The sequence below is a fragment of the Archocentrus centrarchus genome, chromosome 4, assembly GCF_007364275.1.
Source record: "Archocentrus centrarchus isolate MPI-CPG fArcCen1 chromosome 4, fArcCen1, whole genome shotgun sequence".
In the NCBI taxonomy this organism is placed as follows: domain Eukaryota; kingdom Metazoa; phylum Chordata; class Actinopteri; order Cichliformes; family Cichlidae; genus Archocentrus; species Archocentrus centrarchus.
This window is the reverse complement of record NC_044349.1, coordinates 20,420,759-20,542,654: the sequence shown is the minus strand read 5'-3', so window position 1 is coordinate 20,542,654 and position 121,896 is coordinate 20,420,759. Positions and strand designations below refer to the sequence as shown.

Genomic DNA, 121,896 nt, shown 5'->3' with positions numbered 1-121,896 from the left:
CATATATTTTATAAAGTGATGGCAGTGGAGGTAAAGTCTCCAAGTGACTCAGGACATCATGATGCGTTATACAGTCTAACTGCTGTTTCAGATCATTCAAGTGCTTCTGGGCATTGCAGGTTCACATTGCATTTTGGTAGGAAATGCTTTTTTATTATTATTATTATTATTATTAATATAATGGGTGGAGGTGAGGCTTTCCCAACTTTTCTCGTGTTTCCACTCTCGCGAGATTTCGGTCTCGGTTACCTACACGTCCTGGATACTCTAGTTTCACTGTTGAGAAACATCATCATAGTAACCCGGGAAAGGCGACCTCGGAGGCGGGTGGCGACATTCCTTTGAAGGAATCTCACAGCGAAACACGGGAGACGTTGTTGCCTGGGCTAACTCTGAGGCAATGGGTGAATGTAGAAAAAAGTTGCTTGCTTAGTTGGCAAAACTGCTAGCTGATATTGGTTTGCTATCGTTAGCTGATGCTAACGTTAGCAAACACAGCTGAACGAAACCGAAGAAGTCGCCCAGAGAAGTTTGGATTTTCTTATCATGAGAACATCAGCTTGAATGCGGACACCTAGACGCACCGGATCGTTTCCCTAAAGGTACATATTATTTATCTCCAAACATTGGAGTAGCTCATTAGATACATGATTTTCCAGTCAGCTAGCGTTATTATTCACTCTTTCGAGTTCGCGGCTCCGACTATTCCCTGGAACGAACAATTCCGTGGTTCCTCATCTTTAACTCAGAGGTTATGAGTTTCAGACATGATTTCTGAACGCCTGCAGTGTGTTAGGAAACCTAACACAGTTATTATGAACAACAATTATGAAACCCACAATATCCTGGTTGTTAGTTAACACCCGAAACAAAATAAACGATTAGTTTTGTTGTCTCGTTGCTTTCGTGAGTAAGCCTTGGACAGAGATATTTATAAGATTTAAACTTTACTGTTGTTTCCTGTTTAACATAGTCATAGTTTAATAGACTCGATAGTAACAGGGCTGCTGTTAACAGTGACTACAGATAGCGTTTGGATAGCTGCTGTAACGTTAGAGGTCCTAATGCACTATCAGTCTGAACTCGTCTGTTTCGGGCTGTCGGCGTTTTACAACAGGATGGTGTAAAACGTTGTTTTAACTCGAAGTCACTGCAGGTAAGGTAAACTTCCTAGCGCGCTATTCAGTGGCATAAATGCGACGGCAAGTAGATCTAAAGTGATTAAAAACACGACTTAAAAAGATCGAGTGAGGGTGATTTAAGTGAAAGTCAAGACAGTTCATGTAAACTCAAAGATGGCCAGTTATTTCCTCCTTGCTGAATGTCTGAGGTGCTGTTAAGTAACCTTTTGCACACTAGTGACACATGTGGTGTGAAGCTGCATTGCAGCAGTCAATGTCCTTGCGTTAGTGTTTTTGTAATGTATTTTCTTCCAATATGTGGCAGCACCGAGCCGCTGCTGCCGAAAGACCCCTGTGGTGGGTTAACGAAGAAGAAATTATGCACCATCTTGGATTTTACACGGCTTGTATTTGTTATAGTAGAAATACCCGCACCCCATCGCAGAAAGTGTGTTCATTTATTTTTTGTCAATAAATCCTCACTGGAGATCATCCTTTACAGTCCTGATAGGTTGCTAAAGAGTTCGTTTTCTCTGCATAAGTTTGGAATATCAATACACTTTCGTTTTCCAACTTTATAAGCCCCAAATGTCGAAAATCAGTGGGTTCCCTCCCTTAAACCAGCAGTAGAGGACCTCCGGTATACAGTAATATGTCGAACCTGCCGTCTGTAGACTCCGTGGCTTTTAGATTTAAGGTAATCGACAGAATAAGCTCATTTTAGTTGTGCGCTTGCCTTGAAATATTCACCCTTCTGCTATTTACATTAAATTATCCTGTAAAAAAAGAAAGTGTTTCATCAAATGCTGGCGTGTGCACTTTTTCTAAAGTAAGCCAACGTCAGCATATTTCTACAGTGGATGTGACAACCTAGCAGAACAGTAGTTCCTTGTGAGCTTGCTAACTTTACGTACAGTTCAGTGCTGTATAATTTAGCTGCTCTTTGGCGCTTCTATTCGGCGTTTTGGTTTTCGCACAACAGCAAAGACAGCGCTGTCAGCGGTATGTGTTAGAAAGCATTATTAGGGCCCGAGCACGAACTGTGCGAAGGCCCTATTGTAATTGCTTCGTTTATTATTAGGGCCCGAGCACGAACTGTGCGAAGGCCCTATTGTAATTGCTTCGTTTATTATTATTTTTTTTTTTTTTTTTTTATTATTATTATTATTATTCAGGCAAATGAATTGGCTTTTTGGGGGCTTTATCATATTCAAAAACTCATGAAACTTTGCACATGCGTCACACCTGGTGAAAATTTAAGTATTTTAATGGGCTCGGGCAAGGGCGCGCCCAAATGGCTCGCTAGCGCCCCCTAAACTGGAGCCCCACCGCTGTGTTTCACGTACATGAATGAAACTTCATACACATGTATATCATGTCCAGGCACACAAAAAATCCTCTTGGAGCCATGCCCTAAACCCAACAGGAAGTCCGCCATTTTGAATGAATTATGCAAATTTGGCGATTTGCAGCCCTCACACTTTTTCTAATAACTCAGAGGTTTTAGACGTTATCATCTTCATATTTGGTTTGTCTAACCTACACCCCCAGGGGAATCTAAATCTCGAAAATGGTGAGTTTTCGCCAAGGGGGAGGGGTCCTTATGCCCCTTTGAACGTTGATCATTCGCCATGAAATTTTGATTGCCTCTCATTCATACCTACATGATCCAATGTGCATCAAACTTCTCCAGTAGGATGAGGGTGCCCCCCTGAACACATACATATGACAATATTTAATATCAGTCGCAGCGCCACCTAGTGGGAACAGGAAATGTCATATTTTACACTTGGAGGTCCAGCTCCAAGGTGGTTTAGCAGAACCATCTCAAATTTCACCTGGAAAGCCTTAAGAAGTTGGACTTACTGTGTTTTCAAAACTGTGACTTTTTGACAAAAGGGCGTGACCCTTATGGGACGGCAAAGTTCGATGATTCGCCATGAACACAAAAATGGCTGTAACTCAAAGCCAACTTGCCCAATCTGGCTCAAACTTCAGTGGTGTGATAAGCATGCTGCCCTGAATACACTGATATGCATAAAGTCCATAAACGTTAGAGCGCCGCCTAGTGGCAGCTCGGAATATCTTAAAATAGCAAGTTTTTTGAGTAGCCCCGGAGCTACGTTTTATCTACATGTATGAAAATGTACAGGCTCATGTAACATCCTAAGACGTACAAAAAAGTCTCTTGGACCCATACCCCAAACCCTACAGGAAGTCGGCCATCTTCAATTGAATGTGTCAATTTTTGCCATTTCCACGCCTGCTATTTGAACAAACTCGTCCTAGGGCATTTCACCCAGTGACACCAAATTGGCTCCAGATTATCTACACAATTAGCCCATCAAATATTGTGGAAATCTTTACAAAATATTAAACGGCCTTGTCACACCAGGCCATTAAATTTGGCCTTTGTTTTTCTCCCTCACCACCAAAATTGTTTGTGCACTTGTTCGCACATGCTTTGTCTGATCAGGCTGAAAATTTAATCACTCATGTACACACCCAGGCTGAATCCATAACTACAGATTCAAGACTGTAGGCGCAATAGCGCCCCCTACAGAAGCAAATGAAAATTTGTATGACCGTCCACATAATTAGTTTTGCTCTGAAATACATGAAATATCTTTCACCATTCCTTACAAAATCCTCATCTATTTGATAAGCCTCCTGCCCTGAACGCATTGATATGCATAAAGTCCATAAACGTTAGAGCGCCCCCTACTGGCAGCTTTAAATATCATAATATACCATGTTTTTTAGCTAGCCCCTGAGTTACATTTTATCTACAGCTCTGAAATTTTGCACACTCATGTAACATCCTAAGACATACAAAAAAGTCTCTTGGAGCCATACTCCAAACCCTACAGGAAGTCCAGCATCTTCAATTGAACGTGTCAATTTTTGCCATTTTCAGGCCTGCTATTTGAATGAACTCCTCCTAGGGCATTTCACCCAGTGAGACCAAATTGGCTCCACATCATCTAGACAAACAGCCCATCAAAAAAGTCAATCAGACCCATGCCCTATTTTGCATGCTGGAGCCGTGACCACACCCCCAAATATTCCATTGCGTCTATGCCGAGAGCAAAAGATACCTTTTCCTATAAAAGAATTCAACTTTCTAGAGACCCCTCACGATCACAAAACCTCCGAGTGCGGCACGGGTCGACGAGCGCCACAGGTCGACGCGCGCGGAGTGCGAGGGCCCGATATCACCGCTTGCGGTTTTAATTAGGGCCCGAGCACGAACTGTGCGAAGGCCCTATTGTAATTGCTTCGTTTATTATTATTATTTTTTTTTTTATTATTATTATTCAGGCAAATGAATTGGCTTTTTGGGGGCTTTATCATATTCAAAAACTCATGAAACTTTGCACATGCGTCACACCTGGTGAAAATTTAAGTATTTTAATGGGCTCGGGCAAGGGCGCGCCCAAATGGCTCGCTAGCGCCCCCTAAACTGGAGCCCCACCGCTGTGTTTCACGTACATGAATGAAACTTCATACACATGTATATCATGTCCACGCGCACAAAAAATCCTCTTGGAGCCATGCCCTAAACCCAACAGGAAGTCCGCCATTTTGAATTAATTATGCAAATTTGGCGATTTGCAGCCCTCACACTTTTTCTAATAACTCAGAGGTTTTAGACGTTATCATCTTCATATTTGGTTTGTCTAACCTACACCCCCAGGGGAATCTAAATCTCGAAAATGGTGAGTTTTTGCCAAGGGGGAGGGGTCCTTATGCCCCTTTGAACTTTGATCATTCGCCATGAAATTTTGATTGCCTCTCATTCATACCTACATGATCCAATGTGCATCAAACTTCTCCAGTAGGATGAGGGTGCCCCCCTGAACACATACATATGACAATATTTAATATCAGTCGCAGCGCCACCTAGTGGGAACAGGAAATGTCATATTTTACACTTGGAGGTCCAGCTCCAAGGTGGTTTAGCAGAACCATCTCAAATTTCACCTGGAAAGCCTTAAGAAGTTGGACTTACTGTGTTTTCAAAACTGTGAGTTTTTGACAAAAGGGCGTGACCCTTATGGGACGGCAAAGTTCGATGATTCGCCATGAACACAAAAATGGCTGTAACTCAAAGCCAACTTGCCCAATCTGGCTCAAACTTCAGTGGTGTGATAAGCACCCTGTCCTGAACACATTCATATGCATAAAGTCCATAAACGTTAGAGCGCCGCCTAGTGGCAGCTCGGAATATCTTAAAATAGCAAGTTTTTTGAGTAGCCCCGGAGCTACGTTTTATCTACATGTATGAAAATGTACATGCTCGTGTAACATACTAAGACGTACAAAAAAGTCTCTTGGACCCATACCCCAAACCCTACAGGAAGTCGGCCATCTTCAATTGAAGGTGTCAATTTTTGCGATTTCCACGCCTGCTATTTGAACGAACTTGTCCTAGGGCATTTCACCCAGTGACACCAAATTGGCTCCAGATCATCTACACAAGTAGCCCATCAAAAGTTATTCAGGGTTTTGTAGAATATTGAACGGTGTTGCCATGGCAACCCTCTGAATTTGGACTTTTTTCAATTTCAAATTCACAGAGATTCTAAACATCAGCCCCTGGGCTGTGCTTTCTCTATGTACCTGAAAATGTGCCTGCTGATGTAAGATGCTAACATCTACAAAAAACTCTCTTGGACCGATAGCCCAAACCCAACAGGAAGTCAGCCACGTTTACTTTAAAGTCTCATTTTTGCAGCATTTTTCGCCTTTTTCAGGCCTTTTTGCCTCAACTCCTCCTAGGGCATTTGACCCAGTGACACCAAAATGGCTCCAGATCATCCACACAAGTAGCCCATCAAAAGATATTCATGGTTTTGTAGAATATTGAACGGTGTTGCCGTAGCAACCCTCTGAATTTGGACTTTTTTTCCATTTCAGGCCCAGATAGGTTCTAAACATCAGCCCCAGGGCAGTGCTTGGTCTGTGTACCTGAAATCGTGCATGCTGAAGTAACATCCTAAGACGTACAAAAAAGTCTCTTGGACCCATAGCCGAAATCCAACAGGAAGCCTGACATGTTCTAATTAAGGTGTCATTTTTGCAGCATTTTTCACATTTTTCAGGCCTGCTATTTGAATCATCTTCTACTACAGCTTTTCATCCAGTCACACCAAAATGGCTCCAGATCATCTACACAAGTAGCCCATCAAAAGATATTCATGGTTTTGTAGAATATTGAACGGTGTTGCCGTAGCAACCCTCTAAATGTGGGATTTTACTCATATACCAAGAGTGCACCAAATTGTTACATCTCTGACATACATTGTCCGATCTGCCTCAAACTTCACAGGCTTAATGGGAGGGTAAGGGAGACTGGACACACCCCTCTATCAGCTTTGTTTCACACTCATAACGCCACCTAGTGGCAACAGGAAATCAGTAGGACACTGATACTCATCATCCTATGGTCATTACAGTTTCATTGATGGCTGCAGGCATTACATAGAGCATTGTGACATATTAATTAGTGGGCACTCACCTACGCCACCTAGTGGAAGCGGGAGACGATCGCCGCGAAGTACGGCTAGCCTGCTGAGCCGTCAGCAGCCGGGTGAGCCAGCTACTCTCTCGTCTGCGAGAACCTCCGAGCGCGGTTCGGCTGGAGCGTGCCACGGGTCGACGCGCGGCTTGGCTGGAGCGCGCCAGGGGTCGACGCGCGCCGGGTGCGAGGGCCCGCTCATCGCCGCTTGCGGCTTTAATTTTTATTTTTATTTTTATTTTTATTATTATTCAGGCAAATGAATTGGCTTTTTGGGGGCTTTATCATATTCAAAAACTCATGAAACTTTGCACATGCGTCACACCTGGTGAAAATTTAAGTATTTTAATGGGCTCGGGCAAGGGCGCGCCCAAATGGCTCGCTAGCGCCCCCTAAACTGGAGCCCCACCGCTGTGTTTCACGTACATGAATGAAACTTCATACACATGTATATCATGTCCAGGCGCACAAAAAATCCTCTTGGAGCCATGCCCTAAACCCAACAGGAAGTCCGCCATTTTGAATTAATTATGCAAATTTGGCGATTTGCAGCCCTCACACTTTTTCTAATAACTCAGAGGTTTTAGACGTTATCATCTTCATATTTGGTTTGTCTAACCTACACCCCCAGGGGAATCTAAATCTCGAAAATGGTGAGTTTTTGCCAAGGGGGAGGGGTCCTTATGCCCCTTTGAACTTTGATCATTCGCCATGAAATTTTGATTGCCTCTCATTCATACCTACATGATCCAATGTGCATCAAACTTCTCCAGTAGGATGAGGGTGCCCCCCTGAACACATACATATGACAATATTTAATATCAGTCGCAGCGCCACCTAGTGGGAACAGGAAATGTCATATTTTACATTTGGAGGTCCAGCTCCAAGGTGGTTTAGCAGAACCATCTCAAATTTCACCTGGAAAGCCTTAAGAAGTTGGACTTACTGTGTTTTTAAAACTGTGACTTTTTGACAAAAGGGCGTGACCCTTATGGGACGGCAAAGTTCGATGATTCGCCATGAACACAAAAATGGCTGTAACTCAAAGCCAACTTGCCCAATCTGGCTCAAACTTCAGTGGTGTGATAAGCATGCTGCCCTGAACACACTCATATGCATAAAGTCCATAAACGTTAGAGCGCCGCCTAGTGGCAGCTCGGAATATCTTAAAATAGCAAGTTTTTTGAGTAGCCCCGGAGCTACGTTTTATCTACATGTATGAAAATGTACATGCTCATGTAACATACTAAGACGTACAAAAAAGTCTCTTGGACCCATACCCTAAACCCTACAGGAAGTCGGCCATCTTCAATTGAAGGTGTCAATTTTTGCGATTTCCACGCCTGCTATTTGAACGAACTTGTCCTAGGGCATTTCACCCAGTGACACCAAATTGGCTCCAGATCATCTACACAAGTAGCCCATCAAAAGTTATTCATGGTTTTGTAGAATATTGAACGGTGTTGCCATGGCAACCCTCTGAATTTGGACTTTTTTCAATTTCAAATTCACAGAGATTCTAAACATCAGCCCCTGGGCTGTGCTTTCTCTATGTACCTGAAAATGTGCCTGCTGATGTAAGATGCTAACATCTACAAAAACTCTCTTGGACCGATAGCCCAAACCCAACAGGAAGTCAGCCACGTTTACTTTAAAGTGTCATTTTTGCAGCATTTTTCGCCTTTTTCAGGCCTTTTTGCCTCAACTCCTCCTAGGGCATTTGACCCAGTGAGACCAAAATGGCTCCAGATCATCCACACAAGTAGCCCATCAAAAGATATTCATGGTTTTGTAGAATATTGAACGGTGTTGCCGTAGCAACCCTCTGAATTTGGACTTTTTTTCCATTTCAGGCCCAGATAGGTTCTAAACATCAGCCCCAGGGCAGTGCTTGGTCTGTGTACCTGAAATCGTGCATGCTGAAGTAACATCCTAACACGTACAAAAAAGTCTCTTGGACCGATAGCCGAAATCCAACAGGAAGCCTGACATGTTCTAATTAAGGTGTCATTTTTGCAGCATTTTTCACATTTTTCAGGCCTGCTATTTGAATCATCTTCTACTACAGCTTTTCATCCAGTCACACCAAAATGGCTCCAGATCATCTACACAAGTAGCCCATCAAAAGATATTCATGGTTTTGTAGAATATTGAACGGTGTTGCCGTAGCAACCCTCTAAATGTGGGATTTTACTCATATACCACAGTGCACCAAATTGTTACATCTCTGACATACATTGTCCGATCTGCCTCAAACTTCACAGGCTTAATGGGAGGGTAAGGGAGACCGGACACACCCCTCTATCAGCTTTGTTTCACACTCATAACGCCACCTAGTGGCAACAGGAAATCAGTAGGACACTGATACTCATCATCCTATGGTCATTACAGTTTCATTGATGGCTGCAGGCATTACATAGAGCATTGTGACATATTAATTAGTGGGCACTCACCGACGCCACCTAGTGGAAGCGGGAGACGATCGACGCGAAGTACGGCTAGCCTGCTGAGCCGTCAGCAGCCGGGTGAGCCAGCTACTCTCTCGTCTGCGAGAACCTCCGAGCGCGGTTCGGCTGGAGCGTGCCACGCGTCGACGCGCGGCTTGGCTGGAGCGCGCCAGGGGTCGACGCGCGCCGGGTGCGAGGGCCCGCTCATCGCCGCTTGCGGCTTTAATTTTATTTACTTTGTTGATTCCAGTTTATAATTTCAGTCATTAGTTTATCCCCTTTTGTTAACAGAATAGAGATAGACGCTGAAAGAAAGTTGATTTAGTTTGTTTATTTGCTGTCTCGCCCCCTGGGCTGTGTCACGTGATGAGTAAAAGGCATGACTTCTGAAGAATTCCTCATGACCCAAGCACTGTTAAATGCTAGTAGAAAACAGCTCACAATATCTCACAGACTTGGCTAGACTCTCATACATCTGTGTTTTAATTAACCGAATAATTGGCGACTAGCCTTGTAGTTTCTGAATAAAAAGTATTACAACGTTAAGCCAGTGTAGGCCCCAGGTTTTCAACAAAAGGACTGATAACACAACAGCTGCACTGACGGTGATGCTGTCACAGTTTAACGTGGAGTCTGTCTGCTCGCACACGGCAAAGAGGCGTAGTCGTTACCGAGACGGTGAGCTCAGGTAAAGTGAAAGAAAACGTTTTTCTGGCGTCCGAAACAGCAGCGCCTGTTCCTGTAATCGCCATTAAAATCCTTCACTAGAAAACAGCCGGCGGGAGTCCTTCATCAAATCACCTGATCAACAGGCTCCAACATGAAGAAAAGAGAACTTTGTAGCTGCTCCCATCCACTTGTTTACACAGTGAAAATCTACAGTAAAGCTACAGAAGTTACAATAAAATATGCAAATGACCTGTTAACTTAGTCTGATACAGTGTTTAGGCAAATTAGGCAGCTTGCGGAAGGCTGTCGGAAGCCGTCCTGCTTTCTATCGCAGTATTGGCTGTACAAGACCGTATTTATTCCAAGGCTTTAGTAACATTATTTTTGCAGACTTAGATTAATATAAAATAGTAATATTTTCATAATTTATTTTAAAAAAATGTATTCTTTTTTTTTCCTTCTCCATAGACCATTAAAAATATACATGGGCCGGTAAAACTGAGCCACTGACCTGGGACACTGAATTATTATTAACATTAATTACTAACATTAATTATTAACATGCACACCATCAGAACGTCTGTTTTCTGCAGCAGGAAATGGTGCATCAAAGCATAATTTCAATTCTGAGAATGCTGATGTGCTCACTTTTCTACATGCTCCTCCTGTAAAGGCTTACAGACACACATAATGATTCATTCACTAGCACACCTAAACATGCAGACACATATGTGCACAAAATCACATACACGTGAGCATACACCAGATGTACCTAATCCAGTTGATACAATACTTCCAAGAGGACAGAGTAAAGGCTATTTTATTTTATGCCTTAGTTTAGGTTGTATGCATACCTTATTGTATTTGACATTACTGTACTTGTGATTGTTTATTTTTTGCATTTAAGAAAATGTTTTCTTTCAAAAATATGATTTTAATATAGCATGTAAATACTTTGAAAAGGTTTCTTTTTTTTTTCAAACATGTTGTATACAGTTTAAACTACTAAAAACACTGGAATTTCTAAAATAGAAACCAGTGATCAGTTCATTTTAAAAGTCTTGTTTTTTTCTCTCTTTTGAATGTTTATTATTGCTCTTTAATAAGACAAAAGTATTTCTTAACTGATTGCTTGATTAATCGATAGAATAATCTGTAGAATACTCAATTACTAAAATAATTGATAGCTGCAGCTCTAGACTCTTGCATTACAGGTGCTTTGAGTAAACATCACATTTCTGAGTTGTGCTTACCCTTTAGGAATGTGGTACTGTAGAACCTGTTTTAAATGGCAGGGTGGCATTATTATGCTGCTGTTGTATGATTAATTACATGTCTTTGCTCAAGCATGACTGAGGTTATACCCCAGATATTCTACCTTGCATTTTAACTTTTTAATATGTTTGGCACGGATTGTAGCAGACCATGTTTTTCGAACTAATTGTCTGTCACTGATTTGTTTCAGTGTTGTTTCTGGTACTTTGTTCCTTGTTTTGGTTTCAGTTAACATGTGGATCTCATTTACAGTATGTCACTTTTGTCTGTAATTTGTCTAATGTTGGCTGCAGGTGAACGGGAGAGATGAGGAGCAGCAGGAGGACTGAGGCGTCTCTTAAAAGTTCTGCTCAACAGCTTTCCGATCATAATGTTGGCACAGGTGTGTAGAAGACTTTCCTCAAGAGTTTATTCTTAGTGGTTCTTGAAATGCTGAATTAATTTGACTTTTGAAATTTGGAACCTAAATGGGTCATATTAATTTTTTATTTCTAATTTGTAATTTCACTGTTATTCTTTGACAGAGCTGACAGCTGCATGGAAAAGTTTGGCTCAGTCCAAAGTTGCTGTAAGTACACCTGAAATGCGTTTCAGTCGAAATACTTGGGGGTTTTTTGTCAGCTCTTCCTTTTAAAAATGACTGTCAGATTGTCAGATTATAACTGCTTCTGCAGAAGCAGTTATAATCTGACAATGGTTCATTTCCTCTTTATAGTTGCGGCACATAGAAAACCGTATAGAAGCGGCTCCAGGAACAGGGGTTATCCTGGACTCTGTCATTGACTCCACTAAGAAGAAATCCCATAGGGTCCGCCACAGAGGTGAGTTATTCTAAAACATAAAGCTCATTTTGTGTGAATTACATTATAACTGATTAAGTTTTCCTTTTTTTTTCTTTTTCTTTTTTATTATGGCATTCTACAGTCTGATGACCTGATCTTTAAAACTTTTTAATGAGGTTGCAATGTTTCTGTCATAGATGGACGACAAGTTGATGACATCGGAGGGTCTTCAAAGCCTAGGGGTCGAAGTCAGCAGAGCCCAGAAAAGAGCAGCTCACGTAGCCCCTTGAGAAATACCACCCAGGACAGAAATGTCCGAAGGAACAACAGTGTGGAATTCAGGGAACCGCTGGCCTCGTATAGGTACTGATGAACTAAAATGCATTTATGAAACATCATTAAACACTTCTATGGGTACATTGCTGTATTTGGATGTGAAAGTATGGGGCCACGTTAGGACCAGGGATGCACCGATCAGGTTCTGAGCCCAGCCAGGTGAGCTAACTCAAAATGTTTTTGAAAACGTTTTGAGTTATTGATTAATTTAGTTCTGTGATGCTCTGTGTTCACCAGGCGGTGCATAGGTTGCTAGTTTGAGAGTTAGCAGAGTCAGCAGTATGGAAGTATTTCACAACTGCGACACCGGCAGCTTTTCTGTGTATGTTTGCAGTAGTTTTCTACTTCACTGCAAACTGGGGTCAGGTGACTTGACACAACTAAAGAGTTCTCGCAATGTTTTCATATTTAGTTGCTCGCCTTCCATAGTTCTGTTTGATGCAACAATTACTGTGACTCTTTTATTCCACTACAGTAACGTGTCATCATCAACTCAGTGTTCACTTAATAAATCATTATTTCAAGTGCAGACAATACTTAGAATATTTACCTTATTCACCTAATTTATTTGCACTAGTCTGATTTCAGCTCAGCGTGAGAGTCTAATCAGACTAAATACAGCTGCCATTATTGCTCATGGTAATTTCTCTTTTCTTTGCTCACACTGTAAGGACACATGCACTCCTCACACACGCACATTGCGTGTGGAGTGACACTGACAAAGTTAATTAAATATTAACACTGATATCAGAAGGTATGGATATTGTATTGGAAAGAGGAAAAACCTTGCACTGACTTCATAACTGTGGCTGGTACTTCCAAGATATCAGTCAGATCTAATGTCAGAAGTTTTTGTTTCATTTTATTAGGTATGTAGTCAATGGTCCATGATATTTGGAGAGAGCTACATATGACCTCATTCTGCAGTTCTGTCAGTGAAGGCAGTGTTAAGAGTTATTATTAAAAATTAATGTATTCAAATCATTTTCATGATTGTCATATATTTTCAGTTTTTCTTATCACTAAACATTTTGGTCGAGTACATTTTTCCATCCTTCTGTAAACCATGGTCACGAGTAAGTATGCTCTTCTGTAAACTCTGAGCACTGAATTAAAAGTAAATCTTGATCCTCTTCTTGATCCCATGTAATCTGGTTTGTGTCCAGAGAGGCCACCCCACCACCACATCCCTCCTCTCAGCTGGAGGCCTGCAGTCAGAAGTCAGTGCCAGCGTCTTCGTACCCTTCCTCTCCTCCTCACTCAGATTCTCTGCCCAGCCAGCTGGGCTACCAGAGACACACTGTGGACAAGGAGTTGGACAAGGAACTGGACAGCACACACTCATCAGCTCTGCAGAGCACTGAGGTGCGCTACCTCAATGACCAGCCAGCCCTGGATGCCATGAGGACTAAGGAAAGCACTCCCAAAGCACAAGTTGGCATGGATAGCCAACAGTCAAGTCCGTGTATTGCTCCCATCCCAGGCTCTTCACGGCAAGGGGACAGCACACCATCCACCAGCCCTGGTTCAGCTTCCCAGCGGTTGGAGAACCTAAGACGTCATCAACCCGATGACAAGTTGGAGAAACTCAAAGAGCGCATTCGAAGGCAGAGACAACATCTAGAGGAAGCTGCAGAGAGGGAGAGGCTGCTGGGGAATTTGGAACAGCCCCTAATGGCATTTGTGGAGACTAACAATGCTGGTACAAGCAACAAGCCGACAGCGAAAATACGCAAAGTAGCAGCTGCACCACCTGCTCCTATATACAAAGGTATCTCCACTGTAGGATTTGTTCAACATATTCAACTTTTCATTTCTTTGGCCTGCTTGAAATAATGAGTGTCATGACTCCATGATATTTTTGTGAATACAGATTTGAGCTGTATGGCAGGGAACAGGATGCTGTGTTTTATTTACACCGTCATTTTATACTCAGGTTTCAACAGTACAGAGACAAAGATCCGGACTCCTGATGGGAAAGTTTGGAAGGAGGAGGACTTTCATAACCTCAGCAGAGAAATATACAGAGACCTGTCAAAGCAGTTTCTTGGTAAACATAGAACACACATATTTTCTTGTCATTGCTGTCGTGGTGTTTTTTTTTTTTTTATCTGAGCTTTGTAACACAACTGATTTTGTATGGAAAACAGCAGTGAGTTTTAATGTGTTTGGATTCTGTATTAATTATTCAGTGCAAATCCAGATTTATGCATAACCTTTGATTTATAATGTCTCAAATGTTTAATTATTACAATTTGCTGTAGTTAGTTTGTTTGACTATATAGCTTATACTCTGCATGTGTTTTATGTGTTCAGAGAGCACCAGACATAGGCACCAACAGCAGAGGGAACAGAGAGCAGACAGGTCCAAAGAGAGGAGGCCTCCCAAAACCGTTAGGAAGGTCCATAGAGCTGCCCCTGCCTCTGACCTAAATCCAAAACCAGGTATAGTAATCCTCTTTTATGAGTGGGGCAGCCCACTCTCTGATCTATTTTTAATTAGTGACAGTGGGAAAGATAAGCATGTGGAACAGTCTGACAGGATTTTGTCATGGGTCAGTGCACATGCTGCCAACCGAGAGCCTCAAATGTTCAACCATCTCTTTGGTATTGTCTTTTCAACTAGCTTTGCTAATCTGAAGTCTGCACCTAGCTGTATACTGCATTTCGTATCTACCTTTATTCCCTTGTATATTTCTTCACAGGTGGTGGTGGTGTTGTTTCTTTACCCAGTGCACCTGGTTATGCAGATGTCAGCTGAATAATGATTTAGATGCTTTCATATCTTAGACTTTTGGATAGCATATACAAAATCAGAGTAATACAATTTAGTAACTGTTTACATGCAAGCAGCCTGCCCAAAGCTGTTGTTTGTACTATAGTATTTGGTGTGTTCTTTCCATCTTTGTAGTTGTCCCTAACAGATCTGTGTGTGTTCCAGTGTATTGCTGGCTGCTGATCCAGTGTTAAGACTCTAACCACTCAAGAAATGTCCAGCATGTGTGACATGCAGTTTGTGGCCAGCAAATAGCGCACAGACACCAGCATAGTCGAATTGTGCCAACATACTTGTGAAACCCGATCATAGCAGAGCTCTAACCCCACCCCCGAGATACCACCAAGTACATGCATAACATGTGATTGCTAGCCACCTTTAAGAATTAGCAAGTAATGATAAGGTCTACCTGACCAAAATGTTGCATTATTACTCAAAGAGTATTAATGGATTGATAGCAACAAAGGATACACTGCTTTTTTGTTTATAGCTGTCATGATGAAATCTTCTCATTGTTTTCTCAGCTGCTGTAATGAAACAAGAATGTAAAAGCAGCAACATTTTCAGAGAACCGGTTAGGAAGGAGGTAGTCTTTCATCATCGTGACACATTAAAAGGGTGGAACAGGAAAATTTGTCTCAGCTGTCAGATATCTCTGTCTGCTGTTCATTATTTATCACTTTATAATAAACTCCTGTGTCCATGCTCGGCTCTTGTATGATTCTTTATTTTAAGTGATTTAATTGGTTACTCGTTGGTCTTTTTTTTTTTCTTTTTTTTTTTTTTTAAATCAATCCTGGTTAAAAGTGTTTTATGTTAACAGGAAGACAAAAATAATCTTTGAGGTATAAGCCCTTTAGGCACAAGGAAATTGATTTGTCAGCTGTTGGTGAGGGATGAGCTAACTAAAGGTTAAGACACCCACTTCAGCATTTTGACTCTAGCTGGCATCCTGTTGCATGTAGTTCTTCTTTTTTCCATGCCAAAAATGATAACAAATAATCATGTTGAAAAAATTTAGTCAAGCTGCCCTAAAACCTGTGGAAGATCTTTGTCTTGTGTTCTTGCTCTCTTTCACTCTGTGTCTCGTGGTTTCTTCTCTTTGCTTCACAACACTATAAATAGGCCTCTTAAATCTGTGGCCAGGTTCAGTGTGCTCTTTCACCCTGCACAAACAGCTGCTGGGTTAGTCGAAGTGCAGTTTCATTACCAAGAACTGCTCTTCACTATAATGCATAGTGAACAGTGCTCCAGAGAGGATTTCAGATAGAGGGTTGTTGCTTTTGTGTTGAGACTGTTGTACCGGCTGTGTAGTCACTAAAGTCAAGGAAGAAAATATGTTTTTTTGGGATTTGGTTGTACCCCAAAATCAGTATGCTGCACACATTGTTCTTTTGGTGTATCAGCTTTTCCACACAGCAACTTCAGTGATTTGAAAAGTAGATTTAGCCAGAGCAACTGCCTTCTTTTTTCTTTTTTTGCTTTTTCTGTAATAGTATTTGGTTTTGAGTAAGCATTTAAATTTCACTAAGAGTCTATTCTGGTGATGACTATATAGATCCTAATGTTTCAAAACAACTATGTTGAATTGCTCTTCAGCAGCACAGTCTAATGTGTGAACTTTCTTACTTTGTAGTGATTAGCCCTGCATCATGGCGGGAGGGCCAGAAGCTGGTAAAGATGGTACTAGGTCCAGTACCTAAGCTGCCCAGGGAAGAGGACAATCCCCATACAGCTGATTTACTGAGCCGAACAGGTACCCACAGCAACCTAAGCTCTTACCTTTCTAAGCCTTGTACCATGATTAAACAGTATGTAAAGAAGTAGAGCTAAATAGGATATAGAAAGAAAAGATCATTAGAAGTCTATTAAACATTAAAGAGCCACTCACAGTGTGCCAGTGTGACACCATTTAGAGGCTTGCAGAATCACTGAAGTGTAAAGGAGGTTGTACTCCTGATTTTCAACCTTCTCAAACTTCCTCATTAAAAAAAATCTTCTGTTCTCAGTTTACTTAAACCTTTCTGTCTTAAATCTGTTGCTATAAACCTCTGAAATACATATATTTTTCTGGATGCTATTAACTATGATGGAAAATTTTCCATTTAGTTAGAAAATATTATAACAAAACTCAGCTGTGTAATTTTGCTTGTCTGGAATGTCCATCTGACAGCAATGCGGATAACAGAGCCTGCCAAAAAAATATCATTAAAGCAAGAATCTATAGCTTTTGCTGTACACTTACAGCTTACACAGCTGTAGACTCAGCCTCATACCCTCACATATAGCCACACCTCCCTCTGTCTTTGCTCGCGGTGTCTGTACTGGCTGCCACTGACCGGAAGGAATAGAAATTGACTGGCTTTTCCAGTTGGATGCACAAAACATGACCTGATTTCCAGAGACTGACCCAAGTGTATGCAGCATGTACCACAGGGAATGGCAGAGTAGGGCAGGGGGAGTGTAATAAGGCTCAATATGGACATGTTCTTAAAAAAAAAAAGAAGTCTGGATTAGATACTACATGGGAATCTTCAATTAGGCCCAGATTGGAGTTGCCATAGCAAGCCTCATTTATTATGCATATGCCTATGCCTGATGCTTTGGCTTAGGAGTCTTTTATCTGCTGCAGTCATTTGATGGAGGATCCCCTATCTGAGAAAACCTGTTTTTATTGATATTTATCATAAAATAACAGTAAAACGGTCTGTAGGATTTTCTTGGTAAAAGAGGTCAGGTCTGGCATTACACTTCTGATTAAACAGCAGTGACATCAAAAATTCTTTCTTAGCTGAAACCATTTAGCACCACACTTTGTGTTAGTGTGCACCATTGTTTCCATTACAAATTAATTACCTGTAATATCTGCTTTTCTGGAACTATCCACCAGATTCCCACCACCGCTCAGAACCATGCTCAGAATCAAGGCGACGATCACGCCCAAACAGCACAGAGCGGCCTTGCAGTGGATTTCAGGGACAACCACAAAGCAACCTCACACCCACATCTACCCCATTGTCTGCAGCCCAGGACAAGATCCCAGTAGAATTAAGCACGGACCTGTTGTCAGCAGACATCCAAGGGATACTGGATGACCTTCAGCTGGAGTGCAAAGCAGTTGAGAAAGAGGAGAGGGCCCGAAAACGGTCGCGTGGTAGCAGCAGTGGTAGGAGAGGGAGAGGGGGCTCAGGGTCACGGACAAGGACGCCCGTCTCCACTTGGGGAACTACTGCGGCAGCAAATGGCTCATCAAGAGTTTGTCGCAGTGCCAGCCCCACTACACACCGTCCAGAAACCACCAACATAACTGACACAAAGCACAAGAAACGGCACTATGATGCAGATACAGTTCGCCAGTATATTGCCCGGCAGCAAGAAGAGAGAAAAAGGCGTCAGACAGAGGAGAAGAGGGCAATGAGAGAGGAGACAGAGAGGAGAAACCAGAGACTGCAGGAGCTCTACAGGAAGCAAAGAGAGGTTGCTAGAACTGTGGCAATTCCCACCGAGACTTCTGTGGCCCCTGTACAAAAGCGGCTACAAGAGACCTACAACAAACTGCTGATGGAGGAAGCCCAGCTGGGCGAGGGGGCTATGCACACACTCCCTGCAGTTCCTTCGAGTCAGATGGTATGTGCATACACATGGAAATATACATGGAAGCTGTATTCAACAGAATGAGGAGCTAAGTGCAAACATAAAGAAGTTATTGCTTTATTAAAAAAAAAAAAAATGTTAATTGGGTTGTTAACACATTCTTTTACAGAGACCAATGTACCAGCCCTCAGGAGAGTCGGACAAAGAGAACAAAAGACTAGAGGCACCCCAGAGCCCGTCAAGCAGTGATAGGTCTTTAAATGATCATCCGCCACCTTCATTAAATAGGTACTTACACATGCACACCTAAATACAAACCTGTGTTTACTTCTGTCACTCTCCACACCAACAAGGTCCCTACATTCAACACAAAAAGACAACAGCACTGCCAGTACATATAGTCCTCTGTCTTCTTGAAATGATCTTTGCGTGATAACTAAGAAATCGTCTGACTGTATCAGATGGTTGATTTTATAGGCACCACTTGCAATTTCCCAGGAGCCTTTTAGTATAGAACAAACAAAAATAGTGCACTTTTACAATTAATACTTGAGTTATAGATGTGTGAAAGAACATCTGAGATAAGTAACTGGAAATAAATGGGCACAGAAATGATTTTGCTTGTGAAACAAATATACTTGTCATACTTCTCTTTGCTTTTTGAGTAATCATGACATGGTTTCAATGGTTTCAGGAAGAATATGGCAAGAATATGCCTCTATACAGCTATAAACTGCTCTAAAGCAACCTAGGTTTTGTAATAAAAATCTTTGTTTACACTGTCTGAAAGTATCAGCTCAATAATGCACAACAGCACTATTTTGAAAAAACTGTTTCAGTGAGTAGGAGGTTTGTTTTGTTTTCACATCATTGCAAATCTTTGAACTGCTTTTGCAGTGATTTGACATTTGTAGGCCACTGCCTATTGCACTCAGAGGAATGAGTGTTGAAAAGTTAAAAAGATGGGTGAAATTGATGTTTGTTGCTTTGAAAGTTTTCCTTGGAAAAGGATACAAACAGCATGCTAAGGTTTCCAACTGAGAAGAGGTTGAGTTGTATGTTTTTCTCTAAGAAATTATATTTAAAAATGATTGGATTGTATTCTTGTCTTTTGGTAACTGGTTGCAACTTGTGCCAAGAGCTTCAGCCATCTACCTTGTAGCCAACTATGTTTTTAGCACCAAAGTAGGGGGATGCTTCCCTCTGAATATTTGGAATGGTTGCATTTGCACTCCCTAGATTAAAAATAAAATAAAATGAAAGAAGCAGAGGACTCTTCATTTTCAAATACAACTATAACTGTGTAAAAGCTTGTGAAATTTATTTTGAACTAGAGCTACAAGCGTTCAGTTGTTTGATATCAAGTGAACAGGGCATTGAAGGTCCAGAATTACAGTAAATATTGTGTCTGCGGAAGTGCTCCTGTTTGCTTATCTCAGCAGTAGACCTGGTTAATGCACTTAATTATGTTGCGTTTTCTTCTTTCTTCTCACATTTCAACTCATTTCTTTCTTTTGCTATCTTCTGCAGAAATGATCTGGATGTTCGAGTTGCTCCTTTGCCCCGGCATGAACATTTGTACCCACTTGTTAGATCTTTGACTGGCCCCAGCAGGACTGCTCAAGGACCAGCTGATACCCATCTCTTCTCTCAACTTTTAAGGCTAGAGGAAGAAGTAGCTGCTGCTGACATCAAGAATACCCCGCGACCAGCCTCAGCCCCTTCCAGCAGGTTCCGTTCCAAAATGTTCCGCATTGAAGCCCTCAAGGCCACAGCTGCATCCCTCTCTAATCGTATAGAGAGTGAGGCACGAAAGCTTGCTGGGGAAGGCATCAACTACGGTACTGCAACGTCAGTGGATGCGGATACTGTTTTGGCCTCCAGGACCTCTGAGCTCGGAGATGGATGGGGAAAAACAGCTGCACGTGACACAGAAAATGATAACATGGCTCTGAGGATCCAGAAGATTTTAACTAGCACAGGTTATAGTTCATACAATGGCACAGCTCTTCCAGGAGCAGGCAGTCTGAATTCCTTCAGGGAACAGAAATTAAAGAATGGTACACAGACTTCTGTTGATGTAGTGGGCCCCATTTTGAACAGTTACACACAAGAAAGGGGGACGCTAGTCAATGGCTTGGAGAAGGACACAAGAATGAATAAAGTATCACAGAGGAAACAAATCGAGGAGGGCGAGAATAGGACAGATCTCCAGGATTCAAGTGGTGGCTCTATTAGTGAGGGACCTCTTCTGAGTGAAGGGAGTTTTTCTGAAGATGAGCAAAGTCCTCCTCACCCCTATAGATATAATTCTGTACCTAGACCAGCAGATCGCCTGGAAGCAGTGGACTACTGTGCACGTCAAAGAAAGGATTACCAGCGGCTGATGGAGTTCCAGCAGGAAGCAGAGAAATGCTCAAGCCTCAGCTTATCCTTTGCACAGCAGGACAGGGAAAAAGCAGTTTGGGAAGAGCTGAACAAAGGAAGCCCTCTAAGTGTAATAAACATCTTCACTAAAAACCATCACAGCCATGTTAAAGGTAAGTAGACATGTGACTTGCTATATAATAGCTTCCCAGAATCCATTTCATATGAAAACTGTAGTGGTCATATAAATATATGCAAAATATTGACTGTCAGTATAGAGTAAGGTCATGTCTGTTTTTCCTCTGATTTGTTCTTTAGTGAGTGATAGAAATTTGGAGAGGAATTCTCCATCTGCCCATTCTGTGCCCTCTGGAAATGGACCTGAAGATGCAGCAGTCTATGAAGATGACTTTGTATCATCGCATAGCAGCAAAACCAGTGGCCAATTAAAGAGAGGCTCCAATTCACCCAGGTAAAAAAAATAGACATCTTTCAAGTCACCACTGGGTGGCATTCATGTCACACAGATAAATTCTGCAGCTCTTTCAGATACAAAGATTTTTTTCTGACAAGCTTTTTAGAATGAAAACTGATTTGCAGGATCACGTTTGTTCCTTTGCTTTATTTTTGTATTTGTTGTATCAAAGACCTTGAAACTGATTTATAATTGATTAGAACAGTAAAACTGGTCATCCCTGTGTCCACACAAAGGCTTGACTTGATGAGTAGTGTCCGTTATGATTGAAGTCACATTGTCCATATTACTGTTGTCTTCCATGTGTTGGAAAGTGGGGTGTTGTCTGACCTTCTTTTTTTTTTAAAAACCAATTTATTTCTGTTATTGTGTTCTCTACTTTAACCAAAAAAAAAAAAAAAGCCCAGATTAATAGTGAATTACTCCCAAAATAGATCTATGATATGATATTGGTATAGGTATGATGTTCATGATTACTTTCTCCCCTCTTTGTCAGTGTGAACAGTCACTTTGAAGAGCTTATGAGGAGGTCACCTTATGAAAGAAGTGCAGATGGCAGTCATTCCCACCATTCATCCTTTCACTCACAACATCTTTCCTCTGGTTCAACACCTGGTTCCTCACCCCTCACCAGGCAATCTGCCAGAAAAATAGGTGAGAATTATGTTGTGTTGATGTTGTTGTTGTTGTTGTTTTGCATTATTTTCTGATATGACCAGGTTGTCAACTTTTTTTTTTTTTTTTAATGAATGTGTTTAAGCTTATTAATGGAATAATCTATTTCAGTCATAGATTACAATATAACTATTTTGTTTCTGTGCAGGAACAGCGTCAGATCAGAGCGACACCACACTCGTAGAGGAGCAGAGGAGTTCTTGCTCTCCACCTTCTGAATCACTATCATCTGATTCCAGGAAGGGAGGCTCCAGCAAAAACTCTGCCCACACCCAGGCCAAGAGTGTCCACTCTAATGACTCTCTAAGGGAAACTTCTGGACATTCTCACCAACAGTAAGCTTATTTCAGAGGTGTAAATGCTGAAAACATGTCACCTGATAGGTTCTTCTGCATATTTTCCTGTTAAGATCATCTTCAAGATATTCAACTGAAGTATGTTCAGAATAGTTTGAGAGGCGGATGAATGGTGTATAGTGTTTACACAGAGTAAGTTACCCTCACATTCAGTTATCTCTGGTATTTCTCCCCTCCCTGGTTTTCAGTAAGCTTTAATGACACACTGCTTTTATGTTGTGGTTGTTCTTTTGGCTTACACTAACATATCTATTTGCTTTCCTGGATGTGGTAGGTTATTGATAAATGTTTAATTTAGAATCACATTTATGAGTATATTTCTTTATTTCTGGATATAGTCCCATTGTCATAAATTTAAACCTTAATTTTAAATTTGGCTTGGAACTACCAGAGTATTTCTAAGGGTAACCTGGAAGTCCTCTGGTATTTCCAAGCTAACCTAAAATTATCTAAAATGTGCACTCAGGAATGAATTGCATATTTTCTGAACTAGGGAACTTCAGTCGTTGCTGTTCCAGCCACTCAGAAAATTCCACTTGGCATCTACTGTTATTTATTAACCAAATGTAAATGTATTTAAGCATGACTAATTACTAAACTACACTTAAAGGGGCCTCGTTTGAAGCTGCCAGTTTAAGCAGTCTTGTGGTTTGCTGTTCTGTTGAAAGCCTGAAAATTTAAGCAGCAGTGTATTGCCCAGCAACAAGACTGCACTGTAGTTCGACCCAAGACAGAACACACTGGTTATTTGTTTGGAGGCCCACAGGGCTGTTGATCGGGTCAATCTGCTTCACCACAGCTTGGGCCTGCTCCCAGAGAGAAGGAGAGAGCCTTTTTTTCTTCTAATCCCACTGTGCAGTGGTGATATTTGAGCCCCCTAATGGTACTCTGAAGCCCAGGTGGTAGATTCTTGGGATTCTACAGTCTGTATGTCTGCCACAATCAAGCAGAGAGTTTGAGAGAATCTTTTTTTTTTTTTTTTACTTTTTACAGGTTTGTTTTTTTAACTTTAGTGAGACAGAAACATTTAAAAAGAATTATTTACAGTAGCACAGATGACTTCCATAGTTCTTTGACTTTTGACAAATTGCATTAATGTCAGTATCCATTACATATGACAGCTGTTTTTTAATGTTGATCTTGTTTGTAATGTTTTTGTTTAATCATATATTAATTATTACAGTTGTTTTTTTTCATAGAAAAATGTGCCACTGTCTATTCTTTATGGGGACTTAAAATGTGTTATCTCTTTATGCATCTTCCTTAGCCTCTGATCATTTCTGATAATCATAATCCAGACTTCTCATAGCGAGATTTTGCTCTTCTCTCTCGCTCTTAATCATTTGGCCAGTCTGCTTTTGCTCTTCAGAATAGGCAGCCATTTCTATAAAACTTGCTCAAGTGAATAAATTTTAAAAAAAAATTAAAAACTTATTTACATATTTATAAAGCTTTGTATATATGATCAGTTTGGTTTTTTCCAATTTCTGAAATTGCTAGCTTTTCACACATCCCCTTCTTTTGCCAGTATTAAAGAATGTATCAAAATATATTGATAACTATTAAATTTACGTCTGATTTCAGTGGATCCCAAAACCAATATTCTGATATTATTTCATTGCTATTTTATTCCAGGTCCAGATCGGTTTCTTCTTCTGGCTCTCCCATCCCTCGGTCTCCTCCAACAGCAGACTCTCTCAGTGAGCCTTTAAGAAGTGGGTCCAACCAAAACACAGGCACTTTAGCTCCTGGTGGTAGAACAGAGACCAAGTCTACTGGTAAAAAAAAAAATAATTTCTTTAGCTTATTTTTGAATTATGTCCCATCACACCTGATCAGCATCTATTTTTATTTATGTCTCACTCAGTGTTGTCTTTCTTTACTCCCAGGTGAGCTACAGTATTCACCTGCTGTCTTGCAGCAGCGTATGGCAGCAGAACTCCAGTACTTGGAGTCAATTGAGGAGGCAGCCAGACAGTTGGGGGATGTGGAAAGGCTAATGGGTGTGTCCATGGCACAGCAGGAGAGTGCATCATTGGCCCAAATGCTCAAGGTAAAGCAGAAGATGTTTCCAGTGAATTACCAATATGATGGCATGCAGCTCTGCTGTGGCTTTAGCTGTGACGTTAGTACTTATCTATCAGAAGTTTTGATGGCTTCTATGATCTTCTTTCTGACTCATGAAATATGATTTGATATTTTGGATACAGGTCAGTATTTAGATATCTTTTCTCTAAGCTATGTTTTGATTTAGGGCAGCACAGTGGCATGGTGGTTAGCACTGTTGCCTCACAGCTAGAAGGTCTGGGTTTGAATCCACCTTGGAGCAGGCCTTTCTGTGTGGAGTTTGCATGTTCTCCCCATGTTTGCATGGGTTTCCTCCGGGTACTCCAGTCTCCTCCCACAGTCCAAAGACATACAATTACTGGGGTTAGGTTAACTGGTGATTCTAAATTGCCCATAGTTGTGAATGTGAGTGTGAATGGTCTGTCTCTCTGTGTTAGCCCTGCAACAGGCTGGCAACCTGTACAGGGTGTACCCTGCCTCTTGCCCTATGACAGCTGGGATAGGCTCCAGGCCCCCTTCAATCCTGAACAGGATAAGCAGAAGAGAATGGATGGATGGATGGATGTTTTGATTTATAAATGTTGTGTTAGTTAGAGTACCAGTAGTGGTGGAAATAAAGAATATTATTTTAAATTTATTCTACTTGCTGTTTTACTAAATTACACTTTATTAACCTTCTCTGTGAACTTTGGCCGTGCAGGCCAAGCAGCAGCGCCATGAACGTGAGCTCTACGAGCTGAAGATAAAGGCTGAACGAGAGGCTCTTGAGGCAAAACTACAGCTGGAAGAAAACAGACAGAGAGTGGCCAGGGTACTACACACAATCAGCTCACAATAACTAACAGCATTTTTATGCATTAAAGCATAGATTCAATGCTTTATAACCTCTTGATTTCCAACGTATTAGTGCTTTTCTGTTTGTGTAATGTATATGTCTGTATATGGCTTTATCCAGGCTCATATAGAACTGCAGGAAACCTTGGCAGCATCTCAGAAAGAGACTTTGGAAGGCCTCCAGGAATCAACTACTAAGATGATGACTCAACAGGCTGAGGCAGCGCAGTACACAGCCGATGCTGCCCGACACATCAAAGAGGTTAGTAATCAGTTCCCTCCTTCCTGCCTGGAAAACAGCCTGTGTCCTAATTTTACAAGAAAAGCTGATTGATTGTTGACTAACAGTAAAGAAAAAATAAGTGGAAGAGGAGAAAAAGCATAATATCCAGCCTAAGATTCAGCAGATGACAAATTTGATTGCCGTATTGTGTTTTCGTCCATCAGATGACAGAACTAGCCCGTTCACAGATGTCAGGAACTTTGATTGTCCCCCCTGTTGCCACCGATTCTTCCATGGTGGACCAAAGTAAAGAAAATGAGAGTTACTCAATGGAGCATCGACAGGATAAAGCTGACTCTGACAGGTACACTAAAAGCACTCTCACTCACTTTTCTGTCAGTATCTGATTTCAATAGCATCTGTAATAGTGATGAGCATTTCAAGCAAAAACACTATTCAGTTTTCACTGGGAATTGTTTAACAATTTGAAGACTACTCCCCACTCATATTGCTGTCACATGACCGTGCATAGCTGTGCCAAACTTATGACATGCTAGCATTAACTAAGTTTACACTACTGGACAAACTATTGGACTATTCAAATATTCCTATCTCTGATCAGTACCTCCAGCAGGTTTGCATGTTAGTGTCATGCTCCTGTAAGCACAAATGGAATTATCTAAATTCAGAATGGAATAAATAACATCACTAGTTGGACATAATGCAGCTTTTACATCTAAGGGCTAAATTTGAAATCTGTTCTGAATGCTCAAGTCTCTTCTGCTTGTTCTGTTATAGCTATCAGAGTGAGCTATCAAACAGAAGGACCAGGTCAGAGGAACCCCTGTCTTCATTGAACAGCCCAAGTCACTCTGACTCACTGTCCTTCAGAAAACCAAACCTCAGGTACCAGTCAGGCTCGTCATGTAATGATATGTTTGCTGTTTTTCCGTTAGGTTTGAGGAATACACTGAATCTGTCTATTCCCTCAGTGGATCTGCATCTAGCAGCCAACACAGCCCATCACATCACTCATCAACCACGGAGAACAGATGAAAAAAGAGGCAGCAGAGGGGAAATGGAGGAACAGTGGACTTGAGAAAGGCCAAAAATGGAAGCAGCCAGCAGCTCCATAGAAGAGGAACTTCCAGCAGCAGCAAATGACTCCATCTGCAGTGACAGCATTCCTTCTGTACTGGATGAAAAAGGTACTGTATGGCAAGCACATCTGAATTAAAAGGTTGACATGTATTTTTCAAAGTTTTTTTGCCTGTATTCAGGCAGTCAGATGTTGATGATACACAAGTTTGCCACCAGTGTTAGAGAAAATACAAAAACCATATGCCCATCTTTGAATCTTTATCTTTAAACCTTTATATGAACATAGTTCCCCCTCTGAATTGTGAGATGTGGATTAAGAAGTTGGAGTTAACCCTGAGTCTGTTTGGTCTCTGCTCCTTCAGGAGACAGTACATCAGTGGCCACAGAGTACTCACTCAAGTTTGATGAGTCCATGACAGAGGATGAGATAGAAGAGCGCTCCTTCCGCTCTCTTCTGCCATCTGAGGCCCATCGGCGTGGAACTATGGAGAAGAAATCCCGCCAACCCGAGGAATCAGAAGATGATGGAGCCAATCACAACACATTGGTTTCAGGGTCGGGGTTGCACAATACTTATAAGGTGAGACTTGAATCAGCTGTTCCTTACTCAATTTATTGTATGCATCCCTTCTTTGTCCTTCCTTACATCTCACTGTCTACCATTTTCACAACCATTTTTTTCCTCTCCTTTCATTTTCATGTTTCCCCTGCAGTCACAGGACGCAAACATAGCCTTTTCTGGTGGCCAGAACAGCTTTTCTCAGTTCACTATGGACATGGTGCGCCAGTACATGAAAGATGAGGAGGTAAGACTGCAGCACCAGAGCTCGTTGCTGCATCTTCGCCAGAAAGCCCTCAAGGAGAAGACCAGAACAGAGCTGGCCTGGCTGGAGCACCTGAAAAAGAAGCTAAGAGATAAGGGAGAGGATGACAAAATGCCACCAATCAGGAAGAAGAAGAGGGGTCTTCTCTTGAAACTACAGCAGGAGCAGGTACTTGAGATGGCAAAAACATAGTAACATTAAGGGAGCTTTGCGACATACTGTAACGTTATCCATTTCTTACTAACCAGTGTTCTCTCTCACTGTGCTCATTTTGTCAGGCTGAGATCAGGCGACTTCAGGAGGCCAACAAAGCAGCAAGGAAGGAAAGACAATTATTGCTGAAACAGCAGGAGGAGATTGAACGGATGAGAAACTCAACACTCAGACTGAAGGAGCGTCTCAAGTGTGCTGGGGTTGAAGCACCTCCTGTAAGTGCCTCAGTGACTCACCACCTTTAGAACTCTTACAGAAGAACAGGTGGATTAAGGAGATTTCAGTTCAGTTCATGGTTTGTTCTGCACAGGCAGAGTCTTGATTAAATACAATAAGCGAACATACATTTAACCAAACATGCTGGTATGCTCTGTTTTTTTGTTTGAATTTACTAATTATCAATCTTTCTGTGTATGCCCATCATCCAAACTCTAGGAGACCCCAGTATCAGAAACCCTAGGGTCTGAGCCAGCCTCCCCTCACATGAGACATGCTGATGATAACCGCAGCCCCTCTCCCTCACTCTCTGTCTCTGGAAGTGAGACTAGCAGCATCATGCAGAAGCTCAAGAAGATGCGTTCTCACATGGATGAAAAGTAAGAGCTTTAATTTCATACATTAATTGGGCTTGGCTGTCTCCTTATTGACAAGCTTCCCACTGAATGATAAGAAGTCATACTCTTAGCAAAGTTTTCATTTATTTTCTAGCCTTTAAAAAAAAAATGTTTTTCTTTACTTTGATCAAAACCTGCATATTTTTGTTCTTAGTATGTGCTTATAAAGACGTCACACCTTTACAGCTTTAATTTTCTTGGATAGCTTAGCTTCACTTTTTTTTTCTTTTCTTTTGGGGGGGGGGGGTCTTTTTCAATTCTAGTTTGACAAGACAGATGTCTGAGATATACATATTCTGTGGGAGACCTAAACTAGCACCAACTGAAACAGTGTGGCATCTTTCTCTTGCTGCACGGCATGTTTCTCTTGTTCCAAATTGCTGTGGGTTTGAAGATAAGCATGATTTCTTTAGATTAGACGAGCAACCACATGCTGTCCACAATATCACTTTGAATTTAGATTCACACAAGCTCCAGCAGTACTTTGTAGAAAGCTGTCCAACTGGTAATGCAGTCTTAAATGTCTGAAAGAATATCAGACATCCTAAATACACTATATTCCCAAAAGTATTCACTCACCCATCCAAATCATTGAATTCAGGTGTTCCGATCACTTCCATGGCCACAGGTGTACGAAACCAAGCTCAGTGAATTCAAGTATGTTACAGTGATAGGATGTTACATGTGTAACAAGTCCAGTCATGAAATTTTCTTGCTATTAAATATTCTACAGTCAAACATTAGTGGTATTATAACAAAGTGGAAGTGATTGGGAACAACAGCAACTCAGTCACACAGTGGTAGGCCATGTAAAATCACAGCGGGGTCAGCGGATGCTGAGGCGCATAGTGCGCAGAGGTCGCCAGCTTTCTCCACTCCGTCTCTAAAGACCAAATTTCATGTAGCCTTCAGATCAGCTCAAGAACTGTGCATAGTGAGCTTCATGAAATGGGTTTCCATGGCCAAGGAGTTGCATCCGAGCCTTACTTCACCAAGAGCAATGCAAAGCGTTGGAGATGTGTTCTCTGGAGTGATGAATTATGCTTCTCCGTCTGCCAAGCCGATGGCCGATTCTGGGTTTGTTGTCATGAGAATTGTACTTGTCTGACTGCACTGTGCCAAGTGTGGGGTGGTTATGGTGTGGGGTTGTTTTTCAGGAGTTGGGCTCAGCCCCTTAGTTCCAGTGAAAGGAACTCTTAATGCTTCAGCATAGCGAGACATTTTGGATAATTTCATGCTCCCAACTTTGTGGGAACAGTTTGGAGATGGCCTCTTTCTCTTTGTCTGTGCACACAGCATTAACAGTGCACAAAGTAAGGTCCATAAAGACATGGATGAGGGAGTTTTGTATTTAAGAACTTGACTGGCCTGCATAGAGTCCTGACCTCAATCCAATAGAATACCTTTGGGATTAATTAGAGCAAAGACTGCAAGCCAGGCCTACTCGTCCAACATCAGTGTCTGACCTCTCAAATGCAATTCTGGAAGAATGGTAAAAAATTCCCATAAGCACTCCTAAACCTTTTGGAAACCTTGTGAAGCTGTTATAGCTGCAAAGGGTGGGCCAACATCATATTTGATCTTATGGATTAAGAATGGGATGTCACTCAAGTTCACATGCGTTTGAAGGCAGACAAGCAAATACTTTTGGCAATATAGTGCAGTTGCAGTAGCGTTTAACCTTAGTACTGCAGCATTCAGTTACAGATATGCTGTGCGTTCCATAAATTTTATTACACCACTTGCTCTCATATTGGCCATGGGCTTGGAATAGCTGTAGGTCATCTAAAGCTTTAAACTTGGCCACCAGCTTGGTCAGGTGATTGCAGAGCCTTTCAAATCCAGATGGCTCAAACAAGCGTGTTAATTGTTCTGGGCTTAAGATTTACAATTTGCCTATAAGTGTCAGACCAGTCTTCCATCACCCCCTTTCAGCAATTTCTAGGGCTCCATTCCTCCAAATATAGGTGTGATGTATATGCATCTACATAAACAAACCCATGATAACCCAGTAACAACGCTGTGTAATTACTTCATATAACGTTAACTGACACTAATTGTCTAACAATCAGTGTTACATATTAGTCTGTCATTAACTCCTCCATAAGCAGGTTTGCCTGTAATCATATCCCAGCCAACCCATAAGGCTAACTTAATGCACACACACTAAGTCAAATATTGATGAAAGGACTGTTACAATGTTACAAAGCATGATAAGAAGTCCTTTAAAAGTAACAGCTTGACACCTTGGGTGCAGTAAAACCACATTTTCTCATATCACTCTCTCCCTTTCTCTCTGCTTGTCTCTTTCCTCTGCGTCTCATTTTTCCTTTACATTACTTGTGTGTGTGTGTGTGTGTGTGTGTGTGTGTGTGTGTGTGTGTGTGTGTGTGTGTGTGTGTGTGTGTGTGTGTGTGTGTGTGTGTTGTAAATGTCCATATCCTTGTTTGTGTGGCCCTTTTGACTTTGTCTGTTGCGTGCTTGTGTGTTGTAGACACTGTTCTCCTGTCCACTACTTCTTCTCTGTGTTCACGGCCCATCACTGGGCTTCCCTCAGTGTCTGTCTTCCCAACCTTCATCCTAAATTTCAGCTCTTTATCTACAACCAGTTGGTCAGGTACTGTACAGTGCTCTCTACCTATGCACCTAGCCCTGCCCTGCTTCACCTCCACCCCCACCCCATGGAACATGCTTGTGTTCATCCACTGGCACTGGGATCCTTGTTGGGTGGGAAGGTGAATGATGTGCGATGGTTTGTCTGAGGTTTTTTTGGGATATTTCGGGGTTTGTATCTTTCAGGATGGGGTTTTGTGTGGAGCCAGTGTTTGGATGAAAGCTTAAAAAAAGCGCCCAAGGAAAGCTGCTTTACTGAAATAAGCTAACCTTTGACAGCTTCACTTTGAGCTAAACATTTTTTTTTGCTTGTCTTTCATATATGCGACACCAGCAAAGTATGCAGTGTTGCCAGAGAAGGTATTAAAACACATTGGTTGAATGTAAAATAATAAATAATATGGAAAATTGGGAATATAAACTTTCTGTTTGTGATGGTCAAAGGTTATGTTATTTAGTAGGAGCCTTCCTTGCTGGATGGGAATCTCAGACCTAAAATTGGGATTTCACTAATTTTTGTGTCATGCTTAATTTACAACTCTTTCCTTCCTTATTTCTTGCCTCTTGGAATAAAATAATGAAATTTGCAGTGCAAATTATTCTTTACATTGTGGCTTCTAGCTGAGAGCTGCAGCCTAGTTATCAAAATAAAATGTTTAGAGATGAAACCACACAGTGACATTGAAGTAAAGGAGTTTTCAGAGAAAAGACCAGAGATAGAGTGGTTTATCTCTTTAATGAGCCCAGTAAATCTTAACTAGATCCTTTATTATGTAACTGTTGCATAGGATGGGATAATAAGTACAGATGGTCATTGGCTCTAATAGAGTTTGGGAAAGCACTAAAGAATCTCCCCAGTCTTGGTCTTTAGTATCTGGGCTGTCATCAGTATAAATTAGGTCAAGAGAAAGGCTTCTAAATTAGATCAAGCCTAAATAATACTGCACTGTAATGGCACCCATAGCTGTGGGAGATGCTATTACAAAACAGCTATACCTGACTGCACTTTATTTTGATAGATATCTGCAAAGGTATGTATGTGTTAGTGTCCCTGGTATACATTGGATTGAAGAATTAAAGTCTTCTAGCTTTGCGAGACAACAAAACCATTAAATCTTTGAGTTGTTAATCTGAGGTGCAGTAATTGCAGACAGCTATATCAAGAAACACTCATTGAGACTGAGCTATCTGTTTAAGACCTTTTTCTTTTATTAAAAAATCTCCTGTAACTGCTTAATATGTTTTGAGGTGTGTATGCGAGACTATGCTCATTGTTCCCTGGGTTTGAATCTGATGCATGAATCTGAGATCCTCACTATTATTTTTCTTCTCTCCTTTCTCCTAAGTGACTTTTCATTACTTATTTGTTTAATTGGTACTTGTACATATCTGTATTTGGATGATTATTCTTGGCATGTGTGGGTGTGTGTTTGATTCTATATGTGTTGGACAGACGTTTGAGGTGAGTTTGCAGTAATAACTGGATGTCAAGGTGATTCTGGGTCTGCTTGCTTCAGCAATGTCATATTTAACCTTTTCTAATGCTTGGTGTCTTTGTCTTGCTTTTCCCCATCTCCATTCCTTCATCTGCCTCCTCTCCACCATTCCCATTTTCCTTTTTTTAAAAACTGTTCTTCAACTTTTTCCTCATCCCTTTATTCTTTCCCACTTCTTCCTAAACATCCACATCTGTAGGTTCCTGACCAAGCGAGAACAGCAGCTGATGCAGAGGCGTCACCAAGCTGAAGAGCTGCTGCAGTGGAAGCAGCGGCTAGACAAGGAGGAGGCAGAGGTTCGTAGGATGGAGAAAGAGGCCCTGGCTGCATGGGACCAGAAAACACTTCGGGACAAGGATCTCGACATGTCAGAAGGACAGGAAAAGGAAATTTCTGATATAAGCTCCCACCCCAGTCACCACCAAAGCTCAGAGCTCAGAACTGACAGTGAGAAAGGTGAAGCTGCAAGATTCTCTTATTTTCAAGTGTATGACATGCTGTTACAGGTTTAACATGAAAAGAATAACTTGAATGGAGTTTAAAGTACACAGCATGGTTTGGGAGTGAGGGTAAAATCTGTCTAGACACGTTAAAATCACTTACTGTTAATTTGTTTAATTTTCAGAGTATGTTAGCGAGGGCGACTGTTCTTCAGTGGCACCCGAGTCCAGCATACACACAGAGGACCCAGCACAGCCTGCTTCAGTCTCTGAAACATCTTTGGCCTCTGTCCAGAACAGCCCTGCAAATTACACTCAAGACTTCACTTCAGCATCACCTACCAGACAAGTACATATAATAGTAGACGTTGTTTTTACTTTTTTTGTATTTCATTGTTTCAACTCGTTGTTTGATACTCACTGTAGTTATATTTTGCCTGTTTCAAAACTGACCTCACCTAACTAATGTAAAGAGCACAGGACATTTGTGAATGTACAGTAGAGACAACTTTCTTATGTGTTAAGGTTTTCGAGGAATAAGCAAATGGATCTCTAAGCCTTAATTAACTGTGACTGTAAAATATTAATGTAAGCATACCATCTTTTGACTGTGATGTCATGTCCTGAAGTAGTGTTCCTCTCTCTTCCCATCTAGTCTTCTGCTCTCAAAGGCAGCCACAGCCCAGCTGCATCCCCTTCAGAGGGCAGCAGTAACATAAAGATGCAGCTCCGCTCTACCTCCCAGGCATCCATCCGCCCCTGCACTCAGCCCATCGACCCTCCAGTGGCCACACAGTCTGGTGAGTTACTCATGTGCAAAACACATTGAGATTGTTACATTTTTGAAGTGTAAAATTCTTCCCAACAATTCTTAAAGAGGATAGGACGGGTAACGCAGACAGCTGACATAATGCAGCTATATTGCTGGCGCTGTGTAGACAGGAATAATGTGATGATGCCAGAAATGCATTATGGAACCACTTCCCTACTCCCTAACCAGCTTAACTGTGTGATAGGAGAAGGGAACACTTTGCATTGCACTTTATCGTACCAGCGAAAACTGTTGTGCTGGCCTACTGTTGTAGCTGACTGTGTTTTATTCATTTTCAGGCCACTGTTTAAGCCTTTAAATCTTTGTAATACTCTCTGTTCATTGTGTTTATGAAAATGAACTTTACACATTCCTGTAAAGAAATGTACAGTAATCCCTAAAGAAATGGGTTTGAGTTTGGATTACCCTTTGCTAATCGGAAGTCTGGCACCATTTTCACATTCTAGCTGTGATTTATCATGTACATTTTTCTTTAGAAGCCATTTCAGACCAAAGTGATATAGAGAGTCGTATCAAGGCCCTCAAGGAAGAACTGAAAAAACGGAAGTTAATGGCCTACCAGCTGAAGAAAGAGCAGAAGAAGCGACATAAGGAGCGACTGAAGGCACAGGAAGCGAACCTATTGAAACAGCTGGAGGTAAATGTGATTATAGGTGGTTGTTTGGATGGTCAAACTACAGTTAAACATCCAGGCAAACTTGAATGTTTTTTCTTTTGTTTTTATCATCTGTGGATGTGCATTTATCCACATTTTTTAAAGATATTCTCATTCATATCTCTGCTATTATTCTCATGTTTTCTTTTTTGTTTTTACAGAACTACAACAACTTCATTGAGAAAACTAAGGCAGAACTTAACAAGGAGCCAGAGTCAACACTTGATACCAACTCTCAGATCAAGGAGTCCAACTCTGTTTTAGAGCAACTTCCATCTTCACACAGGTACCAAGAATAGCTATACACATGATATTTGCTACTTTAAACATAATTTTAAAATGAATGGTGTGCAGTTAAAAACAAATGCCTCTTTCTCAGGTCTGAACACATCACAGTCTCGGAGTCTGAAAGGACACAAATTGATGCATCAATAGATCATCGTGAGTGTTTTAAATTCATCATGATAAATATTTACATTGTGTGCAGTGTTTAATTAAAAATGTGTTGTCACAAAAATGTTCCAGTAATAATGCAGCTCTCTCCAATCTTGTAATAGATGCCTTTCCTAAGCCAGATTGTAGTAGATCAGCCTCAGTGCCTGAAGACTTTTCTGGTGAGGAACCTCAAAGAGTCACTTCAAGTGTGGTGGTATATGACAGCCCAGAGAGTCCAACCCCAGGACAGAGGATTCAGCAGTCTACAGAAGATCTTTTTAGGCCATGCTCCGCTGAAGACAAGTCAGAATTTGAGGATGAGAACAGCGTGTCTGATCACAGATCTGATATTCAGGAAGAGCTGGAGGTGGAAATAAGCTACGGACTCAAGGATGAACAAACTCAGCATCTTCTAGAACTAGAAAAGGAAGACAGACTTGACTTCCAGGAGAGGTTGTCTACATCTAAACACGTTTCCTCTTCCGTGGATGAAGAACACCAACATTCACCAACTGTTAGCCTTGAACAGGGAAATCAGGTGAAGCAGACTGAAATATCTGATGTAGAGGAAGCTTTAAAGCCAAATGTTGTTGCATCTAGCCAGCCACATTCAGCCGTAGTGGACCTCAAAACCTCACCACATCAGAGCTATAGCTCTTCACCTGTTGACCAGTCCCCGTCCCCGGACTCTGTTCCTTTTGGTTCAAATAAGGAGGCTTCCATAAAAGATACTGAGGCTTCTCCAATAGCAGATGGTTATCATGATGACTTTGAGTCATCAGTGGATTCTTCATCCAAGGTAGAGCATTATAGTTCCAAAGCTGGGTCTCAAGTCTTAGTTTCCCCTCCTGAAATCAAGGATTCAAGAAAGGACTTCTCTAGCAGGGCCATGACCCCTGACAGCCCAGAAGAAATTGTGGAGGAAGAAATAGCTGAAGATCTGAGTCCCCATTCTGGTGTGAGCGATCCAAGCCATCAATCTGGAAGGCTGCTAGATCTCACTAAGCACACAGATGGTTTTAAACAGAGCAATGAGAGCATTCATTCCAGATACTCACAAACCATCTATTCTCTTCAGACCCCCCTCTCTCCTGTTATAGATGAAATGCCAGATTTTAACATTGGAGACAGAGTTCTTGTTGGTGGTGTTCAGCCTGGCACTCTAAGGTTCAAAGGTCCAACCAGCTTTGCCAATGGCTTCTGGGCAGGTGTGGAGTTAGACAAGTCCGAAGGGAGCAACAATGGCAGTTACGATGGAGTGGTATACTTTAAGTGTGAAGAGCACCATGGTATATTTGCTCCTCCAGACAAAATCACACACCTCCCAGACAAGTTTGAGCTCTACACTGATACTACAGAAGATGAGGATTCATACTTTGATGACTTGTCAGATAAAGAAAGAAATGAACCTAAAACAGATGAGAACAATTTCCAAAAGCAAGAAAATCTTAACAGGGAAAATGACAAGACCTCTCATAAGGAAACTGGCTCAAACGATAAAAAGGAAATAGATGGATCCCTTCACAAGAGCCAGAGTCCACATTGGGACAGACTCCACCTCAATTCACAGCATCACAAAGATTCTACGCATCAATTTTCTGATGACAACATTAAGGACATAATGTTGAATTTTGAAGACGCATCGCGCACACTCATATCTGACTTGGATCAAACAGGGCAGGTAAATGAAAGTAAAAAGGAGATTACAGCCCTGGTTGAGAAAGAAGATGTAGAGTCACATGATAAGGAGAAAGAAAAGGACATGGATTTGCTGGACACAGTTGCAGACAAACTTGTCAACAACTTTGTGAAAGACGCTCTTAAGCAGTTTGCTGAAATTAAAAAGGCTAAAGAGCAGAAGATACAAGCAGCCAACCTGATGAATGGAGACCTGTTTGGTGAAGAAGAAGGAGAGTGGAACTCTTCAGTGGCTCAAAAAGATGATCTACCCTTCTTTCTGCCTGTTGAAAAAGAGGAACTGTCTTCTCCAGAACTGTGTAACCGACCAGTGAGTGAATTTCTGATAGTTTATTAACAGTATTTTTAAAACTTTTTTAATTGATAGGTTCTAGATGAAATGTAAGGTCATAACAGTCAGCTAAAACTTGGGATGATTATTTTATGTTCGCTGTATACTACCATTTTTATAAATGATCCTCAAATGGCTGAAGAACTAGTAGCAATGATGACATTACGATACTGATTTGTTTATTTGACCTGGAGAACCTCTTTTTGGGATGTGTTCAGCCAAAGTCCAACTTTATATTGACAGACTTCATTGAATTTGGTGTTCTATGCTGAAGGCCTTTGTATCAGAAACATTAGTAAGGAAAATAACTCTCAAAGACTAAAATTTAAAACTTATAACAGGACTTGTGGTGTCAGATTGCAGTTAGATATTAATATTTATCTAAGGTGCTAATCTAGAATTGAAAGTAAGCATGATAATAATGTTTTCCTTTATTTTTTTTTTTAAAACAGGAGAGTCCAGTGTTGGGAGCCAGTGGTCAAGAAGAGCTCGCTAAGCGTCTAGCAGAGCTGGAACTGAGCCGTGAATTGCTAAATGACCTCGGCGATGATCAGGACTGGTTTGATGAAGATTTTGGCCTTAGCTCCCGTAGGAAACAGCAGAGACTCAAACAGAAAGAGGAAGAGGAAGCGGAAAGGTTAGGAGCAGGACTCGGGAGGTCTGGCTCATCAGCTGGACCAAGTATGGGGGAAGTGATTTCATCATCAGATGGAGAACCACAGATAAAGATACCACCTAGACCTGAGCTGCCTCTCCCCTTGCCTCCTAAACTACCTGAGCAGCCTGCCATGGTGGTACCTCACTCAGCTGTAGAGGTGGAAAAGATGGTCCATGCTGCCACACAGGAGCTCTGGGACAGCTTTGACCTAGGAAATAAGGGAACACTGACTCATGGGCAACTGCCAAACCCACAACCTTCACAAGAATACCTTGGTAAAGAGGACAGCAGCCAGGACCAGGAGGCACTGTCCATCCGCAGCTACAAAAAGGTAAAAATAAGAATTTGTAAAATGGCAGAATAAAAGAAGTCTAGACCTGGTGTGAATGTCAGTTTTTAAACTACACCCAGTGAAAACTCACACGACTCTCCTGCAGCAGTATACTAAACAAAGGAAGCTGGGCCTTTAGCTTAGTAATATCATAACTATATCAGTTACATTTTGCTTACAGTTATCACATATTCCTCTGCTACCAAAAACCCTGAAACTTTTGCTTCAGTAATTCAGATGCTATGAAATGAAAATCCCTCCAGTGTTGATCATTTGTAACATTTTATTTACATTCACCTAAATTTGTGTTATTTTACTGGAGAGGCCCTCTTTACTTCATTCAGTACTACATATTTAAGCACTAATATCAATTTTACCTCTGGTCTTTTCCTAGGCTGTGTATGACTTGACCTGGGAGATCCTTCAGGAGATCTATGCTGAAGACCCTAATACTAATCAGCCTCAGTGGGTCAAACTGCGTCGAGTCAAGTCCACTTCATTTCACAAAGTCAGGACACCAGGAGACATCACCAAAATCCAGGTAAAGTTTAAAAAGAAAGTTGCCAGAAACTCTGAACGAAACTATTGATTTTATTGATAGCTTAGTCCTTTTTAATAGATGTTATTTTAGGCTTTCATCCAGAATTTTTCAGAACCTTTCAGAACTCAAGGTTGTGCAGTTGTATGCTTCTGTCAACCAGTCATATTGCACTTTGCATCCACATGTGCCCACACTTGTATTGTTAATATTGAAATAGTTTGGATGGCATTACAAGTTTCATTTTATGATCACTATCTGACAAAATGTGAAATATGGCCTCAGTCTCCTTTTCCTGAGTTACAGTGTTGAACAGTGGTTATTATGGAAATGCAGTGAAGCTGACCTTTGACCTTTTGAAATATAAAACATTATCACTTCTATGTTAAGTTGGCCTATTAGAAATTTCTGTGGAATTGTGTCATAGTTGGCTTGTATTCTACAAATTATTTATGGCCATTATTATTTTTATGTTTTGTGAGGTCACAGTGACCTTTAGCCACCAAATCAGCAAATTAGTAATAATATTTTTAGTTACACAAATGCAGCATCATCCCTAACATACTGTGTTTTTTCCCTTTTTTGCTGTTGCTCAGGAATTCATCACAGCAGAAGTACTGAAACTTTATGGCCTCACAAAAGACCAGAGCCAGAAGACTGACTGGCAGAAAATGCTCAAGTTTGGGAGAAAGAAGCGGGACAGAGTTGATCACATACTGGTAGGCTCAAGAATTGCATTTGTATTTTTCTGTTACCAAGAAGGAGCGTCTATGTTTAAGATGTTGATCATGTGTTACCTTTATAAAAAAATTTAAGGTAAATGCAAATAGCATTAGTATTTTACTTTTTATGTTTACTTCATGAAATGTTTCTGATGTTTCACTTCACTTTATTTTGTATGGTACCAATCACAGTGTATTTCACGTCAGAGTACTTTACATAGTTGTAAGAATACCAATACTATGTATTCTTAATTCATTGTAATAGGGCCAACTGTCAAGTCACTGTGCTACTTTACTTAAACCATTTTCTCTGTCTGTCAGGTTCAGGAACTCCACGAGGAGGAGGCTCAGTGGGTCAACTATGATGAGGATGAGCTGTTTGTTAAAATGCAGCTGGCAGACAGCATCTTTGATGCTTTGCTTAAGGACACAGCGAATGTGCTCACACTAATTTCTGACAAGAGGCCCAAAAGAGACACCCTCTACTGATGGCTTTCCTGTTTAAATTCTAGCTCAATCCCAGTCTTTTTGCCACCTCTGGGGAACTCCAGCCAACCTATCGCTGCTCAGGCTTCCACCAGCTGATGTGCCAACAATAACCCTCCGATGCCTTCAGTCCCAGTATTACCTCTCAGCTAAACAAATTGTCCTTATTTGCCGACATTCATTCACTGAAATTCATCAGCTGACTGTAGTGATGATATTCTCACACACAAAAATGCTTCTTGAGCAATCCAGCCTTCTAACATCTTTAACACCATCTGGTCTGAGTTCTCACTTCCTGGGCTGGCCACTTTGTGGACTGGTCAGTTGGAGAATAGGTAGATGTGGTGATAAGATGGGCTGTGCCACTTGTAAGCATGTTAAAGTCCATGAATGCTGCTAAGTTGATTGTTCTGTCATGGACTTTAGAATAGCATCCACTTGGAACAGCAGTAGGTTTTATTTTCCACACACACATACATATACAGTAGCAGTCAAAAGTTTGGACACACTCTCCCATCCATATGAATGGGTGAGTGTGTCCAGACTTTTGCCTGGTCAGTGAGGAATCTACAGTGCAGTCTGTGATTTTTGACAGTGATACATTATAGCCATGACTTTGTAATCCAGCACATTGAAATTAAACAATTAGGTTAAAGTACCAACTTTAAGATGTATTTTGAGGGGGTTTTACATCTATACCCAGTGATCAGTGCTGTAATTGTAGTTCTTTTTATTCACAGTCCTCTTTGCAGGGCTCTGTAAGTTTGCCTTAAGAAAAAAAAATAGTTCTCTTTAGCTCTTGCTTGCTTACAGGAACTTTTTGATCATTCTCTGGTCTTTGGCAAATACAGCACCTGCTCAGTTGGACTCAGGTCAAGGGATTTGCCTACCAGTAATAATTAAATTCAACTCTTCAGCTCACAAGGCTCATTGTTTGCTTTGACTGTAAGTTTACCAAAAGCTTGCTACATGTTCTCTACTGTTTTTTTGGCTGTGTATGAAAAAGTATTTCACCCATTATGGGTATGAAAACCATCAAACACCTTTAAAGCAGAGAGCTGGCACTTTTTATAAGTAATCAGTGCTGTATTATAAATCTGGGGTTGCAACAATTTGTCTCTGACCAGATGTGGCCAGACATCACTGCGTTGGAACACTGAGTTCAGATATTCTATGAAACGTGTTTGCCTGCTTAATTATTTATTGTGTGAAAATGTTTAATTAGAAGCAAAAAGAGCATTTGGGATTGTAAATGAATTGTAAACATACAGAGAAGAACTCATTTTAACTTTGTGTAAAGAAAGTCTAATGTTATTGTAAAAGCACAAATAAAAATATGAATGTGAATATGGCAATACAATAGGTAGGTAGGAGGAACCAGGCAGAGAACATAGAGAAATGCGTTTTAAATATATAAAGGTGTAGTCTTTATAATTAATTGAATCTGTTTGACTAAACTGTGTCCAGTTGTCCACAGCTGTCCAGTTGGTCAACACAATCACTGTGTTCCACTTCATGCTATATGTTAATTTTTAGGAAGCATATTGCACATTGTAGCAGTGTTGACCGGTTGAAGGAAAATACCTCTGATGGTTTGTGCTCCATTAGATTGTTCTGTGTGGTAGGTGTGAACAGACTACATAACTCAGCCACCACTTTAATATGTAATCTGAAAGTGGGACAGAAACAGCTGGCAGTAGGCTTGACTTGGTGTTTTTAGAATTACATGCTGGATTTGAGCCTTACCTGTTCTACAGTCCACTTACTTTGTATTCCTGGAGAAAACACCCATGGTTGTCTTGTTTCTTTATTTACTATCTGAAAGGTTTGCTAGCATAACATTTGCCCTTAAAAAACAAACAAAAAAAAGCCCACCTTGTCATGTAAAAGCACGTTTACATGCTCCACTGGCTGCTGTGAAACATCAGCCAGTTCAAACGAGGCGTCAGAATGTAGCTAGAGGTCGTCTTACTCCATGTTCAGTTCAAGTGCCTTTTTTTTTTTTTTTTTAATTTGAGTTGTAGGTTTATAACTGACTTTCTTGATGTCTCAGCATCATTTGGACCTATTTTCTTTGAATGTCTCCTTAAACTGCTGTATACTACCATTTTTATAAATGATCCTCAAATGGCTGCTCTTCTTCTTGCTAGTTAACCAGTGCTTCAGTTTCTGCCTTATCAATATTTCGGTGTAGCAGAGACTGTTTTTTTTAAAACCTTCTCATATTTCTGCGCCTCAGCTTGAGGAAATGTTTGCATCTAAAAGTTATCTGCCTCTTATCAGGCCACCCCGTGCATCTGTGCATATAGACACAGTTGAGTAACGTTATTGATGTACTTACTATATCAGCAACAAGTGGCTCCAGCTGACAGGCTGCACAGTGTGAGTCATTGAGCTGCTGTGGTTCAGCACGTAGGACTGTATCTAAGGGCTGTGTGGTTTTTTTTTTTTTTTTGGTTTTTTTTTCGGTCCCACTGGCGGTGCTGGTTTGATCCAACAAACTGTAAAAACTCATTGTGGCATGTATGAGAGAGCTTGTTAATCCTCACTGGAGCTAAAGTGACCTTAAACAGAGTCCTTTTTTCCCCCCCTTCCTACCGATGATGTTAAGGTGTATGTTCAAACTGTACATAATGTAGGAAAAGACCAAAAATATTTGATACCAATCTCTCCATGCTGTATGACATTTAAGTCTGGTCTGTAAAGGTGACATGATTAGTACCTTAGAAACATTTTTTTTTATTCTTGCAAGGCTTTATTGCCAATCCTGTGTCATTGTACTCTTCAACTGATTGTATGTTGGTGGAAGTTAAGTTCCCCTCTGTAACTATGCAGTACTTGGTTGTACTTATTGTTTTGTATGTCTGGACCAAACGGCTTAGACCTCTGCTGTAGTCTGTAGATAAACTAAATCTTCAAGTAGCTTAAAGCTGTTTGGTGTAGAGTGGTGTTGCTCCTGTCCACTGGTCTGAGGTCAGTTCTTTTTTCTTCACAAGGAGATGGAGCAGCTTTACCTTAAATAACATGTACGGTTTGATCTCTGTAACTAAATTAAAAAAGTAGGAACAAAATGTTTGCGTATCGTATTAACAAGTCAGATTAGAGTTCCCTGAATATTTATAATAATGTGCTGTGAGTGTGCTGTAAGTGCACTTGGAAACTTGTACAGTTCTTTTATGGGTGTAAATATACTGTCTGTCCAATCTGACCCACTGTTATGGTAACCTGAACGATTGTTGTATAAAAACAAAAACACTTTACTTTGCAAATATGTACATAGTATATATTTGTTTACTAAATGAAATTTGAAACTGTAAATAAAGCTTTCATTGTTTCTAAAGGAATGTGTTGTCCTGTGAAATGTTTCTGTTTTTAATTTAGGGTGTGCAGAAGCAGTTCCTACATGTTGCTGTTAGAGCGCTGACAGCAGGGTAACAAATCCCCCCCCCCCCGATGTTTAGCTGTGTGACCAAATACGGTTGCTGAGGTTTGTTAGCTGGTGTCGCCATTTGAATGGGTTTCTGATTGTGGTGCCACATTTTGTCAGGGCACCATCACGAGGCTATTATTGTAGCAAAACTATTTGCAAATTAGTAAGAAGTGTTCTCTATCTCACTGTGAGAGTGAGTCATTACCTCTGCCAAGGAGGTTATGTTTTTGGTAGCGTTTGTGTGCATCATTCTGTCTGTAAACACGATAGCTCAAAAAGTTTTGAATGAATAATGATAAAACTTTGTGGGGGTGTAGAGTGCGGTCATGTCAAAAATTCATTCAAATTTGGCTTATATCCACCAAGGTCTTCAAGGTCAAATGAATAATTTATTGGTTTAAATTTGACAAAAAGCTTTATAACTTGGAAACTATTGATTATTACAAGCGTGGTGTGTATTGTCAACGTATAGAAAATACTGTACATGGATTTAAAATATGTCACATTTGACCTCTGATCTCTCCAAGGTAAAAAAAATTGATATGAGGGGTTAAAGTGATAATAATACTAGATAGCTATTTAAAATTATTTTTCTTACTGCCAGCCTCTTCTTCAAGGTCAAAGAAGATCAAACTTTGATAAAATGTCCTTTATCTTTAAAACTAAGGTTAAATTCTACTGCCTTTGTTTGTCCTGGCAACATTTAGGAAATGTGACATGAAAATTTCAGGGCTGTAACTGCAGCCAAATCAATTTTATATCCAACCAAAGTGAAACCATCAAAAACCAAACCAATTTTTATCTCTTTATAAGCTCATCCGTGCGGCCCTCCACAACAGTACCATTTCCTCATGTGGCTCCTTGGGAAAATTAATTGCCCACCCCTGTTCTATGTAATAATTTGGACATATATATGTACATATATGGATATATATGCAGTGGCATCACAGAGACAGGCAGAAAGCCTCAAACTACACAATTAGTGATGTAACAGAGATCCAAAGAAATGACAAGATGTGCATGTCAGTATGACTGAGCAGCATGAATACAAGAAGCAAGGCTGAAGTGATATACAGTTTGTTGTGGTCAGGTTATGAGCCAGCATTCCCCTGGGCAAAGACGTGTAAAATACCCCCCCCAAATGGAAACAAGACACTAAAGCACAATGACATGGAGGCGTTTTCCGTCTCTGTCTGTTGTGGGTAGTGTTTTCATTGGTTTCCCTTCTATTTGTGCTCAACTTCAGCATTAATTCAGTCACTTTTGTTGTAGTCTTTGTGAGGCTTTTTGCAGCTGTTTGCACCCTTTTGGAAGCCTCTGTAGTTGTTTTAAATCATTCTGCATGTCTGTCATTGCATTGCGTGTCTTTGTGGCGCTTTCTCAATTTTCTCAGCCACATAAACACAAACTAATTATACATAAAAAAAAAAACATTTGTTCGCATGCAGGCTCCTTCTTTATAAGCTCATGCACTCACAGTCAAAGCCCGTACAGTCATTAAACGATATAACCTATAAAGTCGTGTCCTACACGTCATTTTAAATCGTCATCAATTTATAGTTTCGTGTCATATCAGCAACGAGAAATGAGCGACCGGGCAGGGTAGTGGCGCTTGTTGGGCGCTCGAGGTTCACACGGTAGGGGGAGGACCCACGAAACCCGGTGGCCATAAAAAGGCAGAGGCAGAAAAGTTGTGATAAGTTTTTTGACAGTGAAGTGAGTGTTTGCGCTCACACAAACGGCGCAGCAGCAGCAGCAGCAGCTCAGAGGGGGGAAGATGGCGCGGCGCTGCAGCCGTGCCACGTCTCGGTATAAAGAAACATATCTCAAAAAGATGGCAACATCTGCGGTTTGGTTATGCTTGTGTCTCCTTTTTCCTTCCGCCGTGGAGGCCGGACTGTACACAGCTTCGGACCAGATCGTCTTGTTAACTCAGGAAAATGTGGAGTCGGTTTTGGTCAACTCCACAGCTGCTATGGTCGTGGAGTTTTACGCTTCGTGGTGTGGCCACTGCATCGCGTTTTCTCCGATTTACAGAGACCTGGCGAGAGATATTAAAGGTGTGTACAGACCAGCAGCGAGTCACGTAGATGCAACTTTTACGAGCGTCTGTAATGTTTCAGTTTTGTTTGCAATTTTGCCCAGCTGACCCTGTTAAATGATGAGACCAGCCTGAAAGGTTTCAGCTAAACATTTTAAGAGTAAAAATCTCTAATTTAGTCTCTTTAAAATAGCTCCTTCTCTCTATGGAAACAATGAAAACACTAAGCTGCAGTTTGCGTCTGTTAATTAGAGCATATGATCTAATGAAAGTGTTTTTATTTTGCTCAGTGCTCACATCCTCTCTAACTCAGTTTGTCCCTGTAGCCCCTGCCAAAGGAAATATCACAGAGCCATCCGAGCAAATATAATTAGGATGATAGTTAAGGGCAAAGTTTCTGATGATGGCAGAGGGCCCAACGCAGTCGCAGGGTATTTCAGTCCAGTGTTTCACCCACGGTCTACAGTGGCATCCATGGCTTGGCATGCTATCAAACGGCCTGCCTTGGAGGCAGAGTAATTTCACAGTAGGATTTGAGGAGGGATTAAGAATACATGCATGTAATGGTTTTACACTGAGAGCAGCAGATTGTGGGTTACCACAATCCTGTTCATGACACAAAGGTACAGTTTCACAAGTGAATATCAAAGAAAATGCTGCTAGGAAGGCCCTGACCTGCTGCGACTGACAGTCCATTCGGTATACAGTTTTTTTTTTTTTTTTTTTTTTTTTTTTGTTTTTTGTTTTTGTCTTAAAAAGCCTTGTGCCCTTTGTATTGATCCACATGGCCCAAGGCAAACTCAGGACCCCATCCAGTGCTGATGGACTGCACACAGCAAAGTAGACTGTACATAAATATTTACTGTGGCCCTGTCTCCCTCTGTTTGATGTCTGTTCAGAGTGGAAGCCGGCTGTGGACCTGGCAGCTATAGACTGTGCTGCACAGGAGAACCTGAAGGTCTGCAGAAGCTACAAAATCCGAGGTTACCCCACAATAAAGGTTGTATGCTGTGTATGAACTGTCTGTATGGCCCTACTACGTCTTATTTTGTGATGGCTACGGTGTGGAAACTCACTTTTTCACTAAAGCTGATGATTACATGATTAAATTCTATGAAAGGCAGGCTGAACTACACATCCAAAAAAAGCACAGTGGCTCACCTTTGTGTCACAGCAAGAATGTCTAGTGTTCGAATCCCTGCCACGGCAGGGTGTTTGTGTGGTTTGCTTGTTCTCCCTGTGCTCTTGCAGGTTACCTCTCTAGTCTCATCCATCCATTTTCTTCCGCTTATCTAGGGCCAGGTTGCGGAGGCAACAGCCCAAGCAGCGAAGCCCAGACTTCCCTCTCCTCAGCCTCTTCCACCAGCTCATCCCGGGGGGACCCCCAGGCGTTCCCAGGCCAGCCAAGAGATATAATCTCTCTGTGTCCTGGGTCTGCCTCGAGGCCTCCTCCCTATAGGACATGCCCGGAACACCTCACCTAAGAGGCGCCCAGGAGGCATCCTAGTCAGGTGCCCGAGCCACCTCACCTGGCTCCTTTCGATGTGGAGGAGCAGCGGCTCTACTTTGAGCCCCCCCTGAATGGCTGCGCTCCTCTCCCTATCTCTAAGGGACGGGCCAGCCACCCTTCGGAGGAAGCTCATTTCTGCCGCTTGTCACTACCCAAAGCTCATGACCATAGGTGAGGGTAGGGACATAGATTGACCAGTATATCGAAAGCTTCGTTTTTACGCTCAGCTCCCTCTTCACCACGACAGACCAGTGCAGCGTCCGCATCACTGCAGATGCAGCCCCGATCTGTCTGTCAATCTACTGTTCCTTTCTTCCGTAACTCGTGAGCAAGACCCCGAGATACTTAAACTTCTCCACCTGGGGCAGCCGGAGTGGGCACCCTACCCTTTTCCGGCTGAGGACCATGGCCTCAGACTTAGAGGCGCTAATCCTCATGCCAGCTGCTTCACACTCCGCTGTGAACCATTCCACTGCGAGCTGAAGGCCACCACCTGATGAAGCCAACAGGACCACATCATCCATACAGAGCAGGGATGAGATTCTGAGGCCACCAAGGCGGAAGCCTTCCACCACCTGGCTATGCCTAGAAATTTTGTCCATAAAAATTATAAACAGAATCAGTGCCATTTAATTCATAAAAAAGCAAACAAACAAACAAAAAAACCCAAAAAACCCTGGGTTTAACCCTCCAAAGTTTCCCTGACTAAGCTCAGAGCTGTAGTTGGTCCCCAGATGCTGCATCACAGCACAGTCAGAATGAGTTAAAGTCAATTTCCTGACTGTGATCCATGAAGGATAACTTAAAGAAACTGAGGGCACCATTGTTGTCTTATCAATTTTGGCAATTCATTATTAAAATCACATTTGAGTCAGATATGAATGTTTTCTGCTGGTCATTTGTTGGATTTTAATATTTTGGAGTTTGCACTACACAACAAAACTACAGTTAACATTGCCATGTTATTTTAATAAGAAAGTTATAAAGAAGTTGAAAAGGAATTCTGTAACTTCTCAGTTTCATCTGGTTCTGCTGAATCAAACATTCATAGTTTTGATATCTCTTTATGTTTTTATCTATTAGTTTGAGTGTAGTGTGACCAGGGTTTTCCTCTTTTGTGGGAGCACCCAGTAGTTTTATTCAGTGTCCCACATTTTGATTTGTTCTAGTTTTCAAAAGTTGACACTACTGGGGAAAAACACTTGACCGTGTCTGGCTTCTGTGGCTACCAAGAAAGCAACACAGCCTGCCATCATAGGTAAAGTTCAGGTTAAGACGTAACTCTTTTGCTAACTGTGCTAGACCCAACTGGGAAAACAGCAAATCTCCAAAGTCAAAAGGATACACATTTCACTTGAAGATGATGGAAACCACCACAAAGAAAAGGAAATGCAGCCAAAATAAAGACTCAAATCATGTATAACTAGGTAAAGCTAGTACTCATAGAGTTTTTGCCTTTTTATTATTATTTCTTTAATTTTGCATTGGGGAACTGGTGACGTGTCATGTCGTACAAGTGTACAAAAAGCCTACAATCATTATCAGAACAGCAGCTGAAATGACAGCAAACAGTTGAGATGGTTATTGCAGTAAAACTATAGCACATGACTGTAAGACTGCTATCAAACTTTTGTTTTTTTTTTCTTTTTAATGCTTATTGTGTTAAACAGACTGTGCCCCACATTTAGCTTGTTGGGATTGGGTCACTCTATTTGCATAAGAGATCCCATTTGGTTCCATGCTGTTCTTTCACAGCCCTTCCGCTGATGCCTAGATTTTGATCATATTCTGTAGATGCTAATTTTCTGATGCAGTGTATAAATTATGTAAGAACAATATTTTTGTGAAGTTTGTATTTTAGTAGCCTCAGTATCAAGGAGTCATTTTGTAAAACACTTATTGAGTTCTTGTATTAGTAGCAGTGTCACTTCAATCTGCCACATTACATGCAACAGTTAACTTTTGCATGATCAGCAGCTACATTGCAGAAATGCTCTTGCTTCAAACATCTGCAGTATATTCTTGATTAGTCAGCAGCATGTGTTCAGGCCTCTGCTCTCGCTCATCCATTGAAATTCAATGAAACAAAGTGTTCCTTCTGTTTTGAACTCACAATGGCGCTTTAACATCTGCAACTCATTTTAAGCAGGAAGAGGTCAAGGCAGGCGGTGAGGAGGGTTGCCCCTCCATCAAACATTACAGTGTGACTTTGCTTCTCTTATAGTTGAGGTCTGTTTAATCTGATCTCACTTCTCCCTCTTGTTTTCTTTCCTAACTCAAACCTTTTTTTTTTTTTTTTTTTTTTTTTCCCCCCACTTTGCAGTTCTTCCATGCCTACTCCAAGCCTGATTCTGAAGGACTGCCTTTTAGAGGTATTACTGCACACAGAACATGTGCAAAAAGCTTTCAGTTTGCTGTCTTGCAGACATACTTGCCATAAACTGTCTTTTGCAGTTGTCATTTCAATATGCTTTTCATATGCTAAACGATGAAGCTTCCTCTTTTTCTAATCATTTTGGGTTTGGTTAGCTAAAACATGTTATGTATGCACTGTGTACCATTTATTTCACAAACCTAAGAGTACAGTTACCTTTTTTAATTTTTTTATTTTTGGGGGGACTTGCTTGTATTTGTGTTTGTGTTCTGGAAAATGTGGATTTCTCTGGGTATATGATTATCTGTAGTAAAATGTATGCCTTCTTGATTTTTAGAATTTAGCCGTAATGTTCCAGATCTCCGACATAAGATCTTAGACAAACTGGAAACCCATGGTGAACCCTGGCCCCCTGCCTGCCCCCCACTGGAGCCCACCAGGTAAACACACAGGCACAACTACTCCTTTCTTTATAGTGGTTTTACATTTACACCCTTACTGTCAGTTTAATAACTTACAACTGAACTGAGCTGATGTATCTGTACTGTAATATAGCAAATCTCTGTTTGTCCGGTAACTCCTGCTACACAATCAGGAGTTCAGCAACCAAATTTGGCACACAGGTACAGCTTAGGACCCTGAAGGTTCTCATCTATATCAGATATTTTGCCTAGCAACCACCTACTAAGGGGCTAAAATGGCTTTTTTTTTTTTTTTTTTTTTTTAATGCACCTTCTTTATGCACAACTTATAAAATCAATATTTTAAATTCACAAAAATAAAATTTAGTTTGTAGTCACAAAACATGAATGAATAAATATATGTATGTGTAAATAATTAAAAAAAAAAAAAAAAGCCTGGCAACCACATAACACCTGAGTAAAACTAAGTTCATGTACTAGAACAGGGTATGAGCATGTATTAGTCACTAAAACATGGCAAAATATGTCCAGCAGCAGGTTGGTAGGTTTTTCAGTATCATGGTTTTGAGTTTGTTTCAATATTTGTTTTCTTTTCTGGTAATTTTGCACTCCTGTCAGTTTTACTTCTGGTCTCTGTCAGTTTTCCCTCCTCTGTAATTGTGTGCTTTGACAAACATGAGTTGTTGAATTTGTCTCGCATATAGCAAATAATCCAGTCAGTCTTATCAGTGTGCTGTGTGTACGCCCTTGTTTGCTCGAACCAGCTGCCACATCATTTTATTTTTAGTCAGACTTCCCAGCGTTTGTCATGTTCCCAGCATTTCTTGAGTATTTTTCTTTTATTGAACTTCCTTTATGCACAACTTTTTTTGAGGGAAAAAAAAAAATTCCCACAGTGATTTTTATTTTATTTATTTTCTCTTTACTGACTCAAGAAAATCAAAAAGCAGGTAAATGGAAAGTTATGCAGTGGGGGGGGCTTTAAAGTTTTTTTTAGCCTTATGAACAACACATTTTAACTCAAAAGACTGTTCATTAGTCCATGATTATTACACAGGAACCCTGCTTTGCCTACATACTGTCATACATACACATTAACTGCTTATGTATACATTATAGTTCAACAGGGAAATACCACAGGAAGTCTGTATTTTTTTTTTTTTTAAAGTGAAAGCATTATCGCTTTATTCTGCTCATGTTTTTTTTTTTTTTTTTTCTTTGCTTCCTCTGAATCCTCAAGCTCTGTCATGTCAGAGCTAAAATTCATAAATGCAGCTGGGTTTTTCTTTGCTAAACAAAAAACAGGTTATTTTTTCAGATGTAATTTTTGCTGGTTTTTAAATTCATTTAATTTACGCACAGATTAAAGATATGGATATTATTTTGCACCCTAAATGCTTTCTGTTTTGTCCTTCTAGAATAATAGTGAGTCTCTTTAGAGGTGACCTTTTGTTGATTTTGAAACAAAAAAAATCAGATCTGGGATTTCTCTCTTACCTGTTTTGTCTGCTTCTTGCTCTCCAGCCAAGCAGAAGTTGATGTCTTCTTTGAAACATACAGTGTTAAATACCTGGCACTGATCTTTGAAGATGCCAAGTCGTACATTGGCAAAGAGGTAACGTGTCACATTTCCATTCTCCTCAGATGTTTCTTTCTGTGTATCAGTCTAGTGTTTGATGGTAAATAGTAGGTTATTACTAACATTTAATAGGTCAGTGTTTTGAGATGTAAGATTAAAAAATAAATTGTGTGTTTTGTACATCAGGTAACACTGGACCTGTTACAGTTTGAGAACGTTGCAGTGCGGAGGGTCCTGAGCACCGAGGAAAGCCTGGTGACCAAACTGGGTGTGACTGAGTTTCCATCCTGCTATCTTTATTATCCTGGAGGCAACTTCACCAGACTAAGAGTGTGAGAATCTTTACAATAAATACTGCATGACAAAGTGCATCACTAAAAAATTAATTTCAAAATGGATAAAGCATATTTTTCTTGTTTTCTAGATTTTTATTATAGATGTACATTGTGTTCCTGTTAGCAGTAGTACTCTTCATTTATCACTTCCTGGAAAACATTTTCACATGCAGCAGCTGGTTATTTGCTCTATCAGCCTTGTACTTGTATCGCATATTTTTCCATTCAGTTGTATAGTTTAAAAAAAAAAAAAAAAAAAAAGTCAGCATTTTTTATAATAATACAGATGAGCTTAAGAAAAAAATAATATTTGAAAGGGCCTACACACTCCTCATCTTTACAGTTTCTCTGACTGGACCTTGTTTCAGGATGTCCTTGAGTTCTCTGACCTTTAGTTTTGATAGTCTAATAAGTGAAAACATCTCAGTGGGCGTGCAGAACTTTGAACTGTACCACAAAAACGTAAAAGGGCAGTATTCCAACTTGTACAACATGTCCTTCATATTGTTTGGCATTGCTCTACTGGAGGGGAATACAAGTGAGTAAATTGAGCACTGCTGCAGACTCCCTGGCAGAGGGTTTTTTTTTTTTTTTGGTCCACTGGCACCCTGCACTTGCCAGTTTAAGAGCGCTTTTAAACTGACCATACTATGTAAACACATAAATGGAGACTGTCAGCTAAAATGTGATGCTAACTATGGGTAAAAGGTAATAAGCACTGTAAGTAAGCTTGATGCATACACAGAAATGTCAGTTTGTCTTTGAGCCACAGAATAGCTACTGCTACAAACCGAGGGAGGAAAAAAAAATATTATTACTGTTGTGATTGTTTCTCAGTTCATCATTATCGACACACAACTGTTCCTTGTCTGAAGTCATCAAATATGAAACAGACGACAAAAAAAAAAAAGAAGCTTAATCTGATTTTTAGTGTTATTAAAATAAACACCTGAAGGAGGCTGGTGTCCTTCCTCCTCATAGGGAACATTTAGCATGAATGGCTAAACTATTCAGCCAGAGAGAAGCATGCAGTAATAGTTTTCTCCCCTGGCCTGTAGTACTTCATGTTTTGCTCAGTTTCGAGACACTGGCTGTCGAAACGTCTGCCATCTCTTGAATATCATGGAACTGGGTCATTGCCCTGCATATATCTCTTACCTGTTTATTTACATTATGCGGGGCAGAGTTACACAAACATCAAGTTTGTTCCCCTTTAGTTGTCATTGTGCCACACGCAACAGCACTGCTCGCTTCCTAAAAGCTTCGTAGTGTTCTCATTATCTGAACGCTATTCATGAGAATACTTTTAAACATCTGGCCTCTTAATGGGATCAGAGCATCAAAATCACTCCATTATTCACTATCATAAAGCAGCGCTGATCATTCCTCACCCTGCAAATTCATCTGCTGTTTATGCCTCTTTGTTTGGCTGTTTCAATAACTTGGCATGCAAAGAGGACTCTTTTTAGTTGACAAATGCAAAAAGGAAATGATTTATTGCCGATTTATTTATTCACCCTCCATCTCTCCCCTTTCCAGCCCCCCTCATCTCCATCACTGTACAGAAGGGAGGTTTTTTAATTTCTTGCATGAAAACAATGCCATTGCTTTTCTGGCTTCACCTGCCAAACAAGCCCCAGCCACACACGGCGACAGATGGCCTCCCATCATCGCTGAATGTCTGATTGATCCTGGGAGAGCAGAGTGAGCCTGTGTTTGTGTGTCTGCGTGTGAGCGTGCGGGGGGCGTCTCACATCCTTCATGCATGTAATGTGTGCTGGTCCCAGGTGAATGCATTCCCTCTCAGCCCACCCTAAAGCCTGCCTGCCTGCTGGCCCTGGGGATTGGTGGATGAATGGCTTTCCCTCCACAGCTGTACACTCCCACACACGCGCAGGTGTAATTGAGTCCCAGGCTGGCGTGAGTGAGCATTGGCCCAGAGTATCCATCCTCCTTATTACCATCCTGTTCAAGTTTTACGATGCTCTCTCACTCTTTCTCTCTCTCTCTCTGTCCGTGACAAGGAGAGAAGGAAAATGAGAGGAGGATGTGAGGGATGGAGGGTGGTGAGCACATTAATGGTTGTGGTTCCAGTTGCAGGGTTATCACATGCCTAAATGATCAGCCATACCTCTCTGTTTTACCTACCCTGGCACCATCTGCCTAGTATTTAAAATGCGTTCCCGTAAGTGTGTAAAATATATGGCCGTGAGAAAATGCAGGTCATAAAACTGGTTTTATGACACTGAACTGCTGAAACAAAAGATTGAAATAAAAATAAATAACTGCCCCCCCCCTCCCCTTTTAGGCTCCCTGCAAAATTGAAGCAGTGCTGTATGTGGTCACAAGTGTGCGGACGCCTTAATCTTACATTCACATGTGGTTGCCATTACAGCTGCTTTTCATTATATTTTGTAATCTAATGATGAACTTCTCAGTGGCCACATCTCTGTGCACTCATGTGCTTTCATATTGAAACTTTCAGACTTTACTTTGGGGCCTGACCCTAACATGCCCGAGTGCACAAAAGTACATTAATGTATTTAAGTGACCCGATGGTCAGTTTCACTTGTGTCTCTCTCTCCATAGTGACATTGAGGCTCGCACCTTCTACTCTTACGCCCTCCAGAGGCTACCGGGGGTGGTGCGGTCAGGGAAGCCTACACCAGTTCCCATAGAACTTCTCACCAACAACACAAAGGATCCCTGGAGACCGTTCAACAAGTATGAGGCACAACACACAAACATCTTTATTGACTCTTTTTGTCTTTATTGCCTTTCTGTGTGTGATTGTTTGCTTTTGCACTCAGGTCCAGGGTGTATATGGCAGACCTGGAGTCAACACTGCACTACTCCCTGCGTATTGAGCTGGCTGTTCACTCTGTTATCAAAGGACAGGCACTGACTTCTCTCAAGACTTACATCTCCGTCTTGGCAAAGGTGTGCAGTTAACACAATATTCAAACACTCAAAGTACAAAAAAATAGCAGATTGTTATTAAAAAACATTTCAGATTCTGGTATCAATTTAGCAATTTGCTCGTCACTGTCTATGGTTAGAATTATTTTGAAGTATACAGACTACTGAAAACTGTTATGATCAGACAAGATGACTTCAGAACCCTTTAAGGACACAACATGAGAAGCATATCTCCAGATAGTGGTTTTAAAAATAAAAATAAAAACCTGCAACAAATGCACTCAAAATGAACTTGCTTTGAGCATGTCAACTCAGAGGATGTTGTCGTTCAAAAATCATGCAGTTACAGCAGGTCACCACTAGGTGGAGATTGAGACAGCAGAATGTTAGTTCACTGCAGATTTTAGTTTCTTTCTGGTGCAGCATTTGGCTTTTGGTTTCCTCTTCATAAAATGTTATTAATTTTGGTTTCCATTGTTTTATTCTGCAGATCTACTAAACAGCAAAGTTCAATGCACTGTTTTTATGCACACTCATAAACTCACACAAATGTGGCAGAAAACAGCCGTGAGTGCCACTGACTAGAACAGAAGTACAAAGACTCATGGGAGTTGTTGAACCTCTTGATGTTGCCTCTCATGGGAATTGAAGTGTGGCTGCCACCCACAGGGTTTAAATGTACACGGGCTGATTACAAGTAAATCTCCCTGGGATACACAAACGCTACCCCTCTGTCTCCTTATGCTCATGCTGTATTCCTATTAGTGCTTTCACACAAGCATTTATTTCACACAAGCATTTCTATAAATATTTGTGACCATGCCAGTCTTTGGAGTGTTTTTTTTTTTTTTTTTAAACACACTTCCCTTTCTTTTTGTTCAATTTTTCATTTTTCTCTATTATCATATGACCCTTTCTCTCCTTTTTTATTTATTTATTTATTGATTCTTCATTAAAGTACTCTTACAAAAATATCCCACGCTCCATTTCAGTGGATAGTTCTACTTTTTACTGTACTTGCTTTGGCTGCATTCTTATACTTCTGTTTGTTACATTCTTCCTGTGTGAAGTGTGCCAGCCAGGCAAACATGTTGTGATGATGAGGCCCGACCTGCTAGCCCTGTCCCTGTTGGCTACGCACCAGGCTGTTTCACTGCCCTAGTCTGCCACCAATCTCTCTGATTATATCTCACTCTCTAGGGAGGCATCATAGAGAGCCATCTCTCTCTTTCTGTTTGTGTGTGTGTGTGTGTGTCTCAGTCAGAGCACTGTGGCCTCCCATTAGCTCCAGTTTGTTTAGTCAATAGCAGCAGGTCCCAGTGGTATTTTTAGCATCCCCCCCAGAATGGAGTAGCAGCCCAGCGGGGCTTTGTGTAGCTGAGGAGGGCGTCATTGTTACAGCTGACTGCCACTTGATGGCCCTTATTGACACTTGACTGAGAGCTCTTGCTACATAGTGAGAATGCTTTAAGCCAGACTGCTTGTTGGGAGTAGTGAATGAAAGGTGAGTTAGTGGTTTGTTACAGTGCAGCCAGCTGGATACTCTTTAGATGAAACAAAGAGTCAAAGTCTTGATTTGTTAATCAAATGACCTCACTTTTCAAACTGTCCTCTCCTCCTGATTACGAAGGCAGAGCGTTTTTAAAAAAGCCAACACCTGAACTCCACGTGTGAGTCATGTGATTAGATTAGAGTGAAAGTGACTCACAATGATTTGACCTTTTAATGTCAGTGTTATTTCACTCTGCTGTCATGCTCCTTAATCATGACTCTTTAATTTCTACTGAACCACACAGTGAGTGGAAAGTGTAGCTGCATTCATGGGCTCACATATGGTATATATGACTGAGTCTACAACTAATGGTTCTTTTCAGTATTGATTAATAAACATATTAATATTAACATATTAATTTTGTGATTCAGTTGATTTTAATAATTTTGTCAAAAAATTGTGAAAAATGACAAGAAAAGCAACACATTAACACCTGAGAAGCTGGAATCTGTGTGTGTGTCGTGTCCTGTGCCTCTTGAGGATACTTTTAATATTCTTTCATGGATTCATCTTTTTGCCATATGCTCAAAAATTACACTCTGTCCAAGAATTTCAAATCCAATTTTTTTTTTTTTTTTTTTTTTTCCCCATGTATCCATAATCATCCCATTATTGCTTCTCCTTGCCACATGTTGTGGATGGCAACCACAACATGTAATTCCCCCCCCCCCCCCCCCCCCCCCCCCCCCCCACCCTTTTTCTTTTTTGCATCCAGTTATAATATTACTAGATTTACTATCTTGTCAGGGTGAAGCCGGATTTATGAATCCTCTACATGTATATGAGGATTAAAAAAGTGGATCTTGGGAAGCATGGGAGCATTACAGCGAGGTTTTTAAGGATTACACCTCTATCCTGCTTTTCTCGAAAGAAGCCCTTCAGCCCAGAGGGGACAAAGGGGCAGGGGAATAAAACAAAGATTAAGAGGAGGGGTTTAGTCTAAAGAAACACAGCCTTCTGCCTTCTCACGCCATGGCTCAGGACATAATGTTCAAAAGTGCCTCTGCTGCCAAGATTGCCTTAGCTTTTCTTAAAATTAGCTGTCCAGATAATTATGAATCATATTACAGATTTAATGAGCATTCCCTCAGAATTTGTCAATTCACTTTGATGTATCGTGTGTGTGTGTTTGCCTTTGTGAAGATGAGGCTGCTATTTTCTGGTTTCCACTCCGGCACGTGTCTGCCGTATATTATTATCAACTGGCTTCACCCCTGGCTTCTACCCCCAGCCTAGCCTGGGCTGGTCTGCCTTGCTGCAGCCAACAGATGCCTCCCTCTCAGGACCCTCACCACTAGTAGCTTGCGGTTTCTCAAGTGCTGCTGATACTAATCGGATCAGGAATGACATATTGCCAGGGTGAATGGGATTGTCATGGCCCAACTGGGATGGGCGCAGGAGGGGTGCAGGGTGGAAGGAGGCGAAGTGTTTGTGCACGTTTTCTCGAGATACAGCGGACAGATACAGATGGAGATTTGAGCAGAGAGATGTAGAGATCATAAAAAGTAGTAGCAAAAGAAAATCAATAATCAGCAGGGATCCCTCATTCAGAATTTCATCCACAAATGAATCATTTTAATGGTCCTGTCAGCTGAAATTTTTTTTATTTTGTTAATATATTAGCAGTATAATTTCTCTTGATGTTGGTCTAGTATTGCTGATAATATTTATGAAGTGAAAAAGAAATGAGACACACATGCGCACGCACACACACAAATGATGTTTCAGTGTAACATTATTTTTTTATTTTTTTTTAGTCTTTAACAAAAATCTGTTAAATGATTCAGTGTTGCTCAAAAAGAATGAAATGCTGTGCAGCACAGAATTCATCACCATATAACGGAAATATTTCTAACATGACCTTGAAATGGCTTCTGACAACAGTAACACATTTTTAGCAGTGACCGATTGTGGACCATCCAAGGCCCGGCAGACATGAAGGATGAAGCCTTATTTAGATCAATCTGAGCAAAGTGAAAGACTTTGAATGTCTGATATCTGAGTTGTTTTTTTTTTTTTTTTAAATATACAGACAAAAATAACTTCTTTTTTTTTTTTTTCTTTCTTTTCTTTTCAATTATTTACCAAACCCAGAAAGCTGCTTAGTGATGCTGACTTTAAGTCCATTAGTGGAAAACATCTGCGTTTTCTCCTGGTTAAATTCATATGCCTGCTTAATGAGCTTTTCCAACCAGTTGGCGTTCAGATCCCGGATCCACACCTAAACCTATTGTCGCTTTGCCACCAGTGAGCAGCAAACGTCACAAGCCTTTGTTCCTCTTTACATCCCAACTCTGTGTGTGTGTGTGTGTGTGTGTGTGTGGGGGGGGGGGGGTCTTATGTATAGTACCAGGAGAGCTAGACCAATCAAAGCTGTCAGGCCCCAGGAAAATGTGGCTTTCATCTCATTTATTCATTTATAATTATGTGCTTATTTATAAAAGATGACGGCTCCTTTCATCATTATGACATGATTTTAAATTATCAGTTTGTAAAATTACCAAAGCTGGAGATGAAGAGTTCCCTTAACCCTAAGTAACTCTACCTCTCAAACACACAGAATCTTAACAACTTTATTTATTTTTTCAGCAGAAAAACCCTCTGGATTACAAGGTTTAACTTTGTCACACCTATCTGTTAATGGATATAAAAAATACAGAGTGTAGTGTGCTTAGCGTTATGAGTGCTTCACTGCAGGAAGGAGGCACATGGAACAGGACTCTTAGCATTGAACAAGGAGATTTAAGCAAATGACAGCGGGTCTGGTAACGTGGTCAGGGTATAACACAGGCATGTATGCAGGAGTGTTTGTATGCCGTTATCAGTGGACCAAACGTTCTCCCCTCCCTCGTGTTTCATCCAGGGGCCCAGTGCATTAAGAAAAATGGTGGCCGTGGTTATTTTCCTCGTCAGAGTTTTGGAAAAAAGCTTGATCCTCTTGCTGTGTCTGTTTCTCAGAAACAAGACCATTATCATAACCTATTCCACAGAGAGGCTTACTGTGAGAATAGGACGCACATTAAGCCAGAGTTTATTAAAGTGGTCTTCTCTTTCTGACAGTCAGAAAGCCCCAGATCTCAGCTGTTCCTATTGTCAGTATCGCGCATGTAAAGACATGTTTGTCTGTGTCTGTCTTAAGGCTGTCATCACTGGTCTCAGACACCCATCAGCTGGATTTCCTCTTCCTCTTCTTGTGCCTACTTTGCTAGTTACAGTGTCATGTTTCTTTACAGCTGTGGTTGTTGCCAAGGTGAGGGAAGGAGTCAATGTAAAACAGGAGAAATCCAGAGTAGGGAACACCTGAGTGGTTGTTAGTGGCTTAGGAAATTGATCTTAATGAATGAAGAGACTTAAGCCGGGCTTTTGTCACATTTACTGAAATTCTTTAAAGGTGCTGAGCAGGAAAAAACCTTAAACCACAACTTTTGTAAAGTATATGAAATATTAGGGGAAAAAAATGATGAAGTTGATTTTATGTTTTCCCCAGGTAAAGACCTGTACAAAAGGTTTTCACAAAACCTTAAGACCAATGTTGGCACATGGAATAATATAATCCTAAAAATAAGCTTTGTTTCTATAGCAACTTTCTAAACCAAAACCAAAGTTATGGGGTGATTCTCAGAATTTGCAAAATAGTATCATTAAAAATGTTACAAAATGCATGGAATGGGGGAAAAAATGCAAATAAAAATTAAAGATCTAAACATATTATAGAAAACTTTTTTTTTTTTTTTTTTTTTTTAAGTCAACTGATTGTTTTGATCTAAAAATAAGTGGAAGTTACAGTGTTGGGGCTAAAACCATGACTGCATAGTCCTCCTCTGTTTTAAGTCTGGGCTGTGGAACAAAACTGTAATCGATTCTCAGATCTAAAAGATCTGGGGCAGTACAGTGTGTTAGAAGTTAGAAAGTGGAGCCATGTACTCATTTAAAAGTGATAAGTAAAGAAACTTAAGCCAGGCTTAGTAAAATCTTAAATTGGAATCTGAAGCGAATCGGAAGCCAGTGTAATTTTGCAAGGACTGGGGTGATGTATTTGCTGCGGGAGTGTTGATGGTGTGTGTTTTTTTTTTTTTTTTTTTTTTTTTTTTTTTGCATCAGCTAGATCATTTAGGCATGCATACAGTGCATGCCAATAATCATAATAATTGGGAGGAAATCAGGCTGTGGATAAGATATTTGCTTATAATTGAACTGAGGTGTTGATTGAAATGCCAGGTTTCTAGGAGACTGCTTTGGATCGTTTTAGTTGTCCAAGGTGGAAGTGACACTGTTAGAAATCTCTTCAGGTCCAATAACAAGGACTTAAGTTCTATTGGAGTTCAGTTGAATGTTGGCACCAAATGAATAAAACTGAATTCAATGGAACAGATAAAAACGGGACATGATCCATTTAAAACTTGGTTTTATGGCACTAGTTTTAGTTTCATGTTTAGGCCATGACATGAATTCAATCACTTGTATAAACTTTCTGTATGATATTGGAAGTGGATAACACTGTACAGCATTTTAATTTCAGTTGGACTCATTATTGAGTAAATGTAATCAATGCTGCAGTCTAATAATATAAATGTAATTAAAATGAGTGACATGCATGAGATTTCTGGTTCTCAGACTATGCATGACAGCAAAAATGATGTCAGTTATTCCAGTAATGAATCAACCGACTCAAACCTGCAACCTGCTTTTCTTATTGTTTTGTTTTGATTTTTATCCTCTGTGTTCGAGTCTATTTTACAAAAATAAATGGAAGGTTTTTGCTCAACGTTTGCTTCTGCTGTGCTTTCCTCTTCTGTGTGCAGTACTTCCCAGGCCGTCCTGTGGTGATGAACTTGCTGCAGTCTTTAAACTCCTGGCTACAGAACCAGACTGCAGATCAGATTTCCTATGAGGAGTTTAAAGAAATACTGGAAAACTCAGCACAGGTAAGCCCAGACAAGGACAAATATAGCTTTGACATTGTATGCCTTTGTTGAAATGAATTTGGCGCATATAAATTAATTTTTGTAGTTAACTTTGTGTGTCCCCAATCTGTGGCATTCATTGGTTTCAGAAATGGCTTGTCAGATAGATACTACATTTAGAGAGTACATAAGTACATAAATGCAAATTGAGGATGGGAGCATATATTTGTAAGCCAAAGCAGTAAAGGAAAAGAAAGAAAGAAAGGAAGGGAGAGGAGGGAGTACCAGACGGATGAGCAGCTGCAGGGAGAGCAGAGGGCAGGTCATCACAAAATACACCCAGACTGATGTCAGAATGTCTGTCTGGGAGTCGCCTTGTCATTCTGCTGAGCCACAAGGTCACTCGTCAGCCTGGACACTTAATCAGTTCAAATCCACCTCAGAGGCACCACAATAATCTGTCAAAGAAATGTCAAAATGTGTATGTTTTATTTATTTATTTTACTTCTTAAAAACAAACAAACAAACAAAAAAACTTGTGTACAAGTTGAGGTGGAAAATATTCCTAAGGATAAACATCCAGGTGTTTCAGTATCTACTATGCCTTTGTCACTGTGCCAGCACATACAGCTGGAAATCTATGTGCTATTGTCTTTGGAATGAAGCCTGCATGCCTCCAGTGTGCAGCTGCTCACAAATTGAAAGAGTCACTTACTTACATCATTAGCTTTTAGCAGGCAAATCAATGGATCAATGAATCAATGGTAAGGTATGAATAGACTCCACCTCAGAGGAAATGGACTCTGTGCACACACGCGTGCATGCCAAATCTTTACTATTGACATGTGAGTAACCCTGTCAATCAAGCTGGCAATGGCAATGCAGTCCAATGAGTGAAACGACTTTATGTCAGAGAAAATATGTTGTTGAATTCAACTGTGGCTCATGGTCGGAGATCTGGATAGCTTCTGTTCATTAGTCGAGGGCTGAACCATTAACCTGAGATTGACTTCTCATTGATCAGGAAACTACATGGAACAGCTTTCATTAAGTTGAACAGATCTGGAGATACTGGAGAGATGCTTTACTCTTTAGAGGACCCTTTTCGAATTTTGTCTTTAAAGGAGAAGCCTGGTGCTAATTTCTAGCTTCTCTGCTCTGAGTATAACTCTGAACCCTCAGAACCCTCATTTTATGCTACCTCATAAAATGGTTCAAAATGTATAGTTTCATTTTGGGGAAAAATATAAATCAAAGACATTTCCACAATTTTAAGTAATGCATTTGTTCAGGGCTGCAGATTCAGATCTATCCAGAGCAGAATGTGCTTCGTGTAGCTCAGGGTTTGTGCAAAGTTGCAGCAGATCTGATGTTGATTGCAATGAAAGACATCAGGATGTAGGTTTATAACCAATTAACACTAACTTTATTTCATGCATTTTTTTAACACTGTAGAAACGAAAATGGGATTTCCCTTTTTTTTTTTTTTTTTTTTTAAGGTTTCTCTTTGTTTACAGTCTTTGTTCCTTACTTGATATTTATCTGTATTTTTTTTTTTGTTTGTTTGTTTTTTGTTTTATTTTTCCTTCTGTTTTATTTCTCTTTAGTCTCCAAATACTGCGCTGCCACATGATGTGAGGTGGGTGGGCTGTCAGGGTTCACAACCCCAATTCAGACGTTATCCCTGTGGGGTGTGGACTCTCTTCCATGTTCTCACTGTCCAAGCTGACCGTCGAGGCTCAGGTAGGCACAGGTTGCTGCTGTGAATTAAAAGGTCAACGAGAGGTCAAAAATGCAGGAGTAGTCTAAGGATGAGAGAGCTCAACAAATGAACACTGGAATGTTTGGCCATTTATTTCTTTCCCTTCAGTGACCTGATTTAACATCTGACAGAGAAAAGATTGATTATACTCATGCACACATAAATGTGATTTTTATTTTTATTTCCTCTACTTTATATTGTCATTTTGTAACAGTTAAAATTGAGCCTAATTTGTGTAAAAAAAAAGGGATTATTTTAGATTAGTGGAATGTGAGTGGTTAATTTTAAAAACCGAACAACAACAACAAAAAAAAAAACAGGCAGATGACCAGAGGCTCTGCTCCTGGCAGGGATGTTAATCTCCCCTCCACACACACACACAGACACATGCATGCTCATATACATCCACACGGAGGTTAATCCCAAGGTTTACAGACCATTATGTGACCTGCAGATGGACTGGCCAGAAATGGTGTCCATCTGGCCCACCACAGACCACCAGCTTAATGGGTGCATCCACACGTAGTGAACGGTTCTGGCTATAAGGAAAAAACATAATTTATTCATACCTGCATACAGTATTAAAGGTGCGAAAACTATCTACCACAGGGCTGACATTATTTTCATAAAGGACACAAAGCTCCTGTGCATGCTCTCACCGGCTGAATGGTGTGCACATCTAAAGGTTCTGCTAAGCTGAGAACAAAAGCAAATGGCTAAAGGAAAATATGTTAGCGGACTGTTGTGGTCCTGAGACAACAGCCGGGCCACCATTCACATAGAGCGTTAACAGCATTTAATCTCCAGATTGCATTATCCCATTCATCTCAATATGGGGGTTAACCCAGCTCTCTGAGTCCCATGTAACTGTGGGAATCCAGAGAGTTGTGAATATTCACTGCCATTGGCAAACCTTCAGGAGGTGCACGCTCAGGTGCATTTTTGTGCAGTTGTGACCACATTTATAAGAGCCGGAGATTTATATTGGGGGAAATAAATGATTTATAAATGTTACAATAAAGTTGTCTCTAAATTTACTTTAAAAAGGTGCTGAATATTGGGCTCAAAATATCTAAACAGTTTGAACTCATGTGCTTTTTATCTTCAGATCCTCTGGAGGTTCTGCGTGCGATGAGAAGCTACGTACAAAACTTCTTTGGCTGCAGGTCATGTGCTGAACACTTCGAGAACATGGCAAGCGAAAGTCTGGAGGAGGTAACCTCGCTGCCTTTAGCAGTCCAGTGGTTGTGGTCCAGACACAATGTGGTCAACAACAGACTGGCAGTAGGTGTTGGTTCAAGCATCTGTAACTACTTTGTGGAGTCTCTTTGGAAACTAGGAATGGATCTTATTTCCCCTGTTCCAGTTACAGCTCATATGCTTCTCTTTAAAGCTATGCTAATTGTCTGTTTTGGCCTTTGTCATGTGACTTGCGTCTGCTTTGAAACAAGCTGTCTTGGTGGCATACAATAACAATAAGGCTTTAGATCAAATTCCTGAGAATTGTCACACCAATGTGAGCATAGTTTAGCAAATATTACACAAACAAACAGGTTTTCCATCACATAAACTTAATGTCATAGTGTTTAAAACCGGTGAGGTCATAGTTTGACTGAATGATCGCGTCAGTCATTTCTCATGCAACCCAAAATCAGAGTTTCTTTGCTGAAATATAGGCATCTGCTATTTTTATGTATTTTATAGTGATGAGATGAAATGTTCTTGGCATTGAAGTGGTTTGTCTGCCAAACGAGCAAATTTAAGATGTCGCCTTTGTTTCTGGGAAATTATGTGCCATTTTTCACCATTTTTCAATAACGGGTTAATCAATGATTAAAAATAAATTGTTTGCTGCAGCCCCCATGATAATGTACATTCGATCAAAGTAAGTCACTTTTACACTTTAGTTTACTAATCCACTGGTACCCCCTGTCCTTCCCACTTTTCTCATTACACACTTCTTTCTTTTTTACTCTCTGCTGTGTCCACCCATCCAGACCAATGGGATCATGACTATTGCCTTCCTCAGTTTTTTTGGGGGGGGGGTCGATCCAGCTTCCTCCTGTGGTCACTTAGTCCTCCTAATACGACTAAAAGAGGCTGAGGGGAGGAAGGATGCATCCTCAGATCAGACACCAGCTGTCACCACGTCTTAGTCCTCAAAGTATCATCTGCTTCTGCCTCACCCTTTTTCTCCTGACACCCCCGTCTTCCATTCTTTGATTCTCTCACACCCCAGTGTACCCCCACTGTTGCCTGAACACTCATTGAACATTTCTTATTCATCTGTCCTGACTTGTGTTCTCAAATTTATTTATTTTTTTTTCCCACTTTTGTCCTCTGGGAATCTTTTTTTTTTTTTTTTGCCATCTCATTGCTTTTAATTTGTTTAATCTGGTAATAACTTATTGTTGTGTATATACACACACAAAAATCCAGATCTAATTTTGAATCATAACTTTCTCTGTATTTCTAGTTTTACCTGTCATTCTTAGTCCAGACTTCTGAATGTAATTTCTTTCCACTCTGCTCTGTCAGCATGTTGCTGTTTGCACATCATGCATGAGTGCTAAACAGCTCCTGAGTGTCCCTCCTCCCTTCTGTTTTCATATGACTTTATTAGGCACAGGTCTGTCATTAACAGCCTACTTTGTTAAATCACTATCTATTGTTTGTGTTTTGTTGACTGCCCCCTCTTCTATCTAAGGGACAGCTTGTGTCCTGAACAGCAGGGGCCAGAAGGACACCCATCCCTGCAGCTCCCCAGACAGTTAAACACTATCCAACCTCCCCCTTCATGCATCCGTCTTTTTTCTATTCGTGTAGCTGTCTTATCTTTCCACTCGCCATCCCCTGGGACTCATATCCTCTGCTTGACAAGTAATAGTGCAGCATCCTCACAGGATGGGTCCCTCAGGAGCCAGCCTGCTTTGCGTACATACATACAATTCCCAAGGTAATGTGTGACAGCAGGTGGCGAACACCCTGACGCAAGCCACGCACGCTTCCTCTTATATTTTTTTTTTTTTTCCTCTGTGTGGGTCAAGTTGTCGCGTGTGGCAGGAGGCACTGCTCGTGCTGGAGTGTGAATGCGGCGGGAGGGTCCACAGAGGTTAACTTGGGCAAATCAGAAAGGGGGGAGCGAGGGAGGAGCTGAGGGTTTGGCAGTGTTTGCTGCAGTGAGTGACGGCGTCTCCCTGAGGAAAGCACGCTCCATCCACTCAACCCCTCCTCTCCCCTTTGCCTAAAGTGGAGCTCTTTAGCAGGCCTCTCCGCCCCTCCTTTCAGAAGCAGCCATGCATGAAAGAGCAGCTATTTGTAAAGCAGCCCAACAATTAATTTAGCTGGCAACAAAGAGGCCCCAGGGCCCTTGGCCTTCTTGCACTGGCAGAATTAAGACTGGTGGCAGCTCAGCCCTGTTGCTGCTTGTCAACAGCTGAGACTGATTCACATTTCTACAGATGGAATAGCATTGCTGCAGCAGGCCCAGCTGCCTCCTGGACCGTGTGCTTCATGCTGTGGGGTTTTTTTGGCTGTGGATGATTCCCCTAAAATGTTATCATGTATTGTGTAATATTTTTAATAATATAAAATGATGAAAACAAATAATACATTGAAGCTTTTTTTCCCCTTTTATTTACTCTCAGCTATATACAATCACTATTGATTCTGTTTGGCAGTATACTTTCTTTTTGTTGTCAAAACCGCATATCATTACTTTTAGTTCAAGGAGAGCCAGACACGAGAGCTCAACTAAATGCCTTTTATTTGAAATTCATTCATTTATACTATTTGCATACTACTGAGGTTTAAATATACCCCTCTACTGAGGGTAATATAACCCTTTAAACAAAATCACTGACACTTCCAAACCTGACTTTGGTTTGGAAGTGTCATCTTTAGGACTAGCTGGTGCATTTCAGCCATGCATGTCACATCAGAATTGGGGTGTTGTGCGCATGCAAGGAATTTATCACCTCTCAGAAAATGTAAATATAACACAAACACACAGGATGACAGTTAGGCTAAACAGTATAAACTAGCTTAAGCATGCAGCTATCACAAACATATGAGCTTCTGATAAATGCCATGTTAAACATTTTAAGAAACATTTTTCTGCAAAAGTATATTTGTACAATAACATCTTTCCATTAAATGCGACAATTTCATAATAAAAGGATTGACTGTGTAAGGACTTTGCAAAATGAAATGGTCTCAAAGTTATATAAAGACCATGTTAAATGAGAATGAATCTGGCTAGATGTTCAATGTTTCACTTCCTGCAGACACATTGCAATCAAAGCAAAAAATAGTGTTTATTACCCAACCCTCGTAGGAATTCTGACATACAATAAACAATCCAAATCCCTAAATTAGTTTTTGTCTGATTTATCTAAATTAGCATGAAATGCAGCTCTGACGGCGCGGTTTGGTGTGGTTGATCCTCACGTGCAGGTTTATTGCTGAGGAAGCTAGTTTGACGTGCTGAACAATACATATTTATACCTGATGAATATGTATGCCTGGCAGTGATGACATCCCAGTGACAGGCCATTGTGGCAATCTCAATATGGCTGGTATGGCTAAAGTCACCCTGGCTGCAAACGTGGCAAGCTGATTAGACTAAGGAAGGAGATGCAAGGCATATTGGATGTGTGTGCGTGTGTCCCCTCACCTGCTGAAATGTTTAAAAGCCCCCCCACCCCTGCGCACGCACGCACACACACACAGCCACCCATTCAGGACACAGTAAAATTGATGTATCCTTTATGTAAAGTACTGTATGCAGAGTACAAACACACATGCATATGACTGAGATTAATCTTGAGCGGTGGAGAGAAGAGGGGAGTAGAGGAGGTGGTGGTGGAGGTGGATGTAAATTGACAGTGCTGTAAAGTGACAGACCTGCTGCTGTGCCTTTTTTTTTTTTTCTTTTTCTTTCCCTTCTCCAGCACAAGCCAACACACACGATCAGACACACAATGGCCTGTTGGTGACAACAAGCAATTCATTACTAGATGCTGCCCTGTGTGTGCGCATCTGTATTCTGCCAGTATGTTTGCAAGCATACAAAGGCCGAGTGATGTGTGAGTGAGCGGCATTGGTGGGCAGCGGCTACATAAAAGAAAACATGTTAAAGGAGAGAGTTTCTAATTCATTAGAAGGGCAGCTCCCCGCTGAGGTTTCGTTTGCTCTCATGTTCAATTTGGAGATTGGACTTTGCTTTCAAAGGGGTGTAAAGGGACAAGACAGGTGGTTCAGAGCACCAAGGTCTGCTGCCTGAAAGCAGGGTTTGCATGTATATGTGTGTGGGTGGGTGGGTGCATGTGTGCGTGTATGAGTGGGGAAGCTGTCCACTTTGGCCACATCTATTATCTCACCATCCCTCCCACTGGGACATCCCAGAAGCCCATTGATCATTGTTAGACCCTGTCATATGAGCACACACACAAGTGCACACAAAAATATCAATCCATAGATTACATGCACACAAACCCAGACAGATGATTTACATATACACTCTTAAATGCATACATACACATATGCATATAGGCACTTAGTTTTTACGAGCACTGTGACAAGATCAAATGGGTTCAGTGCAGATTGCATCCAGTCCTCAAAGCACTTACATCCTGCTGTCAGTGTGCACTGACAAGAGAATAAAAAAACAATAGAAGAAGCAGCTGACTGTTATAGACAGTATTTGAGTTTGTTAGCACGACTCTGAAGTTTTAGTAGTAAAGGAAACCGTTTAGTCTGAATATTAAAGAGTGATATTGAGTTACATGTTAAAACTCTGGATTCAGCAAATACACTTTAAAAATGTCAGCAGTTGTGAATATAAGTGCTTTTTACTTCTGAAAAATATAGTCTCACATGCCTATAGAAGGAAGATCTGATTAATTCTGAGGCTCTGACAATACAGTGGAGTGATGATCGGTCCTTATTTCCCATCCATTGTCGCATGCGTGATATTCTCTCAGTACCGATGTGCTTAAGGCTCCACTGTGCAGTCTGCTCACCCTGTTTCTTTTGCAGGTGCATTGAGTGAAGACCCTCACTTTCCAAAGATCCAGTGGCCTTCACCTAAAATGTGTTCAGCCTGTCATACAGTAAAGGACAACGGGGAGCACAAATGGAACCTGATAGCGGTTTCCCACTTCCTGTTGTTCTACTTCTCCTCTGACAGAATCCTCACAGGTACAGTTCGACATAGTTTTTCTGAAAACATTATAGCTAAGAATTTCAAGAACTTCACCAAACTCTCAAACTAGACTGGTCCAAAAAAAAAAGAAAATACTATTACAGCAATTTCATAGGGCAGTTTGCTTTACATGTAGGTAACATGATTCAGGTGTTGTTTAGTGTAACAGTTAGAATACCAGAAGTTAGAATACCAGAAGAGTTGTATAGATATGTAGTTTTTGATTATCAAGTTAACTTGCAGTTAATCTCTCACTGCCAAATCTTAAGATTTATAAATCATACTGAATTTCTAAGTGCAAACTAGTAATTATGGACCATTAAAGAGCTTTTAAAATAAAATAAGGTCAAATGTTTGTTCACATGGGCTGACGAGAACTAGCATCTGGTTCTAGATTATAGTTATGATTTTAAGAAAAAAATAAAACATGTGTTGGTTTCATCTTCCAATCAGACTACCTGGAAAGTGAAAGCCAGATTCTAGAAAAACAGAGGGAGAAATATGCCAGCCTGCAGATACCTCAAACAGCTGAGAGACATCCACAGAGAAGAGCCAGAGAGGCCTTGGACTCTATAAAGAATCCTCTGGCATCACAACCCACTGCGCAAGAAGAGGAAGATGATGAGGTGGAGGAAGAGGAAGAAGAAGCACAGGATGAAGCAGCGCCAGAGGAAGAAGAGGATGCTGGAGAGGGAGGACTAGCTGCGGCAGGCGAGATGGTGGGTAGATCATCGGAGCCAACACCGTGGGCTAAGCCTGAAATGGAGGTGGGTCGTGGCCGCTGGCAGGCCCGCAAGAAACCGAGCATTGTGGGACTGAGGAAAGACCCACGGGAGGACATTGTTGATCTCGACTCATTTGTCAACCAGCACTACAAGGCCAAGGCACTGCGAGTGGCTGCCTCCAGCCGAGTTAAACAACGCAGCCTGCAAAGAAAGGAAGAGCAGGAGTCCGGGCCTGTGTTTGGGCTCGGCATGGAGCTGGACGCAGGGTTAGGGATGGTGGGCCTGGAACCAGCGGATGCAGGCTTTCAGCTGGATTTCGTGCAGCAGAGGAAGCGGCTGCAGAAGCGAGACCTGGCGGGCCAGTACTTTGATGGGGAGGCTGAGCTGAGCCACAGGGGACGCTTGATGTCCATGTTAAGCGTCGGGTTCTCAAAAGTGGACATCAGCCTGTGTGTCTTTCTTTATTTTCTGTCCTCCCTGTGTCTTCTAGCCATGTACCTTTTCTTCAAAAACACCTCAGATTACGGCGTGCTAAAATTGCCCTGCCCTGAGCCAAAATGTATGCTAATTTCACTCGAGTCATAGCAAAGATTAACATTCATGAAGTTAATGTCAGCTAAATTTGAGCACACCGTACAGAAATGAAGAATGCTGCCTTCCAGTGCTGTCCACTTTACTGTTACCTGCAGCCAGAGTAGGCAATGGTATGTTTTACTTTGAATTTCAGCAATATTTTCTGTCCCACCAGAGAGGAGGAGAAGGGAAAATTAGCAGATATCTTTCAACTTTTTTTTTTTTTTTTTTTTTTTTTTTTTAAATCAGGACAGTTATGACTTTGTTCCATGCAGCCTTTAGGGAATTTGAGGCAGCATCTTGACTGTGGAAAATATGTGCGTGTAGATGTATATTTACATTTGTTAAGGACAATAAGTTGTGCTCCTGAATATATTTGACCACTTTAAACTCCAATATGACCTGAAATGTTTTCTTTACTCTGTGTGATTTATATATACAGTGCTTCACAAATTTATTAGACCACCTGTCACTTAAAAACAAGAAAATACAAATATTTTAGAAATCTGTCAAATATATTTTAAAACTAAAAAATTATATTGTTAGTTATTAGACAAATAACAAACTGAATTCACATTTTTCTGCCCAAATTTGAGCCGGCACACTGGACTTCTCTGAGAAGACAGAAATGAATCAAACATAACATTCAACCATTAAAACAAAATTTTCTCTTCAGGAATGAAAGTAAATGACTCAAAAGAATGTTTACTTTTATTGTTTTCAAAAAAAAAAAAAAAAAATTTCACCACAGTTAACAGCAATTATATATTAGCTTTAAAAATATCACTTAAAGAGCTTGCGCATACTGCTGGATTAACCATTACAGAAACATACAATTTTGGTAATTACCAGTACTGTTAATTTGGGGCAGCTGTGGCATAAACCTTATAATGGGTGGCCTAATAAATTTAAGCCATGTGTTTTTTGTGGGTTTTTTTTTTTTTTGTATTTTTTAATCCTGCTAACTTTTCTTTTTCTTTTGGTAGTAAGTAGATTTTAAACTTGCTGCCTTTGTTGCTGTTTTCTGTCAGATTCCCTCTTTAATATTATTGTGTGGGTGAAAACTTTGGTTACACACTTTTTTTTTTCTTTTTTTTTTTCTTTTTTTTTTAATCACAGAATTTTAATTTCAGTCACAAGTTTATGTATGTAAACATGTTAGTGGTTCAATCATTTGAACTTTAAGTGATTCAGAACAGTTGTGTTGAATCTTAAATTATTGCTTAATGCTGTGAGTCAACCAGAGAGAAGCCGATGAGCTGTGTTAGTCCACATTACACTTGAGCTTGACATAATGTCTTTGAATATTACATCACACTGCTGAGTCCACATAATAGCTACTCTGGTTCTTGAAGTATTGTGGAGTGAGGAATATGTTCACACTGGACAAGGATTTAGAATAAGCAGGATTTGTTTTTTGTTTTGTTTTGGTTTTTTTTTTTTTTGCTTGGGTCCATGAAGAGCTGCTCTTCAACATTTCCATTTGCTTCTGTCTGAATCAATAAAATTATTTTTGATAAGGATTTTTTTTGTGTGTGTGTGTGTTTCCTTATTCTGAACAGTGGCAAGATGGGTCATGTTAAAGGTGACCATAAATACCATCTGTGTCATCTTAGACATGAATATGTTTTCTGAACCTCACAGCACCGTTTTCATTGCAGGTTTGGGAATAACAAGATCCTGTTATTCTTGGTCAAAACAAAAACAATCAGGACGAGTCAAGAACAAAAAGGGTGTTACATGTAGAAATGGGGGTTAAACCATCCAAGGTTGAAGGAAAAAGCCTGTTGCCATCTGCTGTGCAGCGCAAGCTAAATCCTAACAATTTCATTGGGATTATAGCAAGTGAGTAATCCAGCTTTCCTTTAGGACTAGAGAAGAGAGATTACCCTTGAGGATTAGCTCCCTGCAGATAATAAACTTTATTAAAATGCAATCGGCTTTCATGGGGCTTCTTCCATCCTCTCACACACATTTGGAGGTGGGCTCTGCTGGGGAAGGGCAACAGTGGACCCTAAGGGGTGGTAACGGGATGAGATGAGAGGCGGATGAAAGGAGTACTGTGTGAGGGGATAAATGGATGGATGGATGGATGGATGGATGGATGGATGAAGGACAAGGGTTTGAAGATGATGGTCAGCTGAAGGACAACCGAAGCTTGATCTTGAGCTTTGAGTTTCCTGGAACACTGGCTTGAATTCCCTTGACTCCTGCCCCTTACCTTCTGACCTGTTACCAACACATGCATGGATACACCCTCTGATCTTATCCTATACCCACTCCATCCCTTTATCCAAACCACGTGTTCAGCCTTTACAGTATGACAGGTTTTGATGGTTATATAGTTGAGTTAAGGCAGTCAATTACACACACACACACACACACACACACACACACAATATAGGCTGATTAATAGCCCCACATTAAAGCAGAGGAGCATCACAGCTGAGCAGCTGTGGTTGTGACTTAATCAAACTCTCAGGTACTTTCAATTAGATCCTCAATGATGCATTACGATTGCCCAGAATGTATTGAAAAGAGCTGTTTGTCACAAGAAAACTTCTATAAGTTATTTATTTATGTCTTTCATCCATTATATCATGACAATTTTTTAATTTATTGAGTGAAATGTATTTTTAGAAAACCATCAGAGTGAAGGAGGAATTTTCTATCCTTCAAATTTTGCACATTAACTTTTGTGAAAAGCTTGGAAACATTTTTTTTTCTTAAGCACTTTTCTCCCACACATCTGATCAGTTAATCTGTTTAAATGTCTACCTGTGTTTGTTAGAGGATTGGAGTCAGCGATGCTCTGTGCTGCTCGCTCTACAGAAGCCCTTTATCAGGTGTGTTGAGCCTCAATGAGCTGCAAGTGTTAATGCTGGTTCAGACTAATGATGGTTAATGAGGAAGTTGGCAGCAGTGTAATATCTGTCTGCAGCTTTGCCAAGGCTGAGGTGAGCAGTTCACACTGAGGACAGAGGCTTCCAATCTAAATCAGGACACATTCAGAGCTGTTTGTGCTCTTTACGCTATTTAATCAAGTTCACATACACCACAAAATGTCAATTATGCAATAGTATGAAAATAGTTAGCGGGTTATAAGTGAAACTTGAGGCGTTTAGACAAAATGATTGACTAATTAAAGGAAAACTCACTAAAAGTGTGTTGAGCTGCTGCTCTGCCCTCACAACTTGTGTAGGTGCTTATGCATGAAGGTAAACACAATCTAGACTGTTACTCTAACTGAATAAACTAAGTCACACATTAACAACCATCAAACAGCTTTGGTGAAAAGAGCACCTACAGATATGACTCCACAAGGGATTTAAGAGATAAGTATAAAAGATATGTTTGCCTCGATTTAGCTGACATTAACTTAATCTGGCAAAATAAGAGTTATTCCTTGCTTCTTATCACTGTGAGCCTGTCATGCCTCCAGCAAACACTCCAGAAGGTGACCATAACATAATTTTATCACTTTGTGGAAATTAAACAAGTTACACTATATTGAGACCCCACCCACTGAATTTTGTCCTCTGCATTCGGACATTACATTTTCATGCACATCTTACGAGTTTTTAAGAAACTCAATGAAATCCTGTTCTACTCTAAAGAGGACATCCTGGGCTTGCTGGGGATATGTCATGTGACAGGCTGGCATGTTGGGAACTTTATTTTGTTCTCAATCCAAAATGGCTGGCATTGCAGGAAGCACATTTTATGAAAATTATGTCAAATGTTGTTGGGTTTTTTTGTTGTTGTTTTCTTCATGGTTAACATACGTGAGTTTGTAAAAGTTTCAGGAACAGTATTTTCCATTTTAAAAGCAGTAAAATAATTTTTGTTTTAAAATAACATCAGGACCATCTTTATGTACTTTGATGCCTAATCCTTGTAAGCAACAGGACTGAGGCAGAGAGAATTCTGTACAAGATGGTGCAAAAGTACAAGATTTTGCACCATCTACTAGGGCTGGCTTCTTGTACTGCAGGGGACTGTTTGCCTCCTGGCTCCCAACTTTGTGGGAACAGTTTGGGGATGGCCCCTTCCTTTTCCAATATGACTGCATAAACATGACACCATCAATAACGGCATGGTTTATGTGGAAGAACTTGACTGGCCTGCACAGAGGTCTGACCTCAACCTGACAGAACACCTTTGAGATGAATTAGAGTGGAGACTGTGAGCCAGGGCTTCTCATCTGGGGGGGGGGGGGGGTTGCTACACTTTCATATAAAGCTATACACAGGTGGCTTCATATTTAATTTCATATTTTCATATTTGATGGACACACGTGACAGTAGTTTGGTCTCTTAAGTGAATTACTCTTGACCGTTATACTATTTTTTGCCCATTTATTCCTACCTTCATAAAACTACTGTCCTTAAGTTTCATATTTATAAGGATTACAAACACTGAATAGAGCAGCCCACATTAAAACAAGGTTTAAAAAAATCATTCCATTTGCATTCAGACTGCAAGGAAAGATAAAATCCCTGAACTGAATCATCTGACATTTTCAGATGTCCACCCACATCTGAAAACATTGTTAGAAATTCAAGTTGCCTATTTTACTATTACAGTCTGTTCTTGTTTTCAATGTCAAAGACAGGAAATGCTTATAAAAGCAAACATGACTGCATGAACAGCCACTAAGACAGTTCTGTCATAGCCTAGCTTTGCCTGCATACCTCAGTAAAACTGTTTAAAAAGTAATGCCCCCCCCCCCCCCCCCCCCCCAAAGTAGCCTGATTACTTTCTTCCAAAGTTTTTCATGTGTGTTGTCAAAAACTGATGTTTTGAACTGAGATGGTGTTGTGTTATAAAACCACTGACTGAAGGGTAAAAACCTCACCTTCTTGCCCTGTTGCTGTCTTCCATAAATTAGACAATGCAGAGTTTTATAGTCACTCGTCTCCTGTATGCTCTCTGCCTCAATGTTTATTACCCCTCCGGTATTGATATTAAAATGCAGGAGCCGCTTGATGCATTTTTCTGTCATCTCTCTTTCTGACTTTAATAATACTATAAAGCTTCCTGCTGTGGATAGAGGGAGAAGGGGGGGGGGGTGAATAAATTATGAAAAAGAGGTTAATATATGGTATTGGTATACATTGCATCCTAACTAAGCTACATCCCCTTTTGGGTTTTAAACATGCAGCCTTTTAAAGACAGGAGTCAAATAGGGTCAGATCCATCTCATTTTACTGCTCCAGTCCCTCTGCCTTTCATGTGAATGCTCATCTGCTGATCTGCCAAACATCTCAAGTGAGCCTCAGTGAGTTTTCACGCTGTTTGCACCGACTGTTTGGGTTTATCCAATAACATACTTCTGTCAGTTCACTCAAATGAGCGGCTCATGAATGAGCACTGATTGTTTTTGCTTTGGACATTGCTCAGAACAACCAGCCAGTCAGCATTAAACCAAATGAAATTGTGAGATACACTCTTGTTGTTGCTACAACAGTGAAGTGTCTCTCTTATTCTCCTTATTTGTATTATCCTTCTATGTGTCTTTGTGCACTCTCTATAGTTTAGTTTGACCCCATCTGACTTTATTACAGAGAAGCAGAAGCAAGCAGTGTAGAAATGGCAGCTTATATTCTTTGGCATAAATCAAAATGATAAGTTCTTTAACCCTGACTTATTAAAAGTAATTATGCCTCAGTTTAATTGAGTAAGACTATTTTTGAATTTGTGATTCATTAATGTGTTTATTAATGTTCTGCAGGCATGGGTTGCATGTCATGTTAAATAGTGATTTTTAAACTTTTTATATACCCGATACAATAAATTTCACAGTTTCATGTTTGTTTTAATCACATAATTTGACTTTCAGAACTTAATATTCGTTCACGTGACTGCACTATTTGCATTACAACACAGCCCTGACCTTCACTTCTGCTGCTTCAGGCTCAATTTCTCAAAAGCATCTCAAAGCTAAGATTATCTTGGTCCCATTGTACATCTTTACAATGACAACACCTTATAGATGATTTTGGGAAAGAGGGTTCTGCTCCTGTTTTACCCCCACCCCTTCCCCTGCAGAGTTAGCATATAGCTTACAGGAAGTGCTTGGATAATGAAGTTGGAGAAGAGCCAACACTTGTCAGTCACACTGCTTTCATTCACTCAGCCAACACTGCTCCTGTCACCGAGCATCAAAGATTCAACACTGGCTTTCCATGGAAATCTTTTGTTTGTGGATGGGGTTCTTAACATGTTTTATTGAATATAATTTGTTATAATAAATAATGACCAGTAAAATAATCAGATTTTAATAGTTATCTCAAATATATGTATCAAAATGCAGTACTGGAGTATGTTCTGTTTTTGTTTATTGCTATGAAGTGAAAATAAAACCTTTTTTTATTATTTCACTTCATAGCAATAAACAAAATCAGTAGCATAATATCTGTGAAAATCAGTTTTCTTTTAAGCAATCTGTATTAACTGTACGCACTCTATAAATGCTGAAACTGTGCACCGACTCGGAGTGCCTATTTTCAATTCGAGCCTGCAGAGAAAACTACTGATCAGAACAAACTGATCACAAAACACAAACAACAAGAGCTGCATTTGGTTCTCTGGGTGCATGGAGGAATTACTGCCTGTAATCTTGGTAGGAATTGTTAATGTGTTTTTAAAGGTCCGTGGACGTCTGCTGGTCACGTCTAGACGACATTTTTGCATCGTGAGATTTCACCTAATTCCAGATTATTTTTACATTCTGCTTTCCAAGGGGAGCTTACGCTTCATATCTCAGCTTTCATTCATTCTTATATTAATTTGCTGTCCACGCTTACATACTGAAGTTCATGAGGGTCTGGAGTCAATTCCAGCAGGCTGGGCAGCATTCAGACAGGGCAACACCTTGGCAGTGGCGGTTTCTGATATGGGCGACATGGGCAGCCGCCCAGGGCGGCATTTCATCTAGGGCGGCATGACCGCCCCCCTCCCCCCAACGCATTGCGATCGCCGCAGCAACGCCTACCGCACTGCTCCACTTGTGGGATAATGGGCGCCCTCTGCTTGCTGTGTATTGCATGTAGCTTTCTGCCATGGTCAGACAGGTTGTAACAGAAGAAAAAGGGCAGGCGGGGGATTCTCTCTCTGTCTCGCTGTCACTGCTTCACTCGACCGTCACACACACAGCGCTGCCCCGCCCCCTTCTCCTCTCAGCCTGGGGTGCGAGTCGAGTGAAGCAGTGATGGCGTGAGAGTGAGACTGTCAGCCGGGTTCATTCATTCATGCCTGTACAGTTTGGGCCTGGTTACAGCCAACAGTAACCGCTGAATTATAAATAAAGGCGACTTTTGCTGGCAGTCTCTCGCCAAACCTTTCATCCTCACGGACACTGCCATATCAAGATTAACGCGAAGTGTATGTCCTAATATTGAAAAGTTTTGCGAGATCTCGCAAAAGTAACTCAGGATCTCGCAAAACTTTTGCGAGATATGCAAAACTGACTTTTTTTTTTTTTTTCCTCCATGTTCCACAGAATGAATCTGTGCGTCTAATAAAATTAGATGCACACAACTGATAGAACACAAAGCCAATTTCATTTATAATACTGTAAATATGGTCATTAAATCACAGTATTTGTGTGAACCCGAATCCTGATAAAAAAAATAACACAAATACGAATCTAGACAGTTTGGACAAATGTTGGTGGATGGCGCAGTGTTGCCAGATTGGGCAGCTTGTGAACACATTGGGGTGGAATATTATATAGATATTTCTATATAATTATAAAATTATATAGATATATAATTTTACAATAAAAACTTCCTAAAAACCTACCAAATATGGTGAAAAGCAGCCAAAATTTTAACAAGTTACCCAAAGCTTGTATATTTAAATATATATCACACCTGGTGCTATTAACATGAGTTTCAGTGGAGGTTTTGTTGTGTTGGGCTGGCAACTGTCAGTCAGATCTGACAACCCTGGGGATGGGCGGTGGTGGTGGCGAATTGTGGCAGATGGAAAGGAAAAGGTCAAAGCCATCAGGTGCACAGTTTAGGAAAAAGAGAAAAGAAGAAGAGGAGAAACAAGCAAAGATAAAGGTAAGCAGAAGCTGTGTAATATTTCAGTTTCTTCCATGTTTTTTCAAATAAAAATTTAAAAGAAGGCCCTGTGACAGGCTGGCGACCTGTTCAGGGTGTACCCTGCCTCTCGCCCTATGACAGCTGGGATAGGCTCCAGCCCCCCGCGACCCTGACCAGGATAAGCGGAAGCGAATGGATGGATGGATGGAAATTTAAAAGAAATTCTGAGTGTGCCTGTGATGGTGGGGGGACCTTCTGTTAAAGCCTGTCTGTCAGACCATGGCAGAAAGCTACATACACCACACAGCAGTCGCTCATTACCCCCCCAAGTGTAGTAGTGCGGCGATCGCTATTGTGTGTGTGTGTGGGGGGGGGGGGGGGCGCCGGCGGGGATGCTCGCCCAGGGCGCCAAACAGGCTAGGACCGCCACTGCACCTTGGGCAGGTGCCAGTGCATCACAGGACTTAAAATGAAACTGGATAATATACCTGAATAATGGCTTTGCAGCTAAGAGAGATCCTAATGATTTTTTCCCCGTGTGTATATCTTTGTTTTGTCATAAACACGCGTGTATGAGACTTAAGTTTGTATATACATGACCCTATGCTATCTCCTCATATTATATCATAATATTGTAATTAAAAACGTAAGCTCTATCAGGGTGTCGTGAAAATTAAACAAATCACATCAGGTTGCAAAATCTAAATCAAATCTTTCTTCAGACAGGCTTGGCTTAACTGTTGTAGTTATTCGAGTCAAATGAGCCTATTACCGCCTCGTCTTAGCACGACAGGGTCAGGTTCAATCAGGGAATTGGAAAATATCATTTCTGACGGGAATAGATTTCGTTTGTCCAACCAATCTCTTCTACTAATTACCCAAATGGACAGGAGCTGTCAGGAGACAATAACTATTCCCTAATAGAATTTGCCCCCCAAGTGCAATTTAATTTTCTCCTCCGAGCTCTCTCCTAAGGTTTCCCCCTCGCTTTCTGCCTCTCTCCCTCTCCCTGTTCCTTTCCTGCTTTCGGACCAAATGCTTAGGGACACGGTGCCATTGCTACCTAATGTCGTTTTGTCGCTGGACGCCGGAGAAAGTGTGGACTGACTGCTGCAGTTTCTCTGCGAGCTCTGGCTCACCCCGCTGAAACAAACATCGGCGATATGGAGGAGGAGAAGAAGAAGAGGAGGAGGAGGAGGGTGAGCAGAGAGGAGACAGACTGCCAGGTAGGTCTGCGCGATGCACTGGGCAGTAATACGTCTTTGAAGGATAGGATACATTCACACACTTAGAAAGTATGCATCTCGCATGAAGCGAAGTCACTGGGACATAAGGCGGTTTGTTTAGATCGCAGCCTCGGCGATTAATTTAACGACTGTTTTGCAGCCATTCATACACAGATTGATTTTTGCCGTCTTAACTATTCTCACTATTGCAAGGTTGCAATGTAAATTTGATAATGTGCTCAGCTGACATTCAGCTTGGTTTGTGAGAGCTTTGTAAAGCTGGAACCACTTGTCCAAAAGACTGACACCTAAATATTGCGTTTAAACACATAAAAAAATCATAAACATTCAAATTAATCTTTACTGGGTTTTTTTTTTTAAATCATTATGAACCAGGCCTGCTGCAGAGTTTCAGCACACAGTTTCACACGTGTCACACTCCATAAAAGCCTGCTCAGATAGGATAGGTGTGTTTCTGTATTTCGGGCTCCCTGATCTCACTAAGATGGATCTGTGAATCGCAGATTTGCGCTTTGGTGACAATGAACTCATCCACTGAAATATTAGATCTAATTAGAGGTGCTTGGGTCAACGGCGGTGGCAAAGGAGCCGCCCTCTGTTTGAGTTATTGTTCGAGAGCTGCTTCGTCTACAGATTACCTTCATATAGACAAATACAATAGCCCCTTTCGACATATGCATTATAAAAATTAAAAATAAATAAATAAAAAACAGCTTTCTTGATTTGCGTTAAAAACCCATTGTTTATGAATTAAACATAATTTGACAGCCAATACAAATTTAACAGGGCTGAAACGGTTTTATTTCCATTAGATAATAAAATATATCTTTTTGTTGTCATTTCACACTTCAATTATTATTATTTTAGCCGTGCAGCATGAATATTTCTGTAAAATGCCAAACGATCACCAAATGGGGATTGTTTTGCACATCATTCAGTCGACTAATAGCCACGTTTCCTTGCCATCTCATCTAAAGATGAAAAACGCACCTCATCATTTACTGTCCCACTAAACCAGATGTGCGCGCTCGTATCTTTTCTCTTACGGCATTTGCATCCATCAATTATTCTAATTGTGTTGCCCTTTGCTGACAGTTTAAGAGCATTTTATCTGCATTGTTTTCTAGGACAGCTAAAAGGCCTCGATACCAACAATCAGAGTAATTGAATAGTCGAATAAATTGAATGATCTTGAGGGGAAAAGTGTATAATGAAAATAAAGTGAGACCATATGATTCCCTTGCCACACGTGCACATTACTGATGGATGGATGTATGGATGGATGGATGGATGGATGGATAAAATTCCTGTAATATCCCAGCCTGCCTTTTAATCAGCTTGATGTCCATTTTCATTTTACTAAATTATATCTGGAAACGCATTCAGGCGAATAGGATTGTAGGTCCAAACACCATAGCTGGCAAAAAAAAAAAAGAAAAAAAAGAAGAAATAAACAGAGCTAGAAGTAGTTTATACGGAAAAAAGAGGGAAATACGAGAAAACAAAATAATCATAGCATGACGAAAATCAGTTTTCAGCTCGTCCCCTATTTTTTCCTGCTATTTGCAGAGGTAAATAAAATATTAATCTAAATAGTTTTTACGTATTACTAGTGTAAAATATTGTGCCACTTCACAGAATATCTAAAATATGTGTTGGCTATTATACGGTATAACTGCGTAGAATTGATACACCACTTGAACTACTAAGACCAAATGAAATAACATAGTTGTAACTAAAATAATGCATAAACCCGTTCATAGTTTTTTTTAAAAAAACAACAACAAAAAAAAAAAACACTGGCTTTGTTGTAGTTGTACATGTGGTGTGTGTGAGCTGCAGCCATTCACCTGGGACCTTCAGACGAACAACCTGCGCTGGTTTGGAGGCGGACCGCGGCGGTAAAGCGCCACTGTGTGCTTTTCTTTCCACGCTTGAAGTAAATTGGAAGCGAAGATTGAGTTCATCTAGCCTGAACTAGCGGTCCTCCAGAGGGAATATCTTATCCGGGAGAGCAGTCTCAGACGATGGGGTCTGAAATGAACAGTGTCAGGAGGACTGCGCCTAGACTCCTAATCCTACCTGTCACTGAGAGAGCAACTGCAAGGGTGCTGCCACTGCCGGGGAAAAGGCTACAGGTGACAGTTCTGTGAATCTGACTCGGACATGCACAATAATATTCCTTCTGTGGTGTGACTTCATTTATTTTTCGTTTCTTATTTTGCTCCCGTAGCTGTAGTAAGAGCTCAAATTGCATCATTTTATAAGAGGGAGATTTTTCATGTGTGATGGTTCCTACAAGCATCTTTTACAGGGCCAATCACTCTCCTCACTAAATAATAAAAATGAAGAAAAATTAATTGACTGATTCCGAAGTAAATGCTGATATTCTATAAAAGTTCATTTTTACATTGCATTTGGTCACAGATGTAACACTGGAGTCCGGATAATCCACAGGGAAATCTGCGTTCTATCTGTCTTTATTGCTTCATGGATCATTTCTAAAGTAAGTACATCGGTCCCTTCTCCTCCTCTCCTTAAGGAACCCTGCTTACCCGGGGACCCTCCGGAAGCCACTGCAGTGAGCTATTTATGGTCTCCACAGGAGCAAGGTCCCGCCTCTCCAGAGACTTTTTCGTATAGCATGTAAGACTCCCCTGATCCTCTCCTTTCTCCTTCTTCCTTGTACACCTATTGAGGATGCTTTCCGCCTCGGGGGCCTCCTCTTCCTGCTCTCCTATTGGCTCCCGGTCAGCCTCTGCCGCGGTGACGTCAGGCCCCGCCGCCCCTGCAGCGCTGAATGGACCAAGCAGCCTGTCTGATCCACTCCAAAACAGCTCAACACGGCGCGGCACAGCACGGACATCATTCTGGGAACAGGGAAATAACAGGAATAGAGGCTAGACGGGACAGCGACAGAGATCACTCTCCAAAGTGCAGAAAGGCCTAACAACATCAGCATCATTATTATTTTTTTCTCCACAAGACAGGACTGGGGAGTGCGCCCACCGTTTTGCGGGTGTATGTGCGTGCGTTTGTCTCCCGGTTTGGATCACGATGATGCAAAGTGCGGCGGTCCTACCGACAGAGAGTCCTGTGAAGAGTTTACCGGAGATTCTCGGAGTGCCACTGCAGCGTAAGACATTTTCCTTCTTCTTCTGTTCATGATCAGTCTGGAAACTGGTTGTCGAGTGCAACCGGTGCTGCAGGGATTTTGCTGTAGGGAGAGGGGCTTAGTTCCAGCAACCCGACCGAGATTGAGGAGTCTTAGTTTGTCACGTAGACCACTAATATGCCACGCTTAGTCTATAATTCACGGTGCAAAAGCGCCTCTTAGATGATTCTGCTTCACGGCCTCAAAGCCAAGCAACGAACATCCCGCAAGTCCAAATAATCTACGCAGCCTCTAGCAAAGATGTATTCTGCATTAGGCTGCGAGTAGTCGCGCAAACCATCACCCATCCTTAACGAAAGATCTTTTCTGGCGGAAAGCAGCATTTGTGATTCTCTAGTTTGGCCTTTAACTTCCCCCGTCAGGTTGCTGGGCTCACACTGAGCCTCCCAGCTGTTAATTTGTAAAAGAGCCTGCATGGTCAAGAGATCAGACGCAGTTGTCATCACCCATCAGACAAATACACACTGACTTTGACTGACACTCATCACTGGGTCAAATGAAATAGCTCATACACTTTTATTTATTACAATTTAGGCTCTGATGCAAGGACAAAACACGACATTTTGTAATATTATTATTAATATTATTGAGGATTAGGGCAAATATTTATAAGTTAATTATTGCCGTCTTATTGTATTTTCTGCCTTCTGGCATCAAAGGCGAGAAATGCCTTACATCTGTTCTGTTAATCTGTGCCAAGCCTTTTTCATAATCTGTTCTTGCAATCAAGATCGAGGTACAACTGGATATATTTCTGCTCTGACCTAATTATTTAATATACCAGTTAGTACAAATATACAGATGGAACGGGTCTAATAGGGTAACATAAAAAAAAAAAAAATCCACACCAAAACGGGATACTGTTGCGCGAAAATTACTGGACTGCTCCTTGTTGTCAAAATACATATTTGAAGACACGTATTTAAGGTTGGAATTTTTTTAAACAGCCGGTAAACGTACAGAATAATATTGAGGGTTATTTTCCACATTACTCCCACCCAACTGAAAACATAAATAAATATGAAATATGATATGACAAGGGTCATTTAAGACTTCCAGCCTGTTCAGTGAATTATTTGAACCTGACTAAAGGAAAAGAGCCTCTATATTGGTGAGCTTATGCTCTTTAATTTTATAACTCGAGACAGATTAAAAGATTGGATAAAGATCCTGCCACTCAGCCCCCTGCAGGGCCAGCAGGCATCCTGGATTTAAACCGGGATTACTTCAGGAATAAAAGCAACGCAAAATATATCTGGGCATTTTTTTTTTTAAATCATACACACAGTCATCCGCTGACTCAGGGCAATTACACCTACACCTTAACCTGCAGACTATTAGTCGTTGATATAGAGTGTTTACTTCACGTTTAATTAACACAAATCACTTGACAACCGGAGGCTGCCAGAGTGCACTTCTTCTTCTTCCTGTCCTTTTTTCCCCTTCTTCTAAACAACAGCCCTGTTAAAACAGTCTGAAAATCAGTTTCACCTGCTGTGTGAAATGACCGAAGCGATGAGACTGCATGTGGTGAAGAGTTGAGAGTGGTGGAAACAGATAATAAGATATGAAGAAGACCTCTTGAATACACGAGGTGTTCTCTCGCTCTCTCTCCCTCTCTCTCTTTCTCTCTCTCACACACACAGACACACACACACACACACACACACACACACACACTGAAGCTGGACGGCGAACGCCCTGTCGTTGCCAAGAATCGTGCTGCTTTCCTTTCAGCACCACTTCTCTCTCCAAAGCCATCCCGGTCGGCTTCATCCACCCACCACTTATCTCCGGATATTTAAAATGCTTTCCCATTTAAAAGTCCAAGACACGGGCCATCCTTTCATAATAATTTCCCCACTTTCTTCTCTTCTTTCTGTATGAATTACCTCGTCACTGAGGAGACACAAAGCCAGCCCAAGCTGTGTCTGTGCCGGAATGTTTCTCTGTGTTCACTGTGCACATTCCTTCCTTCCTTCAAGCTGAAGTCACATGGATCTGGATATTTCCTGGAGGTTATCAGTTTTTACTCTTTGTAAAAAAAAAAGAAAAAAGTGAGCTAATAGGAATTTTTACTGAGCTAATGAAAATCATGTAAATGCCAAATTTGCCTACATTAAAAGCTGTAAAATGTGCGCGTCCTCGCCTGCAGATTCTGCGAGCTTTGTTTTGCACACCGTATGGTGTGGTGGGATTAAGCATAAGGCTCCCGTCGCTTTAGACGGTTATTGTAAGATGATTTCACGGCCGATATGTTTTCTCTTCACATCAAAAAGGTTATGCTATGTGGGTCTTGTAGGTTCGTTGTGGTTTTCTGCCCTGGGCACTTTTTTCTCAATATTGAGTTGTGTTTTCCGGAGATCCCGCAGATGCGTGACAACGCTAGAGAATAAAAGCAGTCCAAAGGTCTATAAACAAAATGCTGACTTATTGTTGGTTTAAAGAACATTGCAGGAGGCCTTTGTTTAAGACCCTTTAATAGAAGGGGCCGGAGTCGCTGTAGAAATGCTATAAAATATGCCAAAATAAAAGATAGTCATTACATGTATACGAATATTGAAATATGGAGAAGACTAAAATATGGCATGCGATATGCACTATAAATGGGGCAGGAAATCGTCTTTAGTTTTGACGGAAATTTCGGCAAGAATTGTCTTTCAGCGTTTGAATTGTGCAGTTTAGTAGCAAGTAGTAGAACATGGATGCCAAATTTAACTGATAATATCAGCGATCTTGTCTCTGAATGTGGACATGTGGTACCTAGGACACTTTTAAAAATATATATTTATATATATATATATATATATATATATATATATATATATATATATATATATATATATATATATATATATATATATATATATATATATATATATTCAGAAAAATGAAATTTAATCTCCCCTTGACCCTGATTTACATCCAGAAACCACCTCACCTTCTAACACCGGTTGCCACCATACTTCCCATAAAATCATTAGGAGATTAATTAGGGTCAAGCTAGAACAGGCTAACGAAATTAAGAGAAAGAAAAATCAATATTTCGTCAGAAAATTATTTTTGGCCCATGGGTGAACAGCTACGAGTTCAGCACCTTGGACAGAGACTGACATTTTTGACAAAGCATGGATTTAACGTAGAATATATATATATAAAATAGTGATAGCAAAAATTAAATAATTGAATAGAATAAATTAAGAACAAAAAGAGGTAAAACTAATTAAATACCCTTTGAAAGCCAATGATTTGTTACAGTGACAGGCCTTTAGAAAATGAGAATCTATGCTTCATGATTTTGTGCCCCCAAATTTTATTATTAATATAACTACACGGAAATATGTAGAGAATATGCGCGCTTTATTTTCTGACTTGAGGTCTTCACTCCCCCCCCCCCCCCCCCCCCCCCCCCCCCCCAAAAAAAAAAAAAAAACTGTGCTACAGGCTTGCGCATTTAGAGGAAACCCATCTGGTTTAATGTGCGGAACAATTCTCTCAAACTATGAATGTAATTTGTAATTTTTCATATAGGGGTAAAACTAAACGAAACTAAACGATCACCTATTTCTCTTTGTGCCTCATTGCGTCTCTGTTAGCTAAGTGTGACTGCTCTTGTTTCCCATCACAGAGATCCCTCAGTGTGCAGGCTGTAGTCAGCACATCCTGGACAAGTTCATCCTGAAGGTGCTGGACAGACACTGGCACTCCAAGTGCCTCAAGTGCGCCGACTGCCAGACTCCGCTGACGGACAAATGTTTCTCCCGGGCAGGAAGCGTCTACTGCAAGGAGGACTTTTTCAAGTCAGTTCGCTTCTTACTTTGCGTTTGGTTTAATGATGCTCTTGTTACCATGTGTAGCGCCTGCAGAGTTAGTACTGTCCCAGCCGCTCTCCAGAGCAGCACGCACTAATGTCACCATTTTCTTTGACAAAAATCCAAACAAATCCGAATGTGTCCTCCTCAACCAGAGAAAGAAACATGTAACAGTTCTGCTGTATCTACTGTTGCAACCAGCTGGTTTCGATTTCATAACACAATTAAAATGATAACCTAACATTGCATTTAGTGTAATGCGTAAATTTACTGTGGTGTATGTTAGGCTAAACTTTGTCTTTTTCCATTTATTTGATTATTATAATATATTATAAAAGGTATTTATTACTTTCCTCTAATTTCTGAAGCACAACAGAAACACATCTTACAGCTTCAAACAGCTGTTTTTGTTTAGGTTGGCTACTGATGATTTATGAATTAGACATTCAAGGTAGCATTCTGGGCTACCTTGATTGATTGAACACAGGTGTTGCTGATGGTCCTCATAATATGCACAGTTTTTTTAATTCACAGTGTAGTGGTAGCTCTGTCACACTGTATGCCAACTTTAAAACAAAGTATTAAAAACCCCTTTATTTTACAGTCTAGTTGCCATTTATCCTTTCAACAACTGGTTGTTTGAGGCATTGCAGGAGAAAATTGAGTTTGACTTTTATCCATAACAGGATCGGCATATTGGAGCTTTTTACTAAATCATGTTTGAAAGGTTTTAATGCTCAAAGCTTGAAAGAGACCTAAAGAGCTCTGGAGTCTCACTGGGAGCTAACTGTGTTAGCTGACCCAGGGGGCAGCGTGGGGGTGGGGGGGTGGGGGGTAGCATGGTCAAACACACACATAGACACATATACTAAATAATACATACACATAGCTTTGCTGATGTTTGCTTCCCAGTGGTGATTTGGAGACCTCACCTTGCTCTTTTTATTTTTGTCCGTCTGTGCCATGATTTAAAGCCTCTCCCGAGTCAGTGTTTTATTGGTTCTCCTCAGGGTGTGTTTACTGTGAGCACCCCTCCTCCTCCTCTTCCTCCTCTTCCTCTTGTTCTCTTTTTATTCTTCCTGCTCCTCCTCTAGCTGTCAGTAGTTCATCTGCAAACACATAAACATGCAAACATGCAGATGCACACACAAACAGACACGCACAGCCCACACAGCGTACTGATCCTGTCCATCTATCAGTCTGCTGGCAGCTCTGCTGTTAATAGAAACACATTCGAGGCCTGATTTTTCCCTGCTCAGCAGCTGGAACTCCTATTAATACAGACACTGTGCCATCATTCTCAGCTGCAGTTGAAGAAATAGTCATGTAGAGTGTGAAATTTTAATCTTAGCTCTTTCCATCAATCCACCCTGCAGGTGTTTTACAGATTTTCTAATGGCATCTCTTCCGTTCATGTTTTCCTGCAGACGCTTTGGAACAAAATGTGCATCGTGCCAGCAGGGCATCCCTCCGACACAGGTTGTGCGGAAGGCACAGGACTTTGTGTATCACCTGCACTGCTTCGCCTGCATCATGTGCAGCAGACAGCTGGCCACCGGAGATGAGTTTTACCTCATGGAAGATGGGAGGCTGGTGTGCAAGGTGGATTATGAGGCCGCCAAACAAAATGGTAGGTGTGCAAGGGTATTAAATGTTAAGTTACAATGAGACCTTAGCCTAATCCAGTCTCGTGTGTGCCTCTATTTACTGAAAATAAGTAAAAAGATGTGTTTCAATAATTCTTCCAAATTTCTCCCCACCTGATTCAGTGGTGATGACTCCAGCTTCACTTAACTACACCAGAATCACAACACAGTGTTTTATGGATGAAGCTGTATGCACTGTGCAAATTAGTAATACGACTACTGACAGTGGATCTATGTTGTTTGTTTGTGGGTGTGTGCTGTTTTGCTCCCTCCTTCTCTTCTGAGATGTCCATGCATCTCTGATTGATTATGCAAAGTGAAGAAAGGTGCTGTTCCAATAACTCCATTCCTCTGGCAGTGAATAGATTTATGTCCTCTGCTGTGGGAGTGGGACAGATCCACAAGGACAATAATACACTTCTATACATGACCATTCACTTCACTGAGCACAGATACACTCCATGCAAAGACCTGAGGGCAGTGCCTGTTAAACCAATGTGACAAATCTAAGAAGAAGTCAGTCACACTTGTAATGGTGTTTTCAGATGATTCAGAGGCAGGGACCAAGAGACCAAGGACCACTATCACCGCCAAACAGCTGGAGACCCTCAAAAGTGCCTACAAAAACTCGCCGAAGCCTGCACGCCACGTCAGAGAGCAGCTGTCGTCAGAGACGGGGTTAGACATGAGAGTGGTGCAGGTAAAATATTTTGTCTCTTTCTAATGCAGGTCCCCATGTCCCCGAGAAATCTGTTACTCACTGGGGATTGAAACAACATCTTTAAATCAGAAACAGTTTTTATAATGAAGCAAGTAGTTTATTCCCTGATGCATCTGATTACAGAGTGGGGCCTTTAAAATTGCTAAAAATAAAAAAGAAAGGAAGAAAGAAAAATGAAATTTCAGTTTAATTCTCATGAAGGTTCTTTGAATTTGACATTTAAATTGAGTATATGTACAGTATTACACGAAACAACCAACCTGTTCTTTTTTATTAGAGGTTTTAGAGCTAAAAAGATCATATAATATTCAAACTCCAAATGCAGATACAACTGCAAAGCTATATTTTTTTTCATGCATTCACTTTAATGCCATGCTTTTGTTTTTGACCTTTTATGACTCTTACTGCACTTTCCTACCTCAAATTTCACAAGTGTTGTGAAGTACATAAAATACATGAAGTGTGTTTTATGAGTTTATCATGATGATTGCGTCGTTCATTTAGAAGCTCATGTTGCGCATACATACAAATATTTTTTCAAAATTCAAGCTATATTGTGTTAAACATAGTCCGAGACTGAAGTCAGACTAACAATATATTGTCGATCATGATTAGTTGGAGATGTTTTTAATTGTTTTGAATAATTATGATATTATTTGAACTAAATGATAAATATGATCTTTAACAGGTTTGGTTTCAAAACCGGCGAGCAAAGGAGAAGCGTCTGAAGAAAGATGCAGGCCGACATCGCTGGACTCAGTTTTATAAAAGTGTCAAACGCAGCCGGGGAGGAACTAAAGTGGAGAAGGAGAGCTCAGCTGACGACGCAGGACTCAGCGATAGTGAACTGAGCTTCAGAGGTATGTAACTTTTATTGCTTAAAAGTGAGATCCCTGAAGGGGAATTGTCAGTCATGCCGCCGTGCTAATGGGATTGAGGGAGCCCAGAAGCTGCTAAATGACACGAGCACAGCAGCAATTGGAAGTGTCTTTGTGGCATTTCATTTGTTTTCTAGCATTCATCAATGCGTGGTGTCGCAGTCGGGCAAATCCAAAATGGCATTCTCATTTCACATTCCCGTCACACATCCCTGTGGCTGCTGACGCATCCTCCTGCCTCTGTTTGTCACCATGATGGAGCTTATTGGAAAAGAGAGAGGGTCCTTAGTGGGATGCAAACGGCATTTTAGACATCCCATGTTATTTAATGTTTGCACACCCCGTTTTTGGTAGTCATAAAAGTCCTCAAGCCAAAGAAGGCTATTTTTATGAGAAATGAAAACATGGTGACAGAAACTCTATAAAGCATGTGAGGCTTTTAGTCAATTAGAGAGAAAGCGCTCTGGGGCGTTGTTGTTATTGAAGCCACCCAGAGGAGGGACAGAGATGAAAACAAATATTTTGTGCTGCAGTAATTGCTTGGTTAGAGATGAAGCAGACAGAGCATCCTTTCTCACTCTCTCGCTAACAGAACTGAAATGCTTTTCAAAGACTTCAGTGGCTCGTCCATTTACTGTACCTCCATGAAAGGCACGTAACACTGACACAATAAATCTGACTCGTAAAAGCACTTAACTGTATTGAAATATAACAACTATATAATGCTTACGCAGGTGACAGAGCTGTTTATGTTTCAAAGTTTTTACACCCCTTGTGCTAAGTGATGGTTTCCCCTCTACAGATGACCAGGTTCTGTCAGATCTCGGCCACACCAATGGGCTTTATGGGAGTGTCGGAGATGTGACCAACACGCTGAATGGTGGCTTCTCTGTTGATACGGCAGGACAGCAGTACCACGACATCCGAGCAGGAAGCCCTTACGGTCTCCCCCAGTCGCCCTCCTCCATCGCCTCTCTGCCCGGCCACACTCCTCTCCTCAACAACCTGAGCTTCAACATGGACAGCCTAGTGGTGCAGGGGGGACCGGGTGGTGTGGGACAGGCTCTGAGGGCCATGGCGGGGGGCCCAACCTCAGACCTCTCCACAGGGAGCAGTACGGGATACCCTGACTTCCCCACCAGCCCCGCCTCATGGCTGGATGAGATGGACCATTCCCAATTTTGAGTCTCAAACGTGGTAAAAAAAAAAAAAAAAAATTACTGTGGGGATACATCAAAGTGGACTCAGAAGGCTTTTTACATTTCTTTCAATCACCCTCCACGGCTAGTATGTTTTGTGACGTTGGCTGAAGAGGAGAAGGGAGAAAAGAAGTGTGACTCTCAGTTCCTTAGCAGTCGTAATCGGTGGGGTAGTCGTCGGGTTGAGATGCGTAGTCCGGGCAGAAGCGGTGAAGAACACCTCCACACTGAATGTTCAAAATCAACACTGTATCATACAATTTTTTTTCTTTTTTGTCTGACTTTATTTTGTTCGTTCACTCACTGAAAATGAGACTGGATTTCGAATACATCGGTGGAATATGCTCACGGGGAGATAATACTGTCTCATGCCTTGAAATAAACCACGCCATCCCCGTCTGACAGCTACAACATTAGGGCTATACAATCTAGATCAAAGTCCCTATGAGACCCAGGAGGCACCTGCATGCTTCTGATTCATACAGAGTAGGACTGCAGTCTGGCCATATCAAAAGCCTTTACATTGGCAATGCACTTTACTCTCCTCTTCTTTTTCTACATGTACGGACAGGAATGTGGGGACAGAAAGACAAAAAGAGGAGAGACATATGCACAAGGCAAAAAACAGTGTTTCATTGGGAGAGAAATTTACAAAAAGAGTGGCACAAGTGTTAATTTTGAACCATACTGATGTTTTTTTTTTTTTTTTAAACATATTGCTCCAACTTACTTATGAGGAAATAGATGAGGAAATAGATGACTGTTGGGCTGTCTGTCTGTCTGTCTGTTTATAGAAGTTCATGTCTCCCCCTGTTTGAATGAGGGCAAACACTGTTTGCCATACAGCGGATCTCTCGCCTATATTTATAGGTGCTTGACTCGTTCTCATCTGTGTAAAAGCTGGTCTGGAAGCAGCTGTCCGTCAGTATTAAATTATCTCAGACTCACCAGGAATAAAAGCTCATATGTTTAAGGGAAAGTTGAGACATATACAGTTTGGAGAAATTCAGTTCTAGCAGTTAAATATATCCCACATGTAAACTGTTAATCTATTCACTTGTATGCAGATTTCTTTCCAGACACTGATAAGCGAACTGAATGATAAAACATAAATTTGACACAGAACACTAACAAGTAGCAGCAGGAACACAGATGAAAATTCTCTTTGTGTTGGCTGTTGAGTTTCTTCAGTCTGATCCAGGCTGCTCTTGGTAATCTTCTCAGTCCAGCTTTGCCTGCTATCAACCTACTTACTGACCCCAGATGTGTTGTCAGCCTGTTCTCCCACTGCCTGGCCTGCATGTCAGAGGGATTACCAATAGTCCCCCACATTCAGGGCTGATGCTTTAGTGTCAGTGCTGGCGTGACTGCTGGGCCGATATGTTTCCCACAGTTCAGTCAAAGAATCCGTGTTTTCTGATTCTTCACCTGTTGAGCATGCAGGAACCATCATTCAGATTTGATCTCTGCTTCTGTTTCTGTTCAAAAGAGAAACTTATATATGTGGGTACCATTTTGTAAAAAAACAAACAAACAAACACGCAAAAAAAAAAAAAAAAGAGCGAGAGCGAGAGAAACAAGTGTTATCTTTTTTTTTAAATACCAGAAAGTGAGTCAAGAAATGCAAAGTGACACTATTATGAGAAACTTCAGATCACAGCTCCAAAATTACAGTGTAGTTATTTGTTGGATATAACTATACTAGATAATTAAGCTATAAAGCTTTATATGCGGGTAAGATTTAGATTTATTAAAGTACTTAGTTAAATTACACTGAAATAGATAAATAGTAAATTTATTATTCACAACAAGGTTAGGCATATTGGGGGAAAGTGCTCATATTTTGATTATTAATTTACTAAAATATTAATTTATCAATGGCATCATTTATTTTTAACTTATAGTCTACTTAAAAATAATTTTGGGAAGCAACATGCACACAGATTTGAACAAAATATAGTGTGCTCAAGATCAAAATATTACTCTGTATTAGGTCATATAGTTTAAGTTTGCCTGGTAATTGTTTAATATGTGACAGTTAAAAATAAAGGATTTAGTCTATAATTCATAACTACATCAACCCTAAGTATAGATTTGTTACCTTATTTATTCCCTTGCATGTGCCAGAAGATACCCAGTATGGGGTTCACTGATACCTGCATAATATTTACAGTGTAATTTTTGGGCTGTTATCTAAGTTTTGCAGTAAAATGATATACAAACATATTACCACTACAGTTTCATTAAGTCTGTGTTGTCTCAGAAGTTTGCATCTTTATTGTTGTAAATTTTGTACAGTTTGAAAAATGTGTTGATCGTCTTGTTTCATGAGTGCTATTTATTATTGCCATGTGTCTTTGAAAAAGATGTAAAAGAGAGCACTGAATTTATTCATTTATGCCTTCTGTGTAATGGTATGAACTGTGTACAGTCAAATCTATATGAGGAAAAATAAAGCTGAATTGTCTTTGGGTTACCCTCGGATGCTTTCTTTTTCATACTCCAGGCCTGCAGTGATGAATGTGAGAGTTAAGATTTTCAGCTGGACTTTGTTTTTAATATATCAAAAGAAAAATATGTGCTGTAGGTGTTTTTATTATTTTGCCTTATTGAAACGCTCTTAGAGCGAGTTAACCCGCAAATTCATTTACCCATTGAGAGCATTTACCACACACTTAGGCCTCTATTCAATTGTGGGGATCCATTTAGTACCACCAACAGACAGTGGTCAGTCAGTTAACAGTGATTGATACTGCTTTCCGCTCTCGCTCTCGGGGTGGGGGGGTGACAAGAAAGATACATGAAGAGAGATTAAAGAAAGAAAGATGGGAGCGAAATAAAACAAGTGCAGAAACAGATGCTCGCTGGCTATTTCTCTGATCCTCTCAGTGCTAAAGAGACACAACAGCAGATTGCAGCACTGCACTGTCAAATCTACCCCTAATCCCTGTGCTGTTAACTAATTGTAGAGTGCTTTGTGAAATATGGGCAAATGTGCTTTGTAGTCAGGCAAAGAGAGAATATAGTCCATATGCAGGGAGTATGTCACTATGTCAAGGTGGTAAATAGACTGTTTGGAGGACTTTTACCAGTGAGGCTATTAAAAAAATACCCTAACATGACCATAATGCTACTGAAAATGTATTTATTTATTAATAAATATTACTGCCAATAATGGTCACCTAAAGGCTGTTTCAGAGGCCCCCTTTGGTCTTCATTTTAGGTGAAATCCTATCAAACTATTTCTGCTGCCTCTTTTCTAATAACGGCTCAAGTTACATCCCAAATACTTTTAAAAACATACAATAATTGTTTGTAGACTTTGTGTCAGTGTAGCAGACATGAACCCAGTGTCATTAGCTGTAACTGGCACTGACTATACATGTTCCTTCTCAGTCTTTAGTATTGTCCTTTTGGAGTTACTGCATTGATAAAAGCTTACAAATTTCAATGGATTTACTCCCTGTGACTATGGTGTTGGCTAAGCACAGGATGTATAGAATTATAATGAAATTACACCACAGTGTACATCCGTATGAAACTAATTTCTATGCAGCAACATGCAGCATTTGTTTGAGAGTAGGCCAACATAACCCAAACGTAAGTGATATCGATTCCTTTGTGTTTTAGCCATTCCTGTAGCATTATAAAAACAAAAAGCAAAGAGTCAGCCTGGTTGGAGTTTGCACGTTTGCATAAAATGCTACAAATTGAGCTGATTTTTATTTAAGCATTGATTGGCTGGGTTATGGGCATTAATGGATAGGGTCTAATAGTACTGGCTTACAAAGATAAAGAGCCACACAGACAGTTAGGATAATTTACACGCCACTTACAGCACTAGTATACAAATAAATCTGTGGAAACTCCACCACTGTTGCTTTTGCGAAGATGACAAACACAAGCACAAATGCCATTATCATTGATCGCAAGGCTTTTATTACAAACTTCCTGAAGGAAACAGTTTTTTTTTTTCTTCTGAAGCAAAAGGGAATAAATTAACATGCAAAACAGATAGGATTTGTTTTCAGACCGAAAGTCAATCTTGCAGCATTGAGACAGGGTATTTTTCTCCCCAAACAACTTCATCCGGCCTGCAGTGAACAATGATCCGCAGGATGACGGAGTGAGTCTTAAAGAGGGGCTGGAGTCAAACGGAGGCCTCTCAATGACACCCTCAAGGTTGTGAGCTCAGTGCTGTTTTAATGTGAAACTGGGACTTCCCCACTTAATAATCACTGTTACACATATCAGATGGGTTACAGGTAACCAAAGGAGGCACTGAACAAACCATGACAAATACTGCAGTGATGATAATGTGCTGGCTGTATTGAAGACCTTGATCACAAGGGAACTCTCTAATGGTTTCAGTGTATCTATACATGCGACACTGAACCAAGCTCCTGTTTGCTGTCTAAAGTCGTAAACGTCAAGTTGGTAGTTAGGGGCAATGCTTGTTCATCAACATAAACTACACAGAGGCATCAGAGCCGAACACACACAAACCTGCACAAACTCACACAAGCACAGTCTTGGCCACCACTAAATGAATCTGGTATTAGTGGAAAGCGATTCAGCAGCAGGGGGATTTTTGCTTACTGCTGGGTTCCTAACCACGCTGCTGCTGCGAGTGGGTGTGGGGGGTGGTGCAGCATAAAGAAAAGATGGAGGAAGGGCTGTGGAGAGGTAAAGGCTTGCATTACGAGCGGGCCAAAGTAACAACATGGTATGGCTTTTACAGGAGAGAGAAAGGAAAGGAGAGGAGAGGGGAATGAAGAGAGAACCAGTGTACAGAATGTAAGGGTATGAGACGGTGTACTCCTCAACATCCCAGCGATGCATTTCTTTACTGACTGTCTACAAATAAATTCCGTACAGTTATTAGGCAAGGAACAAGATATTTGTTCCAGAGGGACTTTCTTGCTTATGTTTATAGTCTACATATAGTCAAGTGCTATTGACCAATCAGGTTTAAGGAGGCTTTGGCTGCATGCAGGTAAACTGTAAAGAGCACAAAAGAAATTTTATTAGCTGAAATCAATGAGATAAACATCGGTTAGTGTCTGTCTATGATTTAGCTTGTTATTAGCTTTTTAAAATTCATCTGTATTTGTAACAGAAACCGAAATCGTCACCCAAATATCTGCTGGCTCACCCTGAATCCCTGAAAAATTGTCTAGTCTGCTGCCACATGAAGTGTGGTCAGTAGTTTTCCCACACTGTTTACTGGCTGATACCTCAGCAGTTAAAAATATCTTGGTTTGGTTTTTGCCTGTCAGAATACTTCTGGATTTTATTTTCTCCATGTGATTGTCAAATTAGAAACTTAAAAATTGATTTAGGGAGGCATGGCTGCTCTGTGTGACAGGTGGGTGTGGACTAGGCCGCTAGCTGTATGCTAGACCTCACCTTAGATACGTGTAAGGCCATGTTGTTATCATGTTTCAGGTGTTGGCATCTTTTGGAGAATTTTTAATGCAGTTTACAGGTTAATTGTACTTAGAGACTATCTGTGCTCCTGTTTTGGTGTTTTATCAGTAAGTTACGTAGCACAAATTAGTGACGCACCCATGCAATCTATCGATGCAACTAGTTAATCAAGCTTATTAGCTGCTAACTTACCATTCCATCTACACATGATCCCTTCTGGTTAAAAAGATGCAGTCAAAATGCTAAAATCAAGCCCTCAAAACAGGAGAATCCAGTAGATGATGTCACAGTGGCTACATCCATCTTTTATATACAGTCTATGGGAAGAATTTTATGACCACCTATGTAAAATGGTTCAGTTACTCCATTTAAAGGTCCAGCACACCTCTTTTTCATCATCATGGCCTTTACAACCTTTGTTTTGATAGAAACTGGATGAAGCAATGCTCAGAATTATAAAAGGACATCAAAAGATGTATATTAGTATGAATAAGAAGGGGCAAATTACACTATAATGAGTACAGCTACACTAATTAGAGACCGTGGCAATCAAGTACAGTCTGAGCACACCCTAATGTCCCGACAGGTGGAGGTCTACAGGGAATGTGTAGCAACTTCAACAAATCATCTATGAAAAACATGGCAATAGTCCAAAATGATAACTTGTGTGGCAGTCGGTTATAGAATAGACATTGCAAAAGTAGGAAAAGCACAGGCGTAATTAATGATAATATTAGCTGAATTCCTTTAAGCTGCTTCAAATCCTGTGTTTTGTTGCTGTGGATGGTCTCTCACTGATACAGCGTGATGGGTTATTGGCTATTGAGATACGAGAACAGAACAAAATAATGATTAACGTTATTAACAATCTGCTTTCCATTCACAAAAGTCCGCTATGATAAAGGCTTACGTTTAATGGCCTTCTCCACTTGAAGTTTCTTGAGGAAAACACTGAATTTCATGCGTGTTAATTACTTTGGATAAAAGGTTACTGAAATTAAATTCCATGAATTTTTTTATGTTTTGTTATTGACTCCTGCTTGCATGAAATATTGCTATATTATGCACATTAGTGCAATTTTAAATAACTTAAATAATGTAAATAATGCTGATGAATAAAAATTGCTGGAAAGCAAAATAAAATGAAAAAAAAATCACTGGGTGGTATAAAAGCAAAGTACTTGTACTTTAAAAATGTACTTAAGTTCCCAACTGAATGGCTGTGCAGCATTGGATCTTGGGGAGTATGAGTCTGCGGTTTGAGGAGGGAGGGAGCTGCCGTGTCAGAAGTGAAAAGCTCAGAGGAAAATTGAAGCCCCATAATGGAAGCATAATGGGCTTAGTGTCAAAGTCTTGCAGACGAGCCGGGAGGGAGGCACGACTGCCGTCATCCTCTCTTACCTCAGGCCAGTATAACGGGGTTTAGGAAGCAACGGGGAGACAACACAGAGACCCAAACAGGCTTTAGAAATACACCAACAGCCTAATGGCTGGATGTGGATGGAATTCATAACAACGAGATGGTCACTAGTTGTCTCTTTGTGGGATTGTAGAGCATCATGTCTCGGACTCATGTTGAATACTCAAAAGGTTTCCTCTTAACTCATGTAGGGTTCCTTCTCAAAATTCATGAGCTGAGATGCACAAAATTTCATTGAGGAAGATCCTTTGGCTGCAGTCTACAAAAGTGAAAGACGATACTTTAAGAAATAAAACCCTGAGCCCTCCGATGTGACTTGTGAAAGGAGGGCTGAACGAGACATGGCTGCAGATACAGAAATCATGTGGACAGATCTTAATTCAACTCATGTATAGAACACCTCACTTGCATCTCAATTTACTGCCAGTGCTGTACAACACCTGTCAAGACGAAAATTGAATTTGAACTGGTACCCCCCTAGTGATGACTACTGATCCCGGCTAGACCATCTAAAGCTGTCATAGATCTGTGAGTAACTGACAGGCTCCAACCAGACATGTTGAGACAGTTATCTAACGCCTTGTGTTAAGACAGATTTCCAGTGCAACACAGTGGGGCTTTAACGGGGGGGGGGGGGGGGGGGGGGGGGGGGGGGGGAGGAAGCAAAGCTGTGTGTTTGAGAGTAAAGGATTAAGCTTTGTCCCCACTGTTGTGTACAAAATGTGCACACTGTCTTCATGAATCTGTTATTAAGAAGCAGGATCCAGATTTAGTACAGTCTCATCTGCTGGACTGTGTGTGTGTGTGTGTGTGTGTGTGTGTGTGTGTGTGTGTATGTGTGTGTGTGTGTGTGTGTGTGTGTGTAGTGTGTATGAGCTGAGGTCTAGTAAAGCAGATTTGGACTCTGACCATGTGTTGGTTATTTCTGGAAAACATCCAGATTCCTCTTTATATGACATAATCATACACAGGCCGAGCTGTATATACAATATGTTGTGTTTATGCTCTGTGGACTTTCAGGTTTTACGGGTCATCTGGGGATGTGTTTTAAATGTTTGAATTAAAACAATCGTGTCCATCATGCCACCAGAACCACATTTAATCAACCAAACCACATGCTCTTGGATGTATGGAAAGAATCTACAAATAGTTGCATGTTTTTTTCATATCACGATTTTTTTGGATTGTCTTATGTTTATTGTGCAATGTAATTAGCTGGTTGTTGTCTTCCACACATTACTTTATATAAGTGGAAGCTCCAGTAAATGTGGCCTTAGTGTTTATTAATGTACGAGTTTGTTTCCTAGATTAACTTTTGATATTTGCCACCAGTCTTTGTAGGAACCTCTCTGATGAGCCTATAGATTTAAGTGCTTTTTTTCTCTGTTTGGTGGGAGAAACTTGGCTCAGTCGGATTGATCTGTGTGTGCAAAGCAAGTTTTATTGTGGTGACCACTAGTGACTGCAGTTTATTTTCTGTTCTGGAGATTTCGGGTCAGTAATTATCATGGAATATGATTTAATGCTGTCTGGTGTGGTGGTGGTATAATTCACAAAGGCGCAGCTTAAAGCAGATAACCTGTAAGCAGGAGAGGGAAGATCATCATTTAGCTTTATAAAAAAGCCCCCCATAAAGCTAGGACATCGTACTACTCATCATTAATTGAAGAAAATAAGAACAACCACAGGTTTCTTTTCAGCACTGTAGCCAGGCTGACAAAGAGTCAGAGCTCTGTAGAGCCGAGTATTCCTTTCACTTTAACTAGTAATGAGTTTATGAATTTCTTTACAAATAAAATTTTAGACATTAGAGAAAAAATTATTCATAACCATCTCAAAGATTTATCTTCATGTTCGGCTGCTTTCAGCAGTCCTGGTATTTGTTTAGACTCTCTCACTCCAGTTGATGTTTCAGAGTTAACTTCAATAGTTACTTCCTCCAAACCATCAACATGTTTATTAGATCCCATTCCTACTAGACTGCTCAAAGAAGTCCTTCCATTTATTGATGATTCAATCTTAAAAATGATCAGTCTGTCTTTATTAGTTGGTTATGTACCACAGGCTTTTAAGGTGGAAGTAATTAAACCATTGCTTAAAAAGCCATCATTTGACCCAGCTGTCTTACCAAATTATAGGCCAATCTCCAACCTTCCTTTTCTCTCAAAGATTCTTGAAAGAGTAGTTGTAAAACAGCTAACTGATCATCTGCAGAGGAACGGTTTATATGAAGACTTTCAGTCAGGTTTCAGAATTCACAGTACAGAAACAGCATTAGTGAAAGTTACTAATGATCTTCTTACAGCCTCTGACAGTGGACTCATCTCTGTGCTTGTCCTGTTGGACCTCAGTGCAACTTTTGATACTGTTGACCATAACATTTTATTACAGAGATTAGAGCAGAGATCGATGGCATTACCTTGGCCTCCAGTAACACTTTGAGAAATCTTGGAGTCATTTTTGACCAGGATATATCCTTCAATGTACATATTAAACAAATATGTAGGACTGATTTTTTGCATTTGTGCAATATTTCTAAAATTAGAAACAGCCTGTCTCAGAGTGATGCTGGAAAGCTAATTCCTGCATTTATTACTTCTCTGCTGGATCATTGTAATTCACTATTATCAGGCTGTCCTAAAAGTTCCCTGAAAAGCCTTCCGCTGATCCAAAATGCTGCAGCTAGAGTACTGACAGGGACTAGAAAGAGAGAGCATATTTTTCCCATACTGGCCTCTCTTCATTGGCTCCCCGTTAAATCCAGAATAGAATTTAAAATTCTTCTTTACATATATGTATAAAGAAGTATCTTTTTACTCTGTTTATACCCCCCTGTGCATTTAATCATTAGTTATTATTAATCTCTGTCTCTCTTCCACAGTATATCTTTTTTTTTGCATTTTTGGCCACAGCAGCTCTTTTATGAGCAGTGGAGAGAGACAGGAAATGGGGGAAAGATACAGGGGAAGACACGCGGGCAAACTGGCGACGGGCCGGGACTCGAACCCGCGCCGCCCGGAGGCCGGGACTCGAACCCGCGCCACCCGGACCGCAACGCGGCATATGTATGTGGTCGCCGGCTTCACCACTAAGCCACCCAGGCGCCCAACACAGCATGTCTTTTGTCCTGTCTCTCTTCCCTCAGCCCCAACCGGTGATGGCAGATGACTGCCCCTCCCTGAGCCTGGTTCTGCCGGAGGTTTCTTCCTGTTAAAAGGGAGTTTTTCCTTCCCACTGTCGCCAAATGCTTGCTCATAGGGGCTGTTTTGACTGTTGTTACAATATAAAGCTCCTTGAGGCGACTGTTGTGACTTGGCACTATATACACTGCTCAAAAAAATAAGGGAACACTCAAATAACACATCCTAGATCTGAATGAATGAAATATTCTTATTGAATACTTTGCTCTGTACAAAGCTGAATGTGCTGACAACAAAAATCACACAAAAATCATCAATGGAAATCAAACTTATTAACCAAAGGAGGCCTGGATTTTGAGTCACACACAAAATTAAAGTGGAAAAACACACTACAGGCTGATCCAACTTTGATGTAATGTCCTTAAAACAAGTCAAAATGAGGCTCAGTATTGTGTGTGGCCTCCACGTGCCTGTATGACCTCCCTACAATGCCTGGGCATACTCCTGATGAGGTGGCGGATGGTCTCCTGAGGGATCACCGCCCAGACCTGGACTAAAGCATCCACCAACTCCTGGACAGTCTGTGGTGCAACGTGACATTGGTGGATGGAGTGAGACATGATATCCCAGATGTTCTCAATCGGCTTCAGGTCTGGGGAATGGGCGGGCCAGTCCATAGCTTCAGTGCCTTCATCTTGCTGCTGACACACTCCAGCCACATGAGGTCTAGCATTATCCTGCATTAGGAGGAACCCAGGGCCAACTGCACCAGCATATGGTCTCACAAGGGGTCTGAGGATCTCATCTCACAACCTAATGGCAGTCATGCTACCTCTGGCAAGCACATGGAGGGCTGTGCGGCCCTCCAAAGAAATGCCACCCCACACCATTACTGACCCACTGCCAAACTGGTCATGCTGAAGGATGTTGCAGGCAGCAGATCGCTCTCCACGGCATCTCCAGACTCTCACATGTGCTCAGTGTGAACCTGCTTTCATCTGTGAAGAGCACAGGGCGCCAGTGGCGAATTTGCCAATCCTGGTGTTCTCTGGCAAATGCCAAGCGTCCTGCACGGTGCTGGGCTGTGAGCACAACCCCCATCTGTGGATGTCGAACCCTCATACCATCCTCATGGAGTCGGTTTCTAACCGTTTGTGCAGACACATGCACATTTGTGGCCTGCTGGAGGTCATTTTGCAGGGCTCTGGCAGTGCTCCTCCTGTTCCTCCTTGCACAAAGGTGGAGGTTGCAGTCCTGCTGCTGGGTTGTTGCCCTCCTATGGCCTCCTCCACATCTCCTGGTAGTGCCTCCAGCCTCTGGACACTACGCTGACAGACACAGCAAACCTTCTTGCCACAGCTCGCATTGATGTGCCATCCTGGATGAGCTGCACTATCTGAGCCACTTGTGTGGGTTGTGGAGTCCGTCTCATGCTACGAGTGTGAAAGCACCACCAACATTTAAAAGTGACCAAAACATCAGCCAGAAAGCATAGGTACTGAGAAGTGGTCTGTGGTCCCCACCTGCAGAATCACTCCTTTATTGAGTGTGTCTTGCTAATTGCCAATAATTTCCACCTGTCGTTTATTCCATTTGCACAACAGCATGTGAAATTGATTGTCAATCAGTGTTGCTTCCAAAGTGGACAGTTTGATTTCACAGAAGTATGATTTACTTGGAGTTATATTGTGTTGTTTAAGTGTTCCCTTTATTTTTTTGAGCAGTGTAAATAAAATTGAATTGAATAGGTGTAAAAACATGTGCATTTAATTGTAGCAGTGTGACTTGGGCAAAAGTCTAGCTTAAGTAGTTTATTCCACAGTTTCAACCAGAACACCAGTGGCAGTTCATGATCCATCACAATTCACGGGTTATTGTAATATGTGACATATAGACAGAAAGTTAGGTTTTGTTGTCACTGGTTGGCATTTAATGCAGATCATCCATCCATTTTCTTCCACTTATCCAACTCAGGGTCACAGGGTGGCTGGAGCCTATCCCAGCTGCCATAGCACAAGAGGTGGGATACACCCCGGACAGGTTGCCAGTCTGTCACAGGGCTAAACACAGAGACAGACAACATTCACATCTATGGGCAATTTTGAATCTCCAGTTAACAAAACCCCACTAACTGCATGTCTTTAGACTGTGGGAGGCAGCTGGAGTACCCAGAGAACTCACCCAGACACAAGGAGAACATGCAAACACCACACAAAGGCCCCAGCCAGGTGATGGATTTGAACCCAGGACCTTCTTGCTGTGAAGCAACAGTGCTAAACACCATGACACCGTGCTGCAGACTTATGAGAATCAAAATCCACTGAAGTCAAGGAGGCAGTCACATCCAGAACAAATTAATCGTGTTTCACTAAAATCTGACCAGAGTACTGGTTTTTGTGAACTGTTGAGGGATGGACAATCACCTCACCATCACACAAGCTCATTGGTCATTTGGCTAAATGAAGTGACCAAACAACACCCCCCCCCCCCCCCCCCAAAAAAAACAACAAAAAAAAAACAGGAGTTTAATTTAGCTCAGCAGCTGCCATTTTTTGAAAGGGCAAAATGTAGGCTCTCTTCAAACATTTATGTGAAGATGGTGGAAGTGCACAAAAATGATGCCTGAGTGTAATCAGGTTACACTGGTCACATGGCAAAACTGATTTATGGAAGTGTTTATGCCTACCCTGTGAAAATGAATAAAAATTCACTTTTGGCCCATTAATTCCAACTGAGGTGTTAATATGGAGCATTTTTCTTGTTTAAGCTTTTAAACTAATCAGTAGCCAGATTCATGTACACTCAGCCAGCCTGACAAGTTCAGGATTGTATTCATAGTGCAGGAGTTTTCACTACAGCAGTATACTCTATGTATACACAATGAGTTACTGCTATGAACATTACAGTGTGACAGGACAGTAATGTGACAACTACTGCATATTTGAACAAATAACGCCAGGAAAACCGATTTGCTGAACACTTTAATGATACATGAAGAAAGCATTCCTTTGTACCTAACAGAACCATGAACAGACCACCAGAAAGGACTGAAACAGATTAAAAGGCTGGTTGCAGTAGGAGTGGGTGATATGTACAAAGTTTTGATGACTTTAGATGGTACACATTGTTGAGGTAATGATAGTGATATCTTATACCGTTATATATATATATATATATATATATATATATATATATATATATATATATATATATATGAACGGGAATGTCTGTTTTTGCTTCAACTGGTGATCGAGTGCCTGATAAATACAGATGCTTCAACATACTAATGCACACATTCTGTCATTTATATATTGCCAATAGCTTATTTAATGGCACTACTGCCAGCAAAAGTCTTATCCAACAAGGTATAGCTACATAAGTACAGCAACATCCCAGCCAGTTCACAAATTCTGTCTTACAGTAATTGTGATATCACCCAACCCTACTGTGCAGATAGTCAATATAGTTTATAGAAGAATGAAAATACATGCGGTGCCCTGGTGTATTATCAAATGGAATGACTAATGTTCACAAATGTTCACAACTGTAGCTCAGAAGAGCTAAACCAATGAAATCAAAGTCACCTCAAGAATTTGTGGAGGTAGGAACAAAAAAAAAAGAAAAAAGAAAAAAAAAAAAAGCAGTCCTGGCTTACAGACTGTTGGGGCTGAGAAAAAACAAAACAAAAAAGTCTCTGCAGGGATGAAGAACAGACAGTGGGAAGGCTGGGCAAAAGAGTGGAGCAGGGACGAGAGTAGGAGATGGGAAATGACTGAGTGGTGGGATGCAAGGATGATTTAGCCTTTCGAAGTAGTGTACCCACGCAGGAGAAGGGAGATCGTACGGGATTCAGTGACCTCTTCAGGGAGACAGCCTTCCTGGTCTGTGATAGTTGGGTCAGCTCCAGACTTCAGCAAGAGATCCACAATTTCAACAAATTCACACGCTGAGGCTACAAAAATCAAAACAAAAAGAAAAACAGAGGTTCTTACCCTTTAGTCCAGAATGAAATATTTCAGTAACTACAGAAAAGGTTTCTGTGACAGGATACAGAACCCTGAGGTCAGATTCACAGCACTCTGGTTATGCATCCCTATCAGTGGTGATTATCCATGATTTTTTTTTTTTTTCTGTAGTACCACCATGAGTCTCACATTTGTGTTTAGTGAAGTGTCTCAGCTGCTGGATGGATTGCTAAGAAATTTGGTACAGATATTTATGTCCCCCTATGAATGAATGAAAAAAAAAACTAAAAACTTTGATTCTCTGACTCAGACATCATGAAATAAACATTTTCATTTGTCCAATTTTATCATCAGCTCAGAACCATTACGATTCCAGCTTAGCAATATTTTATTGGAAAATGTTACCTAAACTGAGACGGTTACTATTAGATTTCTTCATTTACTTGTTAACAGACAATTACTGAAATATAATGAACCACTGCAGCTCATTTCACTGTTATGGTGTACTGGATTTGAGAGAATTTGCCTCATTTGTCTTCCTTTCTTCTCCATACTGTGGTTTAATACAGTATGTAAAGTGCTGCAGTTAATGAAAAGCCAATCTGCAGGCCCAGCACTGACACCGGCCCGGACCTGAGCTTCCCTCAAACACTTCATTTCTGCCCCATTGGCAATTTGTACCCCACTAAAAGGGTCCTCTCCCCCTCTCAGTGTAGAGTGGAGGGGGGGCAGCTTGCACTTTCTTAACCCAGTTAGAGGGTTCCTCCATTCCTGATGCACCTCTTGCCCCTCTGGCACATCACCCCCCCCCCCATCTCTTCTGTGTCTCCGGTTCATAGTACTCTTCTGCCAGTGTCTATTGCTCAGGCCTTTTAAAGAGCAGACTCTGTGCTGTGCCATGTTCGCTGATGTCAGCAGCTGCAGTGATTGACAGCCATGCCTTTTAACCTCCAGCCCAGAGGTGACTGGTGGGAGTGTGTGCGCGCACGGGATGATGATACATCAGAATGCACATGAGTGTGAAAGCAAGTGTGTGCATGCTCAAGTTGCATCTATGAATGAATGTATGAGGTGTACAAGTGTGAAATGCCATGAGAATCACTAATCTTTCAACCAAATCCAACTAACAAAGCTTGGCTGGTTTTTTTCGTTGTTGTTCTTTTCCCCCTGCAACACTTGCAGCCCTCCTCTTATTACTCTAAATTGTATTTTATTTAGCCCGCCGTGTGTGCACGTGTGGCGCGTCTTGCCTAGGCCTTGAGCTGTAAAAAGTGGCTGGCCCTCGGGGGAGCCGTAGAGGAGGAGAACAATTTATGGTGAGCAGTAAACCCTCAATTAATCACTTGCCAGCTTGTGTGGCCCTGTGCAAAGAGAGGTGGGAATGAATTTTCATTCTCTGCTATTTGTCTCTTGGAGTTCATCGCTTATGTTTATTAGTCATCTTTTTATGCCCTATCCTCCGGGCTTCCTCTGGTGAGTGTGTGCGTGCAGATCTCCAGTAGGTAATGCAGCATGCCCACTCCAACGCCACCAAGCTGTGGGACAGATGGTGTAGCTACATGCACACACAGAGGCTCAGAGGACATAGGAAACGCCCCTCAGGGACATGTGTGTTGGGGCATGAGAGGGTCAGGGGAGTCTAAGGACCACTGCTGATTTCCTCTGGGAGGTCTAGTGATCATCTCTCTCTCACACACACACACACACACACACACACACACACACACACTTGCAGGAGGAAAAAGGAAGGAATGACAAACTTGGTGGAAAAACTGCAGAAAATATTAGTGAGGAATAGAAGGGAAAGAGTGGGAGGAACAGGATGGAAAGCTAATAAATTTTAAACAAAATGTAGTCAAAGAGGGTGTGTACAAAAAAAAACAAGCCGCTGTAAATAAAGTGAGAGTGTGCACACAGACAACATAATGATGTCTATGTAGAATAAATGTGGAATGAGATGAGCCAATTTGAAAAATAGGCACAAAAAGCTTCATAGCAAGAAGACAAAAAGTGTTCAAGAAGCTTTCTTACCATAATGTAATGCTGTCTGTCCTTCATCGTCCTGTAAAAAGGCAAAAACAAGTGCTTAACTCAAAAGACCTGTGACAGAGCAACAACAAAATACTTCACTGAGTGCAAATTCAAAGAATATCCATTTAATACAGATATACTGCCAATAGCTGGTGTGCGGTAAGTTGTAAGCCGTCACTTAGCCCAAACTTTAAGAGGAAAACATGCACCTGATAACCAATATCAATTAAATCTTCTTGCTGGACAAAGCATCCCATGTTTGTTTGCTTTGTACCAAAGGAGAATTATAAGCTGAAATATTGATTTGAGAAAGATGTGACTTGAAAAAAAATCAAAACTTTCAACCTGCAAGTAATTTCAAAGTCTGGTCAACCTGAAACAATGACTGACTAAAACTAAAAAGGGAAGGCATCGCCCTTTCCAATCATAGCTGCCCATGCAGCACCAGCCCAGTATTGGCACCAACCTGCATCTCAGCCCTGTGATCCCAACCCATGACTATTACGGTCACGCTGAAACCAGATGAAAAGACACAATGCATTTATGTAGTTCAAAGTTAAAACCTCCCACTATTAAGTTTACGCTTGATTCTAACAAACAAAATTTTTATTTGCATATTATTGTGGTACATGTTTGATATGTTCATTAATAAATCATTGTTAATCAAGCTGATACTGATACAAAAAAGCTGATACAAAATAAAAATAAACATATGGACAAGTACTGCTCCACACCCCTTGATCTTTGAATTCAGGTGTTTTCAATCCCCTTTCCACAGATGTATTTAAACAAAATGCAACTAGCCGTGTAGTCCGCCTTTACAAAAATTTGGTCATTTGAAAGCGATCACTGAATTTAAGCATGGCACTGCTGCAACAAGCCCATTTGTGAAATTGCTTCCCTCCTAGGTCTTCCACAATAAACTAACAGCATTTGGGAACCATCGCAACTCAGCCACAAAGTAGCAGTCCATGAAAAGTTACAGTGGGGTTGCCTAGTGCTGAAGCACACAAGGTGCATGCACCTAAAGCCAAAAAGAACAACCAAAAAATAACTACAGACTTACAAACCTCCTCTGGCATTATCAGCACAGAAATTGTTCACCAGGAGCATCATGACATGGGTTTCCATGGTGAGGCTGCTGCTATGGGTGTCATAGGTATCCCAGTACCTTTATCCATATAGTGTGTCATAAGCCCAGTTCTTTTAGCATTGGACTATGGATGCATTTATACATAAAACCACTGGTTCCATTTTATAGTGACTTGTTAAATTTCTATAGTTCTTTTACATATAATGACAATAAAGTCTTCTTAATCTTAATCTTTTTACCAAGCAGGAGAATTTTGTCATCAAAAAAAAAAAGCAGCATTTACCATTTCACCTTTTTGACCCCCTTACATAGCTATGTTAGCCACCCCCTAGCAAATCTATTTTTTTTTATTTTTTATATTTATATAACACAGTGTCAGAGTGACCAGGGAAATCAGAGGTGGCCTCTTATATGGATGTAAGTGTATGTAGGTGTGCGTCCTTTGAACAGCAAAAATGATACTTGTGGTCAAAGGGTCAGTGGCAGAGATATAATTCTTGCAAGTAGTGTTAGACTGGGGACAGGGATGGGGAAATGTGTGCATGTGTGTCATAGCTATAAGACAATATATGACAGGCATCATCAACAGGAGATTCAGTTCTTAATCACTGCTCCAGTCTGCCTTTGCACCTCATAATGATGATAAATGATCAAACTGTTGCCTCTGGCCTCAGAACAAGAGCAGTAGCTGAACCAAGTACAATGGTTTCAAATAATCAGACAGATTAAAAAACTAGGAGGTTCAGTGACATTTCCTTCTAACCCGTGTGTCACTACAGTGAAAAAAGTTCCAGATTACTAGATCTGTTGTGAAATTATTCATTAGTCCTTCCACCTGTGTCCCTCTAAGAAGCAGATCCCCCGTGTACACCTTTTTGTTTTGTTACTTCCTATGTCCTTCCTCTTATACCAAGCCACACCTCTTTCATCTCATTTTATTTCCTTACTTCAACCATCATCCTCACTTTGTCCCCATTCATTTCTCTTCCCTCTTCTTCAGACTTAATCCCTTTCCTCTACAATCCCTCATTTCCTTTCCTTTCCTTCTCGTTCCTGTCTGCCTTCTCTTGCTGAAACCAGTGCAGAGTGATCCTATTGTTGTGTTTCCCTCCATCTCTTAGGGGCAGCACTTCAGGGACCTACTGATTGGATTAGAGCTTTCTATTCCCTCTGGGTGGATCACAGAGAACAGATGCAAATCGCCAACAGCGTGGAAAGCGTGCAGTGGTTAACCCAAGACAACAATGCTGTCTGACTGCAAGTCAAATCACAACCTGTGATGTACTGCAGACAATGTGTTCATCTCTCACAATGATGCAGAGTCTGGAGAAGAGTAGGCAGAACAGTAGCAAAATAACTTCTGGGCACTTTGTGTAAATGAGGTAATCCTGTACTATATTAAACCATATTAGACTCAACTAATTTTTGCTTTTATTCACAGGACAGACAAAGACTCGCACAGTGGGGAGCAGCAGATGTTTACAACCAGGGCCAAGTGAAAGACCTTGATGCACATAAATACAGTTATAATTAAAGTGTGGGGGCTTTAAGCTCTAATCTGCTGTGAGCACTAATCTGCAGTTTGTTGTTCAGCAAGCATAAAAGCACGCATGCACATTCATAAGTGAAAATGTGTGACTGATAACTCAAAAACCTAACACATAATACACAACTAGATGAGCATGCCAGTGCATGTGTGAAGCCTACATGCCTCCTGTATGTTCATGTGAGGGGGGTCAGCAGCCTGTCCTCTCAGTGTTCCCTAATGCCCCTGAATCCAGGACGGAGGCTTGATGGAATCACAGGAAATTGGATTTTCTTCCATTTGCTTTGGAAGCAGCCAGGAAGAGACACTAGCATGCCCCCCTCCCACCTCACTCATGCACCCCTGTTCCCATCCCATTACAGAGGCATGTTGCACCAAACCTCTGCTTTTACGTGTCATCCAAAGTTTCCCCTTGCAATGCAGAAATGCTAGGCTGGATGTCAGCAGAGTGCTCAATAAAGCAGCTGCTTGCACAATGGTAGCAGGAGAGATCCAGCACTGTGTAGTGCATCACCCTAATGGGGTGGAGCAATATGTTTAGGAGTAACATGGCTAGGGATTGATTTATCAGTACAGTTGCAGTTTGGCTGAATTTAAGTCACACCGATCTATCATTTCTAACACGAATTATGTGACGCAAGATGGATGAGAGAAAGAGTGAATTAAGGATACACAGACACAGCATGTAGTCTTACTTTTAAAAAAGATCAAAAATGTTATAACTAGTCCAAAAGTGGTCAAAAAGGAAAAAATAAAGTCAGATCAAATAGTTTTGTAGATCCATTTTGTGCTTTTAAGTCTATCACAAAGCACCAGCCCCTCCGGAGACATTTTACTGTCGGATTATTCTAAAAATCTCAGCATAGGATTGTCAAAACAACTCAGTCAACTGGGAACAAATAAAACTGTCCGTACCTCTGTTTATCTGCAGAGGAGCGCACAACGGGACAGTAAAATATATTGTGTTCATTTGTATAAAAAGCGGTTTAACTTGTTTTCTTCAGTCTGAATACAGACCCATGACAACAGGGGAATATATTCTCCAAAGTATTCAAAGCTAAACTTCACATCAGGATTAAATGGAGGGGATCAAGGGCATATCAGAGGTGGAAACTTAACTCAGCTGGGGAAACAAATAGAAAAGTCTGCTGAATCTGTCCTAAAAGTAGGCTGTCTGTTCCTAAGCAATTTATTTAATTTAAAAAAAAAAAAAAAAAGTTTGTTCTGCCAGCATCTCTAAAATATAGCTGTCTTTCATAGTATTATAAGATGGACAAAATATTACCACACAATGACTTCAGTGCCTGAAGAGGAAAATACTTTCAATAAATCCCCATAATTACTATTAACCACTATCACATTATCCAAGTTTCATTCTTTTCATGTGCTCTTGTAACAAAGGCCAAATGATTATTTAAAAATGCTAAATTTGGGGGGGGGATTAGTGTCTCTGATGTTGAAACTACAATGACTTAAATTCTGCAGGACTGCTGATCTTCTAAAGGCCACAAGACTCAATATGCCAGTGGAGACTTTAGGTACAATTTCTCCTTCAGCTCTCTGTTCTAATCTCATTTTTCTGTGTCTCAGTAAACTTTCTTTGGGCTTTTCTTCCTCTATTTCTCCGCCTCCTCCTTTTCTCCCCCTACTGTCCCTGACAGCAACATTAAACAAGTAGGGAAAAATGAAGAAGCAATTATGATTTATGACCAATGCATGCAGCAGCTGCTGACTTTTATAATGACAGTGGTTGGGGAGGGAGACAGAGTGGATGAATGAATGTGTGTGCGTGCGTCCGTGTGTGTGTATGTATTGGTCTCCAGGGTGTGTGTGGGGTAGATGAGGGGTGAATCGATAGGCGACTGGGATCATTGGTATGCAGATTCCAACAGATAGAATTATGATAAGCAGGTGCCATCAATCAGAAAGCAGAACACAGATCTGAGCCAGATTGAGAAGCTCATCCTCCTTCAGTGGGTCCCCTCTAAAACCAGAGTGGCTACTATGCCACCAAAACCTTAGACTTCATGCACAACTTAAATGTGCAATAAATCAACCACACTTAACAGATATCCATTTTCTAAGACACATCATATATGCACCAATCAGCACTCAGTGTCTTGAGCATTCTGTGGTGCTTTTACCCTACAAGCCACATCTGTTGAAAGAAACAGATTCAATGCACAATAAGCTGGGGATTGAACCACTGGCCAAAGAAACAAGACAGAAAGGCAAAATGCAGTATAGTACAAAATTTCTCAGTATAAAATGCTTTTCTAGTTGTCCATGTTTGCTTACTGTATCACTGTTTTTCCAGACAATATAGCAAATTAACTGCTAAAAATATGTATGTTGATAATCATAATTAAAAGAAAAGAAACTGATTAATTGACCATTACAAGCAAGTTTAACAGATTTGTGATGAATGGTTTTGGTGGGACTGTTACTATAGATCAAACTGTGGGGTGCAGGGTCATGACAGGTGAGGCGCGAACGACCTGGGACAAAAGTCATGCGGAACAAATGTTGAACATCGGATTAATTCTCATGACAGAACCATTAAATTACATTAGCAGACATTAGCAGGTACGTTAGCACAGTGACAAGTCAAACTCTCCAGCGTCACCACCTGCTCTGTGCATAGAGCTGTTCTGGTCCCCTGCAGAGGGCGTGAAATGATTTCATCCTGCGAAGTTGGGCATGAGGGAAAAGTTTGAGAACCACCGCTATATTTGAACAGCAGTCTTAAAGGTTGTAGATCAAACTAAAAACATGGCTTATTAGAGCTTTTAAAATACATAACAGTAGTATAAAGATAACATGGAATGGATGCAGTGATGCTTACGTTTTGGTGTCTTTACACTACTGTATAAAATATCCTTAAATGAACTGGAATTGAAAATGAAGATATCAGACAGTTGTGTGCTGCTTATGCTTCTGTAAACGTTTATCCCCCCCCCCCCCCCCCCCCCAATTTAAAAGGATCTGCAGACCAGGCCCAGCCCTAATTGAATCTGGGTCTCCTCTCTGAGCCGGGAGAGGTAACCTTGCCATGTGAGCACTGCCACCCACGGTCAAATTAGCCCCGACACCAAACTCACTGTCCTTCACACCTCCTAGGAGTGCCCTTCAGGTTCCTGGGTTTCCCCCATCTTTTCACTTCTACATGTCCCATCACATCAAGTGCCTAAACTTAAAGAAATGAGTTATCAAGTGGCTAAAATGTGTGCCCCCCCCCCCCAAAAGACAGTTAAAGCATCAGTGTTTTTACAGCCATCTTTCAGTTTAATTAAAAAAAAAAAAAAAACAACCCTTAGCAAACAGTCATTTTCCCCTCTCTCTGCAACAACAGAAAAAGGCAAAAGGCCTTTTCACTAAATCTCCATCTCTTCATTCACATCTTCCCCTCCACACTCCTCTCCCCTCTTATGTCGCAAAGCTTGCTTGTTCCCATGGGACACCTTAGCCTCCATTAAAGCCATCAGAGGAGGAAGATAGGGTTGAGGCTGAGAATTAACATCGCCTGAGGCCCCCCCGTCTGTCCTCCTGCGGCTCATCGATGATGTTTAAAAAGAAATATATGAAATAAATAAATACATAAAAGAGTGTAATATGAAAATCAATGGGTAAGCAGTGGGGGCTCTGGCTGAGGCATTTGGAGTGAGAGACTCATAAAGCTGAGTACTGCAGGAGACTGATGGAAGGCAAAACACTTACTTTGTTTATTCTCTCTCCTCACCCCATCCCCTCCCCTCGCTGTCTGTATCCAGCTCTCACTCTCTCACTCTCCTCTCCCCCTCTGTCTGAAACAGTCGAGGACAGCTTTAATGCTCCTGACAATTTATGTGGACGGTTAAGAACGATGGAAATCAAATAGTTGAGTGTAGGCAAGGCCCAGTGAGTGGCCAATAAGAAAGAAACAACAGCTGATGATGGCAAAGAGGACTGTTACCTGCTGGAATGGCTCTTTAGGCTGGACTATTACTGTCAAGTAGCTGGCTCTTTTCTGAGTGCTCATATTATAGATTCATAACTGTATCTATGTCTGATAGGCCCTTTTTAACACTGCACTGCAAGAGCTTTTATTTCATCGAGTCCAGCTAAAGTGTAGCAAGTACTAAATATGCATCCTATAACACCAACTTACTGTGTGACTTATAAGTTGTCAAGTGCTGTGTGAGGTGGATACAGTACGCAGTGAGTGTCTGTTATCCTTGATGGAGGCATGCTCAAATTCCTGCTTGCTTTAAAATGGTTAACTTAAGTAACGCATTATGGTAAGAGGACATGAATGATCATGGACTTCATGCATTTAAAAAAAAAAAAAGAAAAGTAATTAATGTAAAACCCACAATTAGGAATAAGCTATAATTAACAGTATCATGCATTGCTTCATGGAAAAATACATTAGCAAATGTATTAACAAAAGGCATTTCAGTAATGATTACAAGCTATTAAGACTGAAACAAGTCATGTTTGGGTCTTAATAGTCAAATGTGCAGGTCATTGAAAAGCCCAGAAAGACCAAGCAGTAATATATCCATCCATTTTCTGCCACTTATCCAGGGTCGGGTCATTGGGAGCAGCAGCCTAAGCAGAGAAGCCCAGACCTCCCTTTCCCCAGCCACCTCCTCCAGTTCATCCTGGGGGAACACAGAGATTCCCAGGCCAGCCGAAAGATGTAATCTCTGCGAGGTTGTCGGGGGGGGGGGGGGGGGGGGGGGGGGGGTGTCTACCCCAGGGCCTCATCCTGTTAGGATGTGACCAAAACACCTTGCCCATGAGGAATCCTAGTCAGAACCACCTTAGGTGGCTCCTTTCAAAGTAGGGGAATAGGAGCTCTACTCTGAATCCCTCTATAAGACAGAGGTCAGCCACCCTTCAGAAAAAGGGTGCAACCTCATTCTTTCAGAGGCTTGTGACCACAGGTGAGGTTAGGGACGTAGATCAACCCATAAATCAACAGCTTTGCTTTTTACACTCGGCTCTCCTCCCTACAATAGGCCAGTACAGTGCCTGCATTACTGCAGATGCAGCCCCAACGCATTTGTCAATCACTTGTTGCTCTCCCTGACTCGTAAACAAGACCCCCAGATACTTTAACTCCTCCACTTGGGCCAGCAACTTGTCCCTGATCTGAAGTGGGCACTCCACCTTTTTCCAGCTGAGAATCAAAGCCTAAGACTTGGAGGTGCCAATTCTCATTCCCACCACTTCACACTTGGCTGCAAACTGTTCCAGCGCAAGCTGGAGGCCACCACCTGATGAAGCCAGCAGAAACACACCATCTCCAAACCCCCCCCCCCTCAAAAAAACCCCCAAAGATGAGATCCTGAGGCCACCAAAGTGGAAGCCTTCCTCCACTTGTGTCTGCCTAGAAATTTTGTGCATAATAATTATGAACAGAACTGGTGACAAAGGGCAACCCCGGAAAAGTCCAACACCCCTGGGAACGAGTTATAGGTATTTGTGTATGTAACTCCATTTAGTAATGTAAACCAATTTGATTAATGCTGAATACATTTAATTGCTAACCCTAACAGGGCCACACACAAATCAAGTTCTGAATTTAAAAAATAAAATAAAATAAAAAATTAAAAATAGTTTTTTTGTTGATGACCTGCAGATCTGAACATGAAAAACAAGAAAATGATAAACCTGAATGCTGTTTAGGGTTAGGTTCACATCCATCTTTTTATATGGAATTTATCACCTTTATTGTAAAATGATAAAGTTTGGCTTGGTCTTTCTAGAGAGAAAGGTAATCACAAAATAGCAAGAGACGCATTAACCTCTGAGACTGCAGAGTTGTCCAATGTTGCTCTGGCATCCTGCCTGCATCCACACTAAACATACCATCATCATGCTGCAACCCATACCAAGGAACAAGGAGATTCACTTTCATTCTGCCTTTGTGCTTTTTGTTTACTGCTCTCCATGCTCCATGGTTCTGGTATAGTAATGTAAAAATCAGAACAGAGAAACAAGCATTTCCATTTTTGTTTTATCCAGGAATGCAAATACTTAGTTTTTGCTACAGTGGGAATACTGTATAATAGTGCCATAAAGCAATCATGCTGACTGATCTGCAACTTTGTCCTTTTCACATCTCTGGATGTATTGGGCTGTTTCTGGCAAATATTGGCAAAACCACAGTATAGCATCACAGTAAACATCATCAGACCTTAGTAGTGTCCATCTCACATCTTTGTTTACTCTGCCTACCTTCATCTTATTTTGTTCTCCATTTTCATTCAATAGATTTTTTTTTCCCTCTTACTTTCCCACCTTGCTGCCTTTTCTTAATTATCCTATATATTCTCGAGGATAGGTTGCACAATTATATGCACAGAAACATGCACGCACACGCACACACACAATTATGACAAATATTGCTGGATATTTGTTATGACTGGGTTGACTGAGCCATTAGTTATAGGAGGCAGTGCTGGGAAAGGGGAGGGATATAAACGTGTAACAATGCCTCCACCATAGAATTTCAATCAGCCCCCCCACAGTGTGTGCGAGAGTGTATATGTATTTGCCACTTTGATCACACAAGTAGCCGACACCACAGCAGAGGACGTAGATGAGTGAATTCGGTACTCTGTGCGCTGCAACAGCAGCCGAAGCTTCACTGCAAAAAAACTGCACGAGATCCATAAAAAGGTTTATTTTTTGCTCAAAGCTGCTTGTTCAGTATGAGATTCAGTTAATATTGATAGAGGTTTACTATGCTTAAGTAAAAAATGTGCAATTCAGTTTGATTAAAATGAAAAATGTTTTTCAGACATGCTACTTGATTTGTGAACCAGGGAATTGGCACAAACCAAGAATATTTTTATTTTATGAAAAAGGCAGCCTTGTACTTCTCAGTAAGCTCTGTAGTTTGTATTTATGCTGTGTTTTGACCTTTTATATTTTTCCCCATTCATTTAAACACACAGTACAACCACAGTAAATCATAAGGCTGGATTATTAAACCAAGAAGCATAATGACTGTTTCCTTACAGAGTGAACCTTTTGTAGATCTTCAATTGTTAGTACATCAATAAACACTGTGTTCCAAAAAAAAGCTTTTTTAAATTCAAGTGTAAAAGGACACATTCTCTTAGTTCCACCTTCTCAAATGTAAGACTTTGCAGGTTTTATAGGCTCTATCTTGAAATGTAATCTTGAAAATCAGTTAATTGAAATTATTTGGTAATGAACACATCACTTGTAATTGGGTTTGAAGCCTTAAATGTGTGGATTTACCCCAAGGCAATATGACTGTTTAGAACATTATTATGGCTTAAATTATAAAAAATACAAATTATTTACCGCAAGCCTGACAAATTTCCCTTACATTATAATTTTAGTTTTGAGTTTAAAAAAAAAAGAAAAGAAAAGTCTTGAATGATTCTGGCAGATCTTTAGGTCATTGCCATAACTGGATCTCTGAAGCATGAGTGAATGTTTGGCTACAGGCTACAATGTACCCTTGCACATTTGCAGAAGCACTTATACATTCATGTCTGCATAAGGGGCCCTCCACTTGTATGGTAGGCTTCTTTTGATTGGCAACTTAGAATCATCAAGAAGGGGCATTTAGTGAGCCATCTCGTAAGCTACTCCTGGCCTAACCTGTTTAAAATAATAAAAGAATTTTTTAAAAATTATATAATAAAAATATTATTAGCTAATGCCTAGACGTTAACTTTAGAGGGTTAGAACAAATACAGGAAGTGCTAATGTGGAAAAACTTATTTTAAGTTCTTTGCTGCATGACTGTATAGATCAGTAAAGCTGACATCTCACACGGAGCCATGAATTCACTGTTTGGCTTCATTATACAAATAAATCAACACTCTGCCTCAGCTTAAGTCCAGCCAGTCCACTCATAAGAATCTCAAATCAATGCATCGATGGAGAGACCATGTCATTACAAATTAGCCATGCAAACTTGAACCCACAGTGTGCCCTTTCCAATTTTACATACAAGTAGCATTGCTGTGCCTAATTCAAACAATTTTAAAAAAGTAAAAAAGGTAAATGAAGTAAAAGTAAAGGTCCTGAAGGCCCAAAGTTCTCACACAGAAGTATCCATGCTGCCCAGATATCTGCAGGTGCCACGCACAGGCTGTGTGTATGTGACTTGTGTGCTCTCCAGCCACCAATTGTAGGCCACCCAGTCAGATATTTATTACTATTGATCTAGCTGGTCCTGGCTGAAGACTTTTGTTCTGCTGGCTCAAGACTCTGACCTCAATTAAGTTATGAATTTCTATCTGATAGACTGATAGACTGGGAGTGCTTGGGGCCTGCCGTGGCCACGCTACCACGCTGGTTTAATTAGAATTAGCGGTGCTGCGAGTCGCCCTTGTTGCCTCATGGATCATGTTTTAATACAAAGTAGAGGCGGAGGCAGAGAGGGATGGAGTGAAGGGGATGGTGGAACTGGAGGGGAGGGGAGAGTGATGAGGAGAAGGGAAAGAGGCAGAGGGACAGGCAAAAATAAATAAATAAAGGAATGAGTCAAGTTAAAGCATGTGAGACAGCTACATGCTTAAAACTTTTGCTGCCTTTTTCCTCCCATCACCTACCCTTAATGTTTGCTTCCTCCCTTGCATTGTAAGTGTGTTGGGTTAACCTGCATGTCACCTGTCTGTCCTCTTTGTTAAACTAATCCTCCCTGTCACTTACGCTCTTAGTAATCCCAGTCTAAGGCAGACATTGTGAAAGTCTTCCCTGGACCATTCCTGGTAGTCTAGAACCTAAGCCATGCCTTCTTAACTCCTCCCTCCATGAATGGATATGTCCTTTCTATAAATGTGTGCTTCCAGAGCAACCCAGAGGTTTACTGGGAAGATTAAAATGTTTGGGATTTCCACCTGAAAAACAAAGAGTTGTGTGTGGGCGATGAGGCTTAGCTGTGGGTTTGGGATTACAGCATCTGGGCAGTGAATGACCATAGGGGAGGAAACAAACATCCATGGGCCCCAGGATGGGACATATTCTTGAATTTCAAGGTGAAAAAAAACAGGCCATCTCCTAAAAATGACTAATTCTTGATTGGGATGCATGTACCAGAACATTTGAAACTTGTTTGTTTTGCTTTGATTTATTCCTGCAGTGGTAAAACTGAAGGATTCTTAGTATTCTCATAAATAGATTATATCTGTTTTGTTGGGTCTAGAGCCATGCCAACCTTATTTATGCATCAACTTTTAAATCAAGAATCAGTAAGGTGTAACATTAAAATATTTTTGCGAAAAAACATTCAACAGAATGAGTTAATGATGATTTCTGCTGAACTTTCCAAATACCATTATGACACCATCTTGTGCTCAGATTTGGTGTCACTGAATATTTTGCCAAAACTTGAATGCAATGTGTTTAAATTTGTCTGCATACACAGCATCTGCAGAAGAACTTTGAATAAAAAGACAGCCGGCAAAGCGCTTTGTGAGCTTTTGGAATGTCCTCAAAAGAAAGACCATTTCAACACCTGTAACTAAATCACAACTGGCAAACCTCAATTTTACAAGCAACTTCATGCAGGGCTGTTTCCCCTCCCCAGCAGCAAAACAATCAGGGAAATCAGTTAGCATATAATAAAATCTGCAAATGAGATGCAGAATATTTTCACACTGCACAGGACTTTTTGGCTGTGGAGACTTTCTGGTATCCACTTGCAGTCCAAGTTCTATTGACAAATTGCATTTGAGTAGGCTTTGGTTGTCCCAAACAGACAACATTTTTGACAAAATGCAATCCCAAAACGTATAGCTACCATTTGATGAGGTTTTTTTTTGTAATTTAGAGACCAAGAGACAGGGCAGAAAGTCTTTGCCCAGATATCCAGTGGCATATACACCAGCAGCCCTGAACAACTGGCTGTTGCCCACAGAAGGTTAAGTCAGCAGACTAGCCAATAGCTTTCCAGACTGGAAACTACTTAAAGAAAATATAAACAAGCCTAAATCATTCCAAGGATTTGATTCCAGCTTTTATAGAAGCACATTTCAGACATTTGTTATACTAAATGTATTAAACAAATTTATGATAAATTTTCTCCTGTTTGGATCTGTTTATGCCACTGTTGGGATATGATGGAATGTCCTAAACTTACACTTGTCTGTCATCAATTTGCTTAATATTTTAGCATAAATATAAGAGTGGTATTCAAGCCTTAATTTACATTATTACATTGAATGAAGTTTTATTCGTCTTACCACCAGCTTGTTTTGCCTGCCCCACTTTCTTCGGGGTGAATTAGCTAAGTGAGCATGGATACAGTGAAGAGGACGACAGGGTTTTACTGCACCAAAACCAGGGCCTGAGCTACAGTTGGCAGGTGGCAGATCTGTTATCTGTGTATTCAAACGGCTACCTATTGTGGTCCCACCCTGCCTTGATCCTGGATTAACTATCAAACGAGCCCTTAATGCAGGTTACCAGGGTTTGGGAACAATTCACTAAAACAATCAGTTGATTAATTTCAAACGATTTTCCCTCTTCTGCCAAGCAAATGATAATACTTTTGTTTTAACTCCAAGCCCCCCTCCCCTTTTTAATCAACAAATTAAGCATAAATCATGTTTGATCTTTATTTACTGGTTGCTCAGCAGTTGGTAGAGGTCGAGAGAGATTACTGGGCACTCTAATAGGCCACAAACAACCCAAACATTCCTCTGTTTCCCTCATGAACCTCTCACACTCCTATCAAAGGGTCTTCGATCAAAAGAACAGAACCATTAAAACTACCCATCAAATTTTTCATCTTCCTCCAGTATAACAAAAATAATTCTTGTCCTTTCTCCACTCCTGAGTAAACTCCAAGACCAACTAACAAAAGGAAGTTCAAGCATGTTCTAATGAGAGGCATATTGTTCTGTAAGCTTTACATAGTGAGATAATTTGGCATCGCAACAGAGTGGCATGATTTAGCTGACTATATTTTTCTCCGAGCCACCTCTTTGCCACCTCATAAATCTGCTTCCAGCAGCTCTGATGCTGAGGTCCAGTTTCTTTAATATTCAGTCTCCCACACAGTTGACGAACTCTGATACCTGAGACATGAGCAGGTGGAAAGTTTCTAGTGGTCTGAATACATGAATTCAGTTCATGTTTGTGCTCTGATTGGCTACAAAATCCTGCCTCTGAAATACCTGTTTACATTTGTGCACTTATGTTTCCACAAAAGAGATTTTAAAGACCAATTTTAGTTGATCATTCACCACTGCCATCTTGATTCTGTTTGCTCTATTACAAATGATTCAGGGGGAAGAAGGAAATAAGACTAAAGTGTGCAAGAAAAAAAAAATTTCACTGTGCCCAAATTTAGGCATCCAGTATCACTACCTAGGGAGAGATTTAGGTTTTCAATTTTGACTGCTGAAAAGTCTTGGCACTTAGATATATTAATTTATTTTTTTAATGATGGATACACGACTGTAAATGTGTTACATTAAATTTAAAAAGGAAAAAAAAAAGAAAAAAAAAAAGACGACAAGCCTCTATCTATACATCAATCCACTTCTGCTGTCATTATCTTGATATGGCAGTAAATCATCAGTGAAGTGTTTTTGCAGTTATCTTACTGTTAAGTCTTTTATGAGCCATTTGCCACAAATCTACCACCTCCCTGCAAGCATTTGAAACAAAAGGGCCACGCATGACCACAAAAGAGAGTCATTTGTGAAATGTCCTGATTATGTGGGTTGTGCAACGTAAAACAATTTGCCTGATTACTTCCAATTGATTCGTCCTTACAGTTAAAACCTCAGTGCGCAGGCTGGTGAACTGCACTGTGTCATGCCGCTGTGCAGGGGAACAGGAGTAATTTCTCCAATGCGCAGCTGAGCCAGCTTACCAAAGCTAAAGCCTCCTGGATGCTACTAAACCTCAGGGAGCCTAAACACTAGGCTAGCTACCAGCTAACTCAGTCTGCTAAAACCCTGAGGGATTTGTCTGTGGCACAAAGTGAATTAAAGGTGACCTTCTGAAAGGGATGGAGAGAAAAAGAGAAAAGGGCATTGGGGATGCTGGCGATGTCACCATTTGTTTTCAGTTTACCTGCCCATGTACAAACCAGTGATGTAGGAATTATAAGGCTTCCATATCCTCATCCAACATAATGTAAAGAGATATTTACTTATACACATCACATTGAATAGTGACTTCTAAAAACATACAAATCCATTAGAGACCTGAAGTCATTCTGCAATTTTTGCGAAGTTGTTTCCTAAGCCTCCCACATTGTCTTTGCCAACAAGTTTTGATTACATGTTTCTTGTTGACATTTGCCATGTCAATAACTCATGTGAGCAGACATTTATTTGTCTGATGTTAAAACTACTCCTTATATGATGATAGCATAAAGCCTGGAATTGGAGCAATAACTTAGGACCCTTATTGTCTAATATTAAGTGATCACTAAGATTCAAAACAACTTTAGTGCAACATTGAGTTTTCACAGCAAATGCTAATTGTAATTGTTTAGATATAACCTGATACAACATATTGCCCCAAAAGCCAGATTTCCATCATCAAAGTGCTTCCATGACCAATTGTGTTTTAGAACAAAATACATGAAGTACTCCAAAAGAAAAAAAAAAATGATACTCACCTGAATGTTGATATCTGCTTTGTGCTGTAGTAATAAAGACACCATTTCCTTATGGCCTCTGTCGCAGGCCCAGTGCAGAAGAGCCCGGCC

The 121,896-nt window shown here is 40.9% G+C and overlaps 4 protein-coding genes across 4 annotated transcripts in view; 3 read left to right on the top strand and 1 right to left on the bottom strand.

Annotated features, from left to right (window-relative positions):
• The first annotated feature begins 266 nt into the window (after positions 1-266).
• Positions 267-42,849, top strand: cep350 (centrosomal protein 350). Its single transcript, XM_030726969.1, is given in 40 exon segments — positions 267-602; positions 11,327-11,415; positions 11,558-11,601; positions 11,749-11,854; positions 12,013-12,178; positions 13,318-13,922; positions 14,088-14,201; positions 14,468-14,596; positions 16,564-16,683; positions 17,818-18,554; positions 18,691-18,809; positions 20,052-21,061; positions 21,207-21,360; positions 21,860-22,017; positions 22,187-22,373; positions 24,030-24,172; positions 24,284-24,447; positions 25,162-25,272; positions 25,417-25,557; positions 25,743-25,882; positions 26,317-26,424; positions 26,511-26,548; positions 26,551-26,616; positions 26,619-26,726; positions 26,982-27,199; positions 27,333-27,611; positions 27,722-27,871; positions 28,092-28,252; positions 30,765-30,887; positions 32,579-32,835; positions 33,005-33,168; positions 33,475-33,619; positions 34,128-34,288; positions 34,468-34,592; positions 34,686-34,747; positions 34,864-36,749; positions 37,223-37,759; positions 38,154-38,300; positions 38,894-39,016; positions 39,341-42,849. Coding segments are annotated over 39 exon segments (9,450 nt in total). The 5' UTR covers positions 267-602; positions 11,327-11,339; the 3' UTR covers positions 39,509-42,849.
• Positions 42,850-44,653: 1,804 nt separating this feature from the next.
• qsox1 (quiescin Q6 sulfhydryl oxidase 1) lies at positions 44,654-70,045 on the top strand. The gene is given in 14 exon segments (XM_030727342.1): positions 44,654-44,995; positions 45,876-45,976; positions 48,810-48,858; positions 49,198-49,300; positions 50,807-50,897; positions 51,048-51,193; positions 53,786-53,920; positions 54,007-54,136; positions 60,470-60,592; positions 62,179-62,314; positions 63,442-63,614; positions 68,369-68,534; positions 68,992-69,774; positions 69,777-70,045. Coding segments are annotated over 14 exon segments (2,457 nt in total). The 5' UTR covers positions 44,654-44,712; the 3' UTR covers positions 69,815-70,045.
• An 11,936-nt stretch (positions 70,046-81,981) lies between these two features.
• lhx4 (LIM homeobox 4) lies at positions 81,982-91,965 on the top strand. Its single transcript, XM_030727343.1, has 6 exons — positions 81,982-82,273; positions 85,941-86,112; positions 87,552-87,754; positions 88,316-88,470; positions 89,180-89,351; positions 90,172-91,965. The coding sequence occupies exons 1-6, from the start codon at positions 82,195-82,197 to the stop codon at positions 90,552-90,554; spliced, it is 1,164 nt and encodes a 387-aa protein (XP_030583203.1). The 5' UTR covers positions 81,982-82,194; the 3' UTR covers positions 90,555-91,965.
• An 11,796-nt stretch (positions 91,966-103,761) lies between these two features.
• Positions 103,762-121,896, bottom strand: part of acbd6 (acyl-CoA binding domain containing 6) — a 32,632-nt gene continuing 14,497 nt past the window's right edge. The window contains exons 6-8 of the mRNA XM_030727461.1: positions 121,807-121,896; positions 106,555-106,585; positions 103,762-104,510 (exon numbers count right to left, since the gene is read on the bottom strand). Coding sequence (XP_030583321.1) covers positions 104,356-104,510; positions 106,555-106,585; positions 121,807-121,896 — 276 coding nt within the window. The 3' untranslated portion in view covers positions 103,762-104,355. The remainder of the gene's footprint in view (positions 104,511-106,554; positions 106,586-121,806) is intronic.

Coding starts and splice junctions, on each gene's coding strand:
- lhx4 (XM_030727343.1), top strand. CDS start 82,195: ATGATGCAAAGTGCGGCGGTCCTACCGACAGAGAGTCCTGTGAAGAGT. Junction 82,274..85,940: donor TCTCGGAGTGCCACTGCAGC/GTAAGACATTTT, acceptor TTCCCATCACAG/AGATCCCTCAGTGTGCAGGC. Junction 88,471..89,179: donor TAGACATGAGAGTGGTGCAG/GTAAAATATTTT, acceptor GATCTTTAACAG/GTTTGGTTTCAAAACCGGCG.